Raw genomic sequence first — 144179 nt, 5'->3', positions numbered from 1 at the left:
CAACATCCTGGGTTTTTATTGCATTTCAGTGGTGCAAAATATACACAGATCCCAATGTTAACCCCCCAGGAAGAGAAGCAAAGCCTTGAGGGAAAGAGCAAAATGGATAATAACGTCATTTATTTCACTAAGAAGTTCACTATCTGGAAAGTCCCGAAGTAGCCAATTAAAACGAGTTCTTTAAAAAATTACTCATATAGATGGGAAAAGTGACAAGCAGAAAGATATTGCATGCTAGGTTTTGACAACTACCATTGGCAGTCTCTGCATGGCATGAGTTTCTGCAGAGCTGAGGGGTTTGTTTTTGTTTTAGCTGCTTCTCTAGAGAAATGGAGCAGAACTCGTTCCTCCAGCTTATCAATACGAAACACAACCCCTGTGCTGTCTAATAACATCCAGTAATATACAGATGATCATACCCATAGTATTGAAGAAAGACAGGTAAGACCCACATTCAGATCAAGCTAACTGGGTTACTTTGGGCCTGCCTCAGAGCGCTGTGGTGAGGATAAAATAAAGATGGGGGGGGGGGGATACCATCCTCAGCTCCTGAGGAAGGATGTGGCATAAATGTAGTCACTAAATAAATGACTATATTTATGCACACACACAACCAAATGATGTGTGCACTTTGCTCAAGGGGATGTGAGTACTATATGTGTGGATGGGTGTATATGCACACATACAGTACACACACAATGTAAGCAAGAGTGCACACAGCCTTATGCTGTCTTTTTTCCTATACTCTCCCTTTTTGCAGACCGGGTACCTGATAACAGATGTTCTACAGTACACTGGAAGAGCACTTAACATTTTCAGATGCTCAGCGGCTGCAACTGTGAGTCCCTTTAACATTTCCCAGCTGACAGTTTGTCCTTTCGTGCTTCACCTGTCAGTGAGTTTGTCAGACTAGGTTACATCACTCTGGAATATTTAAAAAGAGGGACTGTTTCGGAAGTTACTGTGTCTGCAAGCTCATCTTTTTTTAGGTAAAACAGAGCTGAATAATTGCAGCGATTCTTCTTCTCGAACTGCAGGCGGCTTTGCTAGGAAGTACCACTGATTTGTAACATACTGGGCTGGTTTGCTTTCTGTATCTTGTAGAGCAGGGGTGAGAAACCTGGTGTCCTCCAGATGTTGCTGGACAACAACTTCCCTCATGTTAGCTGGGGCTGATGGGAACTAGAGTCCATCAGCATATAGGGGGCAATAAATTTCCCACCCTTATTGTAGAGTCACACAACCTAATTGGGCATGTGCAAGTTTAAGCGGTAAAAGAACACCAAGATGAAGTTTAAATAACAAATAGCTTTTACTTAGTGTACTTGCATTTGGAAATACTGAGCCTCTTGGGCTTGCGGTTCGGAGTCTGCATGACAGGGTGAACTCCCGTTGCTCTGTCCCAGCTCCTGCCAACCTAGCAGTTCAAAAGCATGCCAGTGAAAGTAGATAAATAGGTACCACTGCAGCAGGAAGGTAAACTGTGTTTCTGTACCCTCTGGCTTTTGTCACGGTCCTCCGTGTGCCAGTAGCTGTTTAGTCATGCTGGCCACATGACCCAAAAAGCTGTTTGTGGACAAACGCCAGCTCCCTCAACCTGAAAAGAGAGATGAGCACCTCAACCCCATAGTTGCTTTTGACTGGACTTAACTGTGCAGGGGTTCTTTACATTACATTTACATTTTTACATATCTGAGATATTAACGGTTACAGACTAACTCTGAGGCAGACAGTAGTGCAACACAACATATCTGCTGCTCTAACTGTTAAGACTGTTAATAACTGCCATAACTGTACCAACTGAAAATAACTGCCTCAGATGTATGACATTACAGAGTTCTTTATCCTTGAGAGCAGTAACTCTTCGCTTAGTATTGTGGAAGCTTTCATCCCACAAAAGTAGGAAGCTGCCTTGTCTTGAATCAAACCATTGGTCCATCTAGTTCAGCACTGACTGGCAGTGACTCTCAAGATTGCTGGACAGGAATGTCAACATGCCCAATTCTATGTGGGACCTTTTGCATGCAAAGCCACTGAGTCACAGCCCTTTCCCAGCATGGCAAAGTCCTGTGCACTGACAGCAATACACCAGAAAGAAGAATGTTCAGAACAATTCATAAGGTTCAGTCTTGTCCATGTATACTCAGTGGTGAGAAATTCTGGGCTGATTTCTCCATAGTCATTGTTCAGCCTTCCAGTTTAAGGCCAGCTCGTGTATACATGCTGCTTGTGGCCTCTGCTTTCTTCACAGCCTGTACCAAGCCCCTGTCTTGGCAAATGGATTGTTACACTCAGCCCCCACAAATCTACCCTGCTGTTTTGGCAAGGCCACACACCGCTCACACCGCGTTGGCAAGGTTGACTGCAGGAGGCAAAATGTCAAGCTCTATACATTTGCCTGGACCATACAACTGCCAGTCAGATAGTTAAACCAAATAGGAATCCTCAAACTGGCTTCAAAGTTGGCCAGGCGGCAAGGCTGCTGCTCCACCACAAGCAGCCAAACAGTGGCAATCAGTCCTAAATCTTATAAGCACACACACAAAATTCTGACCAGTGACTGAGTTTGCCTACAAGGTGGCCACCGACTGCATGACACACAGATTGAAAGGGTGGATGAGCACAGGAGGAGGGAAGTATCTTTCATTGTGCAGCCGATCTAAAATGTCAGCTCTGGCATACCGGACAAAGCACTTATCATGCTCCCAGATAAGGAATCACAATCACCTTGATTACAGAACATGGAATAGCTCACTTACGCTTGAGGGATTCCAATTTCCTTCTCATTAGAGTCTGTTCTGACCCTATTCTGTCACTCACAATGTGACCCATTTTATGAGATCATTATAGTTTAGGTATCTTTGTTCCTCTCAAGATGCTGCAAACAGACACAAGCTCTCCTGGGAGCCCAGGAACAATTTTATTTAGCATTTTGCTAGTGTTTATGTTGCCCTTTACATCCGTTATATATTCCATAAAATTCCTCTAAGTGAATTTGAGCAGACTGCTCTTTTTATTTATTTATTTACCTGGTGTATTCTTCTCCTGTGGGGCTTGTGTTGTTTATTACATAAATTATATTAGGTTATTTATCACATTTATGTCCTGCCTTTCGTCAAAGGAGATCGAAGTGACATATAGAGCGCTTCCCCCCATTCCCAGTTAGTCTTCACAACAATCCTGTGAGGTATATTAAGCCGAGAGAAAGACACCAATGGGATTCATGGCTGACTGGTGATGTGAACCCAGCTCTTCTAGGTCATAGTCCAACTCTCTAAGCATTTTGGCATACCGGCTTTGCTGCAATGGAATCAGACAAGGTACTGCAGTTAACTCTTTCGCACGTGAACCCTCTCTGTGTGATAAAGAGCATTAAAGAAATGGAAAGAAGCACAATCTAAAAAGCATAAACTAATTCACTTTTTTCAGCAGCCCATGGCCTTATATTACTCTGCACACAATGAAATCCAGTGCAATGGTAATGAAGATGCTTTAAGAAAAGTCAGTTTATAAGGCCTGCGAAAAGAGAACAGATATATAAGAGCATAAGAAAAACTCCACTGGGTTGGTTGAAAGGCCTATTTAGTGTAGCATCCTATTCTCATAGTGGCCAACCAGATGCTTGGGCAAAGCCCATAAACAAGACCCAAGTGCAACGGACATGGTTTTCATAGTCCCATAGTGTAAGGAACAGCCCAAGACATTTTGGTGCCTTGCACAGAAAATCCATGCAGCTTTCCCACAGGTGGTTTCAATAAAAATGAAACGATTGTCAATTTGCTGCTCTTTAATTGTAACCCAGAACCTGCTGCCTCAGGCAGTCAGATGGTAGCCTGCACGATGGTAAAATGTGACCATCGTCTAGATACAGTTATCTATGTTCAGGTAACATCAAAGCTGGATTACTGTAATGTGCTAAAAAACGAAGCTGCCTGCAAACACAGTTTGGAAACTTTAGTTCAGGTGTGGCCCTCCAGATGTCGCTGCACTACAACTCCCTTAATCCACAGCCATTGATCATGCTTGCTGAGGCTGGTGGGAGTTGTAGTTCAGCAACATCTGGAGGACCTAAAGTTCCTCATACCTGCTTTAGTTAGTTAAGAATACCATTTGCAAAGCTGTTGACTGGTTTTGAGAGGAAGGAACATACCTTGCCATAGGCTACAAAGTAGTAACCGCTAATGGTCTGGTTCCATTCTACTAGGAATGTAAATCAACATGGAAGAAAAGTTGGGCAACACAGCAGAAAAAGATTTTTTTTTAAAGTGAATTATTTATTGTGAGTGGCTGTGGTGCAGTCAACAGAGAGTAACCTTACTCAACCCAAGACTTTGAGCAAGTAATGGTCTCTCAGCCTCTGCTCTTTAGCTGCCAAATGAAAATGTAAGAGGCTGACTTCACAGGGTTGCTCTGGGAATGAATGAAACATGAGCACTTTGTTTACTAGGGGAAAGAAATAAAGTTACACATATGAATAGCAGTTTCCTGACTGAAATGGAAGAGGAGACTGGGAGATGTGACACAAGAACAGGTGCCTTGTTCTGTTAAGTTATGTAATTTCTCCACAGCAAACAGTGAGGTGAATAATGTAGTTTTTGGCAGAAGATAAACTATAGCAGAACGGAAACAGTGGTGCATGCAACAAATAAGGAACAGAATGGAAAATGATGTCTTCTCACTTCCCTACTTCTAGGGTTGGTCTCATCAGAAACAATGCAAGTCCTTTCAGGCATCAGGTTCTTGAGAGGATTTCATTTTCCTGCCTCAAATATTAATCCCTAGAATAATTAAGGGAAGAAGAAGAAGAATACCAACAAATACTACCACCAACAACCTCCAATCCAGAGATAAGTGTGTCACTTTTAAATTTTTTGATTCAGATATAAAAACAATCACCATTCTATTGCAATCTCCATTTACTAGATATGAAGGCTTCCAACTCTGATTCATTTTTGATATCTCCAGGTTTGGTTAAATGAGAGGTGAATTTCATTTGTATTGGGTACATAAAACAAAAACATTCTTAAATCTCATCATAAAATCCTGCAATAATGTTACAGCTCAATTTCTTTTGTCCATTCCTTGCAGTGATGAAAACCAGCAGGATCTCATGTGACATTAAACCCTTTCCCTTGGTTTGATCATTGCATATTATTTTGTAGCAACGCACTCTGGAGTCTTAGGGTGATGAGAAAGTAAGAAATCGTATAAGTAACATTAAATTAAAATATGCATTCTTGGAGACAAAAAGTCTGGAACCAGTTGGACCTTGCTGTGGTTCAGCAAAGCAATTCTTATGTTCATTGTACAAAATCAAACACCTTTACACGGAGTCCTCAGCCTAATTCCATACAAGTGTCAAAACAGGGAAGGGTTCTTTGGGCTATGGCCTCACCAACCACCAGCATGACTCTCCCCATAGAATATCTGCAGCATGTGGCCCTCAACAGAAAAAGACCCTCCACTCAGCTCTTGGAGATGGCCCAAGACATTTTGAAGCCTGAGGCACATGGGAAAATGGTACCTCCCCTTACACATACAGAAGGCAACTGACTGGCCACTGACTGGCATTGAATCATACTTCAGTGCTGACAACCAGATGGCATCTTCTAACACACCTGAGGGCAGGTAGTTAGTTTAGGTGACACAGGCAGGTCGTTTGGCACACACAACTGAGGGTGGGGTTTCTGGACAAAGAAGAGAAGAAGAAGAAGAGTTTGGATTTGATATCCCGCCTTTCACTCCCTTTAAGGAGTCTCAAAGCGGCTAACATTCTCCTTTCCCTTCCTCCCCCACAACAAACACTCTGTGGGGTGAGTGGGGCTGAGAGACTTCAGAGAAGTGTGACTGGCCCAAGGTCACCCAGCAGCTGCATGTGGAGGAGCGGAGACGCGAACCCGGTTCCCCAGATTACGAGACTACCGCTCTTAACCACTACACCACACTGGCTCTCAAAGAACCAATGTAGGCTGCTGCCACTCCATCCTCACCCAATATATCTGCCTCCTGAGGCCATTGTCCCACTCTGCCTAATAGTAGGGCCAGCCCTGCCTGCTTCAAAGCATTGCAGCCATTTAACTATCCCATCACCGCAGCTGCACACTGCTAGTCTTTGAGTCTTCCTAAGCCTGATCTGGTAAGCTCTTCTCCAGCATTCTGACAAGGTTGCACACACCAGGTCCTGCATTATTTCTATGTGGGGCTTCTTTATTTATCTGTTTGTTGTATCCTGACACTGCTGTGTCGATTCTATGGTGCTGCTAAGCCAAAACTGCCATCTCAGCAAGGTTTTATCAGTCCCACAGGTCACTTTTCAGAGCAGCAGACAACAAAAAGATTTCAGCTGCACTTAACAGCACTGCCTGGCAAGCCAGCTACCTAATGAATCAGACTCCTTGTATTCACTGAAACTCCAGCACTGCTTTCAGATGCCATTGCGTTCATCTCCTAAGGGAATCCTGTGTGACAACTTAGGGTTGGTTTGTTTATTATTATTTTTAAAAAATCGCAGTTGGCTGATAGCTGAGAGGAGCTTCAAAATGTCATGGCATGCCCGTGTTACTACACCGGAAAAGATGTAAGCAGAACTCTAGGGGGGCCAGGAAACTGTGGTCTATTTATATAAAGCTCTGCCTGGATCACAAAACCTTTTTATTCATCTTCTGAAATGATTGTGCCACTAACACACAAAATAAGGTGGGAAGTGGGTTTTCCCTTCATTCCGTGGGGGGAAAGACTGGGTTGTCATAACTAAAATCTGAATCCCCCAAGAGTGCTTTCATAGAGAACCATTGCGACCTGGAAAATAACAATGCTATCATTGGGGATATAGGTAAGGGCCACCATTCAGACACACAGCGTCATGGAGGATAAGGCTACCAATGGCTACTAGTCATTAAACCAGTAGTATACTATACTGCTAGTATATTAGTAAGGTAAAGGGACCCCTGACCATTAGGTCCAGTCGTGACCGACTCTGGGGTTGCGGCGCTCATCTCACTTTATTGGCCGAGGGAGCCAGCATACAGCTTCCAGGTCATGTGGCCAGCAGGACTAAGCCGCTTCTGGCGAACCAGAACAGCGCACGGAAACGCCGTTTACCTTCCCGCTGGGGCGGTACCTATTTATCTACTTGTACTTTTTGGTGTGCTTTCGAACTGCTAGGTTGGCAGGAGCAGGGACCAAGCAACGGGAGCTCACCCTGTTGCGGGGATTCAAACCGCCAACCTTCTGATCCGCAAGTCCTAGGATCTGTGGTTTAACCCACAGCGCCACCCGCGTCCCTTAACTAGTATATTACCTCCAGGCATATAGCATATTACTAGTATCTTACCTTCGGGCTCAGAGGAACAATGCTTCTGAATGCGGCTTGCTGAGGAATGACAGAGTGAGAGTGCTGCTGTACTCATGTCCTGTTTGTGAACTTTCCAGAGGTATCTGTATGATACTGGACTAGATAGGTCCAGCAGGGCTTGTCGTATGTTCTTCACCTGCTTGTTATTTAGTATAGCTTGTGTTAGCCCAGAATTCATGAGTGGACAATTCTGACCACAATCCCCCAGAAAAAAGCACTTCCCATAGACATTTGGTTGTCCACTGTGAGAGGCAAAACTTGACAGACTTTTGGCCTAATCCAGGAGGACTTCTGTTGTGTTAAAGGATAGGTATGCAGCCAAGGCAAGTGGCTGTGTATATTCCTCTGTACAGTGGTACCTCGGGTTACATACGCTGCAGATTACATACGCTTCAGGTTACAGACTCCGCTAACCCAGAAATATTAGTTACAGATAGGTAGCTGTGTTGATCTGCCATAGTCAAAACAAACAAAAAAAAAACCAAAAAAATCCTTCCAGGTGCTACCAGAAATATTACCTTAGGTTAAGAATTTTGCTTCAGGATGAGAACAGAAATCGTGCAGCGGCGATGCAGCGGCAGCAGGAGGCCCCATTAGCTAAAGTGGTACCTCAGGTTAAGAACAGTTTCTGTTAAGAACGGACCTCCAGAACCAATTAAGTTCTTCACCTGAGGTACCACTGTATTATACATAAGCATATAGCTACCCATTGCCAGAATGTTTTAATTCCAATATTTCAACCAAAGAAACAACCAAGGTGCACCTTGAGAGGTTTCCATTTCAAAGAATAAGATGATTATGGACGGAATGCAAGTGATTGCTTTCCTGCTCTTGAACTACCTGGCTACTGGCTGAACTTCAGGAAACGAACACTGCATTTCCTCACCCACTCTTCCTACAGCAGTGCGTTTGTAAGGCTGAGATACAAAATCCTAATGATACAGATGGTGCTGGTTCACAGATCCAAAATCAATTACAGAATGCTCAATTTCACATCAGTATGTTATGGCCAATTACCATACGTTCATGGAGCCACATTTAGATTTTTGTGGACCTAGATAAAAGGGGCCTTACAATGCGTTTTCATCTGTCCCATAAAGATCATAGTCTAAACAATAGCACAATTTGAATTAAATTAGAATCAATTACAGGAGTTCATTAAATCAATGTGTTCAGAGTCAACAGAAGGCCTCTGTTCCAGTTCATGCCAATGTCCCTTAGGGTGCTTCCAGATTGGGCTTTTATGTTACAAATGGGTCATTGTTTATTTTGCAAATATTTTTAATGAAATAAAATAAAATATGTTATCACCCTCCAACATAAAAAAATCATAGTTATTATTCCCAGGGATTGATGAGTAACATGATCTATTGGGGGTGGGTTAATTAAATTGTATTGTTTGTTTTTGCTTTTTATTTTTGTACTTCATTGAATTATATGTTTTTGATTAAAGTGTGTGTGTGTGTGTGTGTGTGTGTGTGTGTGTGTGTGATTCTGATACATTCCTTTCTGGGTGCACAATTGGCATGATACTCTCTACAAACTGGTTGGTTTTTTTTAAGGTATTCCAATGGATCCCGTCTACATCCATCAGTGGTCCTTGCTGGTGCTGTGTTTTCTCTTCTGTCCCCTCAATCACTAGTTCTGTACCTGTGCACATTCATCTTAAAAATAAATCCCCATGGAAAGGGTGCAAAAGAGGAAGAGCACGTTTTACCAACCACTAGTTAGTCATGAAAGCAGAGACATCACCTTGCCAACAAAGGTCCGTATAGTGATATATGGAAGTGAGAGCTGGACCATAAAGAAGGCTGATCACCGAAGAATTGATGCATTTGAATTATGGTGCTGGAGGAGACTCTTGAGAGTCCCATGGACTGCAAGAAGATCAAACCTATCCTTTCTTAAGGAAATCAGCCCTGAGTGCTCACTGGAAGGACAGATCGTGAAGCTGAGGCTCCAATACTTTGGCCACCTCATGAGAAGAGAAGACTCCCTGGAAAAGACTCTGATGTTGGGAAAGGGCACAATGAGATGGGGACGACAGAGGACAAGATGGTTGGACAGTGTTCTCGAAGCTACCAGCATGAGTTTGACCAAACTGCGGGAAGCAGTGGAAGACAGGAGTGCCTGACGTGCTCTGGTCCATGGGGTCACAAAGAGTCGGACATGACTGAACGACTAAACAAACAAAAACAATGTTAGTCATGTTTCACAAAGTCAAAAGTGGAGGGTTGTGGGGGGAGGTTTTAGGGGCAGAGGTAATGCCCATTTTCATTTGTTGTTGTTTTTAGAAATCACAAACAAGTGATTTGTGTGCACATACCTTTAGAGAACAATGTCTAGATCCCCTGTTGCAGCCAACTTTAAGACCACTAAACGAAAAAGAACAATTCGTTGCAAAGGGCTTCAGTATCTTGGCAAGGGGAATGCAATGATTGAAGAAGAAGAAGAAAGCCAGCTCTGTGCAACAACAGAGCACACAACAACTATGGCATAATAAAATTAGAGTGTCAAGTTCATCTGCCATTATTAATCAATCCATACCATTGATTTTTCTCAAGAAGCATTCTCTCTGTTTTTCATTTCATTTGTTTTCAGCTGTCATAGGATAAACCACCCTTCTTATGAAACACACGGACCTAGAGAAATATAAGAGATATATAGGAAAATATAGGATCACAGAAGGGGCTCCAAGGGTCATGTAGTCTAGCTCTCTGCAATGCAGGAATCACAACCAAAGAACAATGCTCATAAAAGTAAAGAAACATAATGACAAGGCAAGCCAAGTTTTGAGGTGGGACAGATCTGATTTAGGGAAGTTACTGACATCATGCTTTGACTCAGGAGTGGGGAGACACCTCCCCCTATCACCCTGATTTACCTCATTATTCAGCTCCCACACAGAGCCAACACACATACCTAGCAGATACTAAAAGACTATACATCTATCTATACATTAAGATTATAGGTTCAAAAGATCTGTCCATTAAGGAATTAACAGTGGTTTAGCTAGAAGTTAAGGAAGAATTTCCTGGCTACAGAACCAGTTCCAGCTACGGTTCTATAGCCTGATATCAATGTGGTATACGGTGGTACCTCGGGTTAAGTATACTTAATTCATTCCAGAGGTCCGTTCTTAACCTGAAACTGTTCTTAGCCTGAAGCACCACTTTAGCTAATGGGGCCTCCTGCTGCTGCTGTGCCGCCGGAGCACGATTTCTGTTCTCATCCTGAAGCAAAGTTCTTAACCTGAGGTACTATTTCTGGGTTAACGGAGTCTGTAACCTGAAGCATATGTAACCTGAAGCGTATGTAACCTGAGGTACCACTGTACTAACCATGTATACCACATTGATCATTCAAGGTTTCTTGGGACTTGTCCACACTGGAGGAAAACATGGATTCACAATGGTGTGTCACCCATGCAAGCTGGAGTGTCCACATGGCGTCCTCCCCATCCCAGCATTGTTGGGAAACTTTCAGCCTTTAAATGTGGGGAGTTTTCACCCTTGGGACATCAAAATCAGAACTAAACCAGATTTAAAGTGGGGAAGGTCCAGGGCAACACTGGGTGGGGTCCACGTTTTGTTCAAGCCCCTGGCTTCATGCTTTTCTGAGCAGCAGATTGGAGCACAGAGCTTATGCTCTCTTTACAAACAGGTTCCCAGGGCCTAGAAACAAAGTGTGTAGTTCACATATGGCAAGCAGAGGGCTCTCTATGCATCTTTGACACAACAAAGAAGCCAGACCTTCTGAGTGTTTCCTTATGATCAAATGCATAGCGTAATCTTAGCTTGTGAGGATTAGTGGTGGGTGGTCTCTTAATTGCTGCACATCCACTGTCTGCTCCATGTTCATTTGTGATCGCCAATCCTAGCTGGTTTGTTTTTGTAGTGAAACCGAGCTGTAAAAATGATAAAAGAAAAATAAAGGATAATGAACTTAATTTTTGAATTTTGTATTATATGGTAAGACAGCCTGGGGAAAAGGTGTTTTCTTTTATTCCTGTGAAAGAGCAGGATACCAAATGCTTGAAATATCTGTTGGGGGAATCTCCATGTTTAAACTATGACGGACTTCAGCCAAAGTATGAGTGGCTTGCATAAGAGGTGTGAGTGTAGAAGGGGGTGCTTTCCCCATCCTCTGGAGCTCCTGGGAAACTCAACAGATCTGCTGTACCTGGAACAGGATGTGGACATGGGACACAGCTGTGGGAATGCCTGAGGATCTACCTTGGGCCTTCCCATAAAAAGCAAGTCTAGAGTGAGAGACTATGGTGATGGCTGCTGTTTCCAGGACCTTTTCTCATTTTGAGACTTTTATGGGTGAGCTGAGGTTTTTTTAGGACCCTGGGTGAGAACCTGGAGGCTAGGAGGTAGGAAATGGAAATGAATGTGTCAGAAGGAAAATTAATAATAATAATAATAATAATAATAATAATAATAATAATAATAATAATTTATTTATACCCTACCCATCTGGCTGAGTTTCCCCAGCCACTCTGGGTGACTTCCAATCAAGTGTTAAAAACAATACAGCATTAAATATTAAAAACCTCCCTAAACAGGGCAGCCTTCATATGTCTTTTAAAGAGAAGATAGCTGCTTATTTCCTTCACATCTGAAGGGAGGGCATTCCACAGGGCGGGCGCCACTACCTAGAAGGCCCTCTGTCTGGTTCCCTGTAACTTCACTTCTCGCAATGAGGGAACCGCCAGAAGGCCCTTGGTATTGGATCTCAGTTGAACGATGGGGGTGGAGATGCTCTTTCATTTATACAGGACCGAGACCGTTTAGGGCCTGAATATCTATCTCTATCTACTGTATCTATCTATCAACTATCTATCTTTGTAAGAATGTAACATTTTTATATGTAACTGTACTTTTGTAATATTTTTGTTTAAGCTATCTGTTGTTGCTTCAGTTTTTGGTACACTGCTTAGATATATTTTTAATATATTAAGCAGTACAGAAATTAAATAATCTAATCAAATAATCAAATATTCACATGAGGGATCGTCAGTAATGGGCATACTCACTGCTTAACTAGGATTGTCTCAAAGGAGATATATCCTGTACAATCTCAGAATTTCTTAGACTTCATTATCCTGCTGTTGCATCTCCAGCCACAACACATATTCCCCAAACTCGGAATACCATAGCCTGCCAGCAAAGCACATTTAATTAAAATTAATGAAATCTGACAGATTGGAATGACCTCAGTTGTAAAGATATTCTTTACTCCATTTAGAAATGGAACATTTGGGATATCATTAATAATGGGGTGGTCTTAACAGCAGCAACGGAATGAAATGGAAGGATAATTGGTGCAATTTGTAAAGCAGTGACAATTTAATTATTGGCAGTTTTACTCAGACTGAAGCAAGCCGTGAAAGGAGGACTGCAGCTTAATATCACATTGCATAAATATTTTGATACCCTGAAAGAGTCACGCTTCCCATCAGAGTGTCAGGGAAGGGCTTTGCCTTTTGGATATCATTCATTATTCCATAGGATGCATTTATTCCCAAAAGTAGTTTCTGGTTACACTCTGACTGAAACCTATAAAATAAGATCCAGCTAACTGGCATGAAACCAAAACAAGATGATCTTGTGGCCTCTATTAATTAACATGCTCTAGACACCAGAAGCAAGCTGAAGAAAATGAACATGACAAAAATAGTACTGGATTGTACCTACTAACAATCTATGGTACATAAGCTCTAGGTATCCAACATGGGGCTCTCCAGATGTTGTTGGACTCCAACTTCTATCATCCCTAAGTATTGGCTATGCTAGATAAGCCTGGTGGAAGCTGTAGTCTGGAGAGCACTCTTGAGGTCCTAAAGCAACATGCTCAAGATTACAGCTTGTACCCAGCAATCTTCAACCAAGAATGATTGAGAGTCCTGGGTGCCACTATCACGCAGGAACTTCAAAGTAGATTCAAATTTACCCATAAAACCATGAAGTCATGCAGAGGCCATTCCTAGCCCAATACTTGAAATCCTTTTTAATAACAATAAATAAATAACTAAAGGTGTCAAGATTTAACCTGACAACTTTTACATGCAAAGAGGGTGCTAAGTCTGTGAGCTATGGAACTTTCCATGACAGGATCACACCTACTTGTCACTGCTGGTAACCTCCAAAACCATTCCTCGTAATTACCTAAGTCTGCATTATCCTTATCTTGATCAAGCCTTCCAAACTGAAATTACGTCTTCAATTTCAAGCACACCAGATGTAATATAGTTTTATAGTATATGGCATTTGTAATATCAGAAATATTAGTTTGAAGTATTTTTCTCGGTTTCAAATATTTGACGGATGGTTAAGGGCTACGTTTTGATTAGAAATGGATGAATCACTTGTAACGTTTTTACTCAATGTTTGTAAAAAATAAATAAAAATCAACTAGTAATCTCTCCATTCAAAATGTTTTGCATTCCTTTCCAATGCAGAGGGGAATTTTCAAAAGTCCAAATAAAAAGCCTGATAGATGGGTGCCTGCAGAAACAATTATGGGATGGGGAAGGCATGTGTGGTCCATGCACGTGTGCTCACGTGATCAGATTTCATTTTGCTGGATCGCAGTCAATATCTGCATTTAGCTATGTTTAGGAAGACAGCCCACTACATTCAGTAGGACTCACTTTTGAGTAGACATCAGTAGGATTACACTTTTAGATGTTTAAAAGCAAAGCATGGTACCTGGGAAGAAACAGTCCAAAAGATGATCCAAAATGCACATTCAGATTTCTTGTGCATGGCATGCAGCTCTTCTGGATCAAGAGCCAAACTCTTTGAAGCATTCACTGCATTGATTTGTTTCATTCATTGCTGGGGTTATTAGTATGAAATATCCATTGCCACCTAGCCACGCACAGTTTTCAGAGTCTACTGGTTTGCATTTAAACAGTATAATTTGCCTTCAAAGGCAGGTCATCTTTGAGATTATTATCTGCTTTGGTAGGATTTGATGTGCAAAATCTTTTGACTGCACTGTCTTTGATTTTTATCTGTCTGTTCTTCACGTGTCCTAGAACACCAGGGAGATTTAAATGATACATGACCCATCAGCTCCCAGCTCCAGATCTTTGATGTTATTATAATGTATTCAACTTCAGGGCATTGTTCTGGCCTTTTGTACTCAGTGCTATGTATCTTCACATCTACTCAGGACACACATTAACAGGTGCATACTTTGCTTTGTGGGACTGTAATGCTTAGAATTTCTGGAAATTATGTCTGTGCTTTGTACAGCGCTGAATCAGGGTCTATCCTGGCTGTCTCACAAAGCTTGTAGCTAGGGAACATCAGGCCTGATTCTCTAGTCCACGCCATAATAATTATCTTAGAGTAGGACTGAGCTAAAAGCCCCTGTAACTTCACAGCCTGATTTGCAAACTACAAGGTCGCCACTCCTTGGTCAAGAATCCATATGGACTTTGCAAGTCCCTTCCAGGGAAATAACTTTTTGATTGTGGCAGACTCCTCCTCAAAATGGCTTGAGGTGGTCTTGGTCCCATAATGAACTTCTACTGCAGCAACTGCAGCTCTGCACAAATTATATGTGACACATGGATTGCCTGATACAATAGTTTCTGACAATGGCTAAGCATTTACCATCAGTGGAGTTTAAGGAATTTACAAATAGAAACCTTATCTGAGCTGTCACCATTGCACCTCATCATCCCTAAGCAAACTGACAGTGTGAACAAAAGGTGCAAAAAAACAAAGGATGCCCTAAAGCAGATTGTTGGTAGAAACTGGACAACCAGACTTGGCAGGTTTCTTATTACTCAACAGGTCACTCCATGTCCAGCAACAGGAGTCAGTCCCACCAAGCTACTCATGGGACATCTGCTTAAAATGTACCTTGTCCATCTTTATCCTGACAGCTGAAGACTAGCAAGGTAAAGACAAATGAGCCTTGGATGCTGCTCTGTCAGCATGTTCTTTGTTCATTCTTGTGAACAGCATTTTTGCAAGGAAATAGGGGTCTAGATCCAGGTGCTTTCTTCCATTATCGTGGTCACTGGACAGACATCTCACAAGGCCCAGCATGCTGGTAGTCAAGAACGGCATTGCAACATTGATCAATTGAGAAGGTGCTTCTCTCAAAGTGACATGACATTGGCAGAACTATTAGAACTATCCCCTTTAGAGCAACCAGTAGAAGCTCTTCCTGCAACACTACCTGTGGACATATCAGAAGAACACAGTGACGAGAGCAATGATTCTTCCTTACCAACAGCTGCTGTGAACTACAGGCACCACAGATGGCTAACTGGCAGTGAAGTCAACAGACAGCACTGTGAATGGACAACCTTGTTTCAACCTTAAACATCTTCTGCAACAACTGAGGCTTTGAACTACATAACCTAACAGGAGGGGTGTTGCTAATGATTTAAGTTAGTGGGGTGTTTTGCCTCATTGGGCTCCTGTAGTTCTCTTCCAGTTCTAGCTGCTTAGTGGAACCTTCCTCTTAGCCTAATTATGCTTCAATAAAGCTAGGTTGTGTCTAGGTTGTGTCTGAAGGCTTATGTATTGTTTCCTCCCTGAACCCTCAACACAACACTGAACTGTGTTTAAAACTTAACAACAATAGTGCCTGGCAAGTCTCATTGGAAAGAGAACTCTACCTACAAAGTGCCACTATAAACACCCTTTTCCCCATACAGTACAGTGGTACCTCTGGTTACGGACTTAATTCGTTCCAGAGGTCCGTTCTTAACCTGAAACCATTCTTAACCTGAGGTACCACTTTAGCTAATGGGGTCTCCCACTGCCCCCGTGTTGCCGGCGCATGATTTCTGTTCTCAACCTGAGGTAAAGTTCTTAACCCAAGGTACTACTTCTGGGTTAGCGGAGTCTGTAACCCGAAGTGTTTGTAACCCAAGGTACCACTGTACTGAATATGGATTTGGTAGTTGTAAAATAAGTGTAGTTACAGTTAATGTCGCTAGTTGGCATGAGTGATCATACAGTTATAGAAGATGTATCACACAAAGTAAAGTGTTCTTTGCTGTGCTTACTCAGGGTGGTAGTCAACTAAGTTTTACTCAGAGTGGACCTCAGGGAAATTAATTATTGTTATATTATTAATTTATATCCTGCCTTTTCCCAGACAGGGAATCAATGACACTACAGATAAAAATACAAAAACACTTAACTTAGTCACATTCATTAACTTCAGTGGGTCCGTTCTATGTAAAACTTAGTTGATAATCATCCTCGGCAGTCACGGTGGGTGTGTATACTCCTACCTCCACAACATCCACAACAGAACATTACATGGTGTCAGAATCAGGATGTGGCAGAACTACCTGAAAAAATGGCAGCACATTACAGTTGGTGCTGCAAGGAGGTTTTTTTAGGAAGGCTGCAGAAAAGGGAGAAGCAGCAGTCACAGATCATGGAATTCTGATCCTTGAAGCTGTTTCACGAGTAGAACATCCTCCATTTCCCGTAATCTCATTACTGGCCTGTTACATCTTGCCCTGATTGACAGCCAGCTCGATTGTCATCATCCCAGTCTGTTCACAATGGCACGTCAATGCTAAATAAATTCTCAGAAGCTTCCAGAGAAATTTCACATGCTTTGAATTGTCTTTTGGAAAACCACTTGCTCAAGAGCCTTCCCAGAAAAGAAGTATTTTCAGATAAGGACTGCTGGCTGGGGAATCTGCATCCAAGTTTGACATTTTCACCAGAAGTCAAAAGACCACAAGATCAATGCTATTTTGAACCCTGTCCTTCTGGAGCAAAACATTGTTAACATTGCCCTAACTGCAAAAGACTGAATCGTTGCCACAGTCTAAAATGTCTGACAGGAAGCAATGGCAGCAATTTTGTACCAACTGGGCTGTGGAGGACAAAGGGTTTTCTTCTTTGATTCCTGATCAAATCATATTATATCCGTATGCATCCAAATGGATGGGAGAGGGGTCACAGAAGTAGACTGCCTTGACCACCTTGTCCTTTGAAATTCTCAGTGCTAATTGAAGCACAAATTGAAGCACCAGGAAAATAATAATCATTACGCCTTGTCAAAAGTCTAGCTTGATGAAAGTGCCAGCATCAGCCCAGCTCTAACAGAGACATCCCTTCCACAGTTCAGCAGGCTGCTCTTTCAGTCTTGTTGCACTAGCTGTCAGCAAACAAGAGCATTACTGCTCCAGTGATTTATCGGATGGTGGAATTAGACTCTCACTGGATCACTGAATACATCTGGACTGGCCTAATGAGCACAGTCTTTACCAGCAGACAAATTGTGGAGGGCTCCCAAATATTTTAGGCATGATTCACAGGCCCAATAGGTCTTGTTTACTGATACACTATTTATAACTAGCTCAATTAAATCACCTAGAGGAGGAGACAGACCAAAATCTCACATACCCAGGGATACCAGTTTTGTCTGAAGTGAGTATCTCCTCATTACACAGGTTAGAAAAACACCATTAATAATTTTGATAGTTTCTCTCAGGCATATTTATGTTACAGGCTTTGTTAAGCAGCACTGAGTATTTTTTATTCCTTCCTTCTGGCAGCACAAGAAATCAATTTGAGTGTAACCATCACACTGTGTAAACTAACTTCGGAGCAATGAAGTACTCAAAAGTTTATTTTCAACACTTAAATTAGCAGTGTTCCTGAATGAAGACCATTCTGTTTCTCTCGATAACTGAAAGGCTTCGATTTGTGGTGGCAAGGCACACCGTTTTGCTGTTGTGAGAAATGACACCATGGGAAGACATCCTGACATTCTTCCCCACACAAAACTGAGGTGGCAGAATGCAGTTGGGACAGCAATGTGAGCATCCATCTTATGTCAGCTCAGAGATCTTGAGTGGAAGAATGTTGGTGTCAGGCAGCATTTGTGATGTCTGCTACTGGCCCTCTTGGTGAGTTCACATATGCATGTTTGTCACTTGACGACCACCACACTGAATGTTCATTTGCCCACTCAGCCACTTCAATCTGAAGAATGGCATTGTTCTGGGTGACACATAATGCCCATTTCACATTTGTAAGAAATCATATGTTGGAAATCAATATGATATCGAGTGGGCTCCTTCACTCTACTCTTTTCAGTGCCTGCTAAAACTTGCTTAAACAATCCTACCTAGTTACCTAGAATGTTAATGTGTGTTTTTTTAGTTTACTGCTGGTTTTATTTATTTTTTTGAATGTTTTAAATAGTTGTTTAAATGGTTTTTACCAATAATTTTATTCTTTTATTCTTTTGGTAAATGGCTTTGAGGTTAATTTAACAAGCAAAAGCTATACACACACACACACACACACACACACACACACACATATATATATATATATATATATATATATATATTTGATGAAATAAATAAATGTGCAGAATGGCAAGCACACCTCAAACACAAAACCTTTTCAATGTTGACAGCTTATGAAAAACATCAAGCGCTGATGTAGCTTTGTCAAAAGCTTTCTGAAAATCTAAGTACATGATGTCAGTTGGCTCAGTCTAAGGATGCAGTCAACATATAATAATAATTAGACTGTGGTAAGAATGAAGGAGTCAGCTGCAGCTAAAAGGTTTTGGAGAAGTCTGCTTACCTTAGAAGTCAGACAGCATTGCAGCCTGGCCACGGTTGTGTCTGCGATCTGAGGTCGTTGAATGCTGGGGATGGCAGCCTGCCTGCAGATTGACCAATTGCAGGCAGGCTCAGGCACAGAACGTCCCTGGGGGCCATAGCACTCCTCAAGCGGGGGCCACTCATTTTATCCCTATTGGTCATAGGGGCCCCCCATCAAATTTGGTCCACCCTTAGATGCACTCCCAGCAGGTGGGCCAGAGTGAAAAATGGTTATACCCAATGCCTAAGACAAACCATGCACATCTCTAATCAATAAAGTTGTGACCTATTTGATCCCAGTTGTTGTCCTTGCTATGGGAGCAACGGGCTCATGGGGCCTTGGCATGCAATAAGATGGTACTGATGAGCTATCAAAAGGACCTAAGGAGTCTGGCATTCCAATATCAGAGTGTCACTACTAAAAAGACAAGAATCTAAATAAACATGCCGGGGGGGGGGGGCAGAGAGAGATTAGGTGTCTTAAGCTGTTTAAGTAGACATGGAAAAGGAGGGGGAAAGCAATATAATTCCGCTATCAAACCTTGTTTGATCAAACATTTCAACCAGGCTTCCTCAACCTCGGCCCTCCAGATGTTTCGAGACTACAATTCCCATCATTCCCTGACCACCGGTCCTGCTAGCTAAGGATCATGGGAGTTGTAGGCCAAAAACATCTGGAGGGCCGAGTTTAAGGGAGCCTGATTTAAACTGTGCAGAAATACTACCTTAGATGCAGTAGTAATTACTCCATCTCAACTGCAACCCATTCAGAAGTCCATGCAAGACATCCAGTAATATGGGAGAAAATGAATACAACCTCTACTGGGGTACCTCGGGTTACAGACACTTCGGGTTACAGACGCTTCAGGTTACAGACTACTCCGCTAACCCAGAAATATTACCTTGGGTTAAGAACTTTGATTCAGGATGAGAACAGAAATTGTGCAGCGGCGCGGTGTCAGCAGGAGGCCCCATTAGCTAAAGAGGTACCTCTGGTTAAGAACAATTTCAGGTTAAGAATGGACCTCCAGAATGAATTAAGTTCTTAACCTGAGGTACCACTGTAGTTCTGACCAGCGCTTGATACCTGTACAGAAATAATACCTCCATATAGCCATGCGTCTAGTTGGCTGGATATTTTGTGCATTCAGGAGTTGCCTGGGCATGGGGGTAAGTGCTTAATTTAGAAGGTACATTTTTAACACTGAACCACCTATTCCAGCAAAAGAGAAAACAAAGAGTTACACACACACACACACACACACACACACACACACACTTGCAAGAGAGTGAACGTCATAATACAACGTACCACAGTGATTTAGCGGGTGAGAGTACTAGATTCTCAGCATGACAGCTTATCCAGGGTATGCACTGAATCACTAAACTGGTATGTTCCTAAACTTCACATCGTATTTTTAAAATGAATATTATTCAGTTGAAAAGTGGCCTGATGTAGGTTTACACAGTACTATTAATTCTAAAAATAGCTTTTCCAAACATTCATAATGCACCATATAATAGAGATGGTGGCATTTTAATATATTATTCTGATTACTTGCTTTTACTATAATGAGTTATGCAGACATACAGAAAAATGTTCAGTTGACACAGGCTATCCAATACTCCATCTGAAGGATAAGCAGCATTTGTTGTTGTTGATTCAGGATCCAGTAGAGCATTAGGATCAGGAGTATTGATCTGTTTAATTGAGGGGGGGAGGGAGGGAGAGGGAGAGGGGGAGAGAGGGAGAGAGAGAGAGAGAGAGAGAGAGAGAGAGAGAGAGAGAGAGAGATGTTTCTCTTCAGCATCAAGTTATCTCATTTGAATAAATCCCAAGCTTCAGCCCTAGATGTGAAAAGGACCTAGGCAGTCTTAGCAGACCATAAGCTTAACATGAGTCCACAGTGTGATGCAGCAGCAAAAAAGCTAATTCTATTCTAGGCTGCATCGACAGAAGTATAGTGTCCATATCAAGGAAAGTAATAGTAGCACTCTATTCTGCCTGGTCAGACCACCCTTGGAATACTGTGTCCAATTCTGCACCCAACATTTAAGAAGGATATTGACAAGCTGGGAATATGCAGAGGAGGGTGACCAAGATGATCAAGGGTTTGGAAACAAAGCCTTATGAGGAACAGTTGAGGGAGCTGAGGATGTTTAGCCTGGAAAAAGAGGAGACATGATAGTCATCTTCAAATATCTCAAGGGCTGTCACATGGAAGATGGAGCAAGCTTGGTTTCTCCTACTCTGGAGGGTAGGAGACTTTGAGTTACCAAACCAATGACTTTGAGTTACAAGAAATAAGATTCCAATTAATATGAGGAAGAACTTTCTGACAATAAGAGCTGTTTGACAGTAGAACAGATTCCCTCTTTGGAGACTTTTAAGCAAAGGTCGGATGGCCATCTGTCATGGATGCTTTAGCTGAGATTCCTGCATTGCAGGTGGTTGGATTTGATGACCCTCAGGATCCCTTCCAACTCTACGGTTCCGATTCTATGATTTAATAGATCCTCGCCAAGGGATTCCTGGTAAATATGGTGTCTAATTGGCAATAGTATCTGTAAACAATGCATTATGTCTCTCTGTGTAAGTGACGAAGAGGCAGTTTCTATAGAAATTGCTATTTTTATGGACTGCTTGAAGGAAATGGGCACATAAAACTGCAGACTACAATCCCCAGGCAGCTCTAACATAGTGCAGAGTATACTTTTGTTTCACTCAAACAGTTGTCTACCCATAAAACAGGAACCACTAATATTGGCTGCAATCCTGTGCACAGGTTGCTTAAGTCCTCACTCCGTTCAATTAAATCCATCCCATCCTGCAGCATCCATCCTGTTGGTTAATTCTCTTTGGTACCAACTTTGGTTTGAGGATAACCCTTCATATACTGGCGGAGGAAGAGGCATGCAGGGGGAACCATCGCGGCTGTTCCCCGCCCGTGCAGGGTGCCACGCCCCTACGGGCAACACACCACATCCCGAGGATGCACGCCACGCCCCCGGGACGCGTGCCAGCCCCGCCCCCACATGCTCTCCACCACCCGGTGCCAGAGCATGAAGCTCCGCCACTGTATACTGTATTTGTTACATTGCAATTACCAATAACAGTCCTGTATGGCAACTCCTGATGGTACAACAGAGTTTGACTTAATATGCCAGTTACTCAGCTTTTTTTTATTATTATTGCTTGCTGTTTATTTCTGTTTTGTTTTACCTGCGGATTTATACCCTGCATTTCATACCTGTGCTTTTATGTGCAATATACTGCTTGCCCTTGTGATAGCTTAGTTGCTGTTTTTATATTCTGCATTATATATCTAATCATTCTAATAATGTTAAACAGGTCAGTGTCAATCTAACCACAGTAAGCAGTGTGGGATGTAATCCACTGGGAGCAGTCAAGTACAACATTCCTTGTTTTGCTAGAGTGGACATGCAAGGGAATGTTTGATCTAGCCAGTCAAACTTCCTGTTCCTCCTGGCCTGGAGCATCCTTCCTTGCTTGTGACTAGTGGGTGGGTGTGACCTTCCCAGACCAACAAGGCATGCTGCCACTCCCTCTCTCTTTTCCATCTTCTTTTCGTCCTGTGAACTTCCTGGAATGAACTGCTGGCTGCCAGCCAAGCAGTCCCCCAGGTCATCTCCCTTATGGGATAAACCTGTTCATACGAGTTTGTAACTTTAAGCCTAAAGCCTGCCTACAGGGGTCACACTATGCTCTGCCTGATCGTGAGTCAACTTTTTTTAATTGCTGATGAATAAGACTGTGGTGTCTTTATTCTTTTAGGAGGGATTTAAAAGGGGATCTTACCAGGAACATACAATTCAAGCTGAGAGAGATTGAATTGCGTAATAGTAAGAGGTTCTCACGAGCCTGCAACCAGATTTCTGCTGTGTGTGAGAAGGGGAATGTAACCTCTGCTAAGTAAAGGAACTTGCTAGCGCAAGTTAGGAAGGATATTAATAAACAATATATCCTCTCCTACCACCCTGAACATTCCCACAAGCAGCTGCCCTGTTAAATTGTTAAAGAGTGGGGTGTGAATCCCTTAAATAAATAAATATAAATGGTGGATAATACCTCCTTGCACTATTCCTGCAGTGGAGGTATCTGCCAACAGAAGAGGAAAGGAGAAAATTTCTCTCACTTCTACCTCTCCTTTGCAGTCTGCAGTGCCCCCTCCCTAAAATTTGTTCTGGAGGGTTAGGAGAATTATAAAAGAAGGGAAAGGGTAAAACATGCCTCCCCCTTTTGTTTACCTTATGTACCTACCTATATTTGCAGTGAGGGAGGACTCGTGATTTGCCCAATCCTAATGCCTGCAGCCAGTATATCCTACAGGCAAGACTAGAAGTGACGTCACTCTTGCAATTAGAAGTCTCAGTAAGTGGGAGTGAAGCTGCTACCAGGAGGTCTGTTCCTAAGCAGCACCTTGTCATGCTGACTGCTCCTGGCAATTGAGGGAATTTTAATTAAAAGTAAATTGCAGGTGGGGGGAGCCATCCTGACGGAACCAAGGGCAGAGGGCAAGAAGGTCACATCTGAACAGGCCCAAGTTTGTATAGTAAGTGAATTATACATTTTATAAATAAAGTGCCCTCTTGTTGCCCCATTTTCAGCAGTGGATGGCGTGGTGGGGTTGCACTGAGTTACTACTGCATACTGGGATGGAGAAGGGGAGGGGCACAGTGGCAGAGTTGGCATGGTGCAAACGGGCCAGCAGGAGCCCTGGATTGGTTCCACTTGTGCATTTGCACCATGCCAACCTTGCCACTGTGGTGCCCCTCCCCCTCTTGGTATGCTGCAGGTGAGAAACACAGCCGTCCTACACCACCCACTGTAGTCCATTTTGTTGCCAGAGTGATACATAGCAGACCTCCAGAGTTCAATAATATAAGGAATGATGTCACACAGCTGAGGCAGGAATCGCTCATTTTGTTGACATTTTCATGGCAACTATAACGTGTTCTGGCTCTCTCTGAAACCCTTCTTAGGAAACCCTTCTTAGGAAACTCTTCTTAGGAAATCAGAGAAGCTCATTATAGCATCTAAGATTCGTTTGCAGAAAGGATAATGGGATACATTGGCTGCTGCTTTGGCCCAGTAAAACTGTTTTTCTGCTGTTAAAGAATTTCACCGAATTCCTGGTACTTAGCTACCGTCTGGGAGCACAGCAGTTTATAGCACACTCATCCCAGCGACTTCCCTCTCCCCAGAACATGCCTAAGAACACACCATAATAAGTGGGTCCTATTGATTAGTAGATGTCCCTTTCAACTGGTTAACTCTTCAGTCTGATATCCCCATCTGATTGTATTTGTAGAAGCTAAACTTTTAGGCCGGCAAGTGTAGTGTTATCCTCAGATGTCTTCCAGCCAAAAGGATGTGTCGTAATAATCCCTCCATCCTGATGCCAGTTCAGACTGAGTGCTTCTCTAAGCATGGTTGAACAAAGAGAGGATATATTTTCTAGTGACAGGACTAAAGAGTTATGGTGTCCTAAATCAAATTAGCAGACAGGCTCTGAGTGGGAGCCTCTGTAAGATTAATAGGCTGCTGGGATTTTTTTTTTTAAGGGAAAAAAGAGCAACAACAAGGTAATGAACAAGTTCAGCATTAAGCTAAATGGATGAACAGAGATAAATCCACAAGGTGAAATACAGGGCCTGTTAAAGTCTGCAGGAGCCCTGTCACTAATACCACTGGAGCTAGGATTTCTCCTGTAAAATTTCCACAGGGATCTTTCAAGCTGACGTCAGGAGGAAATCTTGGCACAAGATACAATATGACATGTTGTTGTTTAGTCGTGTCCAACTCTTTGTGACCCCATGGACCAGAGCACGCCAGGCACTCCTGTCTTCCACTGCCTCCCACAGTTTGGTCAAACTCATGCTAGTAGCTTCGAGAACACTGTCCAACCATCTCATCCTCTGCTGTCCCCTTCTCCTTGTGCCCTCCATCTTTCCCAACATCAGAGTCTTTTTTCCAGGGAGTCTTCTCATGAGGTGGCCAAAGTACTGGAGCCTCAGCTTCACAATCTGTCCTTCCAGTGAGCACTCAGGGCTGATTTCCTTAAGAATGGATAGGTTTGATCTTCTTGCAGTCCATGGGACTCTCAAGAGTCTCCTCCAGCACCATAACTCGAAAGCATCAATTCTTCGGTGATCTGCCTTCTTTATGGTCCAGCTCTCACTTCCATACATCACTACTGGGAAAACCATAGCTTTAACTATACGGACCTTTGTTCACAAGGTGATGTCTCTGCTTTGTAAGATGTTGTTTAGGTTTGTCATTGCACAATATGACATATCTATGATCATTTCTACGATCACATCATTAACAAGGAGATCCTGCCCTGCATTAAAATCAATAAGAAAGCTCTTCTTTTCAAAGACCAAATTCAATTCATTCACATTATGGTTGCTTGTGTAGAAAAGTATGAACTAATTTGTTCCATGCTTTGGAATACAGACCAATGAACATTAGGTACCTTTTACCTGGGTGCTAACATGCAAACCAATGATACTAGGTTGTAAAGATATACAAGCCAAGTGCAATATGTTATTTAAAAACCTTCACATCAGAGTAAATTAATCTGAGGCCAATCTAGCACATTACAACAGTGGCATAGTTTCTTTCTTGGGAGCCTGACCTGTTTTCAAGAACCAGCTTTTTAAGAAACTTACAAAAATTAAACAACAATCAAATACAATTGTAAAACATTCAGTGGTGTCGGCCTGCTTGCGCAAAGGGCTTCCACTCAGGCAAATCCCTGAGGTAGCACATTGGGTCAGTGTGTCTGGATGTTAACCAGGTTGGTGGTTCAAACCCATTGAGGGATGGCTGTGGGCGGAAATGCATTACATGGGAGGGAGTTTCACTGAGTCAACAAAACTGAAAACACAACTCCTCATTGACCTGAGCCGCGCTCCTGGTTCATGAGCCATGGGCCAACTAGCACTAGCAATTCTTTCCTCTGTTTGTACAACTATGGGAGCTATGGGGTCAACCTATGATGCTTTTTCATAGCCATCGTGGGGGTGCAGGGTGTCCCAATGTATGATTTTTCCATAGTGTATAAGGAACCCATAAAGGAATAAATTGTAAGATGTTCTGCAACTACAGAGCTCTGCCCTCCCACACACTCCAAACCTCTGCTAGTTAATGTAGCTTTACAGTTCTGAGCCGATCATTGTAATTAACTGTGTGAAAGCATGAATCAGTTTAAACATGATTATAGTGGTGCTATTCCTACTTGACTGGCCCTGTCAGTGCTCCTGCTACAAACATTGTTTTTCTTGCCATTTGTGATTTTAATCGGAGCTCAGATTAGACACTTAGAAATGATGGTCTTGATCCAATGTCCTTTTAAACTGGATTGCACACATCCCCCCTCTCTCAATCTCGTATTGAGAAAATGAGAAAATAAATAGATTTGTCATTTTATCCAACTTGAAAGCGAGAGGAAAAAGAGCAGCATCCTATCATGTTCAATTTGAAGTAAGGCATGTTTTCGTCTTAACCAAGATGATTTTGTAAACTGATGCAAAACTCTGACGATTAAGCCACTTTCTTCTAAACCTATAATTGTTTTCTTGATCTTACAAGCAAGCACTTAAGCGAGAGAGATTTACCGAGACCCTGGAGTATTTGTCTGCTGAAATACCACAGCATGTAAACACCATTTGTTCTCATGTCTGTGAAGAAGTAAGGGAGCTCTAGGTAGCACCAAAACTGCTTACATTTCCAACAATGGCACTTTTCTTTTTCATAGATGCTGATTAATATTTATTGCTGATGCAAATGGCAGTTTAAGTGGGGGCACTTAAGCAATACACCGTTAATTAAAAAAAGAATACCTACTGTCAGCCAAGAAGAAGCTGGGACATATGAACAACTGAGGCAATACAGCAAAGTTTTTACAAAAGCAATGGTTTGGATGCTATAGGACGCATTTTAAATCCAAAGCGGAAAAGCTTCTCAGGCAAAATAAGAAAATAAAAAGATTATTTGCTGGGCAAGGCAATGATCAGCTCCTTGCAAAATAGCTTACAAAACCTTGTTATAAATATGATTCTTGCCATTTATAACTGATAGTAAGGCAGAGATTTGGCCTACTTTATGGGTTCTGACTTGTTCTCTGGTCAGAGGCCTGGATTTCTGAGGCCTTCTAAAGGAGGTTTTTCTCGGTGATTCACTCTAGCTTGTTTCAAGAAAGGATATGAGTGGTGGGGAAAATTTGCCTAGGTCAAATGCAGATGAACCTTTGTTTTCCCTAAACAGACTTTGACAGCCAACACATAAATGCTTCTGGAATGCATGGGATTAATACTGACCTCACAGCCTGACTGGAACCAAACAGTGTGGCTATTTATATGTTGTGCTCCCATGTGGGTTGCATAGATACAGATACCCCAATTCCTCTGGTGATGGTGGCATCAATAAAGAGGCTTAAAACGTGTGGCTGCTGATACACTATATGCTTGAAGGGATTTGTTCTCACATGTTGCTTGTATGTTGTAAATCCACTGGTAGCCCTGTTTATACCCACAGATATCATGTTGGTCTGGCCACACGGATCAAATAGCCTACAGAACAGCACACTGGTATACCATTATTTGAACAAGTGAAAAGTACATGACTCCAGAGAAGATGCATGTCTCTTCAATGTAACTTTGTTGAATTAATCCTGTTGAGCAAGTACAGTGGTACCATGGGTTAAGTACTTAATTCGTTTCGGAGGTCCGTTCTTAACCTGAAACTGTTCTTAACCTGAAGCACCACTTTAGCTAATGGGGTCTCCCACTGCTGCTGCATGATTTCTGTTCTCATCCTGAAGCAAAGTTCTTAACCCGAGGTACTATTTCTAGGTTAGCAGAGTTTGTAACCTGAAGCATATGTAACCTGAAGCGTATGTAACCCGAGGTACCACTGTATTGTCCACCACTGTATTGTCCATGAGAGTAGGGTTAGCATTCCAATTCTCTTATTTGTAACATAACAAAATTTGGAAATGGGCAAGATGACTTATCTTCACAACCATGGCATGCACCTTTATGCTGAAATTATGAGATCAAATTTGCTGAGTTACTTAGTAGCATCCAACATGGGGGGGGGGAGCCCAAAATTCATTGCCACAAAATATCTCTCAGAACAGAATGAGAGCAATATTGCCTTTCCACCAAAGTATATAATTATGGACAAATAATCACAGCTAAAATTGACATACAGAAACGTCTTCCTTTGCTTTACTGGCAATCAATATGAAAGCTGATGCCTGGATTTAATTGTGTTCCTCCCCCCTTTTTTTCATTTCACACTCTTCTTCCAGTCATTTCTCAAGTTCATTTTCATTTATTTTAGAGTCTGCAGGATTAGATTATCTGTGAAGAATATTGACCTCTCTGTCAATGATTCTTGGTATTGTTATTCCTCATTTCAAAAGAGTAGATTAAAAAATATATCGCCAAAAAAGAAAAAGGGAAAAAACCAACTCTGTAGAAATGTTCATCTCCCCCAGGCCCCACTCCTCTATGCTAGTGATTAGTTCATGGTCTTATCAAAAGAAATCCCTGAATTTTGCCCAAGAAAAGAGCAATACAAAAACCTGAAGACTCAAAAGCAGCGTGAAAATATATATTTAGCAGTAGTCATCTTTGCAAATTTCTTTTATTTTAGAACAATAAATATATGCACAATTGATTCCATGTGTGGATTTCTCTGTATGGATCCAAGACACAAACAAGGTTCATGTCCATATTATTAATTTATTTCATAACTTAAAAGAACCCTACCCGACTTCAGAGTGGCAAATAGACTTCTTTTCTACTCCCATTCCATTCTCACATGAGGTAGATGCAGAGATGTAGGCGGGTTTGCTACACTACTGTCAATGACATGAGTACCCAAGCTCATATGGAAGGGATAAAGACTGGAAAAATGTAAATGCCTTTGCATCACACTAAAATGACAAGTCTGTGGGCCTTCTCTGCACTTTGCCTGGTGGTGACGGCACCTGCTGAAGGGTCTCCAAAGTAGTTCTTACGGTTCAGGTAAGTACATGCAGAAGTGGGCAATGATTCAGGTATCCTGGCCTGGTCCCAAGGGCTTTAAAAGTCAAGTCTACCTTAAGACATTATGCTATCTGAGGTAGAAAACATGGCGACCTCCTTCCATATACTGAAACTGACTAGACTGGCAGTTGCATCTTATTTCAACATTGGTGGCAAAAAAACTGTCCTATGTATCTAGGGGGCAAAGTGCAGACTGTGTGGCATACTTCAACACCAGACCAGTCCCCTGTCCTGACTAAGGGCCAGTCGTTCAAAGGTCAAAACCAGCACTTTTAAGTATGGTTCTGAGCATTAAACACTGGTACACATGCCACATGCAAATGTAAATGCCTTTGCATCACACTAAAATGACACGTCTGTGGGCCTTCTCTGCACTTTGCCTGGTGGTGACGGCACCTGCTGAAGGGTCTCCAAAGTAGTTCTTACGGTTCAGGTAAGTACATGCAGAAGTGGGCAATGATTCAGGTATCCTGGCCTGGTCCCAAGGGCTTTAAAAGTCAAGTCTACCTTAAGACATTATGCTATCTGAGGTAGAAAACATGGCGACCTCCTTCCATATACTGAAACTGACTAGACTGGCAGTTGCATCTTATTTCAACATTGGTGGCAAAAAAACTGTCCTCTGTATCTAGGGGGCTAAGCGCAGACTGTGTGGCATACTTCAACACCAGCACCAGTCCCCTGTCCTGACTAAGGGCCAGCCGTTCAAAGGTCAAAACCAGCACTTTTAAGTATGGTTCTGAGCATTAAACACTGGTACACATGCCACATTTATGTAGGTATTGTTTAATTCAGGGGCGTTCCAAGGCGGGGGCGGGGGCGGGGGCGGGGGTGGCATGTGCTATTCCAAAGGGAGGGTGACAAAATGCTGACCCCCGATCGCCAGCACCTCCCGGGGCTGGCGCCCCGCCCCCCCAGCACATACACCATGCCCCCCACAGGCGCCATGCCATGACCCCAGGACATGCATCACATCCCTGGGACTCACACCACGCCCCCTGGATACTGGAGCAGGTTGCTCCTCCTCTGGTTTAATTCCCTTTTTTATCTTCCTTCCTTCCTCTACAAGTACCATAACAAGTTACCGTAAATTATAACACAAACATCAGTTTTATGTGCCTATGTCTTCTTAATCTGTAATGTGTGAGGTAACACATGAGATTCACCCATCGATGACTTTTTGCACCTCGATCAAAAACGTTGTGGATATAAAAAAGTGAGAGGCTAGGTACCCTATCACATCTTTTTACTTCAGCAATCTAGTTTAAACAACTATAAAAGGATGTAAAAGGAGACATGAAGTCTAGGCTTTTCTTTCCTAAACGTCTTTTCAGAATAAGAAAGGAATTCTGTTTAGTTAAGATATCACGCTAATTCCAAGTTACTACAGATTTACCAAATTGCAACCATTCTTTTCCTTTTGTCACTGTAGGCTGCCTTAAAGGACTACTCACCCATGAATACGCTTCAGGATGCATCAGACTTGTGAAATACACAGGAAGAAGGTGATCTCCCATGCTGCGCACTTTCCAATAATGAAGACCATTTCCTCCTTCATCAGCCTGTCACGTCAGTTCCCAGAGTATGACCGTTACAGAGATTTAATCTACATTTAGTCAGAAAATGATTTAGTTTCTTCATAACAAGCAGACAGGCATAAGACAGATGTATTAGTCAGAGGCAGTCAGAGAAAATATTTTTTGGAACCCTGCCCAGACAACACACTGCCTGAGCATCTCAGCATCTTCCATGACAATGTCCTTCAGAACTTTCTGTTTATTTCCCCCATGTTTCTAACCCAAATGCTTTCATTACTCAGCTTGTTTGATGCTCAAATTCCATTTCAAAGTTGAATAGTCATGTCTGGCTACTGTCATTAACATTCAGAGCACCTTTTTTTTTTTTTTTTTTTTGATGGGGTTTTAAAATGTTACCAGAGACAATGATAAATTTCAATGAATCAAATGATTTATCTTCTCAAGCCAATAATGGGGACTGGGAAAGGCTAGAAAAACCCCAAGGGACTAGAATTCTACCCATTAAGCTAACCTGCTTACAGCTGATTCCAGACCATTTCATGTACAGTGGTACCTCGGGTTACATATGCTTCAGGTTACATACATGTGCTTCAGGTTACAGACTCCGCTAACCCAGAAATAGTACCTTGGGTTAAGAACTTTGCTTCAGGATGAGAACAGAAATCGTGCGGGAGCGGCGCGACGCGGCGGCAGCAGAAGGCCCTATTAGCTAAAGTGGTCTTCAGGTTAAGAACAGTTTCAGGTTAAGAACGGAATGAATTAAGTACTTAACCCGAGGTACCACTGTATTCTTGTTTATTTATTTGTAAGCTTTGAGACACTTAAATTTGTGTTCCATGATAAACACAAAGCAACTGCAGATAACTCTTGAGGAACTATCTTGAAGCACACCCAAAACTCAAAATGTATTTGTAAAGATCCCTTGGTCAGTATTTTATTGATTCATGTGGAGCTGGATGCTATGGGCTGCTTTTCATATTAGATTTTTTTTATGGTGTGCATCTTATTATGTAAGATGTTTTACGCAAACACCTAATAATGTGTGTGAATTTAGCAAATATGATTGCAAACTTCTTTCATGAAAGCGGACCATCATAGACCAAGGTCTGACCATATTGTTGTTGTTGTTGTTTTCTGTTGAGTGTATACTCAGCGGCAGATACAATGTGTGAGATGACTCCAACAATCCTCTCTATATGCTATTTGGTTCTCGTCAAAGCTCAGTACAGGTGTGGCTGCTATCTGCTTATGCAAAATTAGATAAAAAGAATTTAAGAAGGACCTGAAACTCAATCTATTAGTAATACAAATGAGCATAATTGAAGATCATGTTGTTCCAATAGAAGAGGTGTGGAGAACCTTTGGCCTGCCTTAAAACGGTAAAGGACTCTTGACAGTTAAGTTCAGTCACAAACAACTCTGGGGTTGCGGCGTTCTTCTCTCTTTACAGACCGAGGAAGCCGGTGTTTGTCCGCAGACAGTTTTTCTGGGTCATGTGGCCAGCATGACTAAGCCGCTTCTGGCGAAACCAGAGCAGCGCACGGAAATGCGATTTACCTTCCTGCTGGAGCGGTACCTATTTATCTACTTGTACTTTTTGGGGTGCTTTTGAACTGCTAGGTTGGTAGGACCAGGGACCGAACAACGGGAGCTCATCCTGTTGCGGGGATTCGAACCACTGACCTTCTGATTGGTGAGCCCAAGAGGCTCAGTGGTTTAGACCACAGCGCCACCCGCATCCCTGGCCCGCCTTATGTTGCTCTAACTACAACTCCCATACTCCATAGGCCATGCTTGCTGGGGCTGATGGGAGTTGTAGTTCAGCAACATGTGGAGGCCCAAAAGTTCTCCACACCTGCCACAGCAGCTTTGGATGCAACATGTTTGAGTCTTTGAAGTTGTCAACACATAGGCTGTGAAGCACCCTGGGATCTATGAATGAAGGGAGATATGCAATGTAATTTAATAATAATAAAAATAATAATGTTAATTCATGGCAGATGGACTTAGATGGTTACTCTGTCACAAGGTGTCACCCTTACAGCCCACATGCAATTTTGTTTACAATTCAAAATTCTGTTTCCCTGTATCACTTAGCTTTCAGGTGGCATAGGTCTTAAAACCACAAAATCATAAAAGTAGGTAAGTGGGTATAGGACTGCAGCATAAAGACCTTGCTTGACCACAGCAAGGTTGTGTTTCCCTCTTGCCACTGCATTTCAAGTCACTTTCTTGTCTTGCTGTACACGCCAATGCACATTAACTGACTTGTTCCTCTGTGCCAAACTCCAATTCACTTAAGTTGTCATCTGCCTATGCACAATGGATGCCTCCAATGTACACTCTTCTGCTTAACTGAGGCTTCTGTTTTCTAATCAGTTGGAACCTGGTTTGTGGGGAAATGAATCAAGCGGGTGTATTACTTATGAAGCTGCAGAATACATGTGTACGTGCCTTCTGACACCAGTGGTGTCAGCATGCTGGGGTCAGAGGAAACAGTAATGTGTATGCAGCCCAAGTATAAACAATAAAAAGTTTTGTGGCATCTTAAAAGATGATCCCATTTTATTGGGACATTAGCTTTCATGGACTAGAGATCTTAGACCATGTATCAAAGGTAAACCCCACTTGCTTCAGTGTGACATATAACACAAATTTCCGCATGCATACCTGGAAGTGTGTCCAACTGGGGTTAACTCCATGGGAAGTGGATTTAGGATTGCAGCCTTACTGGTTTGTGAATATGCTCAAAATTGCAGCCCAAGGAACAAGACCGCTTGTTCGCTTAAGAACCTATTTCCATTTACATTATTTAACAAAGAAACGAAAGTTGTTTTCCTATTTCTTCCTCATGAACATGTGGAAGAAATTTGAGTAAGACATAACAGTGTGTTAAAAATGGGAAATGGCAGGTTTGGTTTAGGGCCACTTCACAGAGACGTAGTTAACAACTAGGCTAGAAAATAGGAAAATAAGTTTGAAAACCCTCCTTTAAAACTTTTGGAAAAGTATGTTTTGAGTCTCCAGAACAAGCAGGGAGCCTTGTTCTTTACAATTTGGATTGGATCTCACATTTTAGTGTCCTGTGCGTGCGCGCATCCCAGCATCAGGGCAGGCCCTCTCTGCATGACAATGGTCTCACATAGCAAAGTAGGTTAGGTGAGGCGGGCTGCTGCTTGGCAAGATGATCTGCAAATTGCAAGTGGGTTTCCTAAGGTTTTATCCCCTTTGAACCCACGATGGGTTCAAAACTCAAAAGCCAATCAGTTCTTTAGATTAATTAGCAATTCGCCAATGGTTAGATAGAAGAACAATAACTCAAACTTTTTAGAAGAATTGGCAGCTGAATCCTGTTTATCCCAAGACCTTGAAGATTAAAGCATACCCACAGACAAACAGATTCTTTGAGTTGTAAATTAACAAGATAATCCATTCACACTGAATCCACTGGGACAGCCAGGTGTCAAGAACCACAAATCAACTAGAAACTCCCTTTCCTACAGATGGAGAAAATAACACTCTTAAGGACAGAAAGTCTGCAATTAAAGAAAGATACACTTTCCCAGGATTCCACAGCATTTGGCTCTTCCACAATGCTCTTCTTTAACATGAGCCAAAGTTTTAACTTGCTAAATTTCCCAACATCACTACATGGGCCATCCTAAGTCTGGCAGAGGAAAAGCAAGTATTTGAAATGGCATTTGAGTTACACCACCCTTTTTGCAGGCACTGCCCTGTTTTTTCCCCAGCTGCAGACACCAGTAACAAACAAACGTTGCCATGGCTTAAAAATATGCATTTGGCTTAAATAAAATGTCTGATTAGCGCAACGGCGATGAGGGCCACAGTTTAGATCAGAAATTATTTTTGGATTTAATGGGCTAATAATATCCCAGGTTCCCCCCCCCCGCCCCCCGCAACACACTCACTTCCTCTTTCTGTGAATGAACTGGCTTGCTTAAGCGCAAGATTTTCCCCTTCATCCTTTAAAAGGGAAAGCAGGAGACGCGAGATCCCGGGGCGGGATCATTGCAGTCTCCTCGCTCGAAGCAGCTGGGCGAGCGCTGCCTCCACAGCTGGAAAACAGCGTGTCTCTGCTCGCTCCATCCTTTCCCTCTGGGGGTTAAAAAGCAAGCCGAAGAACCTTGAGGATTAAAGCCTCACTTCCCATTGGCTGGAAAAGTTTAAAGCCCTCATCTGATTGGCTGGCAGGGTGTTTAGAGGAGTTGTGAGCTCCAATTAACGGGGTTCCATGCAGGCAGTTTGTGAATAAACGCTGGGGATTGGAACGTGGGGTTTGCTAGTAGCTCCCGGGGCTCCTCGGTACCTACAGCAGTTTGCGATTTTTACTCACTCCAAAGCTGTTGTCCCAGCTAAAGAATTACAGCAATAAATATTTGCACGCCTCAGGCAGATTCAAATAGGAGGAAGCGCGAAGCAGGGAAGGCAAGCTGAAGAATGGATCTGAGTTCAGGAATCCAAAAGGTAAATTGCAATATTTCTTCCGCTTTACTTCCTCTTGCTTCCGTAGTTATTGCTGAGGAATATTCGAGGTTAGTTTTAGTTTCTCTCTCAACAGCTGTGGCTTTCCAGCAGACCGCAGCAAACAAAGACTTTACCTGCGAGGAAGCTTCACTGAAATCACTGGGGCTTCCCTTTAAATAGACCTTTGTACACACCTAGCCTGGGATTAAATCGCATGAAGTGGGAATTATTGTTTGACTGAAACATTCAGCGTGTTGAAGGGACGCGCTGCTGCTGCCGTAATCTTATCGCTGATAGATTCCAGTCGGTGTTTTATGGGGAACAAACTCCAGACTTGAAGAGTCTAAAAAGTGCGCTCAATACTATTGTGATAAGGAGAATCCAGTTTTGCACAGACTGTTCTACTACTGTTCTGGATTTTATTCTAAGAAATTAGTGGCTGGAAACTGTGTGCGTGCTTTTTCACTTTAACAGTCAACTTCAGTAACTGTAGGAAAGGAAAGAAATTCAGCTGGTCTATAAACTTCTTCATGTGCTGAAAAGCAGTAGCCACAGGCTAAGTATAAGGTTCGTAGCCTTTGCTTCTCCCGCTGCAAACCTGGTCTGTTGGCCTGATGCCCAGGCTCTGTATGTGTGTGCATATAATGTGCTGGATGTTACAGGTCACACAAAACAAAAAGGAGAGGCGTTTCTGTTGCTCCAGCAGCTTGAATACAGATCACTTTCTTTCACAAAGCATATGGAAAAGTAGCCATGAAGCTATTCCCTGCAAATGGACCTGTGAACTGTGGGTCAATATCCAATCATACCTTCTGCTTGTAGGCATAATTCTTGAATTCTTGCTGGGGGTTATTCCCTGGTTAAATGACCAGGATATCATTCCTAAGCATACTGTTTGAGAAGTAAATCCTACTGAAATCAATGGAATTTATTTCCGAGTAAGAGTGGTTAAGGTCAGGCTCGTGAGAAGAAGATCTCTGCAGCATGTTGTGTATTGGGAAATGCTAAAGAAGTATTGAATAATTTATGGGTCGATCACTGGACTCGTTTGCACTAAGTGTCTGGACCTGTGTGGAATTGGAAGGTTATGTTGAAGTAGGTGCTGGTTCAGTGGAATGATCAAAGGGTGGGTCACAAATAAGAATGTCTTCAATTCCCAGATGCAGTTTAGAAGAATTTCTGGGAACCTGTGCCCTGAAAAGAAGGCCTTTCACTTGGTATAGCACAGGGGTCTGCAACCCGCGGCTCCGGAGCCGCATGTGGCTCTTTTACACCTTTGCCGCGGCTCCGGGGCGGATACTAGCGAGGGGAGGAGGCGCATTGTGCGCCCTGACACTCCCCACTGTGACGGGCGCTGTACTGGCTGTGATGTCGCATGGGGGCGGTGCGTGCGTTAGTCACGCACTGTCCCGACGTCACCTTCCCACCCGCTGTCAGATCGCGGCTCTGGAGATATATTTGTTTTAAATGTCGCAATGGTTTTGCGGCTCCCAGTTTTTTTTCTTCTTCGGAAATGGGTCCAAGTGGCTCTTTTTGTCTTAAAGGTTGCAGACCCCTGGTATAGCATATAACAGGACTGCATGCCCTTTGTTCTTAACTATAAGAATATTGATTTCCTTCCCCCATCACTTCCTTGTTCAGATTGGCTATGCATTTTGAAGCCATAACTTTGGGACTGGGAGGGTGAAAGCTTTATATTCAGGAGGGGGGCAGTTAGATGTCGTTGGTGCAGAAAATGAGACTCAAGGTACTGGACTTGATCTATTTCCTAACAGACGGTGATTAGGTTATAAGACACTTTGTCTAGTGTGTAATATAATAGGTGTGCAAGCTTGCTTGCAAACAAAACTGTTTAATACAGTAGTCAGAAAATTGAGTAGTGGCAGCGTTACAGTATTTGCAAAGGGTTAAAATAACCTGGACCACAGCACTGTGGAGCATGGAAATAGTCATCCCAATAAACTAGGTGCAGGGACTTTAAAAGCCAGCCTCAACATGCTTATGTTGCAAAACCTTTTCCACAATCGGCATGGGATGGTTGTTGTGTGCATACCAACAAATCCAGGAAAAGACTTGTTCAAAACAAAAGGTCCATTTCTAGCTTATTGCTTAACCCTTCTTGTCTCTCTTATGATAATTTAATATCTCTCCTGCCCTCTGTTCTCAGATCCCTTGAATATGAAGTTTTTCAACTGATTTTATTTTTAAGTTTGCTTTTTCTGAGCTTTCTGGGGGAAACCACCTCTGACTTCCAGCTGCTCTGTCAAGCAACTTCTATTCTGCTTCTCTTCAGTAACTTTGGCACAGTTGATTATCTCTTTCCCTTTAACTCTCTGTGTATCTATGACTGAATCTATGCATACTGTATTCATTACAGTGGTACCTCGGGTTAAGTACTTAATTCATTCCGGAGGTCCGTTCTTAACCTGAAACTGTTCTTAACCTGAAGCACCACTTTAGCTAATGGGGCCTCCTGCTGCTGCTGCATTGCTGCTGCACGATTTCTGTTCTTAACCCGAGGTAATATTTCTGGGTTAGCAGAGTCTGTAACCTGAAGCGTATGTAACCTGAAGCGTATGTAACCCGAGGTACCACTGTAGTTCTATTCTATACTCCCCCCTTTATGTTAGTGTACCCCAGAGTTTGGTCCTTAGCTTCCTCTGTCACTTTATTCTGGGCCCAAAATCTGGGATCCCTTATGTTACATCTCACTCAGTGAGATCCTCTGAGGGGACACTTCTGGTGGTTCACCCTGCCCCTGTGGTTCAGCCTTTGCAATGTGATTTGTTTCCACCATTCTAACCAACCAGTATGTATTGATGGTTTTTATTGATGCTTCTACTGATTTTATTAAAATCTTGTATGTTGTATGGCACCTTGATAAACTTTTATAAAAGTCTGGATTATAAGTATTTCAAAAAATAAATATTCATCACTTTATCATAACCGACTACTCACTCTTGCCTTTACTTATGGTTTTCAATCCTTTATGCTCCACTCCTGAGAACATGACAACATTCATGTCTTCGTCATGTCAGCTTTAACTTGGGACTTGATCTTTCATTTCAGTGGTGGTGGGACTGCCATTCCACACTGCTCTGGTAGTAGGCTGGGTCCTGACTTGTACGCAGTGCTGCTCTGTCAGTACTAGAGGAAAGGGGTTCAGGTAGTAATTTTTGCTGATTGTCCTCAGCCTCCTGTGTCTCCCTTGGGAACACACACCCAAACAGTTTTGGAAGTGTATGGGAGGAAAGCATGGAAGCTGGCACTTGTGAAATTGTTGCCTTGCTCCTTTCCTCCACTGAATCCTAGTTCCCTGCACAACTGAAGGAGCCCCTCCATTCTCACAGAAACAAGTGTGGATTCAACCCAGGGTCTGCTTTCAGGGAACCATGTGGCTAGTCCCCATGCCAGTATAACTTCATGGGTGCGTCTAGCACAAAGAGTGCTGTATGCTGCCACAATAGCAAAGTGTGTCAGAAATCCTCCTTCACGTCTTCTCTTGCTGTCCATCTTGTCTAAGAACATAATATTGCTTTCATGTTTAATTTCCCCTAAGTTGCACCTGTGGGTGATTAGAAATTATGTGGTGGCATCTTAAATGTTCACTGCATCAGTAATATGGGAATGCTGTCATTGGTGATGACTCTAGCTTCTAGTGATGCTGTTGGGTAAAGGATAAGTGAGGTGCTAAAATGCTAAAGCTGGCTTCATCAGTGTTGCTGGATGCAACAGAAGGCTGCTTTTTTTACAACTTATATGTGGTAAAGCATTTAAATGGCTAGCACATAGCTCCTCATCAGTTAACCAAAACATCGTGGGGCATCTTCTCACAACACGTAGCTGCTGGTGAACTTGAGAATGGTGTCCAGTTAAAAGATGGAGCTTGTGTGCCTTTGGTAAAAGGACGAAAGGGATTTAGGCTTCCAAGAGGCATCTAGAGTCCTTTCTACACCCAATGACTTTCTTAGGCATGCATTAGGACCTCTAATCACAGTCTACACCTGAACGTAAAAATGCTAGGACAAAAATGCTTCATGCTAGCTTGAAGTAGCAAAAAGGCTTTTCAGTAATGGAAAACCCAATTCAGTGCATATAGGATATTTGATTCATGCAACACAGTAACCCAAATGCAGGGCTGTCTTAAGCATATTTGGTGCTGGGGAGCAAAGATCCACCCGGCGCCCCCCCCCCTCCAGGTTGCCCAGTCCCAGGAGGGCAGAGCCGGCTGGCTGCCTCAGCATCTTGCTGGCTCAGTCAGCCCTGAACTCATGGCGCAGAGCCGCCCACAGCAGAAGAGCCCGCTGCTGCGCTCTGACCAACAGGCGGGCTCTTCCCCGGACTCAACTCGGGCCCCGGACTCTCGGCTTGGTGCCCCTGAGAACCCAGCGCCCAGGTGCCTGCACCCTAGCACCTATGAGTAAGACGGCCCTGCCCAAATGTTGGTATGGACATACAGGCTGCGGGAGAGGAGTTGGAAACCATTTTGCTCTTCCTTTGTCCTTTTAATGGCTGCACTGCACTAAGCTATACACCAAGGATTAGCTTAGCATTTTGTCCGAACCAGGACTCCTGCTTAAGCCCCCTCCTCAGCACTAGACCAAGTTTTGCCAGAATGAAATACTTCCCCTGATGTTGACACTGGGTCAAGTATTGCATTTGGGGTAACCCAACATGGCGGAAGGGTTGCCATGGATCCTACTGAAAACCCCCATATAAAAGTGTTGCTTCCATTGCTCACCCACCAGGGGGTGGAAGGAATTGTGAGTGACTAGCAACAGCCACTGTTCTGTGTCGTAGCTCAAGGTGTGGGCAGAAACACTGAAGAGTAGTTCAGATGGATTAGCAATGGGTCCCTTTGATCTCCTTGACCCTCATCAGGTGCCCAGCCATCAACATAAGAGGTCCGGCTAGAGCTTCTGAGAATTAGCTTTCGTCAGGTACGAAATCTGCACTCCCCTCCCTTTCTTTTGAAATGGTGCCATCTTGAGCAAGAAATATCAGCACCATAGATGGCGTGTGAGGCCTGTACTGCTGTGGAGTAACATTCCAAGCTGCCTGACACCTGAACTGGAACCAAGTACAACACTGGCTGACCAGAAAGAAAACAGTCGTGCAGCTAGGCCACACTTCGGAACAGAAATGTTGTTGCCTAGTCAAAATGAAGAAAAGACCTTGAATAACACTATGATGCCCAAGGCGTGCCTAGGCCTGGCATCATTATGGCGGCATGACTCCTCTCTCTCTCTCTCTCTCTCTCTCTCTCTCTCTCTCTCTCTCCCCCCCCCCCCAATTGGGGGAAAGTCTCCTCATTTTCTGGGCACTAGGCAAACTGCTGTCAGTTTGGAGCATGGCTTAGCAATGCCAGTGTGTGCAAGTCTGTGACTACAGAATCTGGCATCCATTATGGCTCATTTCAGGGTCCTGCAATGTTGATTGTTCACTCACTTTGGGGCTTAATTATTGTTGATACCTTAAACGGCATCCTGTTAGTAAAAAGGGAGGCAGTGCATAGGGCAGCCATTTCAAAGCTGGAAGAGCTTAACTTGAGAAATCTGAAATGAAGAATCTTAAGACAAAACTGGAATGGAGCTTGATGGCTTCCATCTTTTGAACGTTATTGGAAACAGTTGGCGCCAAGATGGAGATGTAATCTAATACAACCCACTCCCGCTGAATTGAAACAACAACTCCTTCAACAGAAACCTAGCACGAACGAAATGTGTTCCCAGTGTCATTCTCAAAAAGGGGAGAGCTGACTGTTTTTCTTCCTTTAGTACTGCTCTAGTTCTGTGTAGGCCAGGGGTTGCCAGCAAACATTTGTACACCTGAGGAGAACCTGCAATGGGCATCACACACACACACACTTCAACCTGTTCTATTAGCTACAGTAGAATGGATAGTGGATGCACAAGCAAAGGCCTTGAGATCAGTGAAGCCATTCGTGAAGGAGCAGCACTGCACAAGATCTCCTCCTGTCCATATTTTTAAGCCTTATTGAACTGTATGTTAAAATAGTGTTTTAAAAGCCCTAAGCTCTTCTCCCAAATTGGGGTGGGTGGGTGGCCCCTGGGAGGGGGGCACAGATCAGTGCCACAGGTGGCCCATGATGAACAGCCCTAGCACTGTCTGCCAGTACCTGCCATTCCATAGACTTCAATGGGGCATGGAAAAAGTAATGTGTGAAAGGCTGCATAGAATTTCACCAATCCAGTGCAAACATGCTCCTTGACAAGCCTAAATAAAATGCACTGGTAAAGGTAAAGGTAAAGGTACCCCTGCCCGTACGGGCCAGTCTTGACAGACTCTGGGGTTGTGCGCCCATCTCACTCAAGAGGCCAGGGGCCAGCGCTGTCCGGAGACACTTCCGGGTCACGTGGCCAGCGTGACATCGCTGCTCTGGCGAGCCAGAGCCGCACACGGAAACGCCGTTTACCTTCCCGCTGGTAAGCGGTCCCTATTTATCTACTTGCACCCGGAGGTGCTTTCGAACTGCTAGGTTGGCAGGCGCTGGGACCGAGCAGCGGGAGCGCACCCCGTCGCAGGGATTCGAACCGCCGACCTTTCGATCGGCAAGTCCTAGGCGCTGAGGCTTTAACCCACAGCGCCACCTGCGTAGTTTCTGCACTGGTAGTTTCTGCAAAAGAAAAAAAGGGGGCATACAAGCTGGAGAGGAAAAAAGGGTCAGAAGTGTCCATTTCACTGCTTTTAATGCTCTACCTGGTGGTATTATGTATCAGATTAGTTTGATGGTTGGCTCATTAGGTGTAGCATGTATGCCAAGTTTCAAAGTATTAAACTCAGCAGGTTCCACTTTTATAAGCCATCAATTTTTGAAGCTTAGAATAATGAGACTTCTCTTTGCTATTCCTCTTAACTATAGAGCCACTCCTGTGCCCCTATACAGTGGTACCTCGGATTACATACGCTTCAGATTACATACGCTTCAGGTTACAGGCTCTGCTAACTGAGAAATATTACCTCAGATTAAGAACTTTGCTTCAGGATGAGAACAGAAATCGTGCTCCGGCGGCACGGTGGCAGCAGGAGGCCCCATTACCTAAAGTGGTGCTTCAGGTTAAGAACAGTTTCAGGTTAAGAACAGACCTCTGGAACGAATTAAGTAAGTAACCAGAGGTACCACTGTAACATGGAACGTGCTTGCAGTGACATCTTAGACTTTTAAAAAAATATAGAAATGTGTGCTTGGCTCCTGATCCATATAGCATGAGTTTATCCCTTACCATGATCTGAAAACCTCTCCATAATATGAAAACCTCTGCTAATGCTACTGCTACAATCCTAACCACACTTACTTGGGAGTCAGAGCCATTGAATTCAAGTGGGCTTAACCTCTGCGTAGCTATGGCTAAGGTTGCTCTGTGATATTGAAAGCTATTGGTTCCACAGCTGCCTTGTGCAGCACAGTTCAGCCAATGGAGATTCCTGGGCCAAATTTGGCCCCGGGGAGGAGTCCTGTCTGGTTTTCTAGCTGCCAACCTGGGCTGAAAGGGAGGTGTGGAGAAAACCAGCAGTTGTGGGGATGGAATATGATAACAGCATTCCTCACCCCATTCTCCATCTGACACTTCAAGTAAACTAGTTGCTGAATTTAAATGTTGAAACCTTTGAAGAAACCAGCTGAAAGATTTCCCTAAAAACCTCACACCTATTTCAAATTAGGATGGTAAGCCTGTTTCTGGGCTGCACCTTCAAGTAGGCAGGGCTAGATTAAGCCAAAGGTGAATACCTGGGAAGCGGGGGGGGGGGGCAAGCTTGGGCCTGCCTGTCACAAGGTTTCTACTCAGCAACTGAAACAAATAGTACAAACAGTTCCTTCTTCACATTTTGTTTTGATGCATGGGGAAAGTTAAGACTCTTGTCTCCATTTTTCAACAGTGTGCATTTGAAGAGATTGTGAATGGATGCGATCTGATCCACTGAGGAAAATTGGATGATGGGGGGTCAGTCATGTACAAGTGGGTTCTAAATTCAATTGGGGGGGGAATGAACATATGGGGTGTCAATGGTGTGACTTGCCTGGGGCACTATTTGGCTTAGAGCCAGACGTGCTCCTTGGTGCTAGCATTCGTAGATGTGTCTTTCTGAGGGCTTCGTATTTGTTGTTGTTTAGTCATAGTTGTGTCTGACTCTTTGTGGCCCCATGGACCAGAGCATGCCAGGCACTTCTGTCTTCCACTGCAGTTTGCCCTTAAAATAGATTTACTTTACTCTTAACAACCTGCAGGATATACAGTGGAACCCCAGAAGCTGAACGCCTGTAAGCTCAAACATTTTAGCTCCCGAACGATCGGAAACCTGAAATTATTGTTCCAGTTTTCGAATGATTTTTGGAAACCAAATGTCTGGCATGGCTTCTGCTGCTTCCGATTGGCTTGCAGGATGCTCCTGCAGCCAATCGGAAGCTTTGCCTTGGAAGTCAAACGTTTTGGAAGTCAAATGGACTTCCAGAACAGATCATGTTTGATTTCCAAGGTACGTCTGTAATGCTATTTATGCATCTTGATTCTGACTGAAATATTTGCATGTACACACAGAGGATTTCTGAGGAACGCAGATTTCCATTAGTTTGAGAACCAAGCATGGCTTTACCAGTAGGAAAGCCACTCAACTGCTATTTAAACTACTGGGTTCTGTGCCATGGATTCTGTTGTTGGAAATTGCTACGTGCCAGTTCTAAGTGGGGCTTGAAAACTGGCAGCCTGGGGCATCCTCTTGATTTAGTCTACTGATTTTGTGTCACAGCATTGCTCTTCCCTACCCCTGATCTGCTCCTGACCCATTTGGCCACCCAGAAGCTAATACAACAGTAGATCATAATTCTTCCTTTAGCCTTCTAATCAGTAGCCTGTGAGCTTTATTCAGGTAGTTCGGTGGTGTGTCTGTGGATTTGTGGTTAGGTTGGGAGATTAAATAGTCTTATTAATGTTAAGTTATAGGGTATTACAATTTTATGGATTTCAAACTATAGTAAAATAAAATATAGTATGTCTGGAGGGGAGAAGCAATAAAATTATAGCTAAAAATATCCAGCATTTGGCATGGTGCAATTGCTACAACAGGCAGAAAAACCATTAAGTGGTCCATCAAGATCACCGGCATTTTTCCAGTGGTCCATAGGGCGGGGTGGAGGAAAGTTGGGAATATTTGTTCTAATCAATTGAGGGCTCCAGACATTGGAAAGGTTTTCAAGGCAAGAACTCAAAGTTGATCTCGCAAAGCAAGTCTTCATGGAGCATTTGGAAACCTGCCTCAGTGAAGGCGCCGAGCTCACTTCAAAAGCAAATGACTTGAGGTTGCACCTGCTCAAAGTTGTTGTTGTTTAGTCGTTTAGTTGTGTCCGACTCTTCGTGACCCCATGGACCAGAGCACGCCAGGCACTTCTGTCTTCCACTGCCTACCGCAGTTTGGTGAAACTCATGCTGGTAGCTTTGCGAACACTATCCAACCATCTCGTCCTCTGTCGTCCCCTTCTCCTTGTGCCCTCCATCTTTCCCAACATCAGGGTCTTTTCCAGGAAGTCTTCTCTTCTCATGAGGTGGCCAAAGTATTGGAGCCTCAGCTTCAGGATCTGTCCTTCCAGTGAGCACTCAGGGCTGATTTCCTTCAGAATGGATAGGTTTGATCTTCTTGCAGTCCATGGGACTCTCAAGAGTCTCCCCCAGCACCATAATTCAAAAGCATCAATTCTTCGGCGATCAGCCTTCTCCTGCTCAAAGTAGACCTGTTGAAATAGGTGGACATGGTTAAATATTTCAGTAGGTCTGCTCTTGAGTAGAATTTAGTTTGGTACAATCTCTGTTCTTAAAGTTCCCAGCAAGCAAATCACAGAGGGGGTTTCCCTAGTCCAACGGTATCCTTGAGTGTCCTCTTTCCTCTTCTGAGATTAAGTTTAGAGACTCCAGGTACCCATTGGCTCTCTGTGTTTCTGTATTTAGAATATCCTTGAATTTTGCCGCAAGCAAATTGCCACCTTATCCCTCTCTTGTTCTCTTTTTGGAGTCTAGGTCCATTTCTTTTTCTTTTTTGAAATACCAGTTTTAAATCCAATTAATACAGGGTTGGGTGGGAGATCTTTCTACTCTATTTTTAAAAGCCTGCCCCCGCCCCTGCTTATCATGAATTCACACATTGTTGCCTGTGAAAAGAATCCTGCCAAGTATTTGTGCTTGGAAGGGCATGATATTTGCAGAGACTTTTGCACTGTTATATCTTGGTCACACTGAAGGGATGCTGAAATCTGGCAGATACACTTGGATTAGTTTTCTTGGACATTGCTGTGGGTGTGCCTATAGCCAAAATAAGTGTTTCTTTGGCAAAACTGTCTTCACTTTCTAGTACCACTGTAAAACGGGGTGCTTCCAAATAATTCTGATGGCACTGAACCTTGCTCTGGGTTTGGTAGTTTCTAAAAATTCACAATCAAATCTGCTATCTCTAATTCTTGAGTTTCTCTTAGAGGGAGTGCCTGCTGGGGGATACTGATAAATGAGCAGTCAATTATTTCTGGCCGAACAAGAAATCAGCAAGAATGTCTTACCATTTTGTGAACTTGCTGCCTTTGCATGCCTTTTCCAGTTTCCCCCCACTCTCCAATGATATTTCCAATTTTTTCCTTTTTTTTTAATTCATGGGAAATTGGAATCGAAATCTCTATTGCATAAGAGAAGAATATGAAACGGTGCATGAACAGGATAGTATGTTGGTTGGAAGTGGATTTTGCGCAAGGATTTTCTTGTGCAACAGAATGTTCTCCCTCATTCTTCCCATGCACCTCCTAAGTCTCTTCCAGGGGTTTCCCCAATCCTTTAGACCAGATTTGGGGGTGTTGTTTTGTGTGGGGGACAGGGCAGTGAAAGCTGCATTGTGCTAGCACTAATCCTTTAGTGGAATACTGCCCCTGGCTTCATATTGGAGCAGTGCAACATTAAGAGTGGTATAGTGTTAATCTGGATTGGCACCTAATTCTAGCTGATGCCTGTTAACCTTATGACTGCAAACCTAATGACTTGTTTGGAGGGAGAAAGAGACTGGATGTTATGTGTCTGAGGGTGTTGATCCCTACATAGTTCACCAGCAGCTCCTATCTCTGGTTTTAGAAGAAGAGGAACATCAGTTACTAGTAGGGACACATGATTGGGTGCGGAAATGCTGAATGACCTGACAATTGCTCACTAGTCATAACAAGGAGAGCCCTGATAAACAATGCAGAACTGATTCACCCTTGTTTCCCCCTTTAAAGAAATATTATATACAAGAAACCGTGGGAATATTTATATTCTCTTTGAAGCAATGAGGAGAGAACCTGAAAGCCCATTCTGTGTTTATTTTGTATACTCATAACTGTTGGGCTCTTCTGGGGTTTGCCTAGTGGAATATATATGAAGCAAGCTCTAATTCCTTCAGGCTTTGAATTCTGCCCACTGCAGAGCATTTAGCAACTTGTTTTTCCCCAAGAAGGCTATCTACAGCAGTGAACTGCAAAGAGAGAGAATGTAAATGTGCTGTAACTTAGAATAAAACTGCATAGCATCCAGTGCATTCCATAATAGTAATAACAGTAACCCTGAGTTTTTAATCCATTGCAATTTGCTGCCTTGTCCACAAAGGTCAAAACACCCTGGACATTTACAAAGGCCCACCAAGACCCTGGTTGTGTCTGGTAATAGCATACTAAATTTTGGCCTGCATAAGATATGCTTTACACTGCTTGCAATGTTGTGGTGCTTGAATGCTATTTCACAATTATTATTATTATTATTATTATTATTATTATTATTATTATTATTTTAAAATAACCCAGTAAATTTTCAGTTTCAAAATTTTGAATATTAATATCCTGAAATTTAACCTCAAAACGTTTGACAGAATTTTGTGACCAGTTCTGAAATCTGTATCTGTGGATTTGCTAGAATGCTGTTAGTAGAACATGAACGTGCAACAGAATTTACTTATCTGTTGGATCCTAGCCGATGTTGTCCACTCCTGTCACATGCTGCAAAATGTTGAACTCTATTGTAAACAATGCTGACATGTGGAAATAAAGCTACTGTGTCATTAGGGTGTTTTTCACAAGCAGCTGATATTTCTAAGCTTACTTCTGAGTAGGAATGGGCAATAAATTTGATTTGGTTCACATTTAAAGGTGAATCTCTCTGATTCGCACTTTCCAAAATAATATGTGAACCGAGACACAGGAGTCCTTTGAAATTTGCACTTCTTCAAATTTTGCATCGCAGTTCTGTGGCCAAGTACTGTGTGCGATGCATATACAGTGGTACCTCTGGTTACGTACTTAATTCGTTCTGGAGGTCCATTCTTAACCTGAAACTGTTCTTAACCTGAAGCACCACTTTAGCTCATGGGTCTCCCGCTGCCATCACCACGCGATTTCTGTTCCCATCCTGAAGCAAATTCTTAACCCGAGGTACTATTTCTGGGTTAGCGGAGTCTGTAACCTGAAGCGTATATAACCTGTACTGTATGTAACCCGAGGTACCACTGTACTGTACGAGGCGAAAGTGTGGCTGAAAATGCAGGCATTGGTGTAAATGACATACAGGAATGCAGTATATGCGTATGGGGAAATATATTTCCAAAAATTCACACTACAATGCTGAATAATTTTCATGAGGAATTTTTGAAAACATTGCAAACTGATGCGAAGAACTGACTGGAAAAATTAGAGACCGAAATTGACAAATTTACCCGTCTCTACACCTGAGCAGAGATGTCAGCTCCAGAGCACTTAGCCTCCTTCAGATGACTTGATTTGCATGTTTGTGATGTCCCCTACACACACTCTGGGCCCCCTCAAACTTGGGGGCAACTTGGTGCCTCTGCACCTGAGCAAGCATGGATAGGATTGGACTGCATGGATAGTTTTCCCATAGGCACTGGGAGCTCCAAAAGGGTGTTGAGTCACTCCACACATTGACACGATGGAACCAGTCCTGCTTCTTTCACACAACCCCAGAAGCATGGAGAGAGAGAGAGAGAAGTGTTTATGACTTTACCTAAAAGTTCTCAGGGCAAGAGCCTGTTGGCTTGCATGCTGAAGATGAATCTTTTAGTAGTGGCTTAAATGAATCCTTGCAGTGTTTTCAGCTCTTCTCACAATATCCCCAGTCTTGGCCCAGCTGAGGAAATGCAGGAGTGAATGGGATTATTATGCACTGAAACAATTTGAACCTCAAATATTTGCCTTGGTTTTGTTCCTAGGAGTGGGTGAAGCCTTGAACCTAGTCCTTGGTTATTTTACCCAGACTATTTTTGCCATACTTGTCACCTTAGACTCAAAGTAAACTTTGGTACAGCACACTCTTTGCATTCATGAATACGTACAGAAGTTCAAACAAGGATAAAAATCTCTGTAGACAAGGCTCTCCTGTTGCTTGTAGAAGGCAGCGGACACAGTCCTGACAGGAATGTCCTGATTTGTATTGGATTAAGGGCAAGTCTAGCAACTTCATTTGCCTGCGTCCCGCCCCACCCCCCGCCCAGTAGATTTGGTCTTGGCAAGCCTCCTAGTCCTGCCAACTCATCAGTGTTCTGTATGAATGTAACTGATCCACTATAGAGAAAACAAACTGATTCATTAAGACTACTAATGGTTGCCAAATGCAATCCACTGCGGCTTTTACCACAGGGATGCTGCCTTGTTTACATTTATGCACAAACACTTGATAGCTCTCTGCTTGAAAGATCCTTTTTCTCCCTCCTTCCTCCATCTCCCCAAGTTGTAACAACCCTATCCAACAGTGTGGAACTGAGCCAAAAAGCAACGCTTTGTTTATCTTTGATGCCTCAGAGTGATTCTGTAGTAAAGAGAGAGAGTTCATTATTTTAGATGCCTGCAAAAGACTCTTTTGCCCACATAATGTTGCAACTCTGAAGGTGAATGTTGAAAGAATCCTGGAAACTACTTTTGTTAAGATATTACAACTGGTATATAATGATGGATAAGCCTCTTAATAACCTGCTTATTGTATTTATTAAATTTCCCACCCTTCCTCCCAGGGGAGCCCAGGTTTCTACATTCATTTCTTCTTTTTCTGAATGCAGTGGAACAGCTGCACAATTTCTCCAGCAGTAGATGATTTGTCACACAGCTTTTCTGGCCAGCCATTGCCTATATAGACTGTGGCAGCCATTTTGCTCTTTACGGTCCATCGTTCCTTTCTATGAACATTGTATCACATTAATTGTGTCTTTGTACATCTATTTTCTTCCCCTTAAATTACAATGGGGCAATTATTGGGAGTACAGCAAGGTGGGGGGAGGAAGTAGTTGACCCCCTCCCTGGTCTCAAAACACCACAGTCCCAATGAAAATTACCTTTATCTCCCACAACAAAGCATATGTGGCTAGGTGGACTGCCCACCTGCTGCAGAACGTCATTTAGATTCCCGAAATCTGGCATCAGAGCTGCTATTCCACTTGCAGCTTAAAGTGGAACAAATGGGGGGGGGTCAGCCGGAACTCGCCAGAACTCAGTTCTGGCACGTCTCAGGTAGGTGTCATTGCCATTCTAAGAAAACAAGTTGAGTTCTGGCACCTCTTTTTCTAGAAAAATAGCTCCAAGAACAGCAATAATTGGGTGCTGATGATACAGTCCATGCACTGCCTGTGCAGTAGTCTCTTGCCCAAAATATAATTCTGTAAAAATGTGAAGTCACTTTTCTCTTGGGCTACTGCTCCTGAGTTCTGGCTGAGTGATATTTCTTAGCTCATCTCAACGGCCAAAAGATTTTCTGTGTTGTATATCTGCAAATATGTATACCTTTTAAAAACATGTGCTTTACCTGACTTTCCAGGTTGTTGGAAATAACATGGCTTGGGTGGATTGGATTATAGCCACGAGTTCTATGCCATTATTGTGCTTCTAAAGCCTCTTTATTCTCAGCTTCTTTGTTGTCAACCATTCTTTCATGTTTGTCTGTTTGTTTTGCTTGCTGGTAACTGTAGTCACTGACTTAAAGCTTCTTCTTCTTTTTTAGGACAGTGTCTTATCAAAACATCTTACAAACATAATATGTTTCTTAGAATCCCCAGCCCTATATACACCTGAAACATGGAAATGCCCCAAACCACAATATCTTTTATTTTGCCAACCAAACTGTGGCAAAATAGCACAAAAGCTTTTGAATTCTCTGGAGCTCTTCATCGTCCTAGGTGAGAAGCAAAGCAACACTAGACCTTTAATACAAATTGGTATACGTAATAAACAATGGAAGCAACTTGCTTTGCAAACCATTAAGGATGAGTGGGGAGTGCAGGACGATAATGACTATGTCTTCTGGACATCACTTGTTCTCAAGGGACTAGTATTACTCCCTAGGAAGTTTGGCAGCTGATGGTGTCTTGACCGACTCATGTGTAGGCTGCCTTTAGCTCCACTTGGAAACCCTGAGCTCCAGCTGCATTGCACTAATGATTGCCAGACAGAATATTTTTGGTCTGTATGGGACTGCTGTGATGTGGTTGAGATTTTTATACTAAGGGGCGAGAGCCATTCAGCTTTCTATGAACTGAGCACTTCTAAATAACTTCCTGAAAGAAGCAAGTGTGTGTGTGTGTGTGTGTAATAGTGGCACCAGCAGCTAGGAGCATGATACTAAAGGGACAAGAGAAAGATTAAAGTGAAGGATGTCATTGTGTGACTAAGGGAATTCATTTTCTAATGCCGTAGAATTGCTTCAAAAAGCAACTCAAAATTCTTTATAAATGTGTCTACTACCTAGTACAGTTAGTTGGAAGCTGGTGTAGATGAGGATAAAAACTCATTAACATAATAAAATCATGATATAATGAACAAAGTACAGCTGAATTAGAATTAGACAGAGGGCAGTAGTATAGATCTGCCTGGATTCTAAATTTCTGCCAATATGTGATTGTCCATTTCTTGCACGTTTCCCCAAAGCCTTGTTTCTCTTCCCTCGTAGGCGAAGGCGGGACCTGAGTGGACAGATTGGCTTGCGGGATTTGCTTTTGGTTTGGTTTGGTTTTTAGTGATAACTTGAAGGCCAGCCATCCAGAGGCTGGTGCAAAAGACGTAAGCCCAGACATTATGAGCCCCCAAATCATTATTGTTTCCTCCCAATCTTTCTTCATTTCCATTTCTTCATTCACAAGATAATTAAGGAGAGGTCTTTTTTCCGCTTCCGTGGTTAAACAGATAGGGGCTGGGAATCCTTGCCAGACACCAGTAGATACAGATCTGTCTCCTTCCAAGTGCTTCAGCAAGCTTCCAGGTTGGCTCTGCAGAGGCACTTGTGCAGTTCTGATCTCACTGCCGCCCTGACCAGCCCCATTCAGGTATGCTGCAGTGACCCTGGGGTCAAGAGGACAGCTTTGCAGTTCCACTTCGCCACACGGGCCACCACTGCTATGGAGAATTCACTTTCAATTATTCCCCAATGCCCTTCTTTGTATTTTATGCCCAGGCCCTCTTAGTATGTCTTCAGGATGTTTGGGAAGGGCAGTGCATCCATTTGTATCATGACCGCTGAAATAAACCACTGGCTAAGGAGCACAGTCTGTAGCGCTTGCTAGCCACCATTTGCATGAGGTTTATGCCTTTGGGATCTCTACAGTCGACAGGGTCAGTGATTGTATCTGGCAGTGCGTTGGAGCCATTCATCAACAGAATACTCTGCTGGATGCATGAATACCACACCACAAGATCCTGACTAGTAACTAGCCTCGAATCCATTTCAAGCCAATTGCATAATATTGGGAAGAATCTCTCAGATCATTCTGATTCCCCATAAGGGTGGAATAACTTTCTCGGAGGGGTCCTTCTTGGCTCCGGTTAGTACATGTGTTCAGCAGCGGGAGGTGCCAGAGTTCAGAATACTTGGTTGATCTGCCTGTAACTCTATCCACTTGGCCATTTCCCTCCCCCCCCCCCAAAAAAAAAGTTAACTCAATTGTTCTTAACACCGCTTCTAAAAGTGCCAGCCAATTCTGGATTTGCTGTGCTAGCAACTAAGCACAATGGATTCAAAGTAATAACAGCTGCACCACAACACAGCATCGCAGACCAAGATGCTTGTACCTAGGGATGAAAAAAGCGTTGCCAAAAGGCATGTTGAGGCTAGATGCAGTCACTCGAAGGCTGTTTTGACAAGCAAGACTTACCAAGTCAATGGATTCTTTTCGCATCCCCCACGTGTAACTAGGAAGTGACCTTCTACCAAGCAGGTTCATCTAGCTCAGTATTGGCAATACTGGCAGTGACTCTCTCCAGGGTTTCAGGCAGGCGTCTCTCCCAGCCCCTGCTGCAGATATCAAGACGGAACATGGAATCTCCATGCAAAGTCGATTCTCTCCTCCTGAGCGACATCCGTTCGTCTCTTAAATGAAAAACCTACATCGATGAGACTTGTCTTGCCCAACCTGGTGTCCTCCAGATGTTTCAAATTGAAACTCCCATCATCCCTGACCATTAGCCATGCTAACTGAGTATTGAGTACTGAGAAAGCCCCTGGGATGACTGCCCCACTTCAGATGGTAGGAATACCTGCAGGACGTCCTCCATTGAAGTTCTTCATGATGATGATGATGATGATGATGATGATTTATTTATACCCCACCCATCTGGCTGGGTTTCCCTAGCCACTCTGGGCAGCTCCCAACAAAATATTAAAACCACGATAAAACATCAAGCATTAAAAACTTCCCTAAACAGGGCTGCTTTCAGATGTCTTCTAATAGTCAGATACTTGTTTATTTCCCTGGGGAGGGCATTCCACAGGGTGGGTGCCACTGCCCAGAAGGCCATCTGCCTGGTTCCCTGCAGCTTCACTTCTCGCAGTGAGGGAACTGCCAGAAGACCCTCGGAGCTGGACCTCAGTGCTCGGGCTGAACGATGTGGGAACGAGGTATACTGGGTTGAAGCCGTTTAGGGCTTTCAAGGTCAGCACCAACACTTTGAACTGTGCTAGGAAACATACTGGGAGCCAATGCAGGTCTTTCAGGACTGGTGTTATGTGGTCTCAGCGGCCGCTCCCAGTCACCAGTTTAGCTGCTGCTAGACTGTACGTATGGAGGTATAGGTGGTCTTTCAAGTACTACAGTCTTAGCTGTGAAGGACCTGAAAAGGTTAAATCCAGCACTTTTGAATTGTAGAGTTGGAAAGGGCTCCCGAGGGCCATCTAGTCCAACCCTCTGCAGTTCAGGTCCAATGCAATCAGCATGGCATAATAGCTTCTGTATCCTTCAGTAACCCTTAGTAACAGCTTTCAAAGGCACTCCCATGTATAATACATTGCAGTAGTCTAACTTGGAGGTTCCCAGAGCAAATGAGGCCAAGCTTTCTCTGTCCTAACATACCAGCTGGTGAAAATTACTTTGTGCTACGGAAGCAGCTTGTGCCTAGAGTGTCAAAGACGAAGGAAGGAAGACCGCCTTTTTATTATTGTTGTTATTTCAAAAACCTGCAAAACCCATTTGGCTCGGAGCCAAAAATGGACAAAAGGAATGAATGCATACACCATGAGAGAAGGCAGTTTTCTGCTCCCATCTGTGTCCTGCTCTAGGATTGTGGTGATGATTGCCAGCTAAGGTTGCCACCCCCAGACCAGTCTTCCTTGGAACAAATTGTCTTGGCCCTCTTCTCCTCTTGTGAAGCCAGTCACCGCTGCGTTGTCAAGCACCATTTCAAATATGAATTTCTAAGAAAAGATCTTAAAAATAAATGTTATCTCTCATTCGGATAAGTAGAGCTTATTTTTCTTCAGTTTTATCCACCAGACACCCAGACATCTAAATTTATCTAGCAGGATTATGCCTTTTTACAGTCGTCTCTCATTTTCAGCCTATGAAACTTCACCTCATATTTCACTGCATCATTCTTTCAAGAAACATTTGCGCATGGGTGGAGCTGGAGAAACTCAGACCAGGATAACAATCCAGGCTTCTTCCTTATTTATCTCCCGCAATGTGCTTTCCCCTGTGCCTAATTTGTCTTTTTCAGTTACTCCCTCATTTTCCCAAAGCTTGCCAGCAACTATTATGAGACTTTGGAACACGAACTAAAGAGACCCATATTTCTGGATAGAAGGCTCTTTAAAAAAAACAAAACCCTAAGTACACTGAAAGTCTTGTCGTACAGAGAATCATTTTTGGCAGGGGCATTACGAGTGATGTTCTATAATCTAAGGCTTGCAATTGTTGCCAGCTTTTTAGCCAGCCTCTCTAGCTATGCCTTTTTTTGTGCAGGCATTCGAAGGAGATAAGTGTTAATGGCTGATTAGTGAAAAGGCACAGGGACAAAGTTTTTCTTGGTTAGGTGGCAACCCTAAGCTCTAGAGAACCATGAAATGCCGTGATTATTTTATAGGAAGATTGTGGCCCCTCCAGAGATCTTTTTTGTGTGCATTCATTATGATTTGTGCTCATGGTGCTATTGGGGCAGTCACACTCAATCCAGCTTTCAGTACTGTTGGCTCCTGCAAAAGTTTTGGGGTAGCCACACTGCTTGTTTTTCCAATCAGTACATATCCTATAATGACCTGCTGAAATCCCATAACTAACTTGTTTGTATGTTTGTTGAATTTATATACCGCCCTATACCCGGAGGTCTCAGGGCAGTTCACAGAACAAAATCAAAATATAAAACCAAAAAATATATAATCAAAATAAAAACAACCAAATAACCCCACCCCACCCCCAAAAGCCCCCCAAAACCAGTGGTACCTGGTTACAAACTTAATTTGTTCCGGAGGTCTGTTCTTTAGCTAATGGGGCCTCTTGCTGCCGCTGACCACCGGCACACAATTTCTGCTTTCATCCTGAGGTAAAGTTCTTAACCCAAGGTACTACTTTTGGGTTAGCAGAGTCTGTAACCCAAAGTGTTTGTAACCCAAGGTACCATTGTATTTTAAAAGGCCATAGGATGTCAATCAAATCAACTCAAGGCCTGGTAAAAAAGGAACATTTTACCTTGCGCTCAAAGGTGTATAATGAAGGCACCAGGTGAACTTTCTTGGGGAGAGCATTCCACAGACAGGGAGCCACTGCAGAAAAGGCCCATTCTCATGTTGCCACCCTCCGGTTCTCTCGAGGATTTTAATAACACAAACGTTCTGGTTTATATTTGTTCTGCTTTTATTGTGCTATTCTTTTGTTTGTTTGTTTGTTTGTTTGTTTGTTTGTTCTATCTGCAATTATTTTAACCAAATAAAGCACAAACATGCATTAAAACCAGCATTTTTAAAAATATAATTTTAAAAACTCGATTAAAACATCCCACCCACATGAAAAGGCCATAGATAATTAAAAGCCAAAGGGATGTTTTTGCCTGGCGCCTAAAGATATGTAATGATGGCACCAGGTAAGAGACTTCCAGAAGCAGGGAGCTACATCAAAGAGAGTGGCATTGAAAGGAGCAGATGAGATTTAGAGCTTTCGCAAAGGAAAAGGGAACATTAAATGCAACTTGTTGCTGTGGCATCAAAGCAAAATTGTTGCAATGGGTGGCCTGGCATTCGCTGGTGAGGATTAGCTTTGCGTAATTGATATCATATGAGGGATAGAGTAGGGTAGCCCCCCCTCCGCCCCCACCACCCACGTGCTTTAAAGATCTGAAGCAAGGGACATGTTGCGTATGTGTATGTAGGCTTGCTCTCCTCTCCTTCATGTGAGGGTAAATCACATGAGCGAATAAGCTGCTTGAATACGGAAGGGCTGTGCGATGTCTGTACCAAAATGCACTGTACTTCTGCCAGCTTGCTCCCTCTACACGTCCATAGACACACACAAATATATTTCCTGTTAAAGGGGGGGGGGCGAGGAGAGAGAAAAGGCTGCATTTCTTTCAAGGGCAGACTGGCACCTCTGTGTATAATCTTTGACATGCAGAAGAATTTCTGCCAGGTCTGAGGAAATGGATTTTGGAGCCTGGAAAAATTCCTTGGGGGTGGGGGAGAGGGACAATGACAAGGCCGATTATGAAGTCGGCATTCCACGGTATTCATTTCTCTAGAATATTTCCTTTTAGGACAACTTCATTTTTGGCGCCACCAGTACATTTTTCCCCTTCTTTAAATACAGAGTCACACTGGATCATTTTCTGAAGATTAAAGGCAGGAATTTGTTACGTTTTTGAGCACAATTATCGGAGTATTTGTGCCATGTAAACTTAGAAGTGTTCTCTGTTCTTCACCTTTTTAAAAGACCAACATTACGTTTGAATTAATTTTTAATAGGCCCTTTTCTCAATGGGCCTGCCCTCTCATGAATGAACAGCAGAGCAAGATTGCAGCAATCTCGCCCCGCCCCACCCTTTCCTTTCTCCTAGGACACTTTTTATTTTTCACCATGGAAACCATCTACAAAGTATAGCAGCAAAGATGTGGAAACTAGGACCACATTCTCAAAATAACTCTTAGGTCTTTCTGGGTACAGAGCGCCTATAAAAATGAGCTTGGATATCAAGTCACTGGTGTATTGCAATCTCATGAATGTTCAGTTTATGTTTCCTTGTTTATCTTGCAGCAAAACAAATTCTTCAACAACCAGAACTAAGACAGCACTGTGTTTCTTTATCTTAACCTCCTACCAAGATAATATAGCTTTAAATGTGTCATTTATACTTTAAGCAAGTATCTTATCACAGTGAAAGATGGCTGCTCAGTTCCTTTCTAAGTATAAATGCGCTTTGGACACTTGGCTGGCTTACAGTCTTGATCTATCCAATTAATCTTTACATTTTAGAACCAGAAATGAGAACATGGGTATGAGAACATCTAGGAAAAGTGCTGGCCATTGTTTAGAGAGCACCAATCACCATTCTTAATGCCATTCCTCTTCTGGAATAATCCCTGTTCTTTGCCATTATCATAACTGAGTTGTTCCTTGTTGGTTGACCCATCCTAGCTGCTTCTCATTCTACGGAGCTGTGATCACTGGTTTGCCAAGGTTAACACGTTCATGTGGTTACAGAGCTTAATATGATACAGGGCTTAGTCTCTGGGATCTATTTTCAATTCTTGAAACGAGCTGTGTTGTTTTTATTAATAGCAAATGAAGAGCACCTTCCCTTTCCTAGCCCTTGCCCACATATTTTGGAAGAGATGTTCAAATCGCAAAGCATGACTTCCAAGAAAATCTGGGCCTCTACGCCCATAACTATGTAAAGACATATGGCATGTGCAGAATTAAACCTTAACACAAGCTACTCACTTTAAGCCTCTGCATTCTGTATATCTGTGTTTCCTTTTCTGCACATTCCATCTGGCAAAGTCTATAGAACAGTAGCATAGGAAGCTGCCTTATACTGAATCAGACCATTGGCCCACCTAACACAGGATTATCGACTGACGTCACTTCTCTGTGATTTTAGGCAGCGGTTTCTCTCACCCCTATCTGGAAATGCCAGGGATTGATCCTGGGACCTTGCAAATGCAGAGCTGAGCTACGGAATGCTATGCTGGAGTATAGTCCATCGCTTTCCATTTGTGACATGTAAACATCTGCCTTGTAGTCAGTGGAATTCTAACAAATATTTCAATCTAGTTAATATATGGCCCTAATGGAACAAAGTTTTATCCCCGTCACACATCGAAATTCATGACAGAACAGCAAATACGCCTGTACTTGATTGGGCAGGGAATTCCCAGGACGTAAATCACAATGAGAATTTGTGGGCTACAGTGGTACCTCAGGTTAAGTACTTAATTTGTTCTGGAGGTCCGTTCTTAACCTGAAGCACGACTTTAGCTAATGGGGCCTCCTGCTGCTGCCGCGCCGCCCGAGCATGATTTCTGTTCTCATCCTGAAGCAAAGTTCTTAACCCGAGGTACTATTTCTGGGTTAGCGGAGTCTGTAACCTGAAGCAAATGTAACCTGAATCCTATGTAACCCAAGGTACCACTGTATATGCAAATGTCACCTCCATGCTGTATGGAGAAGCTCATTCAGGCGCTGATTCAAGTGTGGTCCAGGGATCCGAAAATCAACAGTGACTGTTCGAAACTAGCAAACTTCATGCCAAACCGTGTTCAACTGCTGCTTAAAAATAGCGGTGGTCATATCTGTTACTAATGTACGTATATGTGAGATTTGTACATGTATATGTGAGTTCTGTACAATAAACTACATTGTTTGTTTCAATTAATTTGCACAAGGGTGTAGGTCAAGAAAAGGCATGTATGGTGGTTCAGTCTGAGGATATATCCAGAACACCATCTGCTCTGGTTTTGTGGCATGAATTTTGGTTGCTGTAGCCTCAGAAAGTATGGAGGAATATGATCTTTTTAATGTTGGCTCCATTCTTTGCTCTTCATGGAACCATCATGCATCAAAGAAATGGGGATTGCCTGGCCTCATATTCATTTTCTTATCCATTGAGTTTATGCTGCTTGAACTGTTACACTTGTACACCACCCTGGAATCAGCAATGAAAATAACAGCATGTTCTTTGTTTTTCAGGTGTCCATCAGCCAGCAACCATCAGGGAGAGGTGTGCCATGTTTAAGATGCAGAGGGATGTGCAGTGGCTTTGAGCCACATTCTTGGAGGTACTGCCTTTAATACTTGACTCTGCTTTTCCACTTTGGTTGTTTTTCATGTTCCGACTTGTCTTCTGATTTTGTGCAGCTGTGAACAGACTAAATGCCATTTGTGCTTTGCAGTGGATAGAAAGACCTGCACCCAATAAGATCAATAATGGTTTTGTTACTGATTTTCATTGTGATTTCGCAGTTAAATTAACATGGAGGTTGCCATAGATACAAAAAAAGATGCAAAGCACTTTTCCCCCAAGTACTCAAAAGCAGCCTGGCTTTCATTTCACAAGCACTCAAGAGAGTTTTGCATACACTCAGTAATTCTTGCAACAACGTTGAAAGGTAGTCCAGCACTGTTCTCTTCCTATATAGATGATGGAGTTAAGGATGTTAGAAAGAAGTCGCTCCTCCACATGCAGCTGCTGGGTGACTTTGGGCCAGTCACACTTCTCTGAAGTCTCTCAGCCTCACTCACCTCACAGAGTGTTTGTTGTGGGGGAAGAAGGGAAAGGAGATTGTTAGCCGCTTTGAGACTCCTTAGGGTAGTGATAAAGCGGGATATGAAATCCAAACTCCTCTTCTTCTTCTAGAAGCAAGCCTGCTTAGAAAGCCATATTTTGCGGGAAGAAAATATTTATTGACCTTTAGTAAGCCATTGCTAGCACCAAATTAAAACTCAACTGAGTAGACTGTTCAAATATTGCTCAGCTGTTAAAATTAGTTACACCAAAGTTCCTTCAGTTTTTCAGACGTGTAGGATTCAGAGTCTCAACTGGTTAATCTTGAGCTTGCTGCTTTTGTTGCCCATCAAAAGGTCAGCCTATATAATTGTGTCCCTGACTCTCTTTGCCCTTCCATTCCAGTCAAAGGACACCATTCTTTCAGCGGTGATGTCATCTTTTAAAAATGCCACATTCCTTGAAGTCTCCACTCTCAAGGGAACAGTTTGGAAAGACTCTAGTGACCCGTTTAAATGCAAATAGTCAAGGCTTTTTGATATATCTGCCCGGCCAGCGTTCGCATAAGCTATCAGGCATGTAGTGAATCTGGTCTGTTTTGGTTTTGGTGGGAAAACATTTTCAGACCAGTGATCCAAGGCACACATAAAAATGCAGCAGCCCTTCCTGCCTGCTTTTTAATCTTACTCAGTCGCAGATAGGCTTTCTCCCACAATTAGGACATCTTTTTGCGGCAGGCTGGCAATGAAAGCATTGCTCAAATCTGGACCCACTTTATGATTCCTCCATCTGTGCGTTGTACTTCTCTCTTGTTTATGCAAAAAAAAAATTGCTGGATTTTCTCCTCCTTCCCCATTTTTTTATATTATTATTGTGCCATAGATAAACTCACACTTCCAGTTCACCACTAAGGCATAGAGCTGGGAGAGTATTCCTTCTCCTCACATCAAAGATATTCAGGGACTTTTATTTACCATATTTACTCAAATCTAATCCTCATCTTTTTTGGCCCAATTATGTTGCAAAAATTAAGGTGCACATTAGATTCCAGGGCGCATTTACATTCGCCAGGAAATCCTTTATTTATTTCAAGGTTCTGAAAACTGGGGTGCGCATCAGATTTGATGGCGCATTAGACTTAAGTAAATATGGTATTTATTTTGGTCCTCTTTTAAGTACTGTCAACCACATTCCACTCTTCTGGGTGGGGAGCAATCTGATTATTCTGTACTGCAGCCAGTGCAAGTAGATAAATAGATACTGCTGTGGCTGGAAGGGAAACGGCATTTCCATGCGCTCTGGTTTGTGTCACGGTGTTCCATTGCACCAGAAGCAGTTTAGTCCTGCTGGCCACATGACCCAGAAAGCTGTCTGTGGACAAACGCCGGCTCCCTTGGCCTGAAAGCGAGATGAGCACTGCAACCCCATTGTCACCTTTGACCGTACTTAACTGTCCAGGTGTCTTTCACCTTTATCTTTTAGTACGATAGAGCATCATAATACAGAGAGGTTTTCAAGATGCTAGTCTTCTCTGGCTTTTTTCCCTTTAGCATCTACTCAGACTTCCTTGAGTATAGCTTCCTCCAAATTCTGCTCTGTGCAAGAAATCATAGAAAATTCAGTGCCAAATATTTCCATTACCTACAAGTGATATATCATTGAAAAAAGATGAATTTCGTTTCATCAAAAATCTTTTTCTTTTTTTTTTACCATGTGTACTACTTTTGAGATGTGGTTTCAGAAAAGCTTTTAAAAGGAGTGATCTGGATTAGAGCTGTTGGGATATTGGTTCCATTTGCTACAAGCAATAGTGCCAATATATCATCCTACCCACACAAAAACACATGCTCTGCTTCCCTTACATTAAGGCTACTGTGAAGCCAGGAAACACTTTTTAAGAACCATGATGGTGTTACCTGCTGTTAATGCAATGGTCTGCAAATATATAAAATCTGAAAGAATATAGTCTCTGGCTTATGATCTGCAAAGCAAAGGAATATAACATTTTAAGACAGCTGGGATCCAAGTTCCCATGCCAAGTATGCTATAAATTTGCTGCTGTCTGGGTTGCATCTTTTCTTCCCAAACGCTTTAGCTACTTGGGAATAATCATAGTATTGTGACTAGGGCAGAGTGGGAGAACACATGCGCAAGGATCCCAGGGGTCAGTCCCTGGCATTTCCTGTGATCCATTCCACCCTTTGACCCAAGCGTTTCCAAGGCAATCTATTAAAATACACAGATCAATATACAAAGCCAGCAATCTATACAACCAATACATGAAATCACTCTCTAACCAATAGGCTTGCAAAGAACCCAGCCTGAGACCACTTCCAGTCAGGTTAGAGATCCCTGGCCTAGATCCTATAATATTTGCAGTGCTGTATTCTGTAATATCTGGCCCTGTAATCTGTTAGCCAAGCTTCAAAATGATTGCCACCAGTATGACAGGCTGTGCATTAAATGGCATCTCAATATTTAGGTCTGTGCATTTCTAGAGACATTGTTGAGAGAGAAGAGCCCAACTCCTCAAGCAGATTGATTTTAGTGAGGTTCAGTAAGTTGGGTGGTGGCGAAGCATCAGCACCTCTTTCCGCTGCTACTTGCCAGGATGACAATGGGACAAGGTAAGATGGCAATGTGGACATGGAAGCTCCAGCGGCACCTGCATCATGCCACCACAGATCTGGAGCTTCTCTAAGCTTATCACCCTTTCACCCTCCATATCCCTACCTTGGCAAATAACAGCACCACCAGCCCTGTTCATTCTTTTCATGTACTGCTCTGCTAAGGTCAGAACTGGAGACAACGATTTCCAGGGAGAGGTGCCTGCAGATAGGGATATCTATGCTTTTAAACAGTCTGCCTCACACTCTGCCTTTTTAAAGAACCTATTTAGGACAAAGAATGACTTTTGTAGACTGGAATTTGTAGAAAGACATTGAAATAGTTTCTCAGTTCTCTGCAGTGGTTCCCCCTCACCCAAGCCTCCGCATGCTTTTTATAATTTAAAATTCTTTCTTTCTTTTTTTCATAAATGACATGTAATCACACTGACTTAATGCTCCTTGGGGAGTAGAAGAGATCAGGGATCCTAAAAAGAAAGCATTTGCCCTCACGCTGTAATCCTAGTACTCCTTCTGAATTGAACTTTGGCAAGGCCGGTTGAAAACAGACATTCTTCTGTGCCATCAGCCAATTGGAGAAGAGCAACCACATGACTGGTTTTTATGTGCACAACAGGGGGAAGAGGGCAAGATGCCAAAGTAATTATACTTGACTTACCATCCAGCATCCTTTTATGCTGCATGTGGATTTATGCACTGTAATACCTTTCCCTACATCTGCGAGAGACCGGCTTCCAGATCTAATTATTTCAACACAGTTTAATAAACCCTGTTCTCCTTATTCACTATCAAGATGGGGGCTATTTAGCAAACTATTAAGTATATTCCATTCACTTTCCTCCTACTGGGCACAGCAATGTCATTTTTTGTTTGGCTCTGGAAAGGCTCTTGAAATTATTTTCTGAAAATTACTCTTTTATCACTGCCGAAAATCTATTTGTGTGTTCACTGTCTGTTTTGTTTGAAATCTGAGCTGGGTTCATATTTTTATTGTGGTTCCACACAAAGCATAGCCTTTGAAGAATCTCTTCAAATGGACTCCATCCTGGAACGTTGCATCTAACTCATTAGTGGATAATTGTGGACATTAACTGTAAATGTTCCTCTAGAGGCTAGAATGACCTTGGTTTGTATAATTCCAAAGGGAGAAATGGATGCTTATAAAAACTAGGTGGCAGGGCTGGACCAATACTTTTTGGTGCCTCAGGAAAACCCCCCAAATGATGCCTCCCCCACCAGGGAATAAGGGGCGAGTGAAGAACTACATCATGAACAAGTACAGAATAAAAACTGATGTCAAGATCTGCTGCCCCTGTTGATCCTTCTGTCTGAGGCGTCATCTCACCTTGCCTCATGGGTGGGGCAGTCCTGCTAAGAGGAGATAATGGATGAAAATTCAACACCACCTTTTTATATCAGTCCTGGAGGTCTTGCTGAACATGATTAGAAGGGATCAGCTGGTTAAAGAGGTACAGGTCAGAGTTAAACAGTACAAACTGAGAGCATTTGCAGATGATCTGGTACTTACATTACAAGAGCCAGAATCTAGTACTAAAAGGGTTTTAGAATTAATTCAAGAGTTTGGTCAAGTAGCAGGATTTAAATTGAACAAATTAAAAACTAAGGTATTAGAGAAAAAATTAACAGCTATCGAAAGGGAGAGGTTTCAGAATGAGACAGGTCTAACTGTGGTTAAGAAAGTGAAATATTTGGGGATTAACATGACAGCTAAAAATGTGAATTTATTTAAAGATAATTATGAGAAATGTTGGACAGTAGTGAAAAAAGATTTAGAAATCTGGTCAAATTTGAAGCTTTCCTTGTCTGGTCGAATTGTAGCTATAAAGATGAATGTATTGCCTAGAATGTTGTTTTTGTTCCAAACATTGCAAATTGTGAACAAGATGGACTGTTTCAAGAAGTGGCAAAAAGACATTTCTAAATTTGTCTGGCAGGGCAAGAAACCCAGAATAAAATGTAAGATTTTAACTGATGCAAAGGAAAGGGGGGGATTTGCCCTGCCAGACTTTAAACTATATTATGAATCAGCAGCTTTCTGCTGGTTGAAAGACTGGCTGCTTCTTGAGAATACAGACATTTTGGATTTAGAAGGTTTCAACAATATTTTTGGGTGGCAGGCATATTTGTGGTATGACAAGGTTAAAGCTCATAAAGCTTTTAAAAACCATATTGTCAGGAAAGCATTGTATAATGTCTGGATTAAATATAAAGACTTGCTGGAAAACAAAACCCCAAGGTGGTTATCGCCAATGGAGGCAAAGGCTGGGAAAATACTAAATATGGAGTCTAAATGGCTGAAATATTGGGAAATTCTGGAACAAGAAGGGGATAAATTGAAATTGCAGAGTTTTGAGAAATTAAAAGATAAAGTGCGAGACTGGCTTCATTATTATCAAATAATGGAGGCTTATAAGTTGGACAGGAAGATTGGCTTCCAGGTGGAAAAATCAAAATTGGAAACAGAATTGTTAGAACCCAAAACTAAGAATTTGTCAAGAATGTATAACTTGCTGTTGAAATGGAATACGCAGGATGAAACGGTTAAATCAGCTATGATCAAGTGGGCACAAGATATTGGTCATAACATTATGTTTGCTGACTGGGAACAGTTGTGGACCACCGGTATGAAATTTACGGCATGTAATGCCTTAAAAGAAAATCTTATGAAAATGATTTATAGGTGGTACATGACCCCAGTCAAGCTTGCAAAAATTTACCACTTGCCTGATAATAAATGCTGGAAATGTAAAGAGACTGAAGGTACATTCTTTCACCTTTGGTGGACATGCCCAAAGATTAAGGCTTTCTGGGAAATGATATATAATGAAATGAAAAAGGTATTTAAATATACCTTCCTGAAGAAACCAGAGGCCTTTCTCCTGGGTATGGTCGGCCAATTGGTGCCAAAGAATGATAGAACAGTCTTTATGTATGCTACAACAGCAGCAAGAATACTCATCGCAAAGTATTGGAAGACACAAGATTTACCCACCTTGGAAGAATGGCAGATGAAGATGAAGGTGATAGACTATATGGGACTGGCAGAAATGACTGGCAGAATCCGAGACCAGGGAAGAGAGACGGCGGAAGAAGATTGGAAGAAATTTAAGGACTATCTTAGGAAACATTGCAAAATTAATTAATGTTAGAACGACGTTGGTTTAGAAATTAAGTGGTTTTCAGCTGTAATGATTAAGTAAAAAGAAAAGAAAGGCTAAAAATTAAATGAAAATTAAGGGAGAGGATTTGCTGAACTAATAATTAGAAATTGGAATACAGAAAGGGGAGGTATGAGGAGGTCGGGGAAGAAAATAAGGGATTGAAATTATACTTGTTTTTGTTTGTGTTTTGTTTGTATTATTGTTTTTTTCTTTTATATAACTTTTGAAACTTCAATAAATATCTTTTTTAAAAAAAAGAAAGAAAGAAAATTCAACACCGCCTTTCCACTTGCAGAGGAGTTCTTGATACAACAAATGTGTCCAGTAGCATAAGAGGTGACATTTGCTGATTTTACACCTCCCCATCTTATGCAACTCCCTGCAGTTCAATAATTTCCCTCAATTAGTGTGTATTTTGCATACATATAGATTTGAAAGCATTTCTGTTGCGTTGCCCTTAAATCTCTTTTCACCCTTACTTTAAGATCTCAAGTATCTGATTGAATATATGTTTATGTGTGTTCATTCACCCTTCCTACCACTTTGCATTCCAGCTGCTTCATTGCCCAGAGCTCCCTAGTAAATGAGGGGATTGCTTAAACTTCAAGGAACCAAAGGGAGCACTTGGGTGCAATTGTGTCAATGGCCCACCATGCTTCTCTATTCCATAGGAAGACTTGGGCCTCAGAATTGCCAGCACTGGCTATTGGCAAATCCCCCAGAGCTTTCAGAATCCCTCAGACCCCTTAGGTCTCTGCGGTTGGACTCCCAACCCTACAGCAGTAGATTGGTACTACTTTACCAGGGTATTAAGAATAAGAATATTTTAGAGAAGAGAAGGAAATAAAACAAAGACTTTGAATACAATGCCAGAAGTGTAGGAAGAGGATATGTGTGTTATTGTACTACAAGCGCTCCTGTCTTATTTTTATGTCAAGGCAACTGAGAGATTCTAGCTGAACTGCCTCACTGTAAAGAGGAAAGCACACACAATGCATCTTGTGGAACTGATGCCCCAAACTGCATTCCCGTATCAAGGTTCTCCTTTCTCCACAATGTGTAGTGTTGCTAGCCTTGTGACCTCACTGTGCGACCTCACTGACTATGGCATATTGCTCAGCTGCTTCCAGTGTCAGCCATTGATAAGGAGCAGAGAAACCTATTTATGTGACCACATCACTGTGAGGGATCAGAAATGCTGCTATCGCAGAGACAGGAACTAACTTAAAATGGAGTAGGTCTGTTAGTGGCAGACCCGTGACATGATTTTAAAATATGTGATTTGTTGCCCAGATTATGCAGCACTATGCCACAGAGCATACCCTCGACAGAGCTTCAAGTCCCTGGCATGTGTATTTGTATGCTTAGACGTATTGTAGATGACTGTTTTATATTGTGGGGATGGTGGTTTGCCTCTGTTTTAGAATCAGCCATGTACTGTGAATGCAAACATGTTGCTGTTTTTATTTCTTATGTCCCAATACTTCATCTCACAAGATCCCAGAGCAGCTAAGAACAAATATACAGCCTTTAAAGCAAAGTTAAGGCATGGTACAAAGCACAGCAGGCCTTTAATTATAGAAATGCATGTACAAAAGCAAGTGAGTTATTTTTTTATTAAAAAGTATTTCTAAGCCACTTCATGCTTTCAAAGATTCTAAGCTGCATACAAGGCCCAGTCACATAGATCAAGGGAAGTCTGTGATGTTGTTCTTATTGTGCCCCAAAGGCCTGTTCGATAAGAGTTCTATCCAATAGGGCCAGTTGCCATGTGAATACTCCCAAATATAACCCTGCTCCCAAATATAACAATTTCCATGCTTTATATTCTTAAGAAACTGGGGCAAGGGGAAATAGCACAGAGACTCAAGAGGCCTATAGATGTATTGAGGGGGCGTCTTTGTTTGACATAACCTACACTGACTAAACATTCAAGTCTGTATGTTTTGATCTTACCTCATCCTAGGATGTGTTGCAGTGATGCACTAATGACAAACCCATTCATGCCATAGATCTCTGAACCACCCCCTTTCTCCCATTGCAGTCTTCCAGTAAAGGAGGAGAAATGTTTAAGAGCAGGGTAACAATACTATTATATTTCCCTGAATTAGTAATTTACAGCTTAATCTTATCAATTTGAAGCCAAGACTCTCGTATGTTCTGTTTCACCCACCCCATCTTATAAACTGAAATTTCCACAATCTTTTTATTTTTATTTTATTTTATTTAGTCTTGACTTCAAAGAATCATACGCCCATATTTCCTGTGCAACTCTGCAATAAGCTATTTACATATATCAGATGCCTTTAAACCTAGCTGCCAAGGCAATGCACTCAAAAACGACTTTGCTGCTTGAATCCAAATCCCTTGAAATCATATGTTTAGCTTTGGAATCAGGGCAGTGGAAAAATTGTGAATGTATTCTTATATAAAATATTAGAAAATAATGCACCTTGCGTGATAACACTGGGTTTGAACATGGATATTGAACATCGGGTGTTCTTTTCCAATTTGGAAGAAAGGAGGGATATAAATGCATTAAATAAACAAAGCAGTGAGACTCATGTCCTCATCTCTCAGGTGATTCTTTCCAAAATTGTGTAACTGACTAGCTGCATTCACAGCAGCTTAGAAGTAACACTTGGTCATTGTGCCCTGAGGCTGATTCTCCAGGGTCTCTGCAGTGTGGGTTTTTACAGTTTTATATTCCACACCATGGCAAATTCCATTAGTCTGCAGCTTACAAATTGAGTTCTTGCCAACAAAGGTCTTTTGTCCTACGCCATGATCCATTTCAATATTTAACCTTCAGTGTTTTTGAAAGTTCATTCCTGAGCCTCCAAAAGAGCACATGCCTGTTTGGGGTTCAGCTTATATCAAAGGGTGACCTCATTTTGTCTCCCACAGGAAAATATGCAAGTCATGTAAATGCAGCCAGGAAGATCACAGTCTGAGCTCCGATGCAGAAGATGATCGGAAAATTGGCCGCTTGCTCTCCGATTCGAAATACTCTTCGCTGACTGCCCGGGTGAAAGGAGGTGATGGTGTTCGCATCTATAAAAGGAACCGTATGATTATCACTAATCCTATCGTGTCTCGGAAAGATCCAACATTTAACACTATTACATACGAATGGGCTCCACCTGGACTGACTCAGAAGCTGGTAAGATCACTCACCTAATTGTATGTAAGGACTACTTGAAATTTTCCAAAACACACAGGGTTTCAATAGCTGCTAAAGGATTTAGCATCTCCACTGTGTGTCCCTTTCCCCCGACCCTGAACCCCCTTTCTCACATCTTCTTAACTTACTGATTTTATATCCTGCCTTTCTCTCAGTGCAGCACACAAGGTGGGTTTGCCACCTACATTAAAACAGATACACCTGAAAACACACCATGCAGGTAACCCTATTAAAACAGCACTGAAAATGCTTAAAACCATTTTAAAAAACACACATGCGCACAGTGCAATACCCACCCTCAGGAGACCCTGCCACAACAGTCAGTCAGTGGCCGAAGGCTGTCAGAACAAAAAAGTATTTGCCTGTCAGTGAAAGGAAAGTAAGAGAGGAGGTCAGCCTAGCCTTCTGTGGGAGTTCCACTATGTGGGAGAAGCCACCTAGAAGGCACTCTCTCATTTTCTCACCCAATATGCCTGTGAAGGTGGTGGGACTGAGAGAAAGGCCTCCCTAGAAGATCTCAAAGCCCAGACAGGTTCATATAAGGAGATATGGTCCTTCAGATAGCCAGGACCCAAACCATATAGGGTTTTGTAGGTCATAACCAAGACTTTTGAAGCAGCTGCTGTGAGAAACTTAAAGACAGATGAATTTTGAATCAAGACCTGCAGATCCTTGTCTTGGACTGTTTTTAATCATGGTTAATACATGGAACTAGAAGCTCAGATCTAGTATCAATCTATGGTGTTTCAAAATCTCCTGCATAGAGGATGAGTTGCAGTGATATCTCACCCTAAGCAATTTATTTTTATTGCCTCCTGGGACCATTTCTGCTGTTGTAAAGGGGGGGGGGGACTTGAGAAAGCACCAAATAGTTATTTTTTTACCAGAAAGATATCTCTGCTACTTGTTTCTTGATTAGTAAATAATGTTGAGGCAGCACATTCGCTTGAAATGTTTAGTGCTGAAAAATCTAGTAGGAATGAATGGCTCTTTTGTGGCTACGTATGTTGTGCATTTGGGGGCGGGGGGATCTGAAGAATGGTGTGCTTTTCCTCTATATATATGGCGTGAGGCCTTTGAATTTTCCATCCCAAATTAATCTGCTGAGCAACATGGAATTCAGTACTGTATTAATTTCGAAGCCCATGTGATTAATATGTGATGTTTGGTAGGGCGTAAGATACAAGAGGAGGAGTTTTCCCCTTCAGTGGTCTAGTTTTCAAGAAGTTGGGAGTAAATACTAAGAGCTGAATTCAACTTACTCGGTGCTCCTGCTGACACAGTGGGGCATTCTCCCCAATCCTGCACATGCCCCACACTAGCTCTGGAAGGTCAGAAGACCCCACAAAATAGCACCTTGGAGGAGGAGGAGAGGGATCGCCCTTCGCCTTGCAGATCACCCAAACCCCACGTTTGTTGCCCTCCTTAAGCCCCACTGCACTGCCACTGCTGTGGGAAACCAGAAAATGTAGGCTATTTTCTCCAGTAGCAGTGGGAGATTGGATGGTGGATAAAGAGGAGAAATATTTTCTCCCCTTCATTCCCCATCCCTATTGCCAGTGGAGGCAACGACAGGAGAAGCACAGGACAGGTTGAAAAGTCCACACCAACTGATCCGATCCTGCCCACCTCCGTCCACCTCCATTTTACCTCTTTCTCACCAGCTTTGGCAGCTCGTTTGCTCACCTGTCCAGGCAAACCTTCCTCCACTTACAGCTCTGCCAAACCGCGGCAGAGACAGCTCACAGAGGAACAGGCCAGTCTGTCCGATCACTCACTTGCCTGACTGCACTGCCCACCTGCTGTCAAGTAGGTGGCCACATGAACCGCAGCTTGATGACAGCTTTACAGTTTTATTATATAGTAAGATACATAACATTTTTTTATTTATTGCATTTATATCTCACCGTTTCCTCCAAGGAGCTCAGTGTGGTGTAGATTGTTCTTCCCCCTCCTCATTTAATCCCCACAAAAATCCTGTCATGTAGGCTCGGTTGAGAGGCCCAAGCTCAGCCAGTGAGCTTCATGGCGAAGTGGGAATTTGAACCCTGGACTCCTAGGTTCTGGTCTGACACTCTAACCACTGCATACATAACAGAGTAGTCGTTTATCAATCTTTACAGCTAGAAGCTTATAAGACATTAGTTGCTTTCTCCGCTAAAGCATTCATATAAATGGCCTGGACTTCCAAGGCCAGACGTTTTCACCATGGCCCAGTATGTTGTCTATCCTTGACTAGCATGAAGAGATGGAGATGCTCAAGAACAGACAGAGGGCAATAAGAAGAGCCTTATGTAAGCAAGTATCCTAGAGTTGCCTTGGGTGACCTTCTAAAGTTACAGTTCACCTCAAACCTCCCTGTTTGTAAAAGTTCTTTGTCACACGAAAGGAATGAAACTGGAATTCTTGGGAAACCTGTCAATCTCCTGCAGCATGCCTCAGTCCCAAAATATATCTGTTGCTCTTGAAAAGAGGGCAAGACACACGGACAAAGTGGTCTGGGATTGGCCCAGTCCTCTTGGTAACTAATACGGTGCTCTGGGACTGACTGTGTAATGTGTAAGATGGTTCAGTAGATAATGACAGCTGGGGTAGGTAGCCCAAGAATCTAGAATAATAAATCACAAATGTCCCCCACCTGGCAGTAGTCAGTAGCTGCTTACTCATTGCATATTATGAGAATCTTATTTGGGGTAATAGGTGGCTAGTTCTGTGAGGTGGAAAGTAAAAGATTATTTTCCCAAATACTGCAAATGTGAACCTGTTGTTCAGGTTCTGCCTGTAGGCTTCCTATGGGCACCTGGTTGGCAACTGTGAAAACGGAGTGCTTGGCTAGATGAGCCTTTGGCCTGGTCTAGCAGGGCTGCTCTTATGTTCTAAAACACCTTCAATTTTGACACAACCCTCAGTTTCCAAATGCACAAACAGTTTGTTTCTCTGTAGCACAGTTGGATGGACTGAGAGAGTTTGGGACAAGAATTCTACTTTGAAGGTTTGTAATATGGATTGCTACAACACTGGCATGCATCCTCAGATATGGGCATGAATTTATATATGTTTCTAAAAATGAACAAGAGCACGTCTTGCATTCTTCAACATTTCGAAGGATCAAAGGCACAGAGTCACTACTTCACTACTTCTCTTCCCTTAAAATTTCATAGATTTGCTTCAGGTGGTCATTAGGCATGTTTGCACATGGTCATTTCGAACCCGATCTCCAGTCCTTCCTCAAGTGGGGGGCAGTGGCCAAGACATAGGATTGGAACTAATGCTAGTTCTCCTCAGAGTAGACCCACTAAAGTTAATGGACATAGCTGACAGGTACGTTAATTTTACTCTAAGTAAAACTCAGTTGGCTTGCCACTCTTAGGACTGTATTCAACAGCACTAAGGCAGAAGTTCTGTTAGCTGCAAGGATTTTTCTTGTGCAGTGGAACCTTCTCCCCCTCTCCTCCCCCTATGCACCCCCTAAATGTGTAATGTGGGTTCCCCCAGCCCTCCAGAGCAGATTTGGAGCTGGCGCAGGGCATGTACAGGAAGAGGAGGAGACTGGGAAAGTCCCATTAAGGTAGCAGGAATTATTCCACAGGCTTCCACTAGCACAGCAATTTAGTTGAATACAGCACTGAGGTTTTCTTCGTGTCACTAGGAACAAGTTTTAATTACTTACTTGAGTTGACGAAGTTATTTAAGCCCTCAATAAAGTTTCTGTGACCACAATAAATACCTTTGTTATTCCCCTTCTATATATAGGCAGGTGAAGCTCAGGAATTTGATATCCTATCATTGTGAAAACAAGTAGTGCCCTTTAACTCGAGTACATTTATTTAATGCTTACAGTTTACATGTTTTGTTTAGAGTTTTATCTGTGTTTTGGTTGCGTTTTCCTGTGATCCTTAAAGTTTTGGGTTCTTGTTGACTGTTTAGATGTTTTTAGTTTCCATAGGAGGGAATAACTTTTGACACACAGAGAGAATCGGTCTCATTTATTCATTCAAGTGCTCTACTCTATCCCTCATGCATAGCAATGAAACCTTTCATATCCAGCACTTCTGAAAGATGTCATGCAACCCAAAGTACATTCATAAGGAATGTGCCAGATCTAGCCCCCAGCTGCATTTAAAGCACTATAGCACCACTTGAAGCAGTCATGGATTCCCCCAAATAATCCTGTAAAGTTTTCACTTCCCTCACCATTCCCCTTAAAGAACTACAGTTCCCTGGGGAAAACGAATGATTGTCAAATCACTCTGAGAATGTTAGCTCTGTAGGGGGAATAGGGTCTCCCCACCAACTCTCAGCACCCTTAACAAATTACACTTTCCTTTAAAGAATGACTCTTTAAAGTGGTATAATACTGTTTTAAAGCTATTGTGCAGATGGGACCATATTGTTTGTAACTTGGAAACACAAATACTACAATTGAACCATCGGTGGCTTTGATAGCATAATCCTCTGCAGCATCTGACTGGAGCCTAACAAGTTCCAAAATCAGGTCCAGCATTCCTTTCCATGCCCAGTATTTGGACTTGGCTGACTTGATACAACTGTGAGAACACATGAAAATACATTCAAGATATCTGGAACAGGTTTAGCCAGCAAGATTTGATTTAGCTGCGTGCCGTGATATCTACACTTTAAATAAAAATACTTTTTTCTTCACCTTCAAACTGACTTAAGTTGATTTCTAAGCTGTTTCCCAGAACTCTGTTCTACATGCCAAGAGGGATTTGGAAGCAAAAGTGATACGATTCAACAGCTTAAGAGGCAGAGTACACCAAAAATAAGGACATTTCCTCAATGTAAGGTGATGCATTAAACTCTGGGTGGCCAATTTGGTGCCCTCCTCGTCCTGCAGGGCTGGGAAAGGGAAATAACCTCTGTGAAACAGGCTGCAGACTCCACCTTCAATTTCCTCTGCCCCCCCCCCTTTTTGTGGTCTACAGCACCCATTATCCCTGGCCATGCTGAGGGTAAAAAGGAAATTAGTTCATAAAATAACTGAAGGAACTATCTCCTAAAATAGTGAAAATAATTTTCTTTTCATGAGCTTCTCCCCACCAGCCCAATATGGTAAAAGCAAGTTGTTTTGGCATATGTTTAAACTTCTGCAATTTTTCCTCAGTTATGAGAAGATTGTGTTGTGCTGCTGGTTTAGCAGATGTATGGCGGCATTCTGTCTGAGAGGAAGAAGACGCCCATGATAACCCTCAGTGAGGCATGCTGGGTAGCCATTCCCAATTTGGAAGCATTTGCATCCATGTTTGTATGGACAGTTTGTCCAAACAGGGGTAAAGGCCACGAGTTGCCCAAATGTGGATTGGAATGACTGCTGTCGCACCTAATCGATCACTGGTTACAGCATTTCCTTTCTGGGAAGAAAGGAAGGAAGGGCTGCTTGTGTGGTGTTCACCTTGTTCACTGTGCCCCCTAGTTGCTTTAGGGTTTACTTTCATCAACCTCAGCCAGCGTAGCCAATGGGGGAATTGTTGTTTTTTTTAAAATAATATTTATTGAAGTTTCCATTAACAACATATAAAAACAAAACAACAACAATAAAAACAAACATAAACAAAAACAACAAGTATAGTTTCAGACCTTATTTTCTCAGCCTACTTTCCCCGACTCCCTCATACCTCCCCGTTCTGTATTCTACTTTCATTACCCAGTCAGTAAATCCATTCCCTTATTTCCCAAAGTTTTTTGACAATTCCATTCCTTTTCTTAATTAACATCTCTGAACACCGTATTATTTTCCAACCCATGTCTTTCTAGCCTTCATTAATTTTATAATGAATGGGGGAATTGTAATCCCAAACAACTAGAAGGGCACCAATTGGATGGGGAAGGCTGGCATGGACAATGTTGAGCTAGTTGACCATCTGACTTGGGATGAAGCAGCTTTCTTTTTAAAATAAAAAACTAACATAGATAATGGTTAACATTTTAGGGCTCATCCAGACATGCATTTGTGCTGCATTTCAGGCACACACCCACACTTTAAAGCTCCCCGCGAATTTGCACAGGCCTGGTTTTATGCAATGAAATGGGCCTGCCTTTCTTTTGTGTGCCAGTTGATAGCTGTGCTATACGAACATTGTACTTAACCATTCACAAGAGGTCTCACGCTGGCAGACTTTGCTTGTGTAACTCCATTGGGCATATTGTTTAAACATTTGGGGAACAGATCTTCAATTGCAAAGCACTAGTGGGTTACGTTGCATGTTTCAAACAAGCAATACAAGCCTGCTGAGGTGTTTAATATACACCCTAACAGTTGTGCTGTTCATTAGGCAAGTGCTGACCAAGGTGGAAATTAACTGAACTCTCCTGAAAGCTGGTCTCTAAAAAAACAACAACAGTGAATGGCCAACAAGTCACACTACAAGAGGGAAAAGGTCCCTGTCAGAGAATCTCTCTCTCTCTCCTAAACTCTGTTCCATAAAGAGATTACCGTATTTTTCGTGCTCTGCTTCAGGGCGCCCCAAGCGCCGGGTGGCAGGCTGCTATCCGCAGCGTAGGGAGCCCTGCGGGGAACTCCTGCAGGGCTGCCTAGACTGCGGATGTGTTCCCAAAGCGCCGGGCGCTCTGCTTTCAGCGTGCCCCGCACTCCGGGATGTGTTCCTGAAGCCTGGAGAGTGAGAGGGGTCGGTGCACACCGACCCCCTCGCTCTCCAAGCTTCAGCAAAAGCCTGCATTCACCCCATAGGACGCACCCAGATTTCCCCTTCATTTTTGGAGGGGGAAAAGTGCGTTCTATAGGGCGAAAAATACGGTAACTTCACTGAAAGTTCTCAGCATCCTTTTTGCAAATGTTAATCTTGAATGAGACCAGCCTTTTGTCTCCAGCTATGAATTACAAGCCAATGGCTAACTTGATTACTTACAAACTTCTTTATGTTAGATTTGAAACACGGGTCTCCAAATAAAGTGCAGACATTTTTCATCCCCCCCTCCCCGAATAGCATTGGACTGTGTGCTTGAGTAATAAAATGAGTTGGCCATTGGCCACTGAACTTGGTGGCCACCCCCTGCCACCAGCTCTCCTGTTTGGCACTCGAAAAAGCAGTAGAGATTGCAAGGGGGGCGGTGTTCAAAGGTGTAAAGTCAGCAAAGTACTAATTTATAAATTAGCTTACTTAGGTTAACTAATGGCTTTACAGAAGGGAAAATGGAAGACCTTCCAGACTGTATACAACCCTGCGTAATTTTTCTTTTTGTCCTCCCCCCCCCCAGCACTAAATTAGAATCATTAACATCTCACCCAAGTTCTGTTTGTGTGCTACATGTGGGTTTATAAGGCATTGCAGCTGGTGGTTAACTGTTAACAAGCTTGCCTTTCCATGGCTTTTAGCCAGCTAAATTTTGGCAACCACTTGAATGTAATCTTTCATAAATAGGAAGCATGTCTCCAGGCACATACTTAATATTTGCTAAACACTAGGGATGCCAAAAAGGTTAAGGGAGATTGAAGTTTTGGACTTGTGCCTTTGGTTTTTGTGACACCTGATGTGTGCTGGGGCTCTTTCTTAATCTGTTGTGTTTCTGGGATGTCAATCAAACTTAGGCTGGAGTGGGGCAGAGATGGGGCATCTGTGTCCTACCCTATCTGGCAGGAGCAAGGTATGTTGTCACCAAGCCAAAAGCAGTGAAAAGGAAACCCTGACTGATAGATAGATAGATAGATAGATAGATAGATAGATAGATAGATAGATGATAGATATTGCATATCTATTCTGAGTGGTTCAAGACTAGGCCCAATCCTCCTTACAAGTAATCATCCCAAAATCCTCAGGGGGCCTGTTGTGATGACTTTACGAGACACCTAAAAAGATAAAGTTGCTCATATATTTGCTTAGACCTTGATGCCTCATTTGCAGCAGTGTCTGAGAATGTTAACAGTATCATCTGGTTTGATTTTATGGGGTGGGTTACAGTTTCTGTGGTCCAAGGATGTAGACAAGACTTGTGTTCAGGCATTCAGCTGAATACAAATGTTCGCATGAGTCACACCCCAATGTCTCTGCCCACTCAGTTCCTGACCTTCCCCATGTCTGCAGGCTGATTATATTCATGTTTGCTTCATAGTCACCTCATGTGACTAGAAATCCTGATAAGGCATAACTGTGCCCCAGTGACCTCTCAGTTGGACCACTGTAATATGTTATACATGGAGCTGCCTTTTGAAGTTAGTCTAGCAGCTTCAGACCTTTGTCAGAGTAAAACTGCTGGAATTTTGATATGTACAGCATAGTTGTATATTTTGCAAGTGTTAAAAATTTTGTGAACCTGTTTTTTTTATCCTCCAGTTGTCTTGTGTGTTTTGTTTTTGGCAATTTAATTGTATAAAACCAGCAATTTTGCTGAAGAACAGTATATAAATACTTGGGGAAATGCTTAAAAAATAAATTGAAAATGTGAAAAGCCTTTGACATGATACAGCAAGGATGGAGAACCTGTGGCCTTATGGATGTTGTTGGGCTTCGACTCCCATCAGCCCCAGCCAGCATTGCCAATGTCTCAGGAAAAACAGGACTTGTGAGCCAACAACACCTGGGAGGCTGCACGTTTCCCTCCCCTGTGATACAGTATCTCTGCTGCATGCTCTGTACATGGGTATTGCATCATGAAAGGATGCTCTTGACTTGACTAAACCTGACATACAGTTTGGCTACACAAGACTCAGGTCAGGTGGCTGTGGTGTGGAACCACTGGGAAAGTCCTTACTGGTTGTCTGTGCTGCCATTTGGGATACAAGCAGTAGCAGATGACACAGTTGGTGTTGGTGGCGTTGTTCGCCTGACCTCTCAGCTTTGGGAGTGGTAAGGTGGGGGAGCCAATGCAGTGCTCCTGCCAGCACATTTGCCCTCACCTGCCCTCCCCACCACCTTGCCCCTCGCACTCTCCCAGTAAGCAGCAGTGACTCTGCAGCCTCCCAACCCCACCTTTGCTACTGTATGCAATGGAGAAACCCCAAAGATCTGAGTCATCTGCTGTGTTGCGTAGAGAGTGGCTTCCCTAGTAAAATGGTGGACAAAGTCACAGAGATGGACAGCCTTTGGCATTCTCGTTCCTTCTGGCATCTATATGCCACTTGATGCATTCACAGGTGGAGATGAATCAGCGTACGGGGCGGGGGGAGGTTCAAAAAGTATCTACATGGTGCTTTGAGAATAACTTGCACCTAAATATTAGCAAGACAAAGCAGATAGTGTTGGACTTTCAGAGGAAGAGAGGGGAACTAGCCCTGTTGTATATCAGGGGGCGTTGTGTGGAGAGAGTCTCCTTTAAATTCCTGGGAGTTTACCTTAGTGAAGACCTCACTTGGAAAAAACAATATAACTCAGGTGGTTAGGAAGGCCCAACAGAGACTCCATTTTCTCAGGGCCTTGCGAAAGAACAATGTTAAACAACAATTGTTGACCACCTTCAACCGGTCCACAATAGAAAGTGTCCTCTCATATTGTATCACGGTGTGGTACGTTGGCTTGACAGCCACAGACAGAAAGTTTTTACAGAGGGTGGTGAACACAGCACACGATATCATGGGCTGTCCCCTGAGCCCGCTAGATGACATTGCAAGGGATCGTTGCCTTAAGAGAGCGAGAAAAATCCTCAGGGGCGATTCATATCCCGGCCAGCACCTCTTTACTCTTTAATCTTCTACCCTTGGGCAGGAGAGATAGAAGTATAATCAGTCGTACCAACAGGCTGAAAAACAGTTTCTATCCGTGGGCTGTCAGGCTGCTGAATGGAAAATAATATAGTGCAACTGACTTTGGGGTTTGGTGTGTTGTGCGACAAGCACACAGAGTGCAATGAGATTGAGTGTTTGGGGCGGGGAGTCTCAGTTAATTTCATTGTACACAGGTTGTACATTGACAATAAAGGTATTATTATTATTATCTTGTCTCTCTCTTTTCCTTCCACATAAATCAGGCTACCCAGTACATGGAACTGATTTCGAAAGAAATGCAACCAGTGGCTGGTACAGAAGGTGCTTATTATCGTCGCAGGAGGTTGATGAGACAGCTTCCTATTTATGACCAGGATCCTTCCCACTGCCGGGGCCTTTCAGAGAGTGAAATTAAGTTGATGGAGGACTTCGTGAAGAAATACAAAGATGGCGTTCTTGGTGTCGGGGAAGTTGCACTGCCAGGTCAGGGAGGAACTGCCAGAGATGATGGGAAACAACCTGATAAAGGCATTCCTGCAAGTAAAGAAGTGGTTTCTACCAATGGAACCCTGGGTGATGTGCCTAAAGGGCAGGAATTGGTAAGTATGCAAAGGCTTCCCTGGAGGCGTATAATCGGGATACATAGTGCATGGAGTTGCATAGGAAGGGATGGAGCATATTTCTGTGTTTGGCCAAATGTGGTTTAATGAAAGAAAACAATCTGTCTGCCAGAAGTGCTTAAAACAACTTAAGTGTATTTTTCAGTATAGACTCCCCAGTAATCTTGGAAATCTTAGTCCTTGAGTTCACGAGGCTGTCATGCTCACAAACTTACTAATTTTGGAGCTTTTTCTGAAAAACCTTTGTAACAAACTGGTGGCAATGTCTTTTTTAAAATATTTTTTATTTTCCAAGGATTTTTTAAAAATGACAACACTTTTACATTCAATTATACACCAAATTCATCGTGTTTGACTACCTCCCACTTGCCATGGCTTCCTAATTCAATCATTCATCATCTTGCATATAATTATTTTTCCTTTGTAATTTTCAAATCTTAATTATAAATACATTGTCCATATTTAACACATCGTAAATGTTACAACAACCCTGCTAATGTTTTAACATATTTACAGTGTTCTTTAACATATTCTATAAATTTTACCCAATCTTGTAAGAATTTCTTCTCATCGTGTTGCCTGATCCTCACGGTAAGCTTTGCCATTTCGGCATAGTCTATCACAGGCATAGGCAAACTCGGCCCTCCAGGTGTTTTGGGACCATGACTCCCATCAGCCCTAGCTAACAGGACCAGTGGTTAGGGATGGTGGGAGTTGTAGTCCCAAAAACAGCTGGAAGGCCGAGTTTGCCTATGCCTGCTCTATCATCTTGATTATCCATTCTTCCAAACTGGTGGCAATGTCATGGATGTGTGAATTGGGTGAGCTGGTAAGTTGAATAGGGGGAGAGAGACAGATTGAGGAATGGGTTGGGTAGAAGTGGGTGGAGGACTGCCAAAAGGTGGGCTTGGGGAGTGGAGTTTGCAGGTATGAGCTCCTTACTTTTTTTCTTTCTTGCCCTGTGCTCTGTAGCAGCAGTGAAACGTACATACAGTGGTACCTCGGGTTACATACGCTTCAGGTTACATACGCTTCAGGTTACAGACTCCACTAACCTAGACATAGTGCTTCAGGTTAAGAACTTTGCTTCAGGATAAGAACAGAAATCGTGCTCTGGCAGCGCGGCGGCAGCAGGAGGCCCCATTAGCTAAAGTGGTGCTTCAGGTTAAGAACAGTTTCAGGTTAAGAACGGACCTCCGGAAAGAATTAAGTACTTAACACTGTATTGGCTCTGAAAGGTCCCCATATCTGATAGTGTCTCAGCCTCTGCTCAAATTTTTGCTAGAGCAAGGTTAGGTGGGGGATTGTAGAGGGCAAGCTATCAAAAGGGGGAATATTACAAACAGTGAAAACCCTTTACAAGTTCATTGCTAGACCACGTTGCAGTGACTCAGTCTGGGAATGATTTTTGTTACCCATTCTGGGGGGGGAAATACACACCACCCTTCTTATCTGAAGGCTAAGACTTCCGCTTAAAGGCATTTGTAAAAACCATCTTGGCAAGGGAGGTTTATTTTGACTGCAAGTTCATCCCTCCAAGTAAATACATACCTGTGGTGTTTATTCTCCAGAAGAACTTAATGCTTTATTTTTTTTCCTTTGGGCACCAGTGGAAAAGCTAAATTCTTTGAAAAGCAATTACAAAAGCTCCATTTGTGCAGATGTCGTGAGACTGCTAAACTATGGGGCTGCTCTGCAAAATTCCATGGAAGGTTCTGACATTCCAAAAAAATGGAACATTTAAGCTTTTGTTTGAATTAGCAAAATGGCACCCGTGTTAAGGGCTGTGGGTGGGTGGTTAGATAGATTGTCCTCAAGCTATTCAATCAACAAGTGTTAGGATATTGATAAAATCTTGTAGAATTTAAAACAAAGTACAATGCAAAGTAGGGACGCAGGTGGCGCTGTGGGTTAAAGCCTCAGCGCCTAGGACTTGCCGATCGAAAGGTCGGCGGTTCGAATCCCTGCGGCGGGGTGCGCTCCCGCTCCTCGGTCCCAGCGCCTGCCAACCTAGCAGTTCGAAAGCACCTCCGGGTGCAAGTAGATAAATAGGGACCGCTTACCAGCGGGAAGGTAAACGGCGTTTCCGTGTGCGGCTCTGGCTCGCCAGAGCAGTGATGTCACGCTGGCCACGTGACCCGGAAGTGTCTCCGGACAGCGCTGGCCCCTGGCCTCTTGAGTGAGATGGGCGCACAACCCCAGAGTCTGTCAAGACTGGCCCGTACGGGCAGGGGTACCTTTACCTTTACCTTTACAATGCAAAGTGACTGCTTCTCACTTTGGTTTACAACTGCAGGTTCCTGGTGTTCTCTCAAAAAAAGATCTACTTTTTAAAACTTCTTCCATGTTCAAATTGTTTAAAATACTATCTCAATACTTGGCAGTAAGTGTACCATCACACTGCTGAAATCCCTATAATTTTTATCTGATTATCTTGATTTTTTAAAAAATAAATAAATTAGCAATTACACGTCTACTCTATAATTCTCCGGGAAAATTGAATTGTGTGTGATGTGCCAGCACTTTGCTGTGCCAATCTGCCATTATGAAGCAATAAGTGAGAATCTGCAAAGCCACAAAACATTGTTCACAGACTAGTTTCCTTCAGTGCAATAACAACCCTTTTCTATGACACATTGAGTGTGGTCCCTTTGCACGTACAGAGGTTTTGACCCTCCTGTTAAAAAACTTTTTGCTATACACACTTGCATGTTCCCTACTTCTCTGAGAGATGAGAGGAAACCCAGGGATGGTGATACAAGTTTGGATGGAGTCTTCTAGTATCCTATACAGAATAACAGTTGCTGGCATATTTGTAAATAATTACGTGCAAAATTGCTAATTCTGCATTGGGTTCTCAAAGGAAGAAGCAGTGTACCCTAAGACTAAATCAGTTTTAGCCATCCCTAGCCCAAACACTTTCAGCCCTATGCCTAACTCAAACTTAGCAGTGACCTCCCAACTCTAAGGGAGGTCAGGACCAGTGCCAGATTTAATTATAAGCTAAACAAATTATAGCTTAGGGCCCCACCCTCTTGCCCCCCCAAAAAAATAATGAGTCTTTGTACATTGTGTTTCGAAAGGAACTTTGTTATTGCCAAATGCCAATGTGTTTGCATTATTAAGTTTGTTATTAATAAAAAATCATTTTAAGTTAGAGCTTAATAATTATTTCACTATAAATATAAAGGTAAAGGGACCCCTGACTATTAGGTCCAGTCGTGGCTGACTCTGGGGTTGCGGCGCTCATATCGCTTTATTGACCGAGGGAGCCGGCGTACAGCTTCCAGGTCATGTGGCCAGCATGACTAAGCCACTTCTGGCGAACAAGAGCAGCACAGGGAAACGCCATTTACCTTCCTGCCGGAGCGGTACCTATTTATCTACTTGCACTTTGACGTGCTTTCGAACTGCTAGGTTGGCAGGAGCAGGGACCGAGCAACGGGAGCTCACCCCGTCACGGGGATTCGAACCACCTTAATTGTATTTCAGTTGAACAATTACTTTGATAAAATACCGTATTTTTCGCCCCATAGGACGCACCGGTCCATAGGACGCACCTAGTTTTTTGGGAGGGAAATAAAGGGGGGGAAATTATTTTCCCCCCCAGGTGCCCTGCGCTAAGCCCGAAGCTTAGGGCGCGCTGAGCTCAGCGCGCCCCAAGCTTCTGGGTGCTGGCAAGGTCTCCGCTAGCCCTGGGAGAGCCGCGCGGCTCTCCCAAGTCTAGCAGAGCGCTGCGCTAATCCCGAAGCTTGGGGCGAGCGGAGCTCAGCGCGCCCCAAGCTTCTGGGTGCTGGCAAGTTCTCCGCTAGCCCTGGGAGAGCCGCGCGGCTCTCCCACGGCTAGCGGAGCGCTGTGCTAATCCCAAAGCTTGGGGCGCACGGAGCTCAGTGCGCCCCAAGCTTCTGGGTGCCGGCAAGGTCTCCGCTAGCCGTGGGAGAGCTGCGCGGCTCTCCCAGGGCTAGCGGAGTGCTGCGCTAATCCCAAAGCTTGGGGCGCACGGAGCTCAGCGCGCCCCAAGCTTCTGGGTGCTGGCAAGGTCTCCGCTAGCCCTGGGAGAGCCGCGCGGCTATCCCAAGGCTAGTGGAGTGCTACGCTAATCCCAAAGCTTGGGGCGTGCTGAGCTCAGCGCGCCCCAAGCTTCTGGGTGCCGGCAAGGTCTCCACTAGCCTTGGGAGAGCTGGGTCTCCCACGGCTAGTGGATAGCTTCCTGAAGCCTGGAGAGCGAGAGCGGTCAGTGCGCACCGACCCCCCTCGCTCTCCAGGCTTCAGGGAAAGCCTGCATTCGGCCCATAGGACGCACACACATTTCCCCTTCATTTTTGGAGGGGAAAAAGTGCGTCTTATAGGGCGAAAAATACGGTACATATTTTGTTATGTGCAAATGGCTTTAGATACCTATTATGTCCATAAATTACCATATAGCATATATTCAACACAAAAAACAGCAACAATTTGTTGTTGACAAAGGACAGCTGGACATATAAAGGGCCCCATTACCTTCATCAAACCTAAATCCAGCCCTGGTCAGGACCAAGTTGGCCTCTCTTTTTGCATCCCTTGCAAAACTACAGGACAGGTTTCTTAATGCAAACTCTGCCAGCTTGTAAAAAATATATTTGACAAAGTGAGCTCTGGTCCACAAATATATCTATCAGTCTTTAATGTGACAGCATAGCTATGCATCTAATTTTTGCATCTCTGCAAAGTATAAGGATTTTTGTGATTTTAAGAATGCAGTTGTTAAGAATACATACTACAGTTTGGATTTTTAAAAAATCATGTTGCTTGAGTTACAAGTTAACTGCACTGTTGAGTCAATACTGTACTATCTTAGTAAATTAGTCAGATTCACCTGAATGGTTACAGAACATTCTGTGCGCTGGTGGAGAAGTCACTCCTTTGCCCATTTTACCCTGGCTCTGTTGAAAGAAAACAAACTGTGCAAAGAGGACGCAGAAGCATGAAAACCTACAAGCTTTCCATCCTCTACTAATCAGAATTCACCTCTGTTCCAGAGCATTCTTTGAAGCCAGCAGCAGTCAAATAAACACTCGCTGAAAACGTACCCACATTTGTTCAACCACAAGGACTTCAGCTTTCAAGACATTAGAGAACACCAGTATTAGTGCCAAACATTTAAAGCATTTGGATTTGGGGGGGGGGGGGCACTGAAGCTTTTTGCTGTTATTCCATAATTTTGGTGGCTCAAGCTTCAAGCATTAAAATGGTGAACTAGCACAGTTTATACTGATTTTGGGAGGGGGGGGGACTTGCCACAGTTCATGGGGGAATTCCTGTTGGACATCTATACAAAGTGCCAGATTTATGTATAAGCTAAACAAGCTATGGCTTAAGCCCCCACTCTCTTGGGGGCCCCCAAAAAAATTAAAGGGGGAAAAACGGGATGTATATTTCCAAAATATGATGATAAACAAATCATATATTTACACTTATTATTATTTCATGCTAAAACAAGTTTCTAGAGACTCGATTATGAGTCTTTGTAAATTGTGTTTCTATAGGAACTTTTGTTATTGCCAAGTGCCAATGTGTTTGCATTATTAAGTTATGAATAAAAAATCATTTTAAGTTAGAGCTTAATAATTATTTCACTATTAATATACTTCTTTTTAATTGTATTTCAGTTCAACAATTACTTTGATAAAATACATATTTTGTTATGTGTAAATGGCTTTAGATACCTATTAGGTCCATATATTACCATATAACATATATCCAGCACAAAAAACAATGGCAATTTGTTTTTGACAAAGGACAGCTGGATAAGGCTTAGAGCCTCATCAAACCTAAATCCGGCCCTGTCTGTACGATTAAACCTAGGGCCAAAGCAACCCAAAATTTATGCTCCAACTGCAGAGCAACATCCCCAGTCCGGTTCCTTGTAGGGTTGCTATACGTACGGAATTTCCTGGACGTACCTGGAATTCTGCATTCGGAAGCGGTGTCTGGCAGAAATTGGCAAAACGTCCAGGAAAATCCAGGTGTGTGGCAGCCCATGTTGGCGTATTTCACTTTTTGAAATATGGCAAACCTAGTCACTTGCAGGGGACACGGGTGGCGCTGTGGGTTAAATCACAGAGCCTAGGACTTGCCGATCAGAAGGTCAGTGGTTCGAATCCCCGTGACGGTGTGAGCTCCCGTTGCTCGGTCCCTGCTCCTGCCAACCTAGCAGTTCGAAAGCATGTCAAAGTGCAAGTAGATAAATAGGTACCGCTCCGGTGGGAAGGTAAATGGCGTTTCTGTGTGCTGCTCTGGTTCACCATGTCATGCTGGCCACATGACCCGGAAGCTGTACACCAGCTCCCTTGGCCAATAAAGCAAGATGAGCGCCGCAACCCCAGAGTCGGTCGCGACTGTACCTAATGGTCCGGGGTCCCTTTACCTTTACCTTAGTCACTTGCAGCAGCAGCACCAGGAGGAGGAGGAAATTGATGGTGTCCTGACTCCATAGTGGCACTGTGATCATTTCCGATGCCGGCTGTGACCGCAACCTGAGGATCCAATGGATGCTCAGCCCCTTCCTCGGCTCATCCCCTTCTTCAGAATGCCCTGTGTAAGGGCTTTCCACCCCTCCCCACTAGCAGGGATACTGCAAGCAGGCCATGCACATGCACACTGAGTGGGCACTGGCAAAGTGATGCCTGTGTTACTTGACTTGCAGGAAACTGGCTAAGCTGCCATAAGCAAGTAGAGTAGGCCTCTTCTCAGTCCAAACCACTCACAACTCGGTGTAAGTGTCTTAAGACTGAACCCACAGTAACTACCTCTTGGAGTCTCATTTTAAACCTCCCGCATTCAGCAAAGCTCTCCCCACCAGTGCAAAACATCTCTCCGTAGGCCTTCAGTGACATCGTCAACCTGCATAGCAAGCTCGTAATAAAGGAAGAGGCGAAAGACTGCAGTCTTCAAAGAGTTTAGGGAAATCCATGTACAAGTCTTGGCTTTCCGAGTCCTTTTCTTGAGATTCAGCTTGGGGCTGGAACACAAATATTCCACTGATGCCAAAGCTTCCCTTCACAGGAAAAGAGTGGTTTGTGTGCTTAAGAGAGGGATTCTGTGGGGAAGCTGTTTTTGTTTTATTTTATTTCAATGGAAATGGAAATAAAAAGCTGTCAGTATTAACTAAGGAAATATTCATTGGCATGCAATGTGATAAGCCACATATTGAAAATAAGTTCTCACCGTGGATACTCAAGAGGCGAACAGCAGCCTTTCCTTACACTTGCAATAGCAGAGACTTAAAAACAAACAAACTAGCCTTATATCAAAAAGAGGCAATTTTTTTTTTCTTCTGCGTGCCTTCTAAGATCAAACTAGAGCACTCTCAACTCTTAACCATGTAGTGTTTAATTGTACTGTTCTTTGAGTGGCTGGGGAAACCCAGCCAGATGGGCTGGGATAAATAATAAATAATAAATAATAAATAATATTTATTTATTTATTATTTTATTTTATTGCATGACAGCATGGGGGAAAGTTCATAATGGGCAGAGCAAACCAGACCCTGAATCTGCTATGCTAGAGGGGGCTTCGGTGGAGTAGAAGCTGTCCAATTCCACCAGCAAGGAAGCTCCATTGGTGAGGGGCACCCCAGTGAGTCTGCAGTGAGCAGGCAAAAGCTGCCACCACCAGTGTCCGTCCCCCCCCCCCCATTCAGTAGCCAATAGAAAACCAAAATTGTTTTTTTGCTGCCATGGTTAGCCAGGAATTAAGATTACAGCCCAAGACTATAAAAGGCTGAAACAAATACAGTGGTACCTTGAGTTACATACGCTTCAGGTTACGTATGCTTCAGGTTACAGACTCCACTAACCCAGAAATAGTACCTCGGGTTAAGAACTTTGCTTCAGGATGAGAACAGAAATCTCGTGGCAGCAGCGTGGTGGCAGCAGGAGGCCCCATTAGCTAAAGTGGTGCTTCAGGTTAAGAACAGTTTCAGGTTAAGAACGGACCTCCAGAAAGAATTAAGTTCTTAACCCAAGGTACCAGTGTAATGTAATAATTCAATAATTTAAGGTGATCGGTAGTATCTACCGTAAATTTCGCTCTATAACACGCAGATTTTTTCTCCTAAAAAGTAAGGGGAAATATCTGTGCGTGTTATTGAGCGAATGTGTGGACCCTGGAGCTGACTCGTCGGAGCGCAGGGGCAAAAATAGGCAAAAATCAGATCGGGCGGAGGGAAGGCAGAAGCTGCTGCTTTCCTGCATTCTGCCTCAGGGTCTTACTGCCCACCCGCTTCTGTTGCTGCGTTTGCTCAAACTCAACAAAGAGCAGGGAATCCCCTGCCCTCCTGGCAAGCAGAGGGTTAAGGAAAGGATCGAGTCCTTCCTTCTAATTCTTTCCTAGTCACACTGCGTGCAGGCTCCAGCCCACTCCTCTCCGTGCTCTAGGGACTCGCAGGCAGCCGAAACACATGCAGGTGGGAGAGAGAGAGGGGGCTGGCTTGGGGGGGGACTTTTGCCTTCCTTTCCTCCCCCCCACCCCGTTAAACTCCTTCCCTGCATTCTTAGCCAGCTGCTTCTCCGCACACCCCTCTTGTGCTTCTTGTCCCTTCTGTGTTTTTCCTTCCCTCCCCATTTAAAACGTGGTGACAAAGCACGGATCCACATGGATCCTCAGGATTTTTGCATTGGGTCACCCCAAATTCACCATCAGATCACATTACATGTCCATGGCTACAGTCTGTACCAAAAAAATCACGCACCCACTGTTGCCTGGGGCTGCAATGGTGCAAAAACGTGGTTACAAAGCATGGATCCACAGGATCTTTGCACTGGGTCACCCCAAATTCACCATCAGATAACATAGCATGTCCATGGCTACAGCCTGCACCAAAAAAATCACGCACCCACTGTGGCCTGGGGCCACAATGGTGCAAAAACGTGGTTACAAAGCACGGATCCACATGGATCCTCAGGATTTTTGCATTGGGTCACCCCAAATTCACCATCAGATCACATAGCATGTCCATGGCTACATCTTGCACCAAAAAAATCACGCACCCACTGTTGCCTAGGGTCACAGTGGTGCAAAAACGTGGTTACAAAGCATGGATCCACATGGATCCTCAGGATTTTTGCATTGGGCTACTCCAAACCCACTGTCAGATCACCGGTCTGTGGCCACAGCATGAACCACAAAAATCATACGTCCACTGTTTCATTTAGAATATTTTTTTTCTTGTTTTCCTCCTCTAAAAACTATGTGCGTGTTATGGTCTGGTGCATGTTATAGAGCGAAAAATACGGTATATTTGAATGTCAACATTATAGCTTGCTGAATCTTTCCCCTGGAGCCTTCAACCTCTGTCATTAAATAATTATGTGAAGCTAAAGAGAAGGACGGGGGATGTCTTAGGCCTCAGTTATCTTAGGAGGTCTCCGTAATCACACAAGCCCTGTTGAACAACAACCATACAAGGCTTCACGAATGCTACTACAAAATTATTTGGCAATATTTGCTAGGAAACAGGATCAAAAATCCCAATAACATTTTATTAAAATAAGAACACGAGAAGAGCTATCTAGTCAAGCATCTTCGTCTCACAGTGGCCAGCCAAGTGCCTGTGGGGAGCATAATATTAACATGAAATTACAGTGTTACTTAAAAACAAAAACACACTTGAATTTTACTTTCGCAGGAAGTAACCATTTTCTTTGCCATGTTGTATAAAGTGCAACTTTTTTTTCTAGAATTTGTTTCTATATTCATTTGCCATTTGCACTCATAAATGAGGTGTTATTTTCGCTGCCTTAGCCAAATCTCAAACTTTATTAAGCCACTGTTTCCAGGGAGGGTATATGTAACTTTCCATTTTCAATCCAATAACATTCTTGCAGCTATTAACAAGTAGAAGTTAATAGGTAAATAAGTTATGATAGGTGAAGAAATACTTTCTTTTGTTTGTCCTGGAACTTCTAACATTCATTGGATATCCCTGAGTTCTGGTGCTATGAGAGAAAGAAAAGCTTTCCTCTATCCCCCTTCTCTGGCTGATTTTATACACTTGTATCATGTTTTCTCTAAGCTAAGAAGCCCCAAATGTTGTAAACTTCCCTCAGAGCGGCTCCATCCTGTTTATCACCCCCTTTTCAGAACCTTTTCCAACTCTACAGAATACTGTTTTGATTCATATCCCTACTATTTTTTAAAGCAGACTGTCTGCTATATAGCTTGCTATCTGCATTGTAATCCAACACGGGAGATCACAGTTGAATTAATAAAACAAATACAAATATGAATCTAATTTCTGAAGATTGTTCTTGCAGTAAAGAACGATTAGTATTTTATTATTTCTATGATGCCTTAACATGACCCAGAAGAGAGAAAGACTTCATTGTAGTCTACATTTTGCTCAGTTCGGTTTTTTTGTTTTGCAATTGAGTTACAATTGGAATACTTGCTGAAATACCCTTAGGGCACGTCAACACGCTTTGCCCTCCTTCTGTAGCCATGGACCAGCGTTGTCCCGTTCTCTTGCCAGTGCTGGCGACAGAGCCATGAAGAGTCTTCATGCAGTGACGTCGATTGATGTGTTGAGCTAAAGCATGCAATAAACTTGCACACTGTGGCTGATCAAAATGCTTCCACTTGGAGGGCCTAAGGCATGAGATCCTAAAAGCTGGCCCTGAGGTTAAGGTGAATGGGAACTGGCTGACACGAAGCATGAAATTGTACCTTTGGCTGTGAATTAGTTGAGCGGTGCTTTATTCTTCCTTGCAAAAGGGTGGATGAATATTCATTACGGCCTTACTTTCTTCTTCAGTTCTGCGACCTCTGCAAGCAGGTGCTGCCCTCAGAATCCCCTGTGGTATATGCCAGCAGAGGAGGCTATGATCGCCAGTGGCACCCCGCATGCTTTGTGTGCTGCAAGTGTTCTGAACCGCTTGTGGACCTGATCTACTTCTGGAACAATGGGGCCATCTGGTGTGGGCGTCATTACTGTGAGAGCGTAAGGCCACGCTGTGCGGCTTGTGACGAGGTATGACAGCTGGGGAAATGGAAGTCTCTTCTCCTGCATAGCTCTGAATTTCTCGGCCTGTAAGAAACTATCAACTCCGAGGAATTGCGTTTGGCCAAATGCCTCTGCAAAATGAATACTTGCCTCTAGTATGTGAGTGCTTTTTGGGTGGGGGTGGGGATTTTGGTGGGTTTGAGGAATAAGAAATGGAACAGGTGAATGGGGGTGGAACCATAACGGCTCAAGGAGAAACCTGCTTAGTACCAGGTACAGAAATATAGGGAGTGGCGTGCAGCTTTGAAAAAGTATGAGTAGAATGACTTCTGCGTGCACAGCTGAGCTTTCCTGCCCCACACTGTCCCCAGATTTGCTCCAGAGGGTTGGAGGAAACCCTAGAATAGATGTAGGGATCAGGTGAGGGAAGAGGATAAGGGGAAAGTCCCATTGCACAACAGGTCGTTCTGCTTGCACTAAGGACCACGTTAAATTCAGCTCAGTGATCTGATCTTCCTAACATGGTGAACTAAACTATGACTTACCAGGACAATGTCAACATGGAGATGATCTTTCAGCCACTCTACTCCTCCCTCATCTTTTTTGCTCCAGGGACTTTTGGATTTGCATTTGCCTTACTTTGTTATCTGAAACTGGGCTGATACTTAACCTCTCTCCTCGCTAACCATGAGCTGTTGTGAAGGTTTGAAATATATTTAAATCACGGAAACCAGAAGCATTTTAAGGTGCTCTTTTTTTGTTTCAGTTTTATTTTAATAAGCAGAGGTTCTATAAAAACCGAAAGCGGAATATAAACATGCCCTACAGCTTTGAATTAGCTAGGCCAAACTACTTCCGTAGTTTATGTTGAGAGGTATCCTGTGTGTGTTGCTAAATAGTAATGATGCAAACACTGCTTTGTTTTATATGCGTTTTGGCTTGTCAACTGCTTTGTTTGTGTGTTGCTTCCATAATGAAGCAGTTATAGGACTTGGCTGGCTCTAGGAAGAAAGTGACATGATAAATGGAGTTGTTTACTTCCACAGATAATATTTTCTGAGGACTACCAGCGAGTCGAAGGCCTCACCTGGCACAAGCAACACTTTACCTGCCTGGAGTGTGAGACCTTGCTGACAGGCCAACCATTCATCCTGGATGCAGCCAACCTGCTATGTACAACTTGTAGCAAAAACAAGCATCCTTAGTCGGCATGAAGTTTCTCAAACCAAAGTTTTCATTTTCTGATGCCATCCAGATTTGAATCAATGGGATAAAAACACAGGGGGGGGGGGACAAGTGAAGAAAGTCAATTCATAGCGGCTCTGGACTACTATGGCTATTTACAATCATGTTATCCTGGGAAATGAGGTGGGAAATGATGACAGGGTAGCAAACACATTGGGGTGAAATCTAGAGAATGGAATGTTCTAGTTCTTTCTAGAGAGATATAAACTAATGTTCTGGAAACCAATGCCCATAATGTTCAATTACTGATTGACTGCATGTTACAATAACTAATCAAGGGTCTCTAGAAACATGCAGACTTCTTAATTTTGCTGTCAGGGCTCACTACCTTTCTTGTTATGAAAGTGTTATAGATCAAAACCACCACACTAACTCCAGCCAAATTAGTGGCTTTAAAGAATGGAACTAAGTGGCAAAACATATATAACCCTGACGTTCACAAGAACTTTCTCTTCTTTGTTGTAATGACCGACTTCTCAGATGCAAGGGATCTCCTGATTAACTTGTGTTTACAAGTCACGTGCTGTTAAGATTACTATAGTAAACTGTTTGTCTTCATGTTCGTCAAGATATTGGTGTAATAATGGCTTGTGCAGGGCAATTGGAACAGATGTATATTGCAACTGGCATTCAAATAATTCTAGCTATAGCTATAGCTGTTTTTAAAACAAAATGTGTTTGCCTTACACTTAGTTTTCAGTGGACTTTATCCCCATAAATGGATAAATGGTTTGTGTTGGTTGTTAGTCTGTCCCGTATATTCTTTTTCTCCCCCCAATTAGTTTGTTACCCAATTTCATACCTATAAAAATCTGCCACTTGGAGCAGTTCTATTGCGACAGCCAAGAGACAGGAAGGAGTGATGAGTAACTGGTTTGTGCTCAACAGTTTCTTGACTCTCTTTTAACTCCACTCCTTCTATTTATTTTCATTGAAACTGGAGGATGAGCTCAAATGTTGGCATAAACACACTTGCTCATATGCTTTGGTGACTTAGAAATAATAATGAACCTGGGCATTATGTCAACTCACTTACTATTTGGTCTCAGCTACTGGATCCTATTATAGATATGGAGACCTTGAAGTCCTTCTGAATCTTATTCTGCCTAATGTTTATGATGAGACTCTCATCAGCTTAAACTGTACGATGTTAAGAAAACAGCATGTGATCATGAACGTTATCCAATGCACATCCAACAAGATGTGCATTGACTCTTGTGAGAAGAGTACATTGGAACATGTAAAGTCTATCTAGTTCCTAAGTGTTCATTTGCTTGGGGTTAGCAGCAAGGCCTATATTAGTTGCATGTCTTTATGAAGCTGAAACTTTAACTCAGATTAAGCCCATTTATAACAGATAACCAAGGGAGCCTTCAGAAACTATAGAAACAATGATGTCATTACTGGTTCTGTAAATATTTGGTTTGGTTGACTAGTCCAGCAACAATCGCCAATGTACTGTAAGCATCTGTCGGGATACAGTGAGAGCAGAAGTTACTTGAGGTGAAGAACTGGAAAATAATTTCAATTAATTCTTCTGACATAGCACATATTAGATGCTTGTATTTTGCTTTCAGACGTACGATCAGTGTGGCTGTTTAAAGAATTTATGGAAACTAGGTATGTACAAAGCATATGCTTCTCCAGTAAATTTAGTCTTGGACAACGTTTTTTGGCAGCACAGGAAAACTCCATTCGGCCTGTTATATATGCACAGTGAGTTTCTGGGTTGAAAATAAAAACTGCAATCCGTTGATGCAACTATGCTGGCAAATCACCACCAGTTATGACTGAGAAATGCGTTCCATTGTAGTATCTACATTTGACACTCCAAGCAATGTGTAAATAAGACATAATGGCTTGTGGAAGACAAATACCTGCTCAAGAGCTATTGCAGTGTGTGCCTCTGAACTTGCTTGGGGTGCACTGATTTCAGTAGTGCTTACCTGTGACACCTACATGTGGCTGTAAATGTAAATGCACCAATGAATATATTCATTTATTTACCCAGCCCCTCCAATGTGAGTACTTAAAATCTGGAGCAAAAATAAAATGCACAGCTTGTTTGGCCAGTGGTAGATGATGTGGAAATGTATACTTGAACAGCATTTCTTAGCAGGTGGTCACTGGTAAAAGAAGGAAAAATCCCCACAATGTTATATATGATTTCACCTGGTATAAAAATAATTACTTTAAAACCAATGCGGCATTCTTAACACTTTAAAAATAATATTATTATTAAGAAGCCTATTGAAGTGTCAATACAGCTCCAATGCAGACATCTGTAGGGATGATATTTGGGTGTTCAGCCAGTAGAGCCAGTGTGGTGTAGTGGTTAAGAGCGGTAGACTCGTAATCTGGTGAACCGGGTTCGCGTCTCCGCTCCTCCACATGCAGCTGCTGGGTGACCTTGGGCCAGTCACACTTCTCTGAAGTCTCTCAGCCCCACTCACCTCACAGAGCGTTTGTTGTGGGGGAGGAAGGAAAGGGAGAATGTTAGCCACTTTGAGACTCCTTCAGGTAGTGATAAAGCAGGATATCAAATCCAAACTCTTCTTCTACTCTTCTTCTCTTCAACACACTTACACATGCACCAAAAAACCTGTGACCATCCAGATGTTGTTTGATTCTTAGTCCCATCATCATTTTTGACCACTGACATGGTTGGTTTGGGCTGATTGTAATTGTAGTCGAACAGTATTTGGAAGGCTGCAGATGCCCCATCTCTGCCACAGAGAGATGGGTCATGCAGTACATGGGTCAAAGGAGCAATAGCCTCATCAAAAGCATGCTGGACTTCCTATAATGCCTCAGAATGGATTGTAAAGATGGCGTCCATGGTTTTGTAGCATTCTCCCACGTAGCAGTCTGTGAAGTCAGCTGCATCAAGTGACTGTATGATCAGATTTGTATGTAATCCCATTGCCCCTGCGTCTCTCACCATGCCCCCGCGGGTGTTGCATCATGCCCCCGGGACGCACGCCAGCCACGCCCACGCCTGTTCTTCGCTCCAGGGGCTGCAGCATGTTGCTCCGCCATTGACCACAGTGCTAAAAGAAGTAACCCATTGCATAAGTTTGGTAGGATGTCTTAAGGTGAATCACATAGTTCTGATTGGACAGTCTGGGCAATCAGTTTGATGGGGACAGAATTCACCAAACTCTGACCCCCATACAATCCATCCCCCCTTTTCTTTTAATGGGTACTGCAGGTGAAATAGCACTTGGAGAATTATGCCTATCACCTCAGCACAGGTAGTTTATATGTGTATAGTGTGAATAATAAAGAAATAGTCATGTTCTTTAAGTTGTGGAGCTTAAAATATCTAATACTTCCCCTACCATTAACTGACAAGACATGGAAAAAATGTTTCTAAATGCTTAAATATAAAGTATTCGGAAAAAATAAAATGTAAAGAAATGGAAGCCTTTTGAGACTTGTCTTCATCACTGTTGTATCTTGGCCTTTAAGCAACTCAGATGCTTTTAAAAAGTTTTTCCTGAAAGGAATATGCTATGCAGAAGGGGCAGAGTCAGAAAGGGGAGAAGGATAATGCTGGCAATGCTTTCACTCTGAGATTTGGAAGGCTGGAGTTCAGGTCTCGGCCCTCATCTTGTCACCTCATAGTTGAGAGAGAAGAGAAAGCAATAATAGATGAGCAGCATGTGCTTGGAACTCTGTCTTTTGGTCACATTAGAATGTGGAATTCATTTAGAGTCACCTTTAAATGTGAACTTACCTGCTTTGCTCTTTTCAGAACACTGCCATACTTCGAAATATGCACTTCTCTGAACTTTTGCAGCTCTCTAAGCAAGGAATGTGTACAAAAAATAAATAGACTTGAGGTAAAGTGTGAATAAAAATGAATTCATTAGTGAAAATAATGTTCAAAAATGCATTATTTGGGGGGAAATTGTTTTCCAAAAATATGTATATTAGGTAGAAATTGCATTGAAATGTTGGTGCATTTTCACAAGGGCTATAAAAGACATCCCCCCAAAAAACCTCAAGGCTGCTGTGGAAATATGAACATAAAGCTGGACTAATGAGAAACTGAAACACCAATGGGGACATATGCCCATCTCACGGAAGATGTGAAAAGATGGAGAGAATGCATGGAAAGAGATACACTGCTCAAATAGGAGACTCCCTTCCCTCACCTCCATCAGACAGTTGCTGAGGGTTCGTGGTGTACGCAGATCAGTTCTGGGACAAACCCTGTTTTTAATAACATCTCACAGCTGGTTCTCTCTGTGTAGTTATACCTAGATTCAAAGATAAGCCGTTTTATTTTAAATTCTACCACAGAACCACTCTAGGAGCTGTGACGTAAAATACCCAGGCTGTGTATGAATGAGTGAGAGGTGCAAAAATTCTAGCAGACCTGTCTTGGACACTGCTTCAACTTAGTGAATAAAGTCTCCCTTTCTATAAAGCAGACATATTTGGTATGTTGCCAACTATATTCCAAGAGCCAGGCAGAACAAATGCTCTTTATAGTGAAGACAGGAAAAGGCCTTGCAAATTGTTTTCAATCCTCTGAACCTGATTATCCCATTGGGTTTGAAATTCCACTGTTTTTTTTCCTTCCTGTGACAATGGAAAATTAAAATTAATGGCCAGTTGTCAGCAACTCTTGTTGATTATTAGTTATATGGTGATGAGAATTCTAAATTACTCAGAAGGTGAGCCTCTAAAGAAGAAGAAGAAGAGAGTAAACAGCAAGATCTGCACAACAAGGCTACTTACCCCTGTGAAGGGGGACTTTCAATTTTCTTCATTTTTATGGTCCTCGGGCTACTAAAAAAAGGACCAATATGACCAACCTTACTGGAAATTAGATTCTTCTTAAGCAATGTTGTGTCAAACAGTTGTTATACCACACTTTCCAGTGCATTTCCCCATAACATTCTTAAGTCTTTTTTACTTATAAAGAAATGTTTTCAAATGAAAATCAAAAGGTGGGACTTTCCTTAAAGCAAGTACATCAATCCCAGGCACTTGGTAGCCAAACTCACTGCTTTCTGAACTATGGCCAAGGGACTGCAGAATGCAGGGAAGTTAAAACAGACACAAAACCTGCTATATAATATTTCTATCCCAGCCACTTTGGGCGGCTTCCAACAAAAGATTAAAAATACATTAAAACATCAGTCATTAAAAACTTCCCTAAACAGGGCTTCCTTCAGGTGTCTTCTAAAAGCCAGGTAGTTGTTTATCTCCTTGACATCTGATGGGAGGACGTTCCACAGGGTGGGCGCCACTACCGAGAATGTAAACTGCCTCCTTCCACAGCCATCAGGGAGAAATCAATAACCCTCCATGGATCACATGAGGAGAGCTGCTTGTGAGAGTAAAGGATGGTCTCGCCCAGTTTTGGCCCAACCAACCATGGCAGGTGGTCAGTAGAGCTTTGGCCCAGGAATGAATGCAGCCTAAACCTGTTAGCTACCTCTATTTTAGAGACCTTTTGTGTGAGTGTACAGGGATATCTATGACCAGTTTAGATATTTGCCAAGGCTTAAAATTGAGGTCATGCCCTGGATTATGTGTATTTCAGTACACATAAGGTTAAAGCATACTCCTGTCATGTAGCTGGGTTGTTTTGGATTGTCTAAATTGTTAGGAGGACACACTAAATGAAAACTCTAAGCCAAACAACAGATTTATTCAGTAGTGTGGAGCACTTTGGGGCAAATTGTGCTGGGGGGCAGGGAATTAAACTAACTGGCACAGCTAAATTAATCAAAGGAAAGAAAGGCAATACCCTCATCTGTTTCATATTGGCCACTGCAGACAGGAATTACAACCAGACTCCTTTTTTTGGTGCTGTGTGAGACAGATTCATTGCACAGTGAGAAGAATTGACTGATTGAGAAAAGGCTGGTTTAGGTCTCGCTGCAGGTAATTAAAATGTGTGGAAACAAGGAGGTATTAACAGAAAACCTAGAAGTATTTTTTAAAAAATATTATTTTATTAAGCAGCAGAACAGTGCTTGGTTTTCCACCTGACACCTGATGGTTTTACAAGAAATGATTTATTGCGCTGAGCTGCGATTAACAGTGTATTTTGGAGCCACAATATTAAAAAGAGTTCTTCATAGGCTTTTGGTTACAGCCTATCCTCAGTAAAACATGGCTGGCTCTCGAAGTGTCAGTGGGAGAGCTTGATGCTGTTGTAAATATACTGTGTTTGAACATAAAGCATAAAATTTCTAGGAAAGTGAACATGGAAAAGTGTGCTGCAGGGAATTGTCATTTAAAAGCAGTGGTTTGGTTTACAAAAATTTTATCAATTTCAAAAAATGCTAGATGTATCCAATGCTAGCCCTACTCAGAGCAGACACGTTGGAATTAATGAGCAACTTAGGTCCATTAATTTCAGTGGGATTACTATGCATGTAATCTAGTTGGAGAAAACGCTGTGTCTTGAAAGATCAGTGTGCTGCCATGTTGCTCCAATAAGAAGAAAAGAGGGGGGACTTGCAAACCAAAGGTTTTTGAAGCCTAAAGTCATAAATAGTGACCTGTGCAGGTGAAGAAAAGACCCTGCCCTTTCTGGATGCTAATTAGTGGTGGGTGGTACCATTGTGATTGGCAGGACCGGAGGCCAACAGCAGGTGGAGACAGAGCCAACTAATTCAGGTTTTGTACCCACCCACTTCCCCGCTGAGTTCTGCAAGGGCAACATGAGATTAAGGAGGAGAAAAGTGACAGACTGAAATGGATTTAGGTAAAATACAGGCAACTGGGCAGAGGTCTAGACTACCTGCAATAGGGTTGGGGTTGGAGGGCTGGGCAAAATCTAGGCAAAGAAAAGATGTTGCTAGATGATGCTAACTCCCATCAGCTTAAGCCAACACAGTCTGCATGGGAACAGCAGTCCAACAGGATCTGAGGAGTTGGTTCCTCATGCACTAGATATGTGACAGGTGATCCTTTCTGAGCATGTGATATCCAGATCAGACTCCTCCCCTCCTCAGGAGCTGCCTTGTGGATGTGTAGTGAGTGATGGGCATGTGAATGTATGCAGTTTTTCCTATGCAAGAGAAGTAAATAAGCAAATCCCATTGTGTCTGGTTCACTGTTTTGATTCTTAGAAGTAGAGCTAATTATGTTCAGATTTTTGGAAGTTATACTGAAGTTGTAGTAGATATTTATCAGCCAACACTGTTAACCAAAAGCCAGAGAGACAGTTTTATACTACTTGGTCTAATCTGTCCTTGGCATGCAAAATTGCTAGACTGCAGTACATCTAAGACAGTGATAAAAAAGTACTCTTTAAAAAAAAAGTTAGCAAAAGTTCAGTGCAACAGTAAATTATTCAAATAAACATGCTACCGCATGACTTACAGTTATGTTTGTAAAGTATGGCTCCCCAACTTCAAATGGACCAGAAGACTCACAAAATAATTGTTTGCTAGCCTTTTAATTTAGCCATTGGCCAAAGCAAGGTTTCATTTCATGGGCCTGCAGTAGGAGTTGCTCCATTAAAGCCACACTGTTCTTCTCGAGTGTGGATTTTCCATGGTTGTTTTTCCATAACCCATAACTTAAAACCACATCCCTGGGGTAGATTCCAAGAACAAAAATAAATATTATGAAAACTTAGATGTCTTAACTTGGGAGGGGAAAGCATGCTTTCCGTTAATGAAATGAAATAAAAATTGGGTCAGTTAGGTGTGCCAGCTCGCAGCTTTCGGCCACAGTTTTTAATTCATCTGCAACAGGATCACCCTGCAATCCTGTGGTCTCTGGGAAGGTACCCCAAGGAACTATAGGACAGAAGAGATCTCCTGCTTCAAGTGGAGAGGGAAGTCTGCCTTTCCAGTAGACCTGTCTTCATTATGTCCTGCCACCATTGAGAGTTCCATGGTTTTTGTGTCAGCAAAAAGTAGAACCTGAATGGTGGTAGAGGATTGGGGGAAGGCATGGATCCAAAGGAAGGAAACTAGAACAGCCCTGGAGAATTTTCATCTCACTTCCCACTGGGAGGGAACTTGTTAAAGAAGGGAGAACATACTCAACAACTGAATATGGGAAAGGACAGCTTTGCCGCCGTATTTGTTTTCCTATATTTATATACCATTTAATACCAAAGCAGCTTCTAAGCGGTTTACAAAAAATAACCAAAAAAGCAAGACATAAACCATAAACATATTTCATCTAAAATACAGCTCACTGTATGACACCAAAAAAAGAAGAAACCAAAAAACAATGCAGCATACTTTTAAAACGTCTTCCAAGTCAAAGAAGACATCTACCATTGTTGTTTGAAGCCCATCATCCTGTACTACAGGAAGGAGGTCTAGAGGGGCCTTAGTACCACAGGGAACTCTCATTTTCATGAAACCATGAAACAGAAGTACACAAGTGGTGGTATGGTCAGCCTCAAGATACAGTGGTACCTTGGTTCTCCAACGTAATCCATTCCAGAAGTCCATTCTACTTCTGAAACATTTGAAAACCAAGGCACAGCTTCCAATTGGTGCAGGTGCCCCGGAAACAATAGCCGACAACCGCATTGGATGTTCAGCTTCCGAAAAATGTTCAAAAACCAGAACACTCACTTCTGGGTTTTCGGAGTTCAGGAGCTGAAAGGTTTGAGTACCAAGGCGTTCAAGAACCAAGGTTCCACTGTATATCAATGATAAAACCTTGAACATGATTTGTTAGCTAATTTGAAGCCCATGCAGTTCCTTCTGTGCTGGTGAAAGATGTGCATTGCTGAGTGCTTCACTTAGCACCCTAGCTGCTGAAGTCTGTACATCTGGACCAAGCACAAGAGGTTAGCAGGTGTTGGCTGTGGTGGCTTGTCTGCTTTGGTTCTCCCTCATCCCCCTCACCCATGCCTTAAGGCTGCACTCCTATGCACACTGAGGGCTCCTCCAGAAGATCTGTGTATTCATAATTCATCCCGATCTGCTTATACAAAGTTTATGTGGGGCTCAGACTGTTTCCGGTCTTTAACGAGCATTTGTTCTAACCGCTGGCTCTGATGCTCAAAGCAGTGGCGGACTTTGGGCACTCAAATTTCAGTGGCACCCTGTGCAACATTACAATTTGGCACCCCCACACACAGCCTCTTGCACTCTGTTCTAAAGCATTGTGTTGTTGCCCCCTGCAGTGTGGCAACTTGTGCAGGCATACCAGTCACACTACCCTAGAACTGCCTCTGCTCAAAGTGGTGACAAGCAATCATCTCCAGCACTTGAATAATCAAATTTTAATTTGGACCTGATGAATGGGGGAACATCTGCTTTGCATGCAGGAGGTAGTGGGTTTGATTCCTGAATTGCCAGGTAAGAGTGGGGAAAACCCTGATCTGGAACTCTGGAGAGCTACTGTCAATCGGTATCAACTGGTGAGTCGCAGCAGGAGCACTACCACCATGCAAATAGATGATAAAAGAATCAGAATTGGGTCCCCAAATGCATGTTTGGGTTAAACACGAGTCGGTAAAGGATGAAGACTATTGGTATAGTCAGTACTGAGCTCTGCATGAAATTCCTGAAGGCAAGTAGTTCTGCCCCACACATGGCTGAAATAATAGAATACAAATTGAAGGTTCCACCCCACAATCTCCTTCATAATGATTGACATTCTATCATGTCAGTGCAACGTTTGAGAGCAAAGCCAAGCTATAAGCAGGAAGGCTTCAGTTGAAATCTGAGCATAGCCATGAACTCACTGGGTAGCTTTAGCCTCACTTCTCAATCTGTAATAAGGCAATAACTGACCTCCTTTGCAGAATTGCTGTAAAGGTTATTGACATTCTGTATAGAAGCACTCTGAGAATCAAATATAATGTAAACTGTATTTTGCTTATTATTTTCTATCAGAATCACAAAAGCCTGATGACAGTGCATTAAAAGATCGAACATCCCTAAGGAGCAATTGTCTGTCCTTGCTTAGGTTGCATAACGCAGGCAGACAATTAACGAGCTCTGGGCATTGACCCAATTGGCTCACATCAGTCGCACATTATGGCAATCAGCACGCACCCCTTATCATCCTCAAAGCACTCTTGACCTCAGACTCTTAAAGCTACAGCCAGCCTTCATGGCTCTGCAAGAGGTACTGCCCTAACTTTTGCTCACTCCCACTGGGATAGTTCCTTTCATTCAGTCAAATATAGGGTGGAGCACATGAAATGTCCTTGCCTTCCTCCAAACATCTGGCTATCATTACTGCACTGCGCTGCTCTGAATTTAAAAGAAACGGAGACAAGAACTTTTGTTTTTAATCAGGGATGTGGTGGTCCCAGCCATTCAACACTGAGTATGTCCAAACAATCTGATGTCTAATGGCATACACATCAACTGATACAATCGAGAACACTAGCACATGTGCATTAGCATAGCATGCAAAGCAATTCCTATCACCACAAAGATGGAAAGATGAGTTTATGCTTTCACTCACTCGGTCTAGTTTTTAAATGTAGGCACTCTAGGGCTGGATGATATATCAATATCTCATCCAAAACTGGTTTGAAGTCCATATCTTGATATCGGTTTTTATAGTTTTTGACCTTCCAATATATTGTGAATCACGAGGTGTGGTTTTTTGGGGAGGGGGTGATATTTGTCAAAACCAGTTTCAAGTCCGTATCATAGTATTGGTTTCATAATTTTTGACCTGGCAATATACCACAAATCATGATGTGTGTGCTATGCAAAAATCACCATGTGGGGAAAACTGTGAAGCCAGCCAATGCCTCTATATACAGTGGTACCTCGGGTTAAGAACAGTGGTACCTCGGGTTAAGAAGGTCCGTTCTTAACCTGAAACTGTTCTTAACCTGAAGCACCACTTTAGCTAATGAGGCCTCCTGCTGCCGCCGCACCGCCAGAGCATGATTTCTGTTCTCATCCTCAAGCAAAGTTCTTAACCCGAAGTACTATTTCTGGGTTAGCGGAGTCTGTAACCTGAAGTGTATGTAACCCGAGGTACCACTGTAGTTCCATCCTTATTTCAGACATTGTTCTATATTGGTATATTGAAATGTTTAGCTGTTGAGGTATCACAAAGTTGAAAACCAAGTATCGCCCAGCCCTGCTATACAGCAGCCTTCCACTACCTGGTGGCTTCCAGAAGTGTTGAACTACAACTCCCATTGGCTTGGTCAGTGATGATAGGAGTTGGAGTCTAGCATCCTCTACCACAAAGGGGTCCATTCCGATGCACAAGAGTTAGAATTCAAACTTACTGATTATGAAGAATTAAGTGAGATACTATCAGAGTGCTATTTATTTAAGGAGCCTGGCAAAATGTGAAATTATGTTGCTTGTGCAAAAAGCCTCCATTCTGGATTTTGCCTGCTTTCACAATAGCTTCAAGGACAGCAATATAGTCCCAGATACTAACAGAGCCCTGCTGTTGTGCCTCCACACCAATGAGAAGATAAAGCTTCCAGCAGCAGCTCAAGTAACAGAAAATGCCATCTGCCCCGGGAAACCGAAGAAGGCTAGGAGAAGATGATAAAGCAAAGAAATAAAGCTGGAACACACACGGTTTCATATCAACTTCCAAAAACATCTGAAATGTGCTTTCATGGCAAAAGAAAAAGAAACATTCTCATGTTCACTTCTAGTAGTCCTTCTTTGAACCAGCACATGTAAGGAAGTGAGGAGAAAAGCTTTTTTTATTTACCACATTCCCTTGATCCTCCCCATTTTCTACTTCTACAGATAAATCAGTTTCAGGCAGTGGGGAATCTGCCAGAAGGACAGGACTAAAACAAATATTTTGATAGCTAGAGCTTGGTCTAAACTAGTAAGGTTGTAAATGCTGCTACCATAAATAAGTTATTTTGACTTTATTGCAGTGAAATTTCTGAAGTGTACAACTTCCAGAAAGGTAGCACCGGGGGGTGGGGGTGGGGCTACGAAGATCAAATTATACTGTGGATTCAGGAGAGAAGGCATTGAAACAACCAAGATGTGAACTGGTGATGTGAGATGACAGTTTCCTTCCTTGGTTTGCTAGAGCTTGCCGTTTGCCGGCTCGGAATGGCTAACTGCATAAAACATGAGACTAAACATCTTAAAACAACAATCCAATCATAAAATCCTAATGGTAACAACAGCAGTTGGCATGGCACATAAATCATATGCCAAATAAAACGTGAACCTCCAAATACCTAGCAGGACAGACCAGCCTTTCAACGCTGCTTATGAAAATTTAACAGTGATATACCTATTAGGTCATCCTCCTGACCTGGGAAGTCTGTAGCCCTGCAGAGAAAGAACCATCCTGCTTTAAACAGGGCTTCCTCTGCAGGTTAGGCTGACAATATTACAGCACCATGCTTTGAGAGTGTGGTAAAGTGGGAGAATCTCATGAAGGTGATGTTTCTTCTTTTGCCAGAAAATAGCCAGAGAGATAAGGGATTTTCTTTAAAATTCCTTATAGAACAGCATGTTATTAAGGAACACAACTCTCACCATAAATCTTTCCAGGTGCCCTTTTAACATTCTCCCAGCTGCAAGGTGACAGCTTAGCCCTCAAGAGATCCCACACAGCTGGGGGAACGTCTAACAATGCAATCCTGTCTTTTTTTATTCTTTGAGACCATGACACTTATTCAAAGTTTAATGACTATGGGGCTGCACCCTAAATGATTCCAACATGTAGACAGAAACAATTGTGTGGCTCTTCTCCATGGAACGGGTAGTGCCCTCCCCGTGGGGTACCAATGCTACGGAAAAGACCCATGCCATTGATGGCGCTCACATGACCGAGTTAGGGACGCAGGTGGCACTGTGGTCTAAACCACTGAGCCTCTTGGGCTTCCCGATCAGAAGCAATGGGGTGAGCTCCCGTTGCTCTGTCCCAGCTCCTACCAACCTAGCAGTTTGAAAGCACATCAGTGCAAGTAGATAAATAGGTACCACTTCAGCGGGAAGTTAAACGGTGTTCCCATGCGCTGTTCTGGTTTCGCCAGAAGTGGCTTAGTCATGCTGGCCACATGACCCAGAAAAACTGTCTGCAGACAAATGCCTGCTCCCTCGGCCTGTAAATTGAGACGAGCGCCGCAACTCCATAATCGTCTGCGACTGGACTTAACTGTCAGGGGTCCTTTACCTTTTTCTTTACATGGCCAAGTTATTTATTTACTTATTTTAAGTATCTGCACCCTGTCTTTCCACTTTGAGAAGTTCTTGAGGTGGCTCCCAATATAGAATTTAAAATCCCGACGAAAGATCACATTTTTAATTTTATTTAAAAAATAATAATTAAAAACGGCTGAGCCTACATTGCTATCATTATTGAGGCAGCAACATCACTACAATAAAACAGGGAGAGCCATTAAAAACTCAGCCAGTGTGGTGCCTAAAATATAATAATGGTGGTATCAGGTGTATCCCCCAGAAGCCGCAATGGATGTGTAATACCTACCTAAGCTCCAAAGGCTGCAGAAGATGAAGCCCCCATCACGTTTGATCCACTCACAGATAGATAACTCCTACATAGCTAGGAGAACATTCAAATGCACTCACGTCTACCAGTAATTGTGTAACTGTGTTTTTGTGCTGCAATCATGGGAAATACAACAGGAAGCTCAAGTATAGCCTACCTATAAAAATGCCGCCGCCACAAACAGCATGTGGCACACAGAATTTGCATAGCAGCATTTGAGGAAAATGGTTGAAAACTGCCGGGACTTATTCTACACTTGCCCTAAGACTGCACTTAGAAAATCCTATGCATGTCGGCTCAAAAGTAGGCCCCATTCAATGCCTGAAACAATGAGAAGCTGACTGCTGATTTCTAAAATGAAAGAGGGTTGGATTTTAACTCCTTGTCCAACTCCTTCACAATAAAGATTCTTTCTCGAAACCTCTCTAACACTTTTTCTTTATGATACCCAGAAAGCTGAAGGAGTAATTATGTACTTTATTGGTATCGTTTCCCGATTTTTGTTGAGAAAGTGGCATTTGATATCACTCTGTGCTATCGCTACAATAAATGAGATGTTTACTGTTCCGACTAACAACCAGCCAGGGTAAAGTAGGTTTCTGAATCAACTGCTTTGTGGATGATGTAACCATGTTTTGTTTCACTAGGAAGAAAATGTGCATCTTCAGAAGGAAAAAGCCAAATATGGCAATAAATTAGACTGAAGCAATGCCCTAAAATGGGATTTTGTACTGAGATTAATTAGGACAATTCAGAAAGGGTAGACCGCATTGTAAATGCAAAATCCCTTAAATGTATTTACTACTGGACAGTTGGAAGCGGGAGGGAACCCACTAGGCTTTGGAAAGGGGAAAAACCAGCCCAATTCAAGGAAATTTTCTCCACAAAAATGAACTATGTCAGGAGGTCAGTATGTGAAGAATTTCAGAGCTAGATGAGTGGATAGACCAATACAGGAGATGTTTCACATGGCTCTTCTTTATATTTGGCATTTCAGGACTGGAAGAAGGAATCCTTTTAACATAGATCTAGGGGCATTTCTGTGTGTTTGAGTTATTTTATTATAATTCTTTTTTATTCAGTATGGGGGTTGTTGTGTGGCTACTGCTCCACACAGCAATAAAACAAACATTCCTGTGATCTTCCCACATGATGGTATGGTATGTTGTTGTTTTTTAGCAGAGATTATCTGTGTGCATGTGTGAATCAGCCCAGGAGTAAGGTGTTGCTCTTATTCACTAAACCATTTAGCACAAAACTGTAGTTTTTCTCAATCTGGAGTCATTCTCGCTCACCCTAAACATGCTGCTTTCGGACCACATTGATCTTGGGTGGGTGTGGTTACTTGACAACAATTTAAAATCTTCTCCTTGCTTATCTTTGCCTTTTATTCCCTGAACATGCCCCAAGTGAAGGAAGAAGGTAATGGTAATATTGGTTTATGCTCACCCACAATGTCATTGGGCAGGTGTGGATACAATACCCATTGCTGAGACTGCCTGCGTCTGTTTCCATACAGACACACTGTGGGGTAATGCCAAATCAGTCTGCAATGAGCTTTTATTTTCAGAATGAAACCCATTGTTCAAAAAGTGATTATGCAATATATCTAGATTGTTTGTGGGCTATGTAGAAAGAACAGGTACTCAGTTCCCATTGATTCTAAAATAAAATGCTGTGTGTGCACAGCCCAAGAAAAATGAGATAAATCCAGATGTTCAGCGGCAAAGAACGTAGGGTAGTGGAAAATGTTTTCCCCCTCATACACCATCCCATCCCTCACCAGGCACCTGATTCACCTTTACTTCAGAAGTCACCAACTTATCTTTTCACATTCATGCTTGATGTTCTTCAAAAGCTACAAGCAGTCTTGTTGAACACATTTATTATGGCATAGGTATTCATGGAATACAGTCTTCTTCCCCAGACACATGAAATGTTATTGTGAGTTACAGGCATAGACTTCAGCACTTTAATAAATATGCATGTTCATATTCTTATTGATTAATATTGACTACAAGATGAAATAGGCAAAGGAAAAAGGGGGCAACAACGCATCTTCAGAATATCTCTTATACCCTGTTAAGGACCAAAATGAAATTATCCATTTCTAGATTCCAGGGAGAAAGTGTTCTGAGAGCACGCAAATATTATCAACCAAGGGGAAATCTGATATCCTTTGCCTGAAAGGCTCCACCTCTGAAAAGAATTTCCTCAGGATCTTAACAATATTTTGCTGCCCAGGCAAGAGGGAGAGTCCCTTATAGCAATCCAGTCAAAACACCTCGATAGAAAGGGAATTGGCTTCCTCTCTTTTTGTGATATGTGCATTTTCACTATTGGCTACAGGAGACCATACATAGAAAGCAGAGGTATGGTAATTAATTTATCATCCTCGTTAAATTAAATCACATCTTTGATGTTTTACTAAAAGATTTAATATTGGAATAAGCCCAAAGGGGGAGGAAATCAGCTGGCCAAAGAAACACATGGTTCTGGCACTTACAAAAAATTAAGTGTGTTATTAATGGATTTGAGAAGAAGGGCTTTCCTTCTTCACCAGTAATAGGATCAGTGGAGGGAGGAATTACAATTCAATTACATACAGCACAGGCTGAAATGCAAAAAAAAATTAGTCATTTTTATTAAATATGATACATTTAGGTAGTAAAACGTTATGCCAATGCATAGAATAGACAACTTAGATTGTAGGGTGGCCTATAAATTGTTATGTAGCAAATACATATATGAAATAATACTTCCCACAGGGAGCCTCAGGGGTGTGTTCCATTGGGTTCTGAGGTCCTAGGTCAGGCCTATGTAACATGATCCAGCAAAAGGAATCCAGTGATAGTGTCCAGATCATAGAATTGTCACAAGGGAGTGCACACATCTAACAGCCCTTGTGTTAACATCCCTCACAGTCCACATCTCTGTCATGCAGTGTTTTTTTCTGGGGGTACGCAGGGGTATGCATACCCCTAAACATTTTGTGAATCTAACAGCAGAAGAATTTAATTATTTTTTAAAAAATAGTTTCTTCTCTAGCACAGTGAATCATCAGTTCCATTGCTACCCAAGATGACGGCCTCATTTTCTGTCACGGTGTTTCCTCAGTCTCAGACGGAAGCGAGCGTTTACTGTGTAAAGCAGGAGTTGGAATCTAGCACTTCCAATGTGGAAGTTACTGTGAGCTGTCAGCTGTGTAATATGAGGCAATGCATGTTCTTTGTACTTTTCTCCATTTATTGTATTTATTTTTCCCAATTTGAACTATAAAATGGTGATTTTCTGGAGTCAAAATGAGAATACCCCTAAACATTTTTTTTAGGGGAAAAAATGCACTTCTATCAGGAATCTGTCAGGCATGAGTCCCTTTCAGGCATCGGTGACACCAAACCAACAGAAGACACCCAGAAGAGAAGATCACTGTTCTGTCAGGGAAGGGCTGTAGCTCCATGGCGCAGCATCTACTTTGGATGCAGAAAGTCCCAACTTCCATTCCTGGCATCTCCAGGTAGAGATGTTAAAGATTCCTGCCTGGAATCCTGAAGGGCCACTACCAGTCAGTGTAAACGACAGGGAGCTAGATGGATCAATGTCTGACTCAAAATAGTTTCCTGTGTTCCTACATCTCTTTAACGTCTGCTGCAACTTTTCTAAGAGATACCTTCTTTAGATGTGAGTGACTCTTGCTGTACCTTTTCTCATTGTCTATGAGAAAGGGCAGCCTCCTCAGCTCTGCATGGTATCTCACTGCCATGGATTCCAGAGTTGCCTGAGAAAGCCACTCCCAACCTAAGGAGGGGGGGTTGCGGGCTCACACGCCCGTCTACATTCTTGCGGGGCTGGCGCCAGCCCCGTGGGACTCAGGGATTCCCATTCTCATGAATAGTCATCACCCACAGCGCCAGCCAATCGGCTGGCGGTAGGGACGGGCTTACTAAAGGGCATTTAAGGTCGGGGCAGCCCTGGCTCGCCCCCTTTTTTTTTTCCTTACAGCAGCTGCGGTTTGGATCTTCGTCTTACGGCTGCTTGTTTGCTTGTTGCTTTTTCGGTCCGCGTGTTTCCTCCTTTGTTGTTTCAGGTTTATTCGAGCAGGGGTTCATTCAGCTGCGCCATCCACTTGGAGGGCATTTGTGAGCCGCAGAAGCCTTCCTTTTAGGGTTATACCGGCTCCTTAACCCCTTGGGGAGCGCCAAGGGCTGTGCATCTCAGGGGCTCCCCCTGTTGGTGCTTAACCCTTCCCGGTTAGTCCGGATAGTCTGTTAGGGCCAATGCCTAAAGCCAATACCACTCTTACCTGTAATCAATAAAGTTGTGGCTATTTTTCGCCCATTTAACCTAAATTCTGGTGTACGGTGTCTTTATTTACTCCATCTATGGGAGGGGGCGGGAATCACCACGCAAGCTGGTAATACCTCACGAGATATTTATTCCCACAGCTTATCCTCCAAGATTTCGCAGATGAAAATAGAAACACTCCTGTGTATGTGTAACATCATTACTCCCAGACTCGCTGTCTGAATAGCTTCACCCCTCCTGCTATAATATATTGCTAAAGACCTTTTTCTGCCTGCTGTGTGTATTCATTAACTCTGCAATAGCGTGCACTCCTTTGGCTTTTGAAGCCTGGTATCAGAGGATGCCAAATTGAAGGTGCAAGTGGGCTAGAACAACAGTGTAGGAAGTAAAGTCTTATGATCACAGCATTATTATTATTTTAAAAAAAGATATTTAATTTCACAATGCAGCTTCTTTACAACTCATACATATCCAACAACATTTATTACTGTATTTGGTTACACAGTTAACAAACATTTTGTGTCATGTGCATGATCTTGCCTAATTTTTATTTCTTTCTCACTCCATATGCTCCTTTATTTCAGGTAAAAGAAATGCGCTTAATGGCATCTTAAGGCTAACTTTTTAGAAGCTTTTTATTATAAAACGGCATATACTTTCATAAATGGCAACATATCATATGTTGAGCTGGAATTAGGGAAAATAAGAAAAGTCTGTAAAAAGCTGACTTAGAGAAAACGTTTAGAAGTTCTTAAAGGGACTGTAGTAGTGCAAGTTATGAGAAATCTTTATAATGTGCAAAGAAACCCTAATCCAAGATTAATGCTGTTCTTTATTTTGGTTCACCACCATATAGTACCTGTTTGAAGTAGCTATTAAATTTGCATATATAATAGAACGTTTGATGCTGTTTCTGGATGTATGTCCTTTGAACTTATCTGTCAGCAAATTTATGGTTCATAATTTCTTCATAAAACACACTTCTTTCACTCTCTGTATTAAAATTGTGGCTAGATGGTGAAGCAAGGTTTTAAGCCTATTACTTTTAATGAATTGACTTCATACAGTGACAAACTGTCCTTTGTTAATAGGTTGCAAATGTAAGAATGGCTATTTGAAAGAACAATTCTTAATAAACCTGATTAGGACCCGAGCGGTATAATTTTAAAAATAACAATGACAAGATAATAATAAATGCAAGAATGATGCCATAAACACACACACACACACACACACACACACACACACACACACACACACTGCATAGCCTCTACTCTGGTGTGTTTTTGCTACTAAACCAAAACAATTCAGGAGGTTTGTTTTCTTGCCACTGCTTCCCTCTAGTGGACAGTCTTCAAAAGGGAAAATTCTCAGTCCTTTCCTAAAATAAGCATTAATAGCAGTAATCCTGCATAAAGCATTTAACAAAGGTTTGCTGTTAGTGTAAATATGATTAATACAATAAAGAAGAAACCTATCAATGAAGCACCCTATTTTTTTCTTCTGTATCATAAAACAAGATAAAGTAGGTAAGCAAGACAAGGGGGATTCACATAATACAAATGTACACAATACTCAATAAGGGAGTTTTGGTAGGTAATTTTGTGACTCATGAAAATAACTACTTGATGCATGTGGAATACTGGAGATTGTTTTGGTGGTTTCTTGGAATGATTGCTCATAGTTGGCCATGCATTTTTGAAGAGTAAACCTGTATCAGAACTGCACTTCAATAGAGTCCCCTAGACCTACCTTTTGAGAATACTTTTTTCTGCAAAGCATACTGATCTCTGAGATCCAGCATGAAACCTCAATTTGCCTCCTCACCATGGATCCCATCTTCCTTAAAAACTATTTTAAAACTAAAACTACATGCATGTACTGTAGACTAGGGCTGCCATACGTCCGGAATTTCCTGGACAGAAGCTCAACAACTTTTGTGTCCGAATTTTCCCTTTTTGAAATGTAGACCTAATGATGTTCCCATTCTGCCCAGTACTATAGCCCAATCATTAATCTAGTGTGACTTTGAAGCATAAGAAAAAAATATACTCATACAAAAAATACAAATATACTCATACAAAAATATATTCTACACAGTGTAATACACTCGGCTAACGTAGCATCTTTTAAAGTCCAGCTTGCATTTGAGCCCCTCCAAGGTAAGTGCTACATATTTCCATATATTTTAATAAGCCTCTGAGCAAGATCTAGCAGTCTTCTTTGGCTTTGCCCACTAGTGATCCCAAATCAAATGGAAGAATCTAAATTTCAAATCCTTGCAATCAACATATTGGACGGCATACAGGTCTGAGTAGACCCACTGAAATCAGCGGACTTGAGTCCCTTGGTTTCATTGGGCCTATATTGAGTATGACTTAATTGGACACCACCAAGAATATACAGCCTTCAATGGATACCAGTCATGATGGCCATGGTCTACCTCTATTACTGCAGGCAATATGCCTTTGAATACCAGTTACTGGGAATCACAGATGGAAAGAGTGCTGTGGCACTCAGGTCCTGCTTCCAGGGCCTCTGGTTGGTCATTGTCAACCAGGCCTTTGGCCTGATCCAGCACCCTCTTATATTTTTACCCACTGTATTCCATTTAAGTGCTTTTTCCCCTCCATAGTTTATTCCAACATTTTCTTCCTGGAGTTCTTCCTAGTTCCATCACTCCCCCACCCAATTTCTCCATCTATGCAATAAATTTAGCAGATGCTTAGATCCCAAGAGGAACAGTATTAATAATGGCTGAAACTGTAGTGTAAATACAATTAGGTTATAATAATCGCTATGTCTTTTGGTGGCCACTGTGGGCAAGCGAAATAAGACGGGGCTACAGATGGGTAAAAAGATGAATTGATTTGTACCCACAGACACCTGTGGATAATTAAGCAAGATGAACAGCTTGCTTCGTACTAGGAATCCTCCTTGCAAAGTGTCCCACTGTCAGATGATGGTACAGCCACAGCAATACCTCTCTGGATAGTCCAGGGCATGGACCTTGTTCTCCATTCCATAGACGTAATACATGTATGTCTTCTCAGAATACTGGTAGTGGACTTCTGTGACTGGAATTAGCTCTATCGTCTGCCGCTGAGGGACAAAGACAGAACAAGAAGTTATTTGTTTGTTTCTAAAATGTCTTGCTTGCTGTTAACCACAAGGTCTCAGGTCTATTTATAAGAATCAAATATACAATTACAAAAACAGCTAAAAGTGTTACAGTTATACAACACATTAAAAACATTTGAGAGGCAACAGAAAAATATGAAATTAATGGAGTATGCAGAAATGGCGAAACTTACCGGAAGAATAAGAAATCAAGACAATAAACTCTTTAGAAAGGAATGGAAATGTTTTATTGAGTATTTACAAACATACTGTAAACAGATTATTGGCAGGATTGTTGTATAGACCTGCAATTTCAAAAGTGTTTATGAGATAAATATGAGAATAGATAGATAGATAGATAGATAGATAGATAGATAGATAGATGATAGATAGATAGATAGATAGATAGATAGATAGATAGATAGATGATAGATAGATAAGATAATTTGAAGTATGCAGGGAATGACAAAAATAAATGCAAAGAACCACAGAAAGAGGGGGAAGGGAGTTGAAGTTTGAAATGTTAGAACATTTGTTGAATAATTGTTGTACTGTGTATTAACACTCTCTCTCTCTCTATATATATATATATGTATAAATATAATGAAATTTTACATAGGATTGAATCTGCATGGCACAATTCTTTCTCACAGAAAACACCCATACCAATAATCTACAACCATTTATCTTTTTTTTCCAAAACACTTAGAAACAGGGGAGGTGGGATACTTGGTGTAAACATAACTAGTATGTCAGTTCTGGCCTTTGGCACCCGAGACATTTGTTTTGGGGAACAACCCTTTTCCTGTGACCCTTTAAACTGTTTTTCATACTCAATTTTAAATTGTTGTAACCCGCTCTAGGGCCTGCTGGTGAAGAGTTTGGTGATTAATTTACACACACACTTGATTCCTGTGCCTGCAGCCTGAAGTAGGACAGTCTGGCAACAGAGATACCATGTAAAGCTGTAGATCATCCCTCTACCTGCCAAGATGCAGCTGGGAAGGTGAAAATGCCAAATCTGGAAGGACAGGAGGGAATCCTACTTGACTGACACGCAGAAGTGGACATGGCTGTATATGTGATTGGAATGGAGGCAGAACGTGGCCTGTTTCAGCTTTTACTAGGCCAGGATTACCGCCAGTGTTATACACTATGCATGTACCTGACCTCTACAAGTGTGCTTCCTAACATCATCATACGTTAATTTTACCCCACCCCTCAAACGTAGATTTTATTGATGGGGCCCTTATGTGTGGAAGAAAGGTTTATCACAGCAGACGTGTATTTTGTAAGTGTCCCCTCACAGCATCATTGTCTTGAACATACCATAGATCATATTTATGCATATATTCTTTGAGGCAAGTTGCCTGGAGACCTGCTAGGTGACAAGTGACTAATAAGTCTAATAAATAAGTGAAGTTGAAGCAAGCTAGAAAAACCTACGCATGCACTGTTGTGGCTAAATGCAGCCTTCCAGCGCTGCTCCAATCATGTTAGGAGCTCTCTAAGGTGACTGGAAAGAGCCTGCAGGGTGACTGTGTTTTATACTTGTCTCTCCCAACCCTAAGCTAACATTAGAAGTTTTCTTCCATAGTGGAAGAGGGCGCAAAGACTGGATGCTTATTTCATTCGTAAATATGAACTTCATGCCTAAACTCCAGAATTCTCTACAGGGTTATTGCAAGAACTCGTGGGATAATGCATCAAGCCTCTGCATGTTTTATGTGTTAAGGTTTATTATGGTGATTATTATTTCTCAGACATAGTCTGCTGGTTATATTTTAGCATTGAGAGAGTTTCGGGGACAACAAATTGGTTCAATTGATTCATCAGTTGAAAACATGCTTAAAAACCAAGCATTTAGTCAAAATATTTGACTACATAATTCCTTTACCATTGAGGCTGGGAATGAACCCTTTATGAAGGGTGCAGAAGTTACCGTATTTTTTGCTCTATAAGACTCACTTTTTCCCTCCTAAAAAGTAAGAGGAAATGTGTGTGCATCTTATGGAGCAAATGCAGGCTGCACAGCTATCCCAGAAGCCAGAACAGCAAGAGGGATCGCTGCTTTCGCTGCACAGCAATCCCTATTGTTGTTCTGGATTCTGAGATTCAGAATATTTTTTTTCTTGTTTTCCTCTTCCAAAAACTAGGTGCGTCTCATGGTCTGATGCGTCTTATAGAGTGAAAAATACGGTAACTAGCTGCGTAGATGACATGTTGTCTCTATGCCACCTGGTGCTAAAATGAAATAGTGCAGCACGCTATTACAATACAATGTGATTCCATACAACAGGTTCACTTTAAGTATTAGTATTTCCCTGGAATTGTGGCAAAGGAATCCCTCAGGAACACTGAGTAACGCTGAGGTCTGTAGCATGGCAGCAACCTTAGTACATTTTTCAAAGGAGTATTAAGAATGATTATCAGTTAAGAATTGCCCTTTCACTACAAAGTTTTTCAGCTCAGATCAATTGGCTTGTATTCAGAATTCCTGTGAGTGGAACTGTACTCATAGGATGTTCCCACCATTGGAAACAGAATGGGGGAAATGATTTCTGCCTATTCATCATCCCCCGCCCCCCGTAAACCTACTCAAAAGTGTTGGGGAGACAGAATGGAGGGCAGCAGAATGGAAATCACCTCCCTCCTCCTGCTCCAGCAGCAGCCTTCTCTGAATCTCGATGCCTCTTGCAAAGAGAAGGTGCCTTTCCTTTCACAGATTATGATGAACAACAGATAGCTTCATATAGATTCAACAGCATAGAATCAAAAGTGAAAGGAAAGTTGACCAAAACAAAAACAAAACCCCACACATATTTGATTCTCTGAAATTTCCCCCCAGTTTCAAAGTTCCCAATATTTAGCTGGGGTTAAATGTTTGTTTAAATAAAAATCAAAGAAACACATGTCTATTGCATATACCTGTTGCAGAATGTGGGATGTGTTGGTGAATGTGGCCCTGTGCTCTGCAATAGCTCTTTCAGATGCCAGAGAGATCTCAGGGTAAGGGAAGTCAAGAAGGGGATACACCTGCAAATTAAAAAGAGGCAATCAGAATCATTCTCACCCTACTTCACCCATCTCCTTTCTGACCATCCCCACCTATCCTCCCAACCTGGGACTCAGCTACATTAGTAAAAGAAAAGAAAAGAAAGAGCGTGTGTTTTAAATGCGTTACAGCGTTGTGACACCAGATGGCGCTGTAGAGTCCGCTCCTTCGGCAACATGATTTCACATTATGAACTTTCCAACACGTTTTCCTGAAACGTTGTTGTTTTTTTTTATGTGTCTAGATCCAGCCCTGGTTTATTAACACACTAGGCAAATGAGTTAAGGTAATGGCCATTTCACTTAGTCTGCTGAGGCACTGTGTATAATGCATTGTCTAGCAAGATGAAATAAGAGCAACCAGCCACTTTTCTAGTCTAAGCCTGTCCATCACTTTCATCGGTTGCAGGGGATTTGCTCAGCATCATGCTCTGTTAGAGTAGCATATCAGGAGCTGTAGAACCAAAGCTGTATCATTTACATACTATGAATATGAATGAGATGAACATGGTGGATGTGAAATTGCTGGATGTGGTGCATTTTATTCTCCCATTCTGGAATTGTTAATACCAATAGGAAGAACACTGAATCTTCATCAACTGCTCTCAAAAGGCAAACATAGAAATCATAATAGATGATCACCTAATAGCTGAGCTGAGTCTTTGGTATATAATATTGCCATTATGTTTTCAGATTTATCTCTACCAGCAAGAGGAAGAAAAACATGCATGTAAAAATGGAATGTGACATTATCGGAATATGGGAGAGATGTGGCGTGAATGTTATCTATAGAGAGCAACTGCATTGAACAAATACTTAGTGACATACTGGTGGCTTGCTATCAACATCAAACGGGGGAAGCAGCATGGCTCAGGGGAAAAGCACATGCTCTGCATGCGAAAAGGTCCCAGTTTCAGTCCCAGGCATCTCCAAATAGAGCTGGGAGAGAGCCTGCCTCAAATCCGAGACAGCTGCTGCCAGCCAGTGTACTAAGCTAGGCTGACTCGGGGGTTGCGGCACTCATCTCGCTTTATTGGCCAAGGGAGCTGGTGTACAGCTTCCGGGTCATGCGGCCAGCATGACTAAGCCGCTTCTGGTGAACCAGAGCAGCGCACGGAAACGCCGTTTACCTTCCCGCTGGAGCGGTACCTATTTATCTACTTGCACTTTGATGTGATTTCAAACTGCTAGGTTGGCAGGAGCAGGGACCGAGCAACAGGAGCTCTCCGTGTCGCGGGGATTCGAACCGCCGACCTTCTGATTGGCAAGTCCTAGGCTCAGTGGTTTAACCCACAGCGCCACCCGCGTCCCTACTAAGCTAGACAGACCCCCCAATAGTCTGACTCAGTATATAGCAGCTTCCAAGCTTCCTAAGTACAGTATAAACAGAAACATTAGCTCCAATCTTGAGTAGGTAGTCTGCAATCTCATGAGATGTCTGGGCAGATTTCCATTGTCCATGAAGGTAGGGGGCAGAAAGATGTGAGTGAGTTATTGTATTAAGCAGTTCAGCTGCTTCCAGTAATTTTTCACCAAGGTTTCATATGGAAAATACCAGGAGTCATGTTTGGGGGGGAGGCATGTATTTTACTCACCACAGCGTTCTCATCTTTAAATATGTTATCTCCCGTAACTTTATTGAGTAGTTCTCTGGGAAAGTTCAACTGATTCTCATAAATGAATTCATATACATTGTTCTTCCTGCAAGGTAAGAAGGATTCAGAGCACTGTGTCAGTCTATATTGATCATTGTATGGATAAGGCTTTCAGTGTTTACTAGTTATGATTCTACCTCCAATATCGGCAACAGAGGCTTTGGAGACCAGCTGCTGGTGAACACAAACTGGAGGTTGCTGCTCACACATAAACATTCTGAAATCACTTTTGGTCTTCCCTAGACAGAGAAATTATTGTTGCCCAGAGGGGGGAAAACATTGAGAAGTTCAGAATTTTAGTGGGTCCACCAAAAAGCAAAGATAGCATGAAATTGTTTATGCTCTGTGATTTCATTTAATCCAAAAAAACCTACTTGCTTTCATAGTCTGCAATTAAAAAAATAAGAATACACCACCGTTTATCTTGTCAGTTATCATGTTTCCTGTGTATAGCCCCTGATTGGTGTGTGTGTGTGTGTGTGTGTGTGTGTGTGTGTGCGCGCGCGCATTCATACCCCCACCTTATACTTTCAAAGCAAGTAGGTCAAAATGGTTAAGACATATTAGATGGACATGTGGAAGGGGGTGTGATAAAAGAGCTTCTTTTTAAACTATCTGCCTGAGACAGGTGTCTCTCTGCTTCCCATATTTCCTGTGCTAAGCTCACTACTCCATGTTTCGACACAAAACTGTTGTTTTTGTTGTTTTTTAAAAAAAGTCCTCATGGAAAATCATCAGTGAATCTCTCCGTCTAGACACACACTTGTACGCAGTTTCCCTGATATACCCATATTAGTAAAGCCATCTCCCCTAATTATATACATTTTAAATATAATTTTCATTAATAGATGCATTTTTATACACATTTTGCCCTAATATACACATTTGCGCATACATTATTTGGTTGCAGAACTACATTCCAATATCTGGAGAAGTGCACATTTTGAAGAATGGTTTGTTCCAGTTCACAGATTTCAGAAAGTGTGATTTAGGTATATTTGCCTTTAAATTTCTCCCCCACCCCTCCCTATAGGGTCTAGTCTAATGAATATTGCAAAGCACCCACAGAATCTTAGTCTTAATAAACACTTCACACATATGAATTTAAGAGCCTTTGGCAGTCAAGGCAATTAATTTCAGAGAATGATGACAAAAAGAGCAACATCACGTAGAAGACAACATACCAAGTTATTGTTAGCTGGATGTAGTGTAGCAACTTTTTCTCTCCATGGCACGTCGTACAGGTTTTGCTGCCTCTTCCAGAACAGGTGCTGCACCTTTTAGATGTAAAATTGAACTTTGTGCATGTATTGATTTATTCAAAATGTGATCCACCCCATTTTAAGCAGGAGGACAGTATAAAAAAGCACAGCCTAAGAAACTAAATACAAAAAATAAAGATAAAACCAGTAGGCTTGTGACTTGAATTACCACTGAATTTCATCTGAAGGCAAATTTTGAGGCAAATTCCAAGCCTCTGTTCTGGTGAAATATTCAAGAACTGTTGAAGGCACCCAAATAAATGTTAATAAGCTGTACACTATCAGAGAGACTAATCTAGTTTTGTGGTCAGATTTCATAACATCTCAAGATAAAAAATAAAAAAGCAGTAGCTGTGCCACAATTGGGTCAGTTTGCTGGTGTCTGGAAGGGGAGTTAACTCTTTTGCTTGGGTTCGACTCTTCTGATCTGAATCTTCATCTTCCCTTAAAGCTGCTATTTGCCCCAGTGTGGAAGGCAAATTGATTTAGGTCAGGGGGGTAAATGGCACTGAAGAAAGAGTTGCACCCTACTCCAAAACCATAGGCTTAGTCAAATCAAAGATGGGCATGATTCTTCACTGCCTCACCTAGATTGGCCCTAAAACTAATAATATTTCTCAGGGAGTTTTCATATATGTCTCCTTTGGATCCACATAAGCCATCAATGATGGCATCTAGTGAATAGCATCTGGTTCTCCCAATGACCCACTATACCCTTTAAACTGAGTGAGAAACAGAATAGGAAATCAGTTGTCAGAAGGGGAAGGGCTGGAAGTACAGTGGTACCTCAGGTTAAGTACTTACCGTATTTTTTGCCCTATAGGACGCACCGTCCCATAAGGCGCACCTGGTTTTTTTTTTGGGGGGGGGGGAAATAAAGGGGAAAAAATTATTTTCCCCCAGGCGCAGGGCTGGGGCGAGGGAAGCTCGAGCTTCCCCCGACCCCAGCCCCCAAAACAGGCAACGCTCCGCAAGCCGCGGGAGCCCAGCGCGGGCTCCCACGCCTTGCGGAGAGCTCAGAGCACCCAGGCTTCAGCATGCAGGCAACTCTCCGCAAGCCGTGGGAGCCCGGTGTGGGCTCCCACGGCTTGCGGAGAGCTGTGCAAAGCCTGGAGAGCGAAAGGGGTCGGTGCGCACCGACCCCTCTCACTCTCCAGGCTTCAGCGAAAGCCTGCATTCGCCCCATAGGACGCACACACAAAAGTGTGTCCTATAGGGCAAAAAATATGGTAATTCATTCCGGAGGTCCGTACTTAACCTGAAACTGTTCTTAACTTGAAGCACCACTTTAGATATGGGGCCTCCTGCTGCCGCCACACCACCGGAGCAAGATTTCTATTCTTATCCTGAAGCAAAGTTCTTAACCTGAGGTACTACTTCTGGGTTAGTGGGGACTGTAACCTGAAGCGTATGTAACCTGAAGTGTATGTAACCTGAGGTACCACTGTATTATGGTCTTGCTTTGGTTTAGTTCCATTATGAGCCACCCTAACTACCAATGTAAATGTTTAGGAGCTAAAAGGGGGAAGTGTTTTTACCTATTTAACTTCAACACTCAACAGCGAGTTGCTCGAATTGCATGATTTGTGGCAGCACAGAGATCACTGAGTAACAAAGATGTCATTGAAGGAAATGAAATGCTCATCTGCACAAAATGGCCATTTCCCTACAAAGCTATAGAAGACTAGGTGACCCTTTTCAAGGAAAGTGCCATTCTGCCTACAACAGATGTAGAAAGCATATGTTTGTTCTTGGCAAATTTGGATTGCATCAACATGACGAAGATTAGCAGCAGTTAACAGCTGATTTATGAAAGCACTTTAAGATGTTGCTAGCCCCAATGGATCCCGCTTTCAAAATTATTGCCACGATTATCCCGCAATGCCATCTCTGTTATTTTAAGCATAATGGAGCCTAATAAAAACAGTTTAGAAGAATGGTGAGCTACTTTGCATCACTTAAAGATAATTTGTAAAGGCAATTAGTTCAGCAGTCGGAGAAGCAGAAGGGCAGCGGTTCTGCATACTGCAGACAACCTGGGAGGAGAAGGTGTCAGAAGAAAACAAGGCTCTGTAAAATATGGTACAGTCGTACCTCGTTTTGCAGCCAGGATCCGTTCCAGAGCCCCAACCACTAGCCGAAAAAGATGCAGGGCAAAGCGCTGCATTTGCGCTTCTGCACATGTGTGAGCGGCAAACCCGGATAGTAGCCCGTTCCAGTACTTACGGGTTTGCCACGGACGTTCGCCAGAATGGACGCTAGATAAGGCAGACGTTCGCAGAGGTTACAGATAGGTAGCCGTGTTGGTCTGCCATAGTCAAAACAAAAAAAATTCCTTCCAGTAGCACCTTAAAGACCAACTAAGTTAGTTCTTGGTATGAGCTTTCGTGTGCATGCACACTTCTTCAGATACATGTGTATCTGAAGAAGTGTGCATGCACACGAAAGCTCATACCAAGAACTAACTTAGTTGGTCTTTAAGGTGCTACTGGAAGGAATTTTTTTTTGTTCGCAGAGGTATTACTGTAAATGGAAAATGGAAGTCTTTCCATGGGATTACCGGTAGGTGAGATTTGGATCACTCAACCAGATGGTGTCATCAGCCTTGTTTCTCAATGATAATGTGCCTAACAAAACCTATCAAAGTACCTCTGAGCCCTGAGTACCTCTGTATAGACATAACCTTCAAAAATATTTTCCTTGTATAAAAAGTTAATGTTGGGCTCAGAGGTACTTTCATAGGTTCTCATATGCACTTTATCATTGTACAGATGAGATTTAGGAAGTCACAGCTCATCTACAGCTTGAGGGTGTCAGACCTATTTGGAATGGAAATCCGTCAATTCAATACTTAATCATTGAAGTTTGGCTGGTTTGCATTGCTGGGCAGTACTATGTGGTTGCTACAGTGGTACCTCAGCTTAAGTACTTAATTCATTCCGAAGGTCTGTTCTTAACCTGAAACTGTTCTTAACCTGAAGCACCACTTTAGCTAATGGGGCCTCCTGCTGCTGCTGCGCCGCCAGAGCACAATTTCTGTTCTCATCCTGAAGCAAAGTTCTTAACCCGAGGTATTATTTCTGGGTTAGCGGAGTCTGTAACCTGAAGCGTATGGAACCTGAAGCGTATGGAACCCGAGGTACCACTGTATTGCTATTGCTATTGCTGCTGCTATTCTTATTCTTATGCTTATGCTTATTGAGTAAACGGATAAAAGCCCAAAAATGTAGAATCTGTTGCGAAGAAATGAACTGGGTTTACATTTTTCTTACCCCTTTTGTTCCTTCTTCTCTGTCTCCCCTGTGTACCTGCAAATGCTGCAAGGATCCCCCCCTCCCGAGTTCAGGAGAGCCCATTAACTCCCTACTTTTGTCCCTGCCAGCCCCAATCTGGATGGACATAGTGCTTGCTATAGTGCCTGCCAAGTATACTGCAATGTTCTCAGCCTTTACCTAGAAGGACAGCCTATCCATGTCCTCCATAAATAGAAATCCAGTTACCTTGCCCTTCCCTGGAGCTGGGCATGCAGGCTACTCAGGTTCTGAGCCTGTGCACATAGCAATAGAAGAAGAAGAAGAAGTAGAAGTAGAAGTAGTAGTAGTAGTAGAAGAAGAAGAAGAAGAAGAAGAAGAAGAAGAAGAAGAAGAAGAAGAAGAAGAAGAAGAAGCTAACAATCTCCTTTCCCTTCCTCCCCCACAACAAACACTCTGTGAGGTGAGTGGGCCTGAGAGACTTCAGAGAAGTGTGACTAGACCAAGGTCACCCAGCAGCTGCATGTGGAGGAGCGGGGAAGTGAACTCGGTTCACCAGATTACGAGTCCACTGCTCTTAACCACTACACTGGGGAGTCATGGGACTGCTGGGCTCACACCTAGGAGGTACCTGTAGGCCATCCCATATATGCAGTGCCTGCATGTCTAGCAATGCATTTGATGGGTCCGTTGAGCCGTAGGGAGATCTTGCCTACATATTGCCACCACAAAAACATGGCCAGCATGCAGAGGTGCTCACCTTTTATTTATTTCCCTGTATGCCAGTGTGGAACACAGTGTGAGACTAGGACCTGGGAGATCAGAGTTCCAATCCCACCCAGCCATAAAGCTATCTGGGTGACCTAGGGGCAATGACTGCCTCTTAGCCTTACCTACCTAACAGGGTTGCTGTGGGGATTAAATGAGAAGGGGGACAACCATGCCTTGGCTGAGCAGAGGGCATGAAATCATCCTCATTCCTTCTCTTCTCTTTCTGGATTAGAAAGCTTCTATGGGCAGCCCTCCTTAGTGTTATGTACTGAAGTTCTCACCCTGGGCCAGCAGGGGGATACTGTAGTTAGTTTTCACTCAGGTCCACGTCAGTTATTTTAGGTGGGAAACCCTGGGTTGTTGTTGCTACAATGTTGATAGCTGGCTGCCTATAAAAGCAGGCCGGCTGAGCTGTTTGCTGTTCAGTTTTCTGTTCCAGCTTACACAATAAAGAGCTGCTTTGGAGAAATCGCTGTGTCGTCTGCCATGTCTACCCACTATTTAACACTTAGCTTATGAATAACCAGCTGCGGGTGGGATAGCAGCACACCTACCCCTCACCCCAATTCGGCCAGGCTTCCTTGCATGGAAAGAAGCATCTCTGTCACCATGGCAACACAGTCAAGCCTCCCTTTCATGTCAGCTCTTCCTTTCAGGTAATCGGTGGTTCGGCTAATGGGGCAATCACTGCAGGAAAAGCCTCTAAGAGCTGCTGCGATAGATATACGTATGTGTGTATGCCTTTACTTTTGGATTGGGATTTATCGTTTTATAGTAGGACTCCCTTGATTTATTTAATTCTTAAGTTCCTTTGGTGTTGGCAGAAATTATCCTAAGTATTTAATAAGTAAAGTAGTATCTATCAGAGAGAGAGAGAGAGAGAGAGAGAGAGAGAGAGAGAATATCCCACCTCAAAAAACTTACCTCTTACGTCCGCTACCTGAACACATCTGGCATCGCTTTTGATGTTTCAGGTGTTTCGCTTTTGCTTTATGTCTGGCTCCACTGCATGTCACACACCTCATCTAAAGGTGCACCACAACAACAACAACAACAGAACAGATTACACGATTCTACATAGCTGTCAACTGTCCCTTATTTGGTGGGAAAGTCCCTTATCCCAGCGCTGTCTCCCGCTGCTGTCCCTTATTGATGATGTCAGCCAGGGAGGAGGGAGGCTCCAACTGTGTTGCTTGGCTGCGTTGCTCACCCAATAAGGAGTCTAAGAATGACTAGGGGTGGAGCTTGCATGCCTTGTGCCAATCAAATCGGCCGCGTTGCCTGGGGACTCGCCTTTGCTCAGTGCTTCCCAGCGGAGAGGTGACGGTGGTTTCCCTTGCTGCATCCCCTTTGCCAGGTTGCTGTGCTGTGGGAACCACCGCTTGAGGCTTCGTTTGACTGCTGGCTGGGCTTTCTGCCTTTGGCTCGGAGGTGCTCAGAAGTTGAACATACCTGTGCTCGGAAAATCCCTTATTTTGGCTCCTGATCCCTTATTTTCAAGGCTGCTGGTCCCTTATTTTCAAATCTGTAAGTTGATAGCTATGTGATTCTAGAAGTAACAGCTTTCCCCCAAATGTCAGAAATGTCTGCCTGAACATGCCATTCCCCAACACATTTGGTATTTTTAAGTATGCAAGGCACTGCTTTCCTTCTGGTGTATATATGGATTTTTCAACACAGATTACAACATGAAATGACTAAACAGGATTGCTGTACAAGTGGCACAAGTGATAACACTGAGAACACAGAAGAAGGAAGGAATTGAACTGGAGAGTACACAGCCAATACTCACTCTGCCGGCACCATGACACCCACTGCATTTGTATCGGCCACGACCATGACACTTGTGGCATTCCTGAAATATAAATGGTGCACAAATACAGATTTCTGCCAAGTATTTCCAGCAATTGCATGCCACTGTCTTAAACAAAATGAATGGTGGTGCCTTAACTGGGGAAGCAGAACAGTGCAATCCTATGCATGTCTACTCAGAGGTAAGTCTCATTTAGTTCAAGGGAATGACTGTGGCAGCCTAACTGAACTACCAAGGGCAACAGAATTTTTTACCTACGGCAAATGAAAGCAAAGGGTATGTAAATGAAAGCCACCTACAAAATATTAACCATCACAGAGCTGTGTGATAAAGCAGATCAAGAAACCAGCATAACTGAGGTATAATAATGTGACTTAATGCTTGATTTTCAACCCATGATTGACAAATTACCTTTACTAAAGAAGAGTGAGGAATGCGAAACTTTTTTGTATCTTCCTGAAACATCTGTGGAACTTGGACTTTAATATCCCATGGTTGAGGAGATGCGCCATTTTGTGGCCCATCTACCAAAATATCTGATAGAAAGAAACAACATAAACACAATATTTTAGCAAGCCTAGAGACCATAATCCGAACCCAAACACCACTTAAGCCCATTGAAATCAAATAGTAGATGGAACAGAGAAATCTCTGCTTTGTTTACAGGGGGTCCTGTTTTGCTTCGCCTTAACAGCATATTGCTGCTCACCCTTCTTATTATAATTAGAGGGAATACTAGAATTATTTTGAAAAATAATATGACTAAAAATTGAGTACCATGTGAATATATAGTTCCACATTTTAGATCCTTGATTAATATATCCATTAAACTAAATTATCGAAAGAGTTCTTAGTTGAAATAGATAATACAGCTAGCTATTCAATAGCTATCTTTTTTCCATGCTGAGTTACATTTGCCTAGTGGACCCAAGATCCAGATATAATGTTCAAGTTTTCTAGGGGTTCTTCAAGTTGTGCAGAGATTATCTGTGCGGTTTCTTTGTCCAGACTGCTCCTTTGGATCAATAAGTGAATTCACTCTTTCCAGGGATGTTTGTCTGAGCTCCTTGACAGGCACTGAGGTATTTCACACTTTGCAAGAAGTTTCTAGAGAAGAGTTGCCTTTTTGAATAGCAATAATGGCTGCCTCCAGCTACCCAAAGACATCACAAAGCCCCCACAAAACTGGGGAGGGGGATGAAGTTAGTAAAGAAAACCTTTCAGCTCTCTTCAGCAACTCTCAGCTGCTTTGTACAACAGGCCGTGCCAATCACTTTAGTAGGAGTTTATTACTTTTCCAGGAAAGCCATTACACTTCACCTTTATAATACTGATAGTACAAGCGACCTTTTTTCTTTTAACTTTGGGTTCTTTTGTGAGCCCGTGATAACTTGAAGGAAAGGCCTTTTCCTAAAGTAACTGGGAACTTTTCTGTGCTGAGTCAAAGTTCAAATGATCTGGCAATCATATGAAGCAGTGCTTTTTTCTAAAAATAAATAAATAATGCTTAGGGTTACTCTCATTTTGACTCAAGAAAATCACCTTTTTATAGCTCAAATCAGGAAAATTAAATACAGTAAATGAACAAAAGTACAAATATTCACAAAATGTTTAGGGGTATGCATACCCCAGCGTACCTCCAGAAAAAAAGCACTGATATGAAGGAACATATTATGCACAAAATGAACAAAAACTGAATGCTTTATGAAATGTTAGTGACATGGAAGCAATCTGTTTGAGAGGCAAGAATCATCAGCTTCTGAAATATTTAGAGATATATTGATTGGCATATGAGATACCAGTTTCCCTTTGCCCTCTGTTGATTATTTTGGAAGTGTTAACAGCATTCAGACTGTCTGTTAAATTTCTGGTGTCAAAGGGCAGGACTCATCTAACTTCTGAAGTAGACATGTATACCACTGTACTGTAAGTTGTGCAGTGAATTCTTAAAGCGTGCCCGGACATCAGCTCCCGCACAGCAGGATATCTGTACAGTGGTACCTCAGGTTACAAACTTAATTTGTTCTGGAGGTCCGTTCTTAACCTGAAACCGTTCTTAACCTGAGGCATGCTTTCGCTAACAGGCCTCCGGCTGCCGCAGCGCCACCATCCTGGGGCAAAGTTTGCAATCTGGAGCAACTACTTCTGGGTTAGCGGAGTTCGTAACCCGAAGCGTTTGTAACCCGAGGTACCACTGTATAAGCTTCTCTGCAAAGTTATCATGTTTTGCATTTGCCATTGGGGGAGGGGATTGCTTAACATTCACTTCCCACTTATTCTGCAAACAATAAATTTTAGGGAGTACCTGATCTCAGATGAACCCTTCACAGGAAAAAAAACACATCCTGGTTGCTAGGAAGAATGGAAAGGTGAAGTATGGAAATTCCAAGGACTACTAGAAAGCAAGACAGATGCAGGAAAAGTGCACTAAATTGGGTCCTCCCTAAAAGAGAGCACGTGTTGTGGTGAGACCTGGCAACCAAACCCTGTGCTGTGGGTGGGTACGTTTGGATAGCCACAGCACCCAGTTGGAAGGTCCCTTGATGCTGGGTTTAATCAGGCCAGTGGGACTCAGCCTAAACGGATTAAGGGACCCAGAGCTTCCTCTTTCGGTTTGTGCATCGGAACACCCGCCCACCTCTCCCTACTTTCAGGGCTTGTTGCTTTTGACCTTGCTATGCCGTCTTGTGTCGTCTGTCGTTGGGACTGGGGCACGGGAGGAATTTCCCCACTTGGCTGATTGGCTGTTGCCATTTGGGTTTCACCTGCCACGTAGCAAATCACCACAACTTGTAAGGTTGCGGATAGGCTCTGGTTCAGGTGATAGGGATGGGGGAACACTCTCGCCACCCTATGTGAAGGGTATTCTGTTAAAGGAATCCAGGGACTCAATGGTTTGGTCAACCCCTGAGAGGGGGTTGTGCCCGTGCCTGAGTCCAGGGGGACATTTGATTGGTGGACATAGCCTGTTCCCGACTTTCCGCTTATCCAGGTGTTCACCCTTGGCTGACCTATGCTGGTGCCCTGGGTCAGCGCTGCCTACAAGGGTGCAGGGAGCTAGTCGAACCAGAGCCTATGCAACCACTCACTTGCTGTAATCAATAAAGTTGTGGCCTAAACTCTGCCAAAAACCAAACCAAAATTTGAGTCTTGTCTGAATTTATTTGAGGAGAAGGTTTAAAGGTCTGAACACGCAAAGGGAAGAGGAAAACATAAGCTCTTTAGGAACCCAGGGGTTCCTGTTGCCTGGTGTTCACACACCTCACTTATCAATGACAGCTCTGACTTCGCCCATTGGCTGAAAACACTGACAGGTAGAAGCAACCAGGCTCACTTATTTCCAGAAATCACTTAGAAGGATAATTGCATATTTTGCTTCATAGCTTTATTTCTAGGACTTCCTTTTTAAAAAGAAAAAAGAAAAGAAATCCCTGAGTCTGCCTCCCAAGCTTGAGGGTACCACTGAAGCCCTTTGCAGGCCCCATGATACCCATGGGCATCACGTTGAAAAACCACAGCCTAGTGTGTGTATTTTTCTGCAAGGAATTCTCCCTTAATTGCATGCATTTTGTATGTTATTTTCATTTTTTCTCTATTATGCACATTTCTGTGCACATTCTTTTACTGGAGAATTACATTACAAATGTTTGAGAAGTGTGGATTTTGAAGGAAAAGTTGTTTTGATTCATATATTGATTCTGTGGGTGTGGTAGGTTCATTTAAAGTGTGAACAAATTATTCTGATTTCATGGACAGGTGTTACAGGGAATCAGCCATCCACGTGGCTGTGTGCTCACTACCAGTTATGACAGAATGGTTGTAAGTAAAATGAAGCTAGATTTTTAGGGCTCTGTACAAAGCATAATTAGGTGACAAATTACATTGGATTACAATGACACAACTGCAATCAAAATGGATGATTCACTATTCATGAAAATTACTCACTGGTATAAGGCTCAAAAGTCCATTCACATAATCTTGTTTCAGTAAAGGTTTCCAGCCGATACTGTGGAGAAATAAATATTGTAATTAAATGCAATTACTAGAAACTGTAATTATCACTGAAAGTAAATAGGAAATATTTTGTTCACTTTAAGCCCTGCTCAGCAAGTAGAGTTGTCTGGGGACATTTTGAGGTGGTAGTCTGTGATGGACCAGTGGCCTGCCATGCCATCCCACAACTCCTGAAAGTAATTGAACAAGGAGCAAATTTCATCATATCTCTGCATCATTGCCCTCCTGTTCCTCATATTCATAGCCATCTCACAACAATAAACTAATCTCAGCCTCTCACAAACCAAATTTGGTATGTTCAGTTTGTGCCACTGGTCACCAAGACTCATGTACATAAACCAGTTTTTATGAGACTTAGGTCTCGGCAAGAGTGGCCCACCCATGAGGCAAAATGAGGTGACTGCCTCAGCAGCAGGATCCACCGAGTGGCAGATCCAGTCGGCAAGGAATGCGTCACCTGCCACAGTGCTAGAGACAGCTGCAGCTCCTTGAAGGCCACATCTACCACCTCCTTCACAGCCTCCCCCCGCCACCCTAATGTTTCCTCCACAGTGGCCTCTCAGTGAATAGGAGGCACTGCTGGTCTTCTCCCAAATCCTGTTCCCAATGTTGATCTTTATTTCCCCCCTTGTTCCTGATGTAAATCTTCACTCCCCTCTCCTTCCCTGGTGGGGGGTCATGGACTGGCTGGATGCAGAGGAATGGTGGGAGGCACCAGCTGGGGAACCTCCAGGGGAAGAAGGCTCAGAGCCAGAGGATTCATGGTGGGACGATGATGAGTGGTCAGAGGGAGAAGAGGGAGCAGACTGGGAGGAGGGTGTGTCGGAAGCTGAAGAGGTAACAGGACTTAGTGAGCAGGAAGAGGCTGTGGCAGAGCACGGTTCAGACTCAGAGGTAGCAGCGGGGGCTGGAGGGAGTGGGGCCAAGAGGTGGAGAGGCCTGCTGCAGAAGAAGCCAGGGAGTCTCCCCTCCTGCTGCATCCAGCTCCCCTTCCCCTTGGTATTCTAGAACACACTGAGAAATGAAAAGGCCAGAGCAGAGGGTGGTTGTGCCCAGACGCAGCTTGGAGAGGAAGAGTCCTAGTCAGCACTAGAAAGGTGGGGACTTTCAGCCCTCGCAACTGCTTCATCAGGGCAAGAGCTCCAGGAAAGGGTTGCTGAGACCACTAGGCCAGAGCTGCAATTTGTTTCCTTGAATAAAGAGTCACTGGCCTTGGTTGATTTATTGTTTTATTGCTGACCTACAACTGACTCCCTAGGGACGCGGGTGGTGCTGTGGGTTAAACCAGAGAGCCTAAGGCCTGCTGATCGGAAGGTCAGCGGTGTGAATCTCCACAACGGGGTGAGCTCGCGTTGCTCGGTCCCTGCTCCTGCCAACCTAGCAGTTCGAAAGCACGTCAAAGTGCAAGTAGATAAATAGGTACCGCTCTGGCAGGAAGATAAACAGTGTTTCCGTGCACTGCTCTGGTTCTCCAGAAGCGGCTTAGTCATGCTGGCCACATGACCCAGAAGCTGTACGCCGGCTCCCTCGGCCAATAAAGTGAGATGAGCGCCGCAACCCCAGAGTCAGTTACAACTGGACCTAATGGTCAGGGGTCCCTTTATCTTTACCTTTACATCTGACTCCAACACTGACACAGGGTGAGGGGCACCATTTTGTGGCTCGCCTCAGGTGCCAAAATGCCTTGGGCCAGTCCTGGCCCTCAGGTATATGAAATAATAATTAAGAGGGTTGCAGCAGTGGGGGCAGGGTGGGGCAGCAGTGCTTACCTGGCCTCCCAGCAGCAGAATTGCTCCTGCTTACCAAGAGGGAGAGTGCCAAGGGTGGCTGGAGCTGTGCAAACACATCACTGGAGCCAGCATGTTGTTCCTGCTGGTGCATTTGCACAGCACAGACTTCCCCACCGCCTTGCCCCTCCCACTCCCATTGCTGACAAGCAGAAGCAATTCTGCTGCCAGGAGGTAAGGTAAACAACACCCTGCCCCACCCTCTGCTCCTGGAAGCATGCCTCTGAGCAAATGCAGACTGAATAACCTGCACACTGAAGATTAAAGGGAAGAGACCTCAGTGGAGAGCATGTGCCTGGTAAATATTTTTAGCTATGAGATGCTGCTAAAGTCCCACTGAAATCAATCAGACGGATTGGAGTGCTTAACTATCTGCATCAAGCCACTTCCCTTCCCTAACTCTTGTCTAATTTACACCTGTTGGAAGCGCATCTGGGGATACTCACCCTGTACAATGTTTGCGGCTTCAGTTCCTGAATGACAAGCTCTCCTGCAGCTCTGTTGCCATAGCAACATTTGGAATTGACAAAGCTGAAGAGCGCATTTCTGGCCATGTCATCTGTCATTCTTGGGATCCTGTGGATTAACGGCACAGCACACACTCGTTTCTAAACCATACATAAATGAATTTAATACCCGTAGCAGTCGTTCAGGAGCTCCAAAAATGCAAACATGGAATGAAGAAGTGAATGGCAATCACATCTCTTGGTGCGATACACGGCCTCTATGACGTTGCCGTCAGGGCTCTCTCAGTGTCCATAACACAATAATGAATGGGTGGGGAATAAAAATCGCTGCCAGCCTCAAGTTAACCAAAACAAATTATTAAATAACATGCCTGTTCTTATCTAATATTCTTGTGCTCTAGGCTGGTTGCAGTTTTCTTATCTCTGTCAAATTATATTGATATGCCTTTTCTCGACAGCCCCGTTCTAAAGATTACAGGCAGCGCAAAACCTCTGAAACACACAGAGACGTATAATCTTGCTCCTTTTATGTAGAGGCAAATGGATCCTAACGATGGAGTTTTGAAAGCCCCATCCATTCTCAGCAGCTGGTTCTGTGCACTTTGCTCAAAACAGGGCCATCACACGAACCACCTGACCATTGCTGCCTGGAACAAAATGACTAGAGGCAAACAGCATGGGCTTAATGTAGTGGCTGGGGGAGAGGAGTGGCTGACTCTATGGAGTAGCAAGTTCCTGGTGCAAACATGCCCACTGTGGTCCATTAGGGCAAATTGGGTGCCGCCCCACTAACCTCAGTCTGCCTTAAGCCAGCATCCCAAATGCCTGCCCCCCCTTTTTTATTACAACTAGCCTAGGGGTGGCCCTGGCTGTCAACTTCCTCCTGCTTAGCTTCTACTTCATCCTGTTAGAGATCAGCAGTTTAGAGGGTGGGAATGAAACAAGGAAAACCTGTAATTGCCTTTGCATTGCAGGGGTTTGGACTAGTTGACCCTTGGGGTCCCTTCCAAATATACGATTCTATGATTTTATGACTCTAGCTACTGTTGGCCGGCCAGTCTTCTGCCCTAACCATCTCAATAGGCACCAGCCACCAAAGAATTTTTGCTTGGCACAATCCTATAGGCTCAGGAGATTCAGTCTGTGGGTACTTGCACCTTTTTTGCAGGGCATGGGGTGTGATTCATACCAGTGCTAGCTTTCCAATACAAGGAAAATAAACAAACATTTCTTACCTGCACTGCAGAAACACTGGGTTGTTTCTCTGTTCACTAAACTTTTGCATTACCTCTGGAGGCGGAACTAATTTTTTTCTGCCTAGATGGGAGAATTTAAAGAATAATTAGTCTTCATCGTCAATGATTTCCTGGTGCTGTCAAAGCGGGTGGGGTGGGATAACAGTGAAAACCTGAAAGCTAAGGAAAATCCCCCATAGAGCTGATGAGAAGAAGAAGAAGAAGAAGAAGAAGAAGAAGAAGAAGAAGAAGAAGAAGAAGAAGTGTCCCATGGACTGCAAGAAGATCAAACGTATCCATTCTTAAGGAAATCAGCCCTGAGTGCTCACTGGAAGGACAGATCCTGAAGCTGAGGCTCCAATACTTTGGCCACCTCATAAGAAGAGAAGACTCCCTGGAAAAGACCCTGATGTTGGGAAAGATGGAGGGCACAAGGAGAAGGAGACGACAGAGGACATGATGGTTGGATAGTGTTCTCGAAACTACCAGCATGAATTTGACCAAGCTGTAGGAGGCAGTGGAAGACAGAAGTGCCTGGCGTGCTCTGGTCCTTGGGGTTACAAAGAGTCGGACACAACTAAACGACTGAATTATTATTATTATTATTATTATTATTATTATTATTATTATTCTCATCATTCTGCTTTCTATCTTCTGGCCATTGGCAACTAAATGAACCAGGGAAACATATGAACAGACCTTGATACACATTTTTAACTGTTGTAATTAACATGCAGCATCTATCTGTCAAATATATATTCTGTCTGAAAATGGAATCCCACCTTTCTCTAGTTCTTACGGCTGATAGTCAGTGAAAGGGCTTTCTGCACAGATTCTCAGCTAGGTGAGTTCTATTGGCCATGGTTACAGATGTGCTATGGAGGCAGCCTTGGGTACTTCCATCATTCAGTGCCAGCCCAAGACATTCCACAGTAGCAAGTGGAAACTTGCATTGCATTACAGTGGTACCTCAGGTTACAGACACTTCAGGTTACAGACTCCGCTAACCCAGAAATAGTACCTCAGGTTAAGAACTTTGCTTCAGGGTGAGAACAGAAATTGTGCTCCGGCGGCGCGGCAGCAGCAGGATGCCCCATTAGCTAAAGTGGTGCTTCAGGTTAAGAACAGTTTCAGGTTAAGAACGGACCTCCGGAACGAATTAAGTACTTAGCCCGAGGTACCACTGTATAACGTATTGTTCTTTGGCAGTAATGCATCGATTGGGTTGGATCCAGACTAGTTCTAGGGAGAACTCTTCTCTGTTTGAGGGAGCAGATAGTTGCTGCTGATTCTGCATTGCAAAACTTAGGATCCCCTGAAAACCTGCTCCAGAGGATTGGGGGACATTTAGGAACAGCGGAAGGTTGCCCTGCCTTTCCTTCAGTGGGACCCTCCCTTTCATGAATGGAAGGAGCCTCCATTTGCAAGAGGGCAAGTCTGAATCCATCCCCAAAGTCTTTAGGCTGAGATTCTATTGTTTGTTTATTTGCTTATTTATTTAATTTACTAGTCGCATTTTTTGCCACTGCAGCTCAAAGTGGCTTACAATATTTTAGAGCGACTTAACAATATTTTTCTAGGGGGGCCATTTTGTCAATGCATACTTACCAAGATCTCGGAAAGTCCACTCATAATGACCCAGTGGCTCTAACAGATCTGCAGGAGATGCTAAAGGACTTTCAGGCTCTGATTCCAGTTCCAGGGTAGCTGTTTTAGACATAAATATGAGTGGAATATTTAGTCAAATTATCATGTATTTTGGGTTTCTTTTTTGTATAATCATATGTTCTGAATTCTATGGTCTCAGACTTTATTTTTTAGCAACAGTCATTGCCTTTTTAATGCAAGAGTTTAGAATTGCCTGCAAGTAATCTTAGGGCACCAGATGTTTCTTTGAGTCATGTGCTCTTCTAAAAATATGCCCTTTGCTGAGCTGTAACAATAGGTGCTCATGATTCCTAATGCAGAAACAATGCACTCAGTAACCATCACACTAGAGTGCTTTGTGCCATTTTGAAGGTCCATACAAGAAAATATATATACATGCAGAAGCTCCAGGAAATGCCACTTGCTAACAATGTACAATTCTAACACTGGGGAAAGTGACTTGATGACATCATTCATCAATTTGATAAAGTGGACCTTTCTGCTGAAAGCATTCACAATTATTCACTAGGACAAAAATAATCTCTCTATTCTTCTACGTACAAAAAAATAATTAAGATGATACACCAGTCCATTTCTCTTGCTTTAATACAATACTGTGGTCTAGAGGTAGAGGGCAAAAAAAGAATTGATCCGGACACAAGCAATTTCTAGCTTCCCTTATCACAGATGATCTCACTAGACCAGTGGTACCTTTTGACACCATCACCCATCACCCCTTGCCCATGTTGACTGCAGCTGATGGAGTCCATCAACATCTGGAGGGAACTGCAATAGCTACACTTGCACTAGGCTGCAGAACACAAGTTATGCTGCAGGAGTTTTTGATAGCTTAAAAAAAAGAACCCAAAACCTTTAATCAATTCAATTTTTCCCTTGCTTTAAAAAAAAAAAAAATGTGGACTCAGAACTGCTTCCAGGTTTTCTGAGTCCAGCAGGGCAAGAGGGAGCTAGTAGCCTATCTTGTTTCCAGAATCTGTTTAGAAAAGGCCTGCGCTACTTCAGCAGTATTGGTACTGAATGTCCCTAGTTATGAACTGTGGCCTGTCAAATGCTCATCAAGGGACCGTTGTACTATCCCACACATACCCAAGATTTATGAGCTCTTTGGTGGAAATGGTCAAGCTGGAGTCTATACAGAAATTTAACTGAGAAGCCACCTCTCCCCTCCATAGCCATTTGACTGCCATAGTTCTCTGATGAGGTTCTCCTGGTGGTGCTTCATAGTCCTGCCATCCATCTTTAGTGTGGTGGCACAAGTTTTCTCAAAAGCCTTCAGCGGCTCAGGACCACAATACCTCCAAGACAGGCTCTCCCCATATGAACCACCCCAGACTCTGCAATCATCATCTGAGGCTCTTCTTCATGTGCCCCTTCCATGGGAAGTCCAGAGGGTGGTAACACAAAGGTTACCTCCAAAGGAACGTGGCTTTACAAAACCAACAGGTCATATTCTGTGCACCTGAGAATGATGTTTGGCTTATGGATATCCTGGCCGATTTGACATGTTGCTTGTGAGTAGATTGGTGGCGAGCCAGAATTTGGACCGGCTCGTGTGGCAGGTAAGGCATTGGGTATAAGCCTTAGTTCTGGTTGGAGAGAAGGTTGTAAGCCTCTGCCTGCCCCTCCAAGGGAATGGGGTATCCTCTTAAAGGGACCTTGGAGGAGGTGCTTCTATCCAGACACCTGGGCAAGGGCAAGGGCCATAGCACTTCTTGAGCCGGCGATCCTGGCATAGTGGCACCTATTTGATGTATGTCATAGGACCTCCTTGGCACTGTTTCGACCCCTTGGTCTACCATTCAGCAAACCATATCAGTTACAACCCAATGCCTATGCCAAGCCCTTAACATCTGTAATAAATAAAGTTGTGGCCTAATTTGAACCATACGGCGTTGTCAATCATGAGTGATCTTTCAGTCATTGGTACTCAGGCTCACAACACCTGTTCATGCAAGGGCCTTTCTGCAGTGGTTTCCCATTTGCGGAATGCTCTCCCCAGGGAAGGGACGCGGGTGGCGCTGTGGGTTAAACCACAGAGCCTAGGACTTGCCAATCAGAAGGTCGGTGGTTCAAATCCCCGCGACACGGTGAGCTCCCGTTGCTCGGTCCCTGCTCCTGCCAACCTAGCAGCTTGAAAGCACGTAAAAGTGTAAGTAGATACATAGTTACCGCTCCAGCAGGAAGGTAAACGGCGTTTCCGTGCGCTGCTCTGGTTCGTCAGAAGCGGCTTAGTCATGCTGGCCACATGACCCGGAAGCTGTACGCTGGCTCCCTCGGTCAATAAAGCAAGATGAGCGCTGCAACCCCAGAGTCGGTCACGACTGGACCTAATGGTCAGGGGTCCCCTTTACCCTTTACCTCCCCAGGGAGGCTTGCCTGGTGCCATCATTATATGTCTTCAGGCACCAGGTAAATACTTTCCTTTATAACAAAGCCTTTTAACTATCAGTGGCGGGATGTATTCCTCCCCTATTAGTTTTAATGTATCTGGGGGCGGGGGGTGTCAGTTTGGTTGGGTTGGGCAGGATAAAGCAACTAACAAATTCAATTAACAACAACAACAACAGCAACAACACTTTCCCCCTGGAAATTAGGCATGTGCTGACAGTTTCCTATTTACCGTGCATGCTAAATGTCAACCCACCGCCACCCCTCCCAGTGTTTGATTAATTTTACTGATCTACCCTACTGACAACCACTGTGGATGTAAGCTGATGGTGCTGTGTTTTAGATCGATTTTATTATATTATGTTGCGTATCTGTATTTTGTACACCGCTTTGATATTTCTAACATTTAGCTGTGTGTGTGTGTGTTAGTTAACTAAATAACCCATTATTCAGCCCTGAAGGGTCTGTAGAGTGATCAAAATTGGAGAAGAAAACAACATTAAAACTGCATAGAGAAGTTGTAGAACGTGAGACACTTAATTTCAGGGTCATTGGTTGGAGCCCTACATTGGCTGGAAGGTTCCTGCATTGCAGCGGGTTGGACTAGATGACACGCATGGACCCTTACAACTCTACAATTCTATGATTTTATGATAACAGTCCATGAATGCTAAAACCACACTATCCAGGCCTGATTTACTATCAGCGAGCCAGCTTTGCAGCCCTAATCTTCATTATCGCCAGGTTTAGTGGGTGCCATTTCCGACATTTAAGCAAAAGAAGATGAACTCAAGTTGTTATTTTTCTTTAAGCCTCCCCTCCCCTCCTTCTATGGTCTTTAACTACTGGTTTGAAGCTGGTTGTATAACAATGCTCACAAATCTGTCCAGCTTGCCTTGAAAGTGAACTACAATGGTACCTTGGGTTACATATGCTTCAGGTTACATACGCTTCAGGTTACAGACTCTGCTAACCCAGATATAGTGCTTCAGGTTAAGAACTTTGCTTCAGGATAAGAATAGAAATCGTGCTCCGGCGGCGCGGCAGCAGCAGGAGGCCCCATTAGCTAAAGTGGCGCTTCAGGTTAAGAACAGTTTCAGGTTAAGAACGGACCTACGGAACGAATTACCGTATTTTTTGCTCTATAGACTCACTTTTTCACTCCTAAAAAGTAAGGGGAAATGTGCGTGCGTCTTATGGAGCGACTGCAGGCTGCACAGCTATCCCAGAAGCCAGAATAGCAAAAGGGATTGCTGCTTTCGCTGAGCAGTGATCCCTCTTGTTGTTCTGGCTTCTGAGATTCAGAATATATTTTTTCTTGTCTTCCTCCTCCAAAAACTAGATGCGTCTTATGGTCTGGTGCGTCTTATAGAGCGAAAAATACGGTAAGTACTTAACCTGAGGTACCACTGTATAGTTTGTAAATGCCATAGTAAAGGTCAACTTAGAAGGAAGAATATGTTCATGTGTGCCAGATATCGGCCCTGAAAATAATGATATAGTAAATAACCAGAAATAACACAGTTATAAATAGTTCTTGTTTGTAGTCTGCAACTTGCAGACAGACCTGTTGCTATAGCAATCCAGTTGGAAGTCACAATAGTGTGTAAATACAGCCTCCTTGTTCTAGGTTAGTGGAACAAAGAAGTTGGGTGTGCTTGGACAATGGAAAAGGGTGTATTCACATCTATTCATAATATGCATTTGACCGCAGTTGTGTGATACCTCTGTCAAAACCCATAGAAATAAAGGGTTCAGTTCCATTAACTCTGGGTGAAACACATGTAGATATTGAGAGTTGTTGGGCCGTTATGCATGCCAATGAAAACTGCCCCCTTCATTATCGTTATAAGGCATCCAGAGCAAAAAATAAAGAAATGATGTTATGTGCGACAGAGGTACATGTGAACCCAGCTTCAGGCCCATAACAATCAAGGAGTCTGTGTGGTATAGTGGTTACAGGGTTGGACTAGGACCTGGGTTCAGATCCCCACTTGGCCAAGGAGTTCACCTGGGTGACCTTGGGCCAGTCACTGCCTCTCAGGCTAACCTGCCTAACAGAGTCGTTGTGGGGATTAAATGGTAGGTGGATAACCAAGTATACCACCTTGAGCTCCTGGGAGAAAAGGGTGGGATAGAGGTGCAATAATGAATAAATAGTGAAAAATAAAGGAGTGAAATGGCATATTGCCTAAAGCATACATGTTGCTGAATGCTCTTTTCTGCTTGTTTATATGAAACGGTGTGTGTGTGTGTCTGTCTGTCTTTAAAAATTGTAGCAGTATGGATCCAGTTGAACTTATTCTAAAACAATTGCAAGTCTAGCAGTTTGGCAACATTTGTTGCATGGATGAGTGGCTATTTGGGGGGAATGGGATGGAAGAGCTGCAGCAGTGTGGCAGCATCATATGCCCCTCTAGAGAACGGGGGAAAGAGCTGAAAACTTAAGATATTCAATATGTTGCTTCTCATTCACAATGTTTATAAGACATTCTCAGCATCTTACCAAATGGCACACTCTAGGAAAACAGGACCAGTGAGTTACCAGGAACAATCAGAAACTAAGGTAATCTGCCTGCTGAATTGCCTGCATGTGGGTGTTTGAGCAGACTCAAAGATGGAGAAGAAGGCATCTCAGAGCGATTCAGAAAATGCCCCCAATATCATCTATTCTGTAGATGCTTTGTCGAATTTTCAGGGTTTGTTCCATACATCTTCCTGCATTTAAGGAATGGGGCGAACTTTAGTTATAAATAAAATCATAATCATATCCCCCTGTAAACAAGTATTTCAAGCACATTGCCCATATAATTCAGCAATATGCATGAGGCACGTCTTCACAGTATTTCCCCCACCCTTTGCAAATCCCTGAGCTGCCATTAATTATACCCTTCTAGTTTTTAAAAAGCAGCTTGTTTCTGGAAGAAGAAACAGCTCAGGGAACAAAACCGTGCATGTGTAGCCATTGCAATCTTGTGCACTACCACAGAAGATTAAGGCCATTTATTTTCTAGGTGCTGCATGTAAAAAGGCAAATCACATAAATTGTCCCGATCTATAATATTCAGGTCACGCCAGCCATTTCTTTTCTGCAAGAAAAATACCTCCCCATTTCCCACTTAGGACTACTGATTTGATCTGTAATAACTGTAATCTTGCAATAGCTTTTCTGTGTCCGTGATGGATCATCTTTGACAAATACAGCTCAGCCCCAAATTGCACATCCACTTTCATATTCTCCAACATTTCAGAGATGAAAACAGGGACACTCTTGTGTGCTTAATTTACTCTGCAACAGTCTGTCCGGCACCGGTTTTTAAAGTAGGTTATTTTCCTAACAGACCATAAGAGAGGTCTATTCTCTTGTTACTGGTATATTTAAGAGTGTTTAATATAATGCTCAATACCACCATTGATCTGTTTGTGCTCATTAGAGAATAGCAGCAATTGGCTATTTCTTTACTACATTCATTCCTGCCTTCCCTTGAAGCATTTCAAGATGGCGTACGATGGGCCTCCCTAATTGTATTTTTGCAATTACCCTGTGTGGTAGGTTAGACATAGGCTTGTAGCCAGTGCTAGTTGAGTAGGTCCACTGATATTAATGGGCCCAAATTATTTCAGTGGACCTACTCTGTGTAGAACTAATGTTGGGTGCAACCCACAGTGACTGACCCAAAGTCATCCAGGGAATTTCATGGCTGAGTGGGGATTTGACCTTTGGTCTCTCCAGTCATAGTCCAGCACTAGACGAACCACTATTTTTTAGTGGGTTTTTAGAGCCCTCCTCACCTGAATAGTTTCAGAGGGAGAAGAAGGAAGGAAGGAAATTGGCACTTTCTGTCTATATACAGTGGTACCTCAGGTTAAGTACTTAATTCATTCCGGAGGTCCATTCTTAACCTGAAACTGTTCTTAACCTGAAGCACCACTTTAGCTAATGGGGCCTCCCGCTGCTGTCGTGCCGCCGGAGCCCGATTTCTGTTCTCATCCTGAAGCAAAATTATTAACCTGAAGCACTATTTCTGGGTTAGTGGAGTCTGTAACCTGAAGCATATGTAACCTGAAACGTATGTAACCCGAGGTACAACTGTATAATGCTTGGACACTGGTATCACGACGAATCTGCCAGTTCCCACTCAGAGATTTGAATTCTGGAATCCCATGGGAGGGATTAAAACCTTTGGGTTGGCCACTTTAATAATTTACACTAACAAAATGGGGACCCGTACTATATCCCAGGAGACAAAACACAGTCAGTCTTTTTACCAGGGCAGAGTACCGGTAAACATGGTCTTTTATGTATTCATAGATGTGTAAAGGGACAAGATGAAACAAGATTCCCCTTAGAAGAGAGATCAGTTTTAAATTGAATGGAATAAGGCATTTATACTTCTTTAAGTACACTAGGAAATTGCTTTCTTTTGTTTCTTTCTCAGAAAAAGCCTCCGAAGCAGAGGAAAATGAAGCCTTTAAACCAAGTTCTCAACTAGATCTTAACTATATGTATGAAGCTGCTGAATGACACCCCCTTGGATAGAAATACCAACTCTTTCTTAAACAACCATTTAATGTCAGCATCAAAATAACCAGTGCATTCATTTACTAGCAATGGGATTTGGTTATTAAGCCTCCTTGTAAAGGGCTATTTGACGACCTTCTGCAAAACAAGAGCAGGAGGTAGCTTTAGATGATGCTTCTGTTAATTACACATCATTCCCTTATGGGTTAGAGAAATGACCGTTAAGCCCAAATTGCCTTCTATGGACTCTTGCTGTCAGAAAGTGCAAAGCAACCGCAAGGCAGAATTCAAAGGATAGTGAAAAGTCAATGAATGGCTCCAACTCAAATAGAAATCCAGGGAAATCATGCACCAGGCTTTCAACCAGATATCAATATTATTCTACCTGCTCTCCCATTTCTGAAAGAAATTGCAACTAGCCAACTTTTCATCAGGTTGTACTAGAAAACTTGCATTTATTTACCACAAGCCACACACTGTACTTCAAAGCCGAGTCTAAGGCTATGAACACACCATACATCAAAAACAAATTTCCCCATTCTCCAGAGAACCCTGGGACCTGTAGTTTACCCCTAACCGAGCTACAGTTCCCAGCATGCTTAGCAAACTACAATTCCCAAGATTCTTGTGGGGGAGCTTTAAATGTACAGTGTGTACAGCCGCTGATTTTGAAGAACGACTTCCCAGAACAAAGCATGCTTTCAGACAAATTGCCTGCTTTTGCAAGGCATGCTGAACAGCGTGACTTTGTTTACTTACTGTCTTCGTCTCCGTTCTGTCCCTGATCCATTCTCATGGTGCAGGATGAAGTCTCTGAGTCCCACTCCAGCAATTTCCACATATATTGTTTACTGAGGATTCTGTGTTAGGAGCAGATAAAAATCCCATGCACGCCCCTGGAACCACTCCCACTTTATAAAACAATCTGAAGAAAAGTATGTAAAGTGATTCATCAATCTCTGTTGAAATGAAGTCCAGGCTACAAGTTAAGAGCTCCCACTGATACCTGCCCCCGATTCTAAAAATACATTCTTTCACTGTCTGTTGGATGTGATTGTGGGTAAAAAAATTCATCTTTGTACTTTACTCTTTTTCATTCTGCCTAAAACACAGGATGCATACACACTGTACATTAAAACACACACACACACACAAAAGAATCCTGGGAACAGTACTTTACCCCCAAAGGGCTCCAATTCCCAGCACCCTTAACAAACTACACTTCCCATGATCCTTTGAGAAGGGAAAACAGTGCTTTGAATGTGCATGAAATGCATGGTGTGCATGTAGTCACAGTTTAGATCAATGTCTAATTCATTGCTGCCAAAGGGAGACTGACACTCTCCTAGTGCTTCTTTAAAGGAATTTTCAAAGGTGAGGAATAAACTCAAAAAGGCACCTTTAACCTCCCAGAAAGGCACTTTCAAGCTGTCATAAAAAAATTACAAATAAAGCAATACTATAATTATAATAAATGTGCTTTAACATTAAATGCGATTTAGGCTGCCTCCAGACAGGGATTCAGCATTGAAATCTACTTGCTCAACTATCTCAAACAGGTTATTGGAAACAGGTTTGTTCTTCAAGTTAGAAAAGGTAAATCCTGATTAAATGGGGGAAATGGGGGCTGGTATTTTGATGCCAACAATGTCATGTAGATGCTGCTTTAAAAAATGCACAAAGAGCACCCCGTTCTCAGTGGTGGCTGGTCCCCATTGGGAGCCCAACAGTAGGGGGTGCTAGAGGCAACAGCAGGCAGAGTTAATGGATTTTAGCTGTCTCCTCCCTTCTGAGTTCAACTAGTGCAACACTGAGGCTAACAGGGTTGCCATATGTCCGGAATTTTCCAGGAAAATCCAGATATTTGTTAGCCCATGTAAGCAGTGCTGTTTTCCCATAAAAATAGCTCAAAAACTGCAATTCTTTTGCGATTTTGCTATTTAAAGCTCAACAACCTTGCCAAAAAGGCTCAGCAGCTTTTCTGTCCAGATTTTCACTGTTTGAACAATGGCAACCCTAGAGATTAAGGAGGAGGAACATGTACGATAGCAGGTAGGTGACTCCCTAATGGACCAGCTCATCCCATGATAAACACCCATCTGGAACTACCCTTAAGGAATTTAGGTCTGACATTTTGGAACAAACTTCTCTAGTCAGCCCTTACACCACCACACAGCCTCATTTTCTACTTAGGTGTTCCCTCTGTATCCTCCCCACTGTATATAGGCAGCATACCCATGCTTTCCCCATTCTTAAGAACCTCAGACAATCTCAATAATCTCCCATCAACTTTGCTCCTTTACAACTTCCAACTCCTGTTTTGTTGGTTGCTTCCTCTGTACAACACTGCTACCCAGTTTGGGGCATCCCCCCCCCCCCCAGATGCTGTTGTTCTGTGTTTTTTTTAAAGTTGATATTAACTTTTTTTTGAAGCAGATGACAATCATTTAGGCATCAGCAATGCTAACCTCAACTTCTACTCCAGCCTCAATACTGATAGAAATTATCTTCTTGACAATCTCCGAAGGACTGTGCAAGTCAATGAGACGCTTGTGAATGCACATCTGGAAACGATCCCAGGTCTTGGAACCTTCACCACATGGTGTTTTCCTTGTGGTGATTCACAGAATCTTGGTGGGCATGCGGACAGGTCCTTTCACTTTTAGGTTCTTTTCCTTAGCACCTCTGATCAGATCTGCACAGACTTTTTCAAGCGACTTCACATTGCGACTTGTCAAGATGATTCTGATTCGATGAATTGCTACCTCCTGTTCTACAGGTGCTTTCCCAGTATCTTTAAATTCCATGGCCGCTGCAGAGCCTTCCTGACCGACTTATTCCTGGCCGAAGCGTGCGAGGCCCGGGGAACAGCAGTGAGTCAGGAAACGGATGTCTCGCCAAGACATGGACGCAGATGCTGTTGTTCTTATTCTTGTTGGAATAAAGTGATTGCCCTCATTTTTTAAATCGGGTATTGTCTACTTTGTTTGGGGCACTGGTTAGCCAAAGTGGGTGATGCCCTGGGGGTAGTGGGATTACCTAGGAGGCAAGGGAGGAGCAGGGGGCACATTCTCCTCATCCATCTCAGCCTGCCAGCCCACTCTTGAGCTCAGTGACACCTCAGGACACTTAGTGTCAGTGTTGCCATTGTAGAACTCAGCATGGAGGAGGATGGAGGCAAAACTAGAATTAGTTGGCTCTAGCGCCATCTACCGTTGGCCTCCCTGCCCCTTAATGAACCAGTTCCAATGAGCACCAGCCACTACTGCTCCCACCTACCCCAGCGATCGACTACTGTCTGACATGGTCGCCTCATAGAGCGTGTTCAGAAAAAGGGCTACCAAAATAGTCAAGGGGGTGGCTCAAACTCTCCACGAGGAAAGGTTGCAGCATTTGTGACTTTTTAGTTTAGAGAAAAGGGAAATAAGAGGTGACATGATAGACATTTATAGAATTATCCATGGCATGGAGAAAGTAGATAGAGAAAAGTTTTTCTCACCTCTCTCCTAACACTAGAACTCGAGGACTTTCAATGAAGCTGGCTGGCTTTAAAAGAGGATGCGGCAAACTCATAGAAGATAAGGCTATCCGTGCCTACTTATCCTGAGGGCTATGTTCAACTTCCATTATCAGAGGCAGTAGCCTTCTGAGGCCTGTGCTCAGGGTCTGCTTGCACATTCCCTACAGGCATCAGGTTGGCCATTGTGAGAACAGGAAGCTGGACTAGATGGGCCTTTGGTCTAACCCAGCAGGGATCTTTTTATGTTATTATTTTCCTAACATAAACAGTTCTCAGATGTGTCTTTCTGCTCTTTATAGTGTACTCAAGTCTTTTGATCAATTTGCGTTCTTTTCCAGCCCTGTGCCTCTGTGAGATGAGGTGACAAGAACTAGGCCCAGCAGTTGTTGATGTCAGCCAAAGTTTGTTAACATTGTTTGTGTTTCTGGAAAGCACCCTGGAAGCTCTGCTGAAGTAAATCTTTTGACCAAGCAAACGAGGTAGTGGAGCATGATCTTCCCCATTTTGGCACTAGCAGGCTAATTACAAAGTTTGTGGTCAGAGCATAGTGAACATAGGCAAAGAATACTGGAAGTCTTCTTGCTTCTTAAATGTGTGTGCTCACTAGAAGGACAGATCGTGAAGCTGAGGCTCCAATACTTTGGCCACGTCATAAGAAGAGAAGACTCCCTGGAAAAGACCCTGATGTTGGGAAAGATGGAGGGCACAAGGAGAAGGGGACGACAGAGGACGAGGTGGTTGGACAGTGTTCTCGAAGCTACCAGCATGAGTTTGACCAAACTGTGAGAGGCAGTGGAAGACAGGAGTGCCTGGCGTGCTCTGGTCCATGGGGTCACGAAGAGTCGGACATGACTAAATGACTAAACAACAACAACAACAACAAACTGAAGCAGGTGAGATGGTGCTCAGATTCCACAGTAGATAGGTCAAACACAGAGGATTCTTGGAGGAGACTACCCAAGGCAATGTGTGGGAGAATCAATCCAGAAGGCCAAGTTGAAGGAAGAGGCAAGGGAAAGGAGACCGGCAGCAGTTGGGTCCCAAGGAATATCAACATGAAACCTGAAAGCACCAAGGAGCAGAGTGGGAATATTGTAGGAGAGGACACCTGCCCACCTACAAAACTTTGGCCCACCAAGGGTTAAGAGATAAGGATCTGGCCTTGTGGCCAGAAAATATTCCCCATCCCTGGTTTACAGTTCAGTTTCTCCACCCATTCCCATGTAGGCATAATGTGGACAAAGTAAGTGATCTGTAAATCTGCATGAATCAGGCCAAGAAAAAGTATTGCCTGCCTGGTATGTTTCAGTTATACTTGTGGGTGCTCAAGCAACA

General features: G+C 43.0%; 2 protein-coding genes and 1 pseudogene across 7 annotated transcripts; 1 reads left to right on the top strand and 2 right to left on the bottom strand.

Annotated features, from left to right (window-relative positions):
* Positions 1 to 34620: 34620 nt before the first annotated feature.
* On the top strand, positions 34621 to 94015 carry LMCD1 (LIM and cysteine rich domains 1). Of its 2 annotated transcripts, XR_014560633.1 has the most exons (7): positions 34694 to 35083; positions 58541 to 58629; positions 67792 to 68047; positions 78008 to 78343; positions 89157 to 89372; positions 90392 to 92662; positions 92710 to 94015. XR_014560633.1 is itself a non-coding variant. In XM_083725009.1 (6 exons), exons 1-6 carry the CDS (start codon positions 35057 to 35059, stop codon positions 90548 to 90550), a joined length of 1083 nt encoding a protein of 360 aa, XP_083581135.1. In that variant the 5' UTR covers positions 34621 to 35056; the 3' UTR covers positions 90551 to 94015. The 2 variants fall into 2 exon arrangements, 1 of the variants encoding a protein (XP_083581135.1); XM_083725009.1 differs by having other exon boundaries at positions 34621 to 35083; positions 90392 to 94015.
* A 2203-nt stretch (positions 94016 to 96218) lies between these two features.
* SSUH2 (ssu-2 homolog) lies at positions 96219 to 140478 on the bottom strand. Of its 4 annotated transcripts, XR_014560621.1 has the most exons (14): positions 140084 to 140478; positions 132355 to 132453; positions 130747 to 130828; positions 129491 to 129620; positions 127189 to 127249; positions 123655 to 123779; positions 123223 to 123285; positions 122355 to 122455; positions 117331 to 117423; positions 116087 to 116192; positions 114366 to 114473; positions 110832 to 111419; positions 109943 to 110756; positions 108734 to 109891 (listed from the first exon to the last, which is right to left on the bottom strand). XR_014560621.1 is itself a non-coding variant. In XM_083724937.1 (12 exons), the coding sequence occupies exons 1-12, from the start codon at positions 140163 to 140165 to the stop codon at positions 111273 to 111275; spliced, it is 1197 nt and encodes a 398-aa protein (XP_083581063.1). In that variant the 5' UTR covers positions 140166 to 140478; the 3' UTR covers positions 108734 to 111272. The 4 variants fall into 4 exon arrangements, 1 of the variants encoding a protein (XP_083581063.1); XR_014560619.1 differs by adding an exon at positions 96219 to 96238 and having other exon boundaries at positions 109622 to 111419; XR_014560620.1 differs by having other exon boundaries at positions 108734 to 110756.
* A 1274-nt stretch (positions 140479 to 141752) lies between these two features.
* On the bottom strand, positions 141753 to 142231 carry LOC310840267 (small ribosomal subunit protein uS10 pseudogene; annotated as a pseudogene). Its single transcript has one exon. The product of its transcript is annotated as a small ribosomal subunit protein uS10 pseudogene (transcript).
* Positions 142232 to 144179: the final 1948 nt, after the last annotated feature.

Source organism: Podarcis gaigeae, assembly GCF_964106915.1.
Source record: "Podarcis gaigeae genome assembly, chromosome: 2".
NCBI classification, from domain to species: domain Eukaryota; kingdom Metazoa; phylum Chordata; class Lepidosauria; order Squamata; family Lacertidae; genus Podarcis; species Podarcis gaigeae.
The sequence above is the reverse complement of the archived record's forward strand: the minus strand, read 5'-3'. Positions and strand labels throughout refer to the sequence as shown.

What these genes read in the sequence shown, in the direction of transcription:
- LMCD1 (XM_083725009.1), top strand. Translation starts at nt 35,057, where the DNA reads ATGGATCTGAGTTCAGGAATCCAAAAG. An exon ending in TGAGTTCAGGAATCCAAAAG is followed by an intron (nt 35,084 to 58,540) that starts GTAAATTGCAAT and finishes TTTGTTTTTCAG; the next exon opens with GTGTCCATCAGCCAGCAACC. An exon ending in GCTGTGCGGCTTGTGACGAG is followed by an intron (nt 89,373 to 90,391) that starts GTATGACAGCTG and finishes TTACTTCCACAG; the next exon opens with ATAATATTTTCTGAGGACTA.
- SSUH2 (XM_083724937.1), bottom strand. Translation starts at nt 140,165, where the DNA reads ATGTGGAAATTGCTGGAGTGGGACTCAGAGACTTCATCCTGCACCATG. An exon ending in ACAGAACGGAGACGAAGACA is followed by an intron (nt 132,454 to 140,083) that starts GTAAGTAAACAA and finishes TGTCTAAAACAG; the next exon opens with CTACCCTGGAACTGGAATCA. An exon ending in TCAGGTAGCGGACGTAAGAG is followed by an intron (nt 117,424 to 122,354) that starts GTAAGTTTTTTG and finishes TACATCTAAAAG; the next exon opens with GTGCAGCACCTGTTCTGGAA.